This window comes from Oncorhynchus clarkii, unplaced genomic scaffold, assembly GCF_045791955.1.
Source record: "Oncorhynchus clarkii lewisi isolate Uvic-CL-2024 unplaced genomic scaffold, UVic_Ocla_1.0 unplaced_contig_2029_pilon_pilon, whole genome shotgun sequence".
In the NCBI taxonomy this organism is placed as follows: Eukaryota; Metazoa; Chordata; class Actinopteri; order Salmoniformes; family Salmonidae; genus Oncorhynchus; species Oncorhynchus clarkii.
In genome coordinates, this window is record NW_027261017.1 from 81207 (window position 1) to 225385 (window position 144179).

Genomic DNA, 144179 nt, shown 5'->3' on the forward strand with positions numbered 1-144179 from the left:
CTTTTTTTCGTTTTTAAAGTTCTTTAAAAAAAAAATCACATTTGACTTTTGACTTCCTATTAAATCATATTGCAAATTACACATGTTAATTGACACAAAAATCGAAAGAATTTTGAAAAACGGTCCAGAAAGCACTTTAAGGATGTGTGAAGTTTTTTACCAAATTTTGACATTTTTGACTTTTGACTTCCTATGAAATCATATTGCAAATGGACAAAACATATGCCTTATGTGCATGTAATTTAAAAAATATATATATGATAACAAAATTGGACAAAAGTATATTCATACAGTTCTTACACATGTGTAATTGACAACAAAAAAAAAAAATCGAAAGAATTTCGAAAAACGGTCCAGAAAGCACTTTTTTAAGGGGTGATAAGTTTTTGAAAAAAAAATAATTTTTTCAAAATTTTGCTTTTGGATGTTGACTTGGGTTGCATTTCCAATATGAAAAACCCCGGTGGAGCGCACTCGCCCCCTGTTGGATTTTTGAAGTGTTACAACTGGCAATTGCCATATGGCATTTGCAATATACTTTGCATGAATCAACGCCACTTTGGGTGGTATTGGACATCGTGTACATGGTTTGTCCAATGCCAATATGTTGCCATTCATTTTTGTCCAATTCAGGGGGTTATTCCCTTACCATTATTGGGGACTTCACCCGAGCGTCGGGAGCGGTTCTTAACCACGCTAAGTCTACCGTTAAGTTTTTCGGAAGATGGCGTGGTAGGACGGATGTACCCGGGGGGTTCTCTCTGTAACGGGGCCCTGAGGATTCTCGGGGTTCATTTTGAGACCTCCGGCGCAGCGAGGCTGAACTGGAACATGGGTATCGCAGTGGTAAAGAGGAAGCTAGCGATGTGGAGGGCTAGGTCTTTGTCCTTTATAGGCAAAGTTCTGGTCCTCAAGGTGGATGTATTGCCATCTCTTTTGTATTTGGCGTACATCTACCCATTGCCGGCTTGTCTGAGGAGGCCTCTAGTGAGGCTCGTGTTTCAGTTCATGTGGGGTGGCAGGTACGAGTGGGTCGCCAGGGCACGCATGCTTTGCCCCATCGGGGAGGGAGGTAGGGGGAGTACCACATTTCCCCCTCAAGCTGGACTCAATTTTCGTTTCCTTTTTGTTGACAGAGCTTGCTCAGAGCTTGCTCATCCGGTAATACACCCGTCCGGTCCTCGGGCGGAACAGCTGCCGTGGCACTTTGGCCATGCGGCCAAGTGGTTGCGGGCGCACCCCGAGGTTGAAGTTGCCCGAGTAGGTTTAGACCACAGGCACCTGTACGAGGAGGTCAGACAGGGGGTGTGTCCGGCACCTGTAGTGGGTATCCCGGCGGTGGTCTGGGAGGGAGTGCAGGCGCGGGGTCTGGACAACAGGCTCAAGGACCTGAATTGGTTGAGCCTCCACAAGTGCTTGCCGGTACGTTCCATCATGTACCGGCATAGTTTGGCGCGATCCCCTACCTGCCCAAGACCATCTTGTGGCAGAGAGGAGACTGTGTGCCATGCCTTTTGGGACTGTGCCTTTGCCGGAGTAGTATGGGCTAGGGCACAGGTGTTGTTAGGAAAGGTTAGAGGGGATTTTGTTGTAACTTGGGCAAGGGTGGAGAGAGGTGTAGGGAGATCAAGGGGAACGGACAGAGATAGGTTTCTGCTCTGGCTTCTCATAAGCCTTTTTAAGTGGGGGCTGTGGGAGGCCAGGCAGAACATGGTAAAGACAGGGAGAGATTGGGGAGTGGAGGGGATAGTGAGGAGGGTGGAAGGAAACGTGAGGGGGAGGATGAAGAGGGAGGAAAGTGGGGGCAGCATGCTGCCCGGAAGAGGTGGAAGGGGGGTTTAGGGCTGTGGTAAAGGGAATAGGTTAGGTATGGCGAGATAGGGAAAGGTTGGGACTTAGTTTATGTGTGTATTGAAGGGGAGGGAAGGTGCTCCCCTGAGTGTTAATTTGAGATTTCATTTGTGTTGGAATTTCAAATGCCTTGTGTTGATGATGGTTTGTTTGAGCAGTAACAAAATATTTTAATCTTCTGTTCTTATCAGGCGGAAGAGTGTTAGATATGTAGTTTTTGTGAGTATTGAGGGGGAGGGAGATGGTGTACCCTGAGTATTAATTTTGGATTTCATTTGTATTGTATTTTCAAATGCCTTGTGTTGAGTTTGTTGGTATAGATGATTCTTATTGTTGGTTTGTTTATTATGCTTATGTTTGAGCAGTAATAACATCCTTTAATCTTCTGTTCTTATCAGGCGGAAGAGACTTAGATATGTAGTTCATGTGAGTAGTGAGGGGAGGGAAGATGCTCCCGTGAGTATTACATTGGGGATTCTGTTTGTAATGTCAAATGCCTTGTGTTGAGTTGGTTGGTATAGATTATTTATTGTTAATGATGATATCAGCATTATTGATGGATTGTTTATTATGCTTGTGTTTTTGAGCAGTAATAAAATATTTTAATCATCATCTGTTCTTATCAGTTTAATATCTGATACGTCCCCCATCGGGGGACTACATATTAAATGGATTTTTCGAACAGGGAGTCGGAAATGGGGCTTGCTCCGTCCTCTCCACGCATCGTGTAATAATTGGGCCAAATCAAATCAAATTTATTTATATAGCCCTTCGTACATCAGCTGATATCTCAAAGTGCTGTACAGAAACCCAGCCTAAAACCCCAAACAGCAAGCAATGCAGGTGTAGAAGCACGGTGGCTAGGAAAAACTCCCTAGAAAGGCCAAAACCTAGGAAGAAACCTAGAGAGGAACCAGGCTATGTGGGGTGGCCAGTCCTCTTCTGGCTGTGCCGGGTGGAGATTATAACAAAACATGGTCAAGATGTTCAAATGTTCATAAATGACCAGCATGGTCGAATAATAATAAGGCAGAACAGTTGAAACTGGAGCAGCAGCACAGCCAGGTGGACTGGGGACAGCAAGGAGTCATCATGTCAGGTAGTCCTGGGGCATGGTCCTAGGGCTCAGGTCCTCCGAGAGAGAGAAAGAGAGAAGGAGAAAATTAGAGAACGCACACCTAGATTCACACAGGATTGATTGTCTGTCTGTCTGTCTGTCTGTCTGTCTGTCTGTCTGTCTGTCTGTCTGTCTCTGTCTCTGTGACCTTCTTTTTATCCACAGCCCTCAAAAACTTGGAAGAGTGGGTTCCGGGAGCACCCGCGGGAACCCTGCCTAGAGTGCACAGAGTGTGTCTCGGGCCCCTACCTCTTGACTTCCATATGACTCTGGTTTCTCTTCATTACGCACAAGCCTTTCGCCTTTTACTAAAGACTTCCGTGGAGAGGAACACTTACGAGTTCAACGTATTTTTGGAGCAGCTTTGCTTCTTGCAGAGCCCGGTATCTTGTTTCAAGAGAAATTGACAGAGATGGGCCAGGATAGTGACTTAAAGACGCATTAGCGACTTTTTCCAAAAAAACACCTGCCTGTCGCCAGGGAAACGGTGGGTGGGTGGGTGGTTGAGTGGGGGTGGAGGGAGAGAGGAGCTGGCTTTTGCCACCCCACCCGCTGAGGTCTGTCGAGACCCCCGGGGGTCCGGCGGTTTCAGGGTTCCATTTGTGGGTTATCGCTTCTCGGCCTTTTGGCTCAGATCAAGCTTGGTACCGAGGTGCCCCAAAGCCCGCTGAGTCAAAAGGTCGAAGGTAGGATAGATAGGAGAGAGAGACGTTTTGGGTTTTTCCCCTTAAGGGAGTAGGTTGATCTTTTTTTCCGATTTTCTTTCTTTGTATTTTGGCTTCTTTTTGGAAGAGAGCTTTTTTCGTGTTTGAAAAATGGAGCAGCAAAGACCCAGCAAGTCGGTACCAGGGATTGGTTTAGTGAACACGGTGAGGTTTGCCTGGACAGACAAGGAGTTGGAGGAATGGGGGAGGGAGACATTTGGAAGAAATATTCTGATGGGGTGCCTTGGGCTAGAAGTGAAAGATGTCATGTGTCTGCAAGGGAACCCTAACCAGAAAGCTTTTGATGTGACTTTTCATTCGGAAGAAGGACATGATGGAGTGATGAAGATGGCAAAGGAAGGAAAAAAAGAAGGACCCCTGTGCCATTATGAGGTGACCAGCCTGGCAATGAACAACTTCAGGGTGGTCACCGTAAACATGTACAATCCGCATGGTAAGGATGAAGAAGTGAGGGCCTTTCTGGGGAGGTACATGGACAATGTCTCCTCAGCGAGGTACCTCAGGGACTCCCTGGGTTTCTGGAATGGGATGAGAGGGTTCCAGGCGTTACTCAGGGAGTCCCCGAAGAGTGTGGATGGCTACCTCCATCCTCCGGCGATGTTCTCCCTGGGGGCTGACAGGGGAACACTCTACTATGCACGTCAGTCCCCGTTCTGCAGGCGTTGTATGGCCTACGGCCATATCCTGGCCTCGTGCAGCACCAAGAAGTGTCGTTTCTGTGGGTCGGAGGAGCACGAGGCCAGGGAATGTGACGAGCCCAAGGCTTGCCACGGGTATGGCTCGAAAGCACACCTGTGGCGTGATTGCCCGGCTCGTCACAGGTCATACGCGTCTGCAGCTGGGGGGGGGGGGGCGGGGGATGGGGGGAGGAAAGAAAGGACGCGTGCGGATTGTACGGATGGCACAGGGGAAAAGACGGCAAGGGAAGAGGATGGGAAGAAGGAAGAGGCGAGAAGAAAGAGGAGTGAAGATGGAAAGAAGGAAAAAGGAGAGAAGAAAAAGAAGGCGGAAGAACGGGAAGGAGCGGAGAAGAGGGAGAGTGGGACAGTGGTGCGAGAAGGAGTGGAAGAGGGAACGGTGACAGTGACGGGGACGGAGGGAGGGGTGGAGGTGGGAGGGGAGGGAGGGGGAGATGGGGGGTGGGAGGGGGAGATGGGGGGAAGGAGTGGGGGGACAGCCTGCCAGGCTTCCTCGAGGAAGAGACAAGGGAATTGGTGGAGGAGTTAGCAGGGAGGGGACGTTGTGTCTCCCCGCTACCTCCTTCACCAAAGAAGAAGGGGAAGAAGAGGGTAAGTTTGGCAGGTGGTGAGAGGGAGGGGGGTGTGGAGGGGAAGGCGGGGGCTAAGAGAACGGCGGGGGGGAGGGGGGGGTGCATTGGCCTCCCTGTTTGCCTCAGCCCCTTACATTCTAGTGGGGGATGACTCCAGTGAGGGGTCTGTGGGCTGTGTGCTAGAGGGGTCCCAACTCCTGTTTGGCGAGGTGGGGTCCCCTACACTCAGCCCCGAGGCATACAGGGAGGGGGGGGGGTGGAGGGTGGTGGTGAGGAACCCAGGATGCAGGGCACTCGGCCTAACACACTGCCTGCATCCTGGGTTGGAGAGATGGAGGAGGACGGGGGGGCGTCAGGAGTGGAGAGGACGTCCCCGCCGGTGGAGATGGACCAGGGGAGCATCGGGTGAGTCTCCTGTTTTTTCTTTGGTTTTTGGGGTTTATTTGTTGTTAAAATTAAATGAATAGTTCTGTTTCTTTTTTTAGTCTAAATGTTAGGGGGTTGAGGGATTGTGTTAAAAGGAGGGCGGTGTTTTGTTATTTAGAGGGTGTGGGGTTTGATTTCTGTTTTTTACAGGAGGTTCACCTGAGGGATGGTGGGGATGTGCGTAGATTTAGGAGGGAGTGGGATAAGGGGGAATCTTTTTGGGGCATAGGAGGGGTGCACTCAACAGGAGTAGGGATTTTGTGTGGGAATAGAGAGGTTAAGGTAGAGAGCACTTTTGTAATAATGCAGGGTAGAGTATTGGGGATAGATGTAGTGTATAGAGAAGCTAGGTATAGATAGGTTAATTGGGGTGTATGGGCCACAGGTGGCGGCAGACAGGAGGGAGATGGTGGACTGTCTGGCGCCCCTGTGTGTTACAAATAGGCACTTGGTGATAGGAGGGGATTTTAATATAGATTTAGGGGTAGGTGGTGATAGCAGTGCAGGCGCCATCACCGGGCTAATAGCTTGCCATGGTCTGGTTGATGGTGGTCTGCACACTACTCCGGCAATGGTCAGTCCTACATGGCGCAACTCCAGGGGGGTTGCGCGGAGGCTCGACTACATTTTTATATCCAGGTCTTTGGGTCAGTTGTCTGGGCGACTGTTGCCTGTTTTCTTCACGGATCACGACGGGGTGTTCCTGCAGGTGGGGTCGCCAGTCTGCCTCTTCGGTAGGGGGTACTGGAAGCTAGATCGGGATATACTGGAGGAGCAGGCTTTCGTTGACGCATTTTTTTGTTTCTTTCGGAGGCTTGACGGCCTCCGGTCCATGTGCGAGGGGGTGTTAGAGTGGTGGGATTTAGTTAAGGTGAGGATTAGGGCTTTTATAATAGGATATTGTAAAAGGAAAAAGAGGGAGGAAAGGAGGGAGGTGGATCGTATCCAAAGGTTAATTGAACTCGAGTACGAGGCAGGCAACCTCGGCGGGTCGATTGACTGGGAGAGATTCGCAGCCCTAAAGGCACAGCTCAGGAAGCTGCAGGAGCAGAAGGCTCGAGCTTTCCTGGAGCGTGCGCATAATGGCTTTCTAGAACATAATGAGACTTGTTCCGCTATGTTCTTTAAGTCGGTTAGGGCCAGGCAGAGTAGGAAGGTAATGCATGGCGTTAGGGAAGAAAATGGTAGTATAGTAAGTAAACCAGAGGAAATGGTCAGGGTGACAACTGATCATTTCCGAAGTTTATTTAAGGAAAGGGAAATAGATGTAGAGCAGGGAAATGTGTTTTTAGAACACTTGTCCCGGCGGTTGCCGGAGGACATTAGAGACGTGATGGAGGCCCAGATCTCACTAGAAGAGGTTGAGAGCGCTCTTAGGAGGATGGGAAAAGGGAAGGTGCCTGGGATGGATGGGCTGCCGGCTGAGTTTTACCTCAAGTTTTGGGGTATACTTGGACCAGTGGTCCTCGAAGTCTTGAAGGCCATCCTTGAGACGGGGGTCCCGGGGGGATCAATGGCTGTTGGTGTGCTGTCACTTCTTTATAAGAAGGGGGAAGCAACTGACCTTGGCAACTGGCGGCCGTTGACCATTTTGTGCGTAGATTACAAGATTCTTGCAAAGGTTTTAGCAGACCGGTTGCGCACAGCCCTTCCCTACGTCGTCCATGAGGATCAGACGTGCGGGGTAGAGGGACGCTCTATAACATGGAACCTAAAAGAGCCGCCAGGGACCTGTGGAAGGAAGCAGGCCCCCTGATCACCTCGTGTCTGCCAGCAGGGGAGGACCTAACACCTCAGCTCGTGCTGTATGGGGTGGGCCGAAGGCCCATTCCATCGAAGGCCTTCACCAAGCTCTGGCCCACCCTCAAGTGCCTGAAGGAAGCACTGTGGTCCTCCCATAACCTGCTGGTAGCGAAAAACGTAGAGACCACCTCCCAGGCAGTGGCCATGGTAGCCACGGAAGCCCTGGGGTGGTACGGAAGGAAGGGGGCCTCGACCCCAGGCGAAGGGTCCCCCACAACACCCTAGGTCCCGGCGGCCACGGCCTGACAGCGCTGCGGCGCCTAGGGCGATGCGCCTAGGGGAGGGATCTCCTCTGGGCCCCGAAGGACGGGACGATGATCTATTCAGAAGAGCAGGATGAGGTGAGCTTGATAAAGGACTCATCCCGCTCCTGTACAAGGGACCGAAGACAGCCTTTTAACAAAGTGACTTTTTAACATGTTTTTCATGTCTTAAAAATGTTTTACCTTTGTTAGATCATTAGTACACATTTTAAATGGCTTTTACAGATTTGATGTTTTTACAAGGAAAGTACTTTTATTCATGGTTGTTTTTATTGCTTTTAACAACATGTACTTTTTAACAAATTTAAATGTAACTTTCAAATGCTGTGTTTTATGCTTTGTTGCCGTTTTTATGTGTATCAATGATGTAAAAAATGTATGAGCTGTTTTTAAAGGAATTGTGTCAATAAAACTTTTCAAAAAAAAATAAAATAAAAATCTGTTCTTATCAGTTTAATATCTGATACGTCCCCCATCGGGGGACTACATATTAAATGGATTTTTCGAACAGGGAGTCGGAAATGGGGCTTGCTCCGTCCGCTCCACGCATCGACCCGGTATTGCAGTACCTCCGGGAACGGTGCAACACTTTTCTCCCGTTGTCAAGGAAAAATACAAATTCACAAAGCTATGTAAACAGCTAGCTAGCTGGCTGGCTAGCAGAAGAAGAGAAGGAAAGAAACATTCAAACTGAAAGAAAGGCGAAGCGCCCTTCAATGGGGTCCCCCGTTTCCCGCCATTTTACTTTAAAAAAATAATAATAATTGGGCCAGGATTGTCTGTCTGTCTGTCTGTCTGTGTCTCTCTCTCTCTTTCTCTCTCTGTCCCTGTGCCTCTGTGTCTGTGACCTTTTTATCCACAGCCCTCGAAAACTTGGAAGAGTGGGTTCCGGGTGCACCTGCCTAGAGTGCACAGAGTGTGTCTCGGGCCCCGACCTCTTGACTTCCATATGACTCTGGTTTCTCTTTATTACGCACAAGCCTTTCGCCTTTTACTAAAGACTTCCGTGGAGAGGAACACTTACAAGTTCAACGTATTTTTGGTATCTTGTTTCAAGAGAAATTGACAGAGATGGGCCAGGATAGTGACTTAAAGACGCATTAGCGACTTTTTCCAAAAAAACACCTGCCTGTCGCCAGGGAAACGGTGGGTGGGTGGGTGGTTGAGTGGGGGTGGAGGGAGAGAGGAGCTGGCTTTTGCCACCCCACCCGCTGAGGTCTGTCGAGACCCCCGGGGGTCCGGCGGTTTCAGGGTTCCATTTGTGGGTTATCGCTTCTCGGCCTTTTGGCTAAGATCACGTGCAGTGTCCTTGACAGTGCTGCGCTTGATCAGAGAAGCGATCGCAGGCCGGAGGGCGCCCGGGAAATTGTGCTATTTACTTTTGTTCAAAATCATTATTGTTGTATTGTTTCACTATTGTTTTTGTCCTGGGTTAGGTGGTGGGTCTGGTGGTGGACTACAGGTGCACCAGCACCTGTAGGGTGAGTTTAAAGGCCCTCTGGTCCTTTTCTTTCTTATTTAATAATTTAAATGTCAGTTTCCCCCTTGTTTGTCCTTTTTTTTTTTTTACCTCTCCTCCCCCTTGTATCCTACCCTCCCCCCCTTCAATTATTTCCTACTGTTTTGAGTTTTGTGTTGCCTGCTAGCCGGAGGGGCTTTCTGGCTTGTTGGAACGCTAGCCTCCTGGCCCTTTAGGCGTGGCAGGCATTGCATTGTTGTGTGTTTGTCTGACCGTATTTTCCTTGTTCCCATCCACCTTGTACTTGTTAGTTCACCCCCTAAATTGCCTTTTGTCTCTGTTTCTTGTCTTGTGTTGTCAACTGGGGGACCTTTGGCCTGCCGGTTTGCTAGCTGGTTGGCTTGACCTGGCCTGCTGGTGAGGCTTGCTAGCTGGTTGGCTTGGCCTGGTCTGCTGGTGAGGCTTGCTAGCTCTCTCGGCCCTCAAGTTTGGCAGGTGTTGTTGGTCAGTGTTCCTTTTTGTTATCCACCTTACCTAAATTTGTTTGTTAGTTTGCCCCACCCCCCCCCTCCCCCCGTTTTTGTTTGTTTTGTTTATTCTTGTCTTTCCCCTTCGTGCCTTTCCCCACCGGGAAAAAATTAACTTAAAACAAAAATTACACACAAAAAAATCCCTCCTTGTGTCCCTTCCCATTGTTGATAAGATTAGTTTGGTGCTGTGCTAGATAGTTTGTTGTGTGTCCCGTGGTACTGGTAGGCCCTGTTCAGCACAGTCTGGCTGAGCCTGCTAGTTCCTTGGCCGTTTTACACCCCCCCCCCCCCCTCCCTCTCCCTTTCCCCTTCCCTCCCCCCTCTCACTGGTGTTGGGCTGTAAAGGGAGTGGGCCTCCATCATGTCAGCAGCACAGGCTGGCATGAGGAGGCACCATGCAGTGCACCTCCTTCTAAAGGAGAAGGGAGGAAAAATAATGGAGCTATCCCGATTGGATTTCTCCAGAAAATTCCTCCAGAAAGAGCTCGGCTTTCATCCCGCGCAGGTAAACTGCATCTTAGCCCTCCCCTATAGGAAGGGCTTCGATGTCAGTTTTGCCAACGCCAGCTTCCTGAGGGAGTTCTGGGGGAAACTCCAGAACGCCCTGAACACCCAGGGGTCCCTCACAGCGATGTTTGAGGTGACCAAGCTGACGGATAATAGCATTAAAACCGTTATTGTCCGTATGTACAATGAAACCGTACAGCCGAGGACGTTGCAGCATGGCTGGGCAGGTACTGCAACGTGAAGGGTCCCCTGATCCAGGTAAAAGACCTCGATGGGATCTGGACAGGGGCCTGGAGGGTCACTGTCCAGCAAAGGGAGGACCCTGGGGGGTTGAAAGCCATCCCATCCACCATAGTCCTCGGAGAGAACAGGGGCCATGTTCACTACCAGGACCAGCCCAAGCTGTGCCGTAAGTGTGGTGAACATGGCCACCTTGCAGACGCCTGTCAGAAGGTCGTCTGCATGAAGTGCCGGGCGGTGGGCCACCGCTATGAGGAGTGCACAAACGGAAGGTCGTGCAACCTCTGTGGCGAGCGGTCCCACCTCATCCGCGACTGCCCCTCCTCCTGGGCCAACAGGGCCAAGGCTGGAAGGAGGGAGTGGGCGGCCGCGGACCGGGCTTTCGAGCGCCAGAGGGCTGGAACGGCAGTTGCCGAGGTGGTAGTGGAGGAGCCGGTGGTGGTGGAGGAGGAGGCAGTAGTGGAACCGGTAGTGGTGGTAGAGGAGACAGTTGTGGAGCCGGTGGTGGTGGCTGTAGTGGAGGGCGCGGAAGGTGCAGTGGTGGAAGAAGTGGGAGGAGAGGACAAAACCCTCCCCACCCCAATCCCCCTGCCCCAGACTAATGTGACCCTTGAAGGAGAAAGGGCCGAGAAAGACGGCTCCGGAGAGATGTTCAGCGAAAGCTCCCCAAGTGGGTCAGACATCATAGGGTCGGTGTCGGAAAGCACCATGGAGACTGTGTCAGAAGGTACGGGAGAGGAGGGGGAGATTCTGAAGGAACACCTCCCCCTACGTAAAAGAAACGCTGAGGAGCTCTCTGACCCCGAACAGGGTGAGGAGAAAAAGGGAAAGGTGGAGTGGGAGAGCTCCCAGGGGGAGGAAGAACCCAGAACCTTCCCCTCCAACTCCCCCAATCAAGTCTCCTTTTTAAGTCCTATTTTAACCTCCTCTCCCTTCCAAACCCCTTTACCCCGGAGGGAGAGAGAGAAAGTCCCTGAAGACTAACCCCCTTTTAACTTTTCAATGACTTTTCTTCTAGCACTGTTTTTACTCACCCCTTTTATGGCTTTTAAAATCACCACTATAAACGTGAGGAGCATAAAGACAGCAACGAGCACAGTCGGTTTTATCCTTTTTAGAAAGGTTTAACTCTGATGTGTTTTTACTACAGGAGTGTGGTCTACCCTTTGTATCCTCTTACAGGAAATGGGAGGATAAGTGGCGGCACGGGCCCTCCATTTGCAGTGGTTCCAATTTTAACAAGAACAACGGTGTTGCCATTTTAATCAAGACCCCACAGGTGGTGGTGAAGGGGAGCACGGTGGTGGTAGGTGGGCGTGCTCTTTTAGCCAACTGTACTTTTATGGGGAGGGATTTTAACGTGCTAAACGTGTATGGTTTTAACGATAAACATGACCGGTGTGCACTTTTAGAGGACCTGCAGTCCCACATGCTAGGGAGGGATCCTCTAGTGGTGGGTGGGGATTTTAATTGTGTTTTAAGTAGAGCAGACAGGAGAGGGGCAGGAGGGGATTTTAAGGTAGACAGGTCAAGTGTTTTATTGCAAGGGCTGTGCAGGGATTTTAAACTGACTGACTGTTTTAAAACCCTGCATCCAAGAGAGGAGGGCTTCACCTGGACCAGTGGTGATGGCACCAGAGCCTCTCGCATTGATTATCTGCTAGAATAACCCCTGCTTTCTTCTCAGACCACGTAATGCTGACGTGCACCCTTTCACTATCTTCGGGTGTGACTGTGGGAAGAGGGCCCTGGAAACTGAACTGCTCCCTTCTAGAAGATGATAGAGTAGTTAGTCAGTACAGAGAGCAGTTCAGCCAGTGGCAGACGCTACAGGACTTCTTTGACACGCGAGCACAGTGGTGGGAAATGGTGAAGGGAAGGACGAGGACCTTCTTTAGAGAGATAGGAAAGGAAAAAAGCAAAGAAAAAGATAGACGCATGGTGGGACTGCAAAAGCGACTGGAAAGGTATTTTAACCTATGCCAACAGGGCCTTGATTTTAACCAAGAAATTAAAGAAGTAAAAAAGGAAATGGCACTTTTAGCAGAACAGAGAAGCAAGGGGGTTATTTTAAGAAGCAAGGAAAGGGAATTAGAAGAGGGGGAGAAGTGCACTAGGTACTTTAAGAAAATAGTCAGTAAGGGTAGGATTATGACAGGATTGAGAAACAAGGATGGGGTTTTAAAAACAGACACAGAGGGAATAAAGGAAGTGGTCGAGAACTTTTATGGGGAACTGTTCGGGGTAAAAGATGTGTGCGAGGGAACAATGGGTGACCTTTTAACATACATCGACAAGACCTTACCCAATACAGACGACCTGAAAAAAGACCTGACGAGGACAGAAATCGACCAAGGACTGAAACGTTTTAAGAGGGGTAAATCACCGGGGGAGGACGGCCTCCCTTTGGAGTTTTATCTGACCTTTTGGGATGTTTTAGCCAACGAACTTCTGACTGTTTTTACTGACTTCGAACACCTCGACAGACTACCCGACAGTTTTAGAGTGGGGATCGTGACTCTTTTACACAAGAAAAACGACAGGACGGACCTGAAAAACTGGAGACCGATTACCCTTTTAAACTTTGATTGTAAACTTTTTACCAAGGTTTTAACACTCAGAATGTCTTCTGTTTTAGGGGAGGTGATCCACCCGGACCAAACCTGTGCCGTGCCCGGAAGGAAGATCACGGACAGCCTGATACTGATCCGAGATGCCATCTGTTATGCGAGAGACAGAAACATGCGGCTTGTAGTCCTAAATTTAGATTTTGAAAAAGCCTTTGATCGGGTCTCGCACCAGTACCTCTTTAAGGTACTGCAAAAAATGGGTTTCCCGGAAAGGTTCTTAGCTTGGGTGGGACTGCTGTACGGGGACATCACCAGCAAAATCCTTGTAAATGGGCATCTGTCAAAAGCAGTGGGAGTGCGGCGTCCGTCAGGGCTGTCCGTTATCTCCCCTTCTGTTTGTGGCCTGTATTGAACCACTGGCACAGGTCTTGAGAAGGGACCAAGGGATCAGTGAGGTGGGTATCCCGGGGAGTGGGGGGATGACCGCCAAGTGCGTCTTTTACATGGACGACGTCAACATTTTATGTACCGACCTTTTATCCGTCGACAGGACTCTGGACAGGACTGACTGGTACGGACGAGCCTCTGGGGCGAGACTGAACAGAGACAAGACAGAGGCCCAATTCTTCGGACCGTGGGCAGACCCAGACTTGACCAGACTACCTCTGACAGTTAAACTGACGGACATAAGGGTACTGGGGGTAAAGTTTGACCCGGGGGGAGGAGGGAGCGGTAACTGGAGTGGAATCCTGGGGACGGTAAGACAGAGACTGGGTTTTTGGGGACTACGACAGCTGACTTTTGAGGGCAAGGTTTTAATCATTAAAGCTGTGATTTTACCTGTGCTTTTATTAATCAGTTCTGTTTTTATCCCCCCTCGAAGGAGTATTTTAGACCTAGAGCGGATGCTTTTTTACTTCCTGTGGGGAGGCAAGTGGGAGAGGCTGAGGAGGGAGGTGGTCAAGAGGCCCAGGTCCAAGGGGGGGAAAGGCTTGCCTGACCTCTACTTGTTCCTGGGCAGCCGCTACACAGCGTTACATCTGACTCTTGCCACCTCCCCGGTCAACAACATGGCCTCGTGGCCTCGTGCAGCACTAGAAAGTGTAGATTTTGTGGATCTGGGGAGCACGAGGCCAAGGATTGCGACAAGCCGAAGGCTTGCCACGGGTGTGGTTCCACTCAGCACCTGTAGCGCGATTGCCCGGCTCGTCAGCGGTCATACGCGTCTGCAGTTGGAGGGGGAGCAGGAGCGGGGGATGGGGGAAGCAGAGGAGGGGAAGGACGGCCTTTTCAGGCACAAAGAGATGGCCCAGAGGATAAGAAAAAAGAATAGGAGAAAAGAGTGATAGCAGGAGGAGAAAGGACAAGTGAAAATGCGGGAGCAGAAGATGGGAAGAAGAATGAAGATGGAGGACCGGTGGGAGGGGTGCCTGTGGCAGGACCTGTGGGAGGGGTGCCTGTGGCAGGACCTGTGGGAGGGGTGCCTGTGGCAGGACCTGTGGGGGGGTGCCTGTGGCAGGACCTGTGGGGGGGGTGCCTGTGGCAGGACCTGTGGGGGGGGTGCCTGTGGCAGGTCCGGTGGAGCGGGTGCGGGAGTGGGGGGATATCATGTCAAATTTTCTTGTGGAAGAAATGAGGGAAATGGTGGAGGGGCTGGCGGGGAAGGGGGGTGGTGTCTCCCCGCTACCTCCCACACCGAAAAAATAAAAAAAGAAACGGAAGATGAAGGGGGGCTCGGTAGGCAGTGAGAGGGAGGGGGGAGAGGATGGGGAGGGGGTAGTCAAAAGAGGGATGGGGGAGGGTAATGTTAAATTGGCCTCGCTCTTTTCCTCAGCACATGATCTGTTGGTGGAGGGTGTGAGCCAGGACGTGGATCTGGGCTGTATGTCTGAGTGGGGATCCCAACTCCTATTTGAGGGGATGGGGTCCCCTATTCTCAGCCAGGCAGCCTACAGGGAGAGTGTTGGTGGAGAGCCCGGGATGCAGGACACTCCAATACCTAACACCATGCCTGCATCCTGGGTTTGAGAGATGGAGGAGGACGGGGGGGCATCAGGAGTGGAGAGGACGTCCCCGCCGGTGGAGATGGACCAGGGGAGCATCGGGTGAGTCTCCTGTTTTTCTTTGGGTTTTGGGTTTAATTGTTGGTTATTATTAAATGAATATGTCTGTTTCTTTTCTTAGTTTAAATGTTAGAGGGTTAAGGGATTATGTTAAAAGGAGGGCAGTGTTTTGTTATTTAGAGGGGGTGGGTTTTGATTTCTGTTTTTTACAGGAGGTTCACCTGAGGGATGGAGGGGATGTGTGTAGATTTAGGAGGGAGTGGGATAAGGGGAAATCTTTTTGGGGCATAGGAGGGGTGCACTCAACAGGAGTAGGAATTTTGTGGGGGAATAAAGAGGTTAAGGTAGAGAGCACTTTTGTTATAATGCAGGGTAGAGTATTGGGGATAGATGTAGTGTATAGAGAAGCTAGGTATAGGTTAATTTGGGTATATGGGCCACAGGTGGCGGCAGACAGGAGGGAGATGGTGGACTGTCTGGCGCCCCTGTGTGTCACAAATAGGCACTTGGTGATAGGAGGGGATTTTAATATAGATTTAGGGGTAGGTGGTGATAGCAGTGCAGGCGCCATCACCGGGCTAATGGCTTGCCATGGTCTGGTTGATGGTGGCCTGCACACTACTCCGGCAATGGTCGGTCCTACATGGCGCAACTCCAGGGGGGTTGCGCGGAGGCTCGACTACATTTTTATATCCAGGTCTTTGGGTCAGTTGTCTGGGCGGCTGTTGCCTGTTTTCTTCACGGATCACGACGGGGTGTTCCTGCAGGTAGGGTCGCCAGTCTGCCTCTTCGGTAGGGGGTACTGGAAGTTAGATCGGGATATACTGGAGGAGCAGGCCTTCGTTGACACATTTTTTTGTTTCTTTCGGAGGCTTGACGTACTCCGGTCCATGTGCGAGGGGGTGTTAGAGTGGTGGGATTTAGTTAAGGTGAGGATTAGGGCTTTTATAATAGGATATTGTAAAAGGAAAAAAAGGGAGGAAAGGAGGGAGGTGGATCGTATCCAAAGGTTAATTGAACTCGAGTACGAGGCAGGCAACCTCGGCGGGTCGATTGACTGGGAGAGATTCGCAGCCGTAAAGGCGCAGCTCAGAGAGCTGCAGGAGCAGAAGGCTCAAGCTTTCCTGGAGCGTGCGCATAATGGCTTTCTAGAACATAATGAGACTTGTTCCGCTATGTTCTTTAAGTCGGTTAGGGCCAGGCAGAGTAGGAAGGTAATGCATGGCGTTAGGGAAGAAAATGGTAGTATAGTAAGTAAACCAGAGGAAATGGTCAGGGTGACAACTGATCATTTCCGAGGTTTATTTAAGGAAAGGGAAATAGATGTAGAGCAGGGAAACGTGTTTTTAGAACACTTGTCCCGGCGGTTGCCAGAGGACATTAGAGACGTGATGGAGGCCCAGATCTCATTAGAAGAGGTTGAGAGCGCTCTTAGGAGGATGGGTAAAGGGAAGGTGCCTGGGATGGATGGGCTGCCGGCTGAGTTTTACCTCAAGTTTTGGGGTATACTTGGACCAGTGGTCCTCGAAGTCTTGAAGGCCATCCTTGAGACGGGGGTCCCGGGGGGGATCAATGGCTGTTGGTGTGCTGTCACTTCTTTATAAGAAGGGGGAAGCAACTGACCTTGGCAACTGGCGGCCATTGACCATGCTGTGCGTAGATTACAAGATTCTTGCAAAGTTTTTAGCAGACCGGTTGCGCACAGCCCTTCCCTACGTCGTCCATGAGGATCAAACGTGCGGGGTAGAGGGCCGCTCTATAAGATGGAACCTACAGTTGATTAGGGACTCCATCGCCTGGGTTGAAGATAGAGGGCTGCCTTTAATGGTAGCAGCGCTAGAACAGGCGAAAGCCTTTGATCGCGTAAATAGATCCTTTTTATTCAGGGTGTTAGGTAGATCAGGATTTGGGGAGAAGTACATAGGATGGATCCGTACATAATATGTCGGAGCGGGGTGCCGAGTAAGTGTAAATAGTCACATAGGTGACGTTTTTGACCTCACGTCTGGGGTCAGGCAGGGATGCCCACTCTCGGATCTCCTCTTCGTTCTGTACATGGAGCCTTTGGGGGCTGCCATTAGGGTAGACACAGGGGTGGAGGGCCTGTTGATCCCTGGGAGCGGTGGGCTGCGTGTTAAAATGACGCAGTACGCCGACGACACTTCCTTGTTGCTGTGCAAGGACTCGTGCCTGACAAGGTCCCTTGCCATCATTGGGGATTTCACCCGAGCGTCGGGGGCGGTTCTGAACCATGCAAAGTCTTCCGTTAAGTTTTTCTGAAGATGGCGCGGTAGGACGGATGTGCCTGTGGGGTTCTCTCTCTGTGAGGGGGCACTGAGGATTCTTGGGGTCCATTTTGAGACCTCTGGCTCAGCGACGCTGAACTGGAACATGGGTATCGCAGTGGTACAGAAGAAGTTAGCAATGTGGAAGGCTAGGTCTTTGTCTTTTATGGGGAAGGTCCTGGTCCTAAAGGTGGATGTATTGCTATCTCTTTTGTACTTGGCGTACATCTACCCATTGCCGGCTTGTCTGAGAAGGCCTCTAGCGAGGTTTGTGTTTCAGTTCATGTGGGGTGGCAGGTACGAGTGGGTCGCCAGGGTGCGCATGCTCTGTCCCATCGGGGAGGGAGGTAGGGGGGTACCACATCTCCCCCTCAAGCTGGACGCAATTTTAGTTTCCTTTCTGTTGACGGAGCTTGCTCAGCCTGTAATACACCCGTCCGGTTACCTCCTGCGGGTGTTCTTCTCGTATCAGGCGAGAAGCGTAATGGTGTGGTCTAACGCGGGTCCTCGGGCGGAACAGCTGCCGTGGCACTTTGGCCATGCGGCCAAGTGGCTGCGTGCGCACCCCGAGGTTGAAGTTGCCCGAGTAGGTTTAGACCACAGGCACCTGTACGAGGAGGTCAGGCAGGCAGGGAGTCCTGCGCCTGTTACGGGCATCTCGTCAGTGGTCTGGGAGGGAGTGCAGGTGCGGGGCCTGGACAACAGGCTCAAGGACCTGAATTGGTTGAGCCTCCACAAATGCTTGCCGGTACGTTCCATCATGTACCTGCATAGTTTGTCGCGATACTCCACCTGTCCAAGATCTGCTTGTGGCAGGGAGGAGACTGTGCGCCATGCCTTCTGGGACTGTGCCTTTGCCGGACTAGTCTGGGCTAGGGCACGGGTGCTGCTAGGTTTGGTTAGGAGCGATTTTGTTTTGACGTGGGCTAGGTTAGAGAGAGGCGTAGGGAGAGCGAGGGGAACAAATAGGGACAGATTTCTGCTCTGGCTTCTCATGAGTCTCTTTAAACGGGGGCTGTGGGAAGCCAGGCAGAATTTAGTTAAGACAGGGAGAGATTGGGGGGTGGAAGGGATAGTGAGGAGGGTGGAAGGTGATGTGAGGGGGAGGATGAAGAGGGAGGAGAGGAAGTGGGGGCAGCATGCGGCACGGGAGAGGTGGAAGGGGGGTTTAGGGCTGGGAGTGTTAGAGTTAGATGCGGACGGGGAGATAGGGAAAGGGTTAGGTATTGGTTAGGTATGACGGGGAGGGACGATGCTCCCCTGAGGTTTGGTTTTGTTTGGGTGTTTGGTGATTTTGTAAATAAAATGAATGAGAATTATTATTTTGTAAAGTAAGAATGGTATTGAGTGTAAATGAATTATTTTTTGTTAAAAAAAAAAATCTGTTCTTATCAGTTTAATATCTGATACGTCCCCCATCGGGGGACTACATATTAAATTGATTTTTCGAACAGGGAGTCGGAAATGGGGCTTGCTCCGTCCTCTCCACGCATCGACCCGGTATTGCAGTACCTCCGGGAACGGTGCAACACTTTTCTCCCGTTGTCAAGGAAAAATACAAATTCACAAAGCTATGTAAACAGCTAGCTAGCTGGCTGGCTAGCAGAAGAAGAGAAGGAAAGAAACATTCAAACTGAAAGAAAGGCGAAGCGCCCTTCAATGGGGTCCCCCGTTTCCCGCCATTTTACTTTAAAAAAAATAATAATAATTGGGCCAGGATTGTCTGTCTGTCTGTGTCTCTCTCTCTCTCTCTCTCTCTGTCCCTGTGCCTCTGTGTCTGTGACCTTCTTTTTATCCACAGCCCTCGAAAACTTGGAAGAGTGGGTTCCGGGAGCACCCACGGGAACCCTGCCTAGAGTGCACAGAGTGTGTCTCGGGCCCCGACCTCTTGACTTCCATATGACTCTGGTTTCTCTTCATTACGCACAAGCCTTTCGCCTTTTACTAAAGACTTCCGTGGAGAGGAACACTTACGAGTTCAACGTATTTTTGGAGCGGCTTTGCTTCTTGCAGAGCCCGGTATCTTGTTTCAAGAGAAATTGACAGAGATGGGCCAGGATAGTGACTTAAAGACGCATTAGCGACTTTTTCCAAAAAAACACCTGCCTGTCGCCAGGGAAACGGTGGGTGGGTGGGTGGGTGGGTGGTTGAGTGGGGGTGGAGGGAGAGAGGAGCTGGCTTTTGCGGGGTGCCGAGTAAGTGTAAATAGTCACTTAGGTGACGTTTTTGACCTCACGTCTGGGGTCAGGCAGGGATGCCCACTCTCGGATCTCCTCTTCGTTCTGTACATGGAGCCTCTGGGGGCTGCCATTAGGGCAGACACAGGGGTGGAGGGTTTGTTCATCCCTGGAAGCGGTGGGCTGCGTGTTAAGATGACGCAGTACGCCGACGACACTTCCTTGCTGCTATGCAAGGACTCGTGCCTGACAAGGTCCCTTGCATCTGATTAGGCTTCCGAGTCAGCTGACAAACATGGCATGTTTTGATGTAAGCGGAAATGTCTTTAAACGAGGCCAATAAAAATGATGCACAATTCGATCATAGGTTTTACAAAGCCCTAAGTGATCAGAAATGTCATGAGATGTTTTCAAAACTAGATCAAAGCTTAGAAGGAACGCGATCTGAACAATAGCATCACCCACAACTTTTGCTGTGAGGCGTCCATTTCCTTATCAACAACTGATCTTGAAAGTTGTAACCCTGGGCAACACGCCTTACCTCAACCAGATGTACTTGATCAAATAAACCTTAATTAAGGTAGGATCAGCGGACTGCTCCATCACAATATCCCTACAGGACAGATAATCCATTAAATTATTAACCTTTGCCTAACTGTTCGGTTACGTGTTTTGTGTATTTAGTTTTGACGTTAGTGTCAGCACCGCTCATAGCACGAGTCACAGTGCATGCAGAGAATACCTCCAGGATTCTCTGTACGTTTTCATCGATAATCCCTACATGGGATGGGGTATGAGAAACCACCAGACACGACTACAGGCAAAGTTGTTACCAAAATCACATGATCACCATTAATGGGCAGAAAGGGACACACACCCCACCCTTGCACTTGGACAGATATAAGTTTGACTTTGTGCAAGGGTACAGACAATGTATTCAAACCTATCCCTTGAGTCAGAACTGTATCTGTCTACAAAGAAAAAGCAAGAACAGACTCAAACAAATAATTCAGAGGCACCAGTGTCTCACAGAATCTTTACTGGCACATCACTTCCCAACAGTGAAACAACCCTCTGTGAAAAATGGCGAATAATCAGTACTAAAAGGTTTGTACAATTCTTGGGCTTCTGCAAGAGGATTAACATGAGGAACAGGCCCAGCTACTGCAACAGGTTTTTTTTATTTTTACCAAGAACAGGACACGCATTCTTCCAGTGGTCTTCACCTTGACCATAGTTACAGATTTTACTTACATCATTCTGTCCACATGAGCCATGTTTGGATCTAGATGCAATTTGCTGACCGAAATCCACCTGAAATGTTCCTCTGCCCCCAATCTCGCATATGGGATCCTCCAAAACTGCCTTTGTGGGTCAGTATGTACAGTTGAAGTCGGAAGTTTACATACACTTAGGTTGCTGTCATTAAAACTTGTTTTTCAACCACTCCACAAATGTCTTGTTAACAAACTATAGTTTTGGCAAGTCGGTTAGGACATCTACTTTGTGCATGACACAAGTAATTTTTCCAGACAGATTATTTCACTGAAAATTCACTGTAGCTATAAACGGCTTGGAAAATAACAGAAAATTATGTCATGGCTTTAGAAGATTCTGATAGGCTAATTGACATTGTTTGAGGCAATTGGTGGTGTACCACTCAGTGCCTCTTTGCTTGACATCATGGGAAAATCTAAAGAAATCAGCCAAGACCTCAGAAACAAAATTGTAGATCTCCACCAGTCTGGTTCATCCATAGCAATTTCCAAATGCCTGATGGTACCACGTTCATCTGTATATACACCATGGGACCACGCAGCCGTCATACCACTCAGGAAGGAGACGCCTTCTGTCTCCTAGAGATGAACGTACTTTGGTGTGAAAAGTGCAAATCAATCCCAGAACAACAGCAAAGGACCTTGTGAAGTTGCTGGAGGAAACAGGTACAAAATGCTCTATCCACAGTAAAACGAGTCCTATATCGACATAACCTGAAAGGCAGCTCAGCAAGGAAGAAGCCACTGCTCCAAAACCGCCATAAAAATAGCTAGACTATGGTTTGCAACTGCACATGGGGACAAAGATCGTACTTTTTGGAGAATTGTCCCCTGGTCTGATGAAACAAAAATACAACAGTTTGGCCATCGTTATGTTTGGAGGAAAAAGGGGGAGGCTTGCGAGCCGAAGATCACCATCCCAACCGGGAAGCACGGGGGTGGCAGCATCATGTTGCGCGGGTGCTTTGCTGCAGGATGAACTGGTGCACTTCAAAATAGATGGCATCATGAGCAGGAAAAGTATGTGGATATATTGACGCAACATCTGAAGACATCAGTCAGGAAGTTAAAGCTTGGTCACAAATGTGTCTTCCAAATGGACAATGACCAAGGATACTTCCAAAGTTGTGGCAAAATCGCTTAAAGACAACGAAGTAAAGATATTGGAGTGGCCATCACAAAGCCCTCACCATAATCCAAATGAAAATTTGTGGGCACAACTGAAAAAGCATGTGCAAGCAAGGAGGCCTACAAACCGGACTCAGTTACACCAGCTCTGTCCGGAGAAATGGGCCAAAATGTACCCAACTTATTGTGGGAAGCTTGTGGAAGGCTACCCAAGTTAAACAATTTAAAAGGCAATGCTACCAAATACACTAAATTAGTATGTAAACTTCTGATCCACTGGGAATGTGCTGAAATGAATGTACTATTTTTTTCTGACATTTCACGTTCTTAAAATAAAAAGTGGTGATCCTAACTGACCTAAGACAGGGAACTTTTACTAGGATTAAATGTCAGAAATTGAGAAAAACTGGGTTTACATGTATATGGCTAAGGTGTATGTAAACTTCCGACTTGAACTCATCTGCCAAAACAGCAGCTTCAGATGCAGTCCAGTCCGTATGATGGAAACAATAAACATCATGTAGGAGTTATATCTGTCAAATATTAATGAGACTAAGAGATATGGAAAAGTTAGACCAGACAGTAAGCCTACTTCAGGTTATTTCATGCCTTCAAGAAACACTGGCCTGACAGTATGGTGGATGGTGTAAGAAAGCGATGGATGGATTTGCTTTATTTTAATAATGGTAGGGAGAGGACTTGTGGGGTTGCTATTTTAATTAAGCGGGATAGTGTGCAGAATATTAGGGAAGTGCACACGGGTGAGGGTACGCTTTTAAGTGTTCAATTTTTCAAAATGTTTATGCACCTAATAATGAGATTGACCGAGCCGTGTTTTTTCAGTCACCTGAGCAACATTGTGTGGGTAACTTTAACATTAGTTTGACTAAACTGGACATGTCAAGGAGTGCATTGTTGTGCTCTGATTTGTCTAGGCTAGTCTTGCTGGGGGTAATGAAGGATAATTTTGTGATGTATGTCGGGGTATGCATCCAGGTGAGAGAGCTTTCTTGAAGAGGCTGGTTGTTTTAAACCGTCTCAGGCAAAGCCGCATTGATTATTGTTCAGCGGCTGTAAATGTGGTGCAATATGTTCACAAGATTAGGTACGATGTTTTAAGTGATCATGCATCTCTTGGGCTCCTGCTGGGTCATAGTGTGCCTACTAGAGGGGGTGGTGTATGGTGTTTGAATGCTGAGCTACTAAAAGAAGAAAAATATATGATATGATTGCTCATTGTATTAAACAGAATAATGTTGAGTGATTTTAAATGTGTTAATATTGGATTGTGGTGGGAGGGTCTAAAAGAGAAGATTAGATGGTTGAGTGTTGACTACGCAAGATGGAGGAATTTTCTTTTAAAGAGGGAGAGTATAGCTCTGAATAAACAAATTGACATTGAGCTGGAAAAAGTTGATAGGGTGGAGGGTTATGATGTGGCAGGCTTTATGGAAGCTCAGGCTGCTGTACATAACTTTGAAAAGAGTGCATGTATGGGGGCAATGGAGGGGTGACGATCAAGGCTGTAGTGAGGAGGTTATAGGTTTTATTGATGCAAAATGATCTGATGCTGAACGAAAAATGTATTACAAAGATATGACGGTTAAGGAGATGTGGGAGGCTATCTTGGCCAGTAATGGGAAAAAAGTCTGCGATCAGATGGGCTGAAAAGTGAGTTTTATCAATTTGTGGATATTTTAGCACCTGGATTGTTGGACGTGTACATGGAACAGGCACAGATAGTTCCAGAATCATTATCCACAGGATTGTTAAATATAAAACAAATGGAGCAGAGAGAAGCTGGAAAATGTTAGGCCTTTAAGTTCACGGAATACTGATAAGATTTTGGCAAGGGTTTTCGCTAACCGTGCTAATAAAGTGATGGGGAGTATCGTATCTGAGTCAGATGTACAGCGTTCCTGGGATGGATATTACTTGTACAATAAGGGATGTTTGATATATGACTGTTGAGGGAGGCATAGTGCTTAGCCTAGATTTGAACAAGAAAACTAACTTGTGAGGGATGTAATGGAGATGCATGGATGAATGTAAAATGTGTGTAAGTGTTAATGGTGCACCTAATCAAAAACAAATAAACCAGACCACAAAACAAAATGGTGTTTGTGGAGAGAGAGAGAGAGACAGGACTGGGCACCAGGACCTTTTATCACCTAGTTGATCCCAAACCCAGGTGCAACTTGTCACCTTAATGACCCAATCAGCTCCACCTGTCCCCAATCTGCAAATATAAACACAGAGAAGGAGGCAGGGAAACCGAGGGGGGTATAACACACACTCCTATGAAAAGCAGGAACTAACAAAGACCTGAAAACAAAACTCACAACCACACAAATGCACCAATACAACTGATCAAAAACCATAACCAATAAAGGTTCAGACACAAAATAGTATACAAACCATAAAGGTAAGAGGCCCACCGTATGCCCATGATACCAACCCAACCAAATCACCTGACCCCAACCAACCTCAGCAACCACGGTACCTGGAAGCAACAATTTAAGAGAAAGAAATGGAGACCAAGTGACAGGAGAGCAGAAGCCAGAGCAACAGGAAGGACAAAAGAAACCCTGTAAAGACCACCAACCGAAAATAAAAACAAACAACGAAGGCGTCCGAAGATCGACGAAATCGGTGCACGTTAAAGCACATTATCCACACTTTTTACATGTCGTACATCCAAACGCCCGCAGGAACAAACACCAGCGCATAATCCTGCTTTTTAGGCAAAGCATGGTGTGCAGAAAAGTAAGTGGGTTGTGGTCAGTGTAAACCACAATAGGAACCACACACATACCTCAATATGCTTCAATGCCCAGATTAAAGCAAGGGCCTCTTTCTCCCCCACTGAATAGTTAAACTTTCGGGAGAAATAACTAACAGGATGTTCAACACCCCCATCTGCTTGAAGCAACACTACACCTGCCCCTACGTTACTTGTATCCACATATAGACTGAAGGCAGTTCAAATCATGGGGCAGCCAACACAGGGTCAGAACTAAGAAGCAGTTTCACATTTTCAAAAGCACTCTGACAGCAGGAAGACCAGATTAAATCAGCCCTCTCCTTCAACAGATCAGTCAGAGATGCTACAACCATGGAGAAGTTGAAGCAAAACCCCCGAAAGTACCCAACCATACCTAGGAAGCGTTGCAGCTCCTTCTTGGTGGTGGGCGGTGGAAACAGATTGATAGTGGCCACTTTAGCCCGCACCGGGAGAACACGACCCTGCCCGACCACTCTGCCGAGGTAGTTCACTGTTGCCTGGGCAAACTCAGTTGGCAAAGTTCACAGTGAGACAGGCCTCAGCCAAATGTTCAAATAGAGTCCGTATCTGCACAAGATCAGGCTCCAAAGTGTCACTATAAAACAACCACATCATCTAGATAAACAGCACAGCTTTCAAGGCCAGAGGTCACCCTATTCATTAGACACTAAGACATAGCAGGAACATTGCGTAGGCCTCAACTCCTGACCGAATAGGAGAAAAGACCCGAAGGAATAATAAAAGCAGATATTTCACGATCTCTTGATGACAAAGGCACTTCCCAGTAACCCTTCAGCAAATCAAACTTGCTGAAAAACCAGGCAGCACCAACCTGGTAAACACAATCTTCCATCCGTGGGAGTGGGTAACAGTCCGGTTGTCAGTGCAAAATCTAAGAAAGTATGCCATAATATTGTTTGGGGAGAGTGCCCCACATCAGCATTTTCCACAATCATAGGTTTCATTAAATATTCACTTTTGGAAAATCTTCCTCTGATTTGTCATCCAAAGGGTCCCAGCTATAACATGTAGTGTCATTTTGTTAGATAAAATCCTTCTTCATATCCCAAAAAGTCGATTTAGTTGGCACCATCGATTTGAGTAATCCACTCGTTCAACATGCAGAGAAAGCAATCCGAAAATCTACGCCTAAACTTTGATTCAACAAGTCAAAGTACGTTTCTAGTTAGTGCTCAGGTACCCTAAAATGTAATTAAACTATAATATTTCATACGGAAAGAAGTATGTTCAATAAGGAAAGCAATATTAGCAGGTGCGCGTCCTCCTCATTGCACGCGCAAACACAGATTTCCAAACTGGTGTCGTTGTACACCAGTTTGGAAGTTACACCAGTTATTGAAGTTACAAGCCTGAAGCCAAGAACAAAGACTGTTGACACATTGTGGAAGCCATGGGAATTCCAATATGGGAGCTGGAATTGGATATTCCCCTATGCTATAATTTCAAGAAGTTAAGGGAACATTTTGACGCTTGCCATATGGTTAGTGAGAAAGTCCATATTGCAAATGTACGGTCCCTTACTAGACGTCCGAAAACATTTGTAAAATTTGCGGACGGCGTCGGGCCGTGCGGCAGGGCCGGATCTTCCAGGAAGTCATCAAACAAACTCTTTCGGACATTCGGTTTCCGTTTGATAAAATATTCAAATTTTGGTCATTTTTCCACTGTCCTGGTAAATCCCACAAGAGGGCGAATGGAATCATATTGCGAATGTACAAAACATCACGAATCACGACGTGGCCTTATCTCCTAAACGGAAAAGACTTCGAAGACGAAACTTGGTGAGCATAGGTTTGGCATAATGGGCAGTTGGTCCCGAACAAGATGGCGTCTAGGCCTCAACATTTTTTGAGTTATGGCCATTTTTCTGGGATTAAAGGTCAAAAATGAAAATAGAAAAATAATTTGACCGCTTCACGTCAAAGTAAGTGAACCTACGGTGTCAATAAAAAAATAAACAATATAAGCCAAAATAAGCCATTTATCTATCGTCATTTAAGAGAAATCGTACAATGTCAAATTGGTGATGTTCAAATATATATCTATATTTTTTTAACAGTTACAAATCCAGTTGCAGCGTGTTCATACAAATCTTTTTAAAGTCTGCTTCGGAGCTCTGCGAGATTTCTGTGATAACACACACACACACACTAAACCCTCCGTAAATAAGTCAGTTCTTAACGTAAAGACTTAACTCAATATTCTATAATTGCCTACCCCAAGGAGGATATGTGTTCACTTTCAGCTTCCTGTGTAAACCGGAAGTGCCTTAAAATGGTGTCATAGGTGCTGTTTCAAAGGGTTAAAAAGGTCAGATCTTTTCAAAACTTCATATGTGTGATTAGGCAACCCTCATGAACTGTAAGTCAGTCATTTCTCCCAACAGATGTCAAAGAAAAGCTATCTCTCACACACACACAGCAAGGATGGAGTGACAAAGTGCGGTGCTTAAAGACACACAGCCTGCAATGGATTTCCATATTCTCAAGGCCGTGCCGAGTTCAACGAGATGCCCCGCTTGACCGTAGCTCGCTCTGAGTGCAGCGACCGTGAAAAAAGTAGACCCAAAATTAAGCCTGGCCCTAAATGTCATTTGCTTTTGGGTGACAGTGAGAGAACCGTTAGGGTGAGAAGCACAATTCCGGAGTCGCCCGTCTGTCCTTAGCTGCAGGAGTCGCCCGTCTGTCCTGAGCTGCCGGAGTCGCCCGTCTGTCCTGAGCTGCCGGAGTCGCCCGTCTGTCCTGAGCTGCCGGAGTTGCCCGTCTGTCCTGAGCTGCCGGAGTCGCCCGTCTGTCCTGAGCTGCCGGAGTCGCCAGTCTGTCCTGAGCTGCCGGAGTCACCCGTCTGTCCTGAGCTGCCGGAGTCGCCCGTCTGTCCTGAGCTGCCGGAGCTGCCCGTCTGTCCTGAGTTCCCGGAGCCGTCCGTCAGCCAGGAGCTGCCGGAGCCGTCCTTCACTCCGGCTTAGCCGGAGTCTCCCGCCTGTCCGGTGCTGCCGGAATCTCCTGTCCATTCGGGACCCATTGCTAGGGTCCCCAGTCCGAGGTCAGCGGCGAGGGTCACCGGTTGAGGAGGCGGACAAAGACGATGGTGGAGTGGGATCCACGTCCCATGCCAGAGTCGCCACCGCGGACAGACACCCACCCACACCCTCCCCTATAGGTTCAGGTTTTGCGGCCGGAGTCCGCACCTTTGCGGGGGGTACTGTCACGTTCTGACCTTAGTTCCTTTGTTATGTCTTTGTTTTAGTATGGTCAGGGAGTAAGTTGGGTGAGTTTGTCTGTGTTCCATTTTCTATGTTGTGTTTTGTGTTTGGCCTGGTATGGTTCTCAATCAGAGGCAGGTGTCGTTTTTCCCGCTTGTGTTTCGTAGGTGTTTATTTTCTTTGTCTGTGTTCCACACGGAACTGTTTCGGTTGGTTATTTCACGAGTCGTTTATTGTTTTGTTTCAGTGTTCACTTGTTTTAAAAAAGAGCATGAACACGTACCACGCTGCACATTGGTTCTCCGATCCTTACTACTCCTCCTCGTCGTCGGAGGAGGAAGACAGCCATTACAATCACCCACAACTTTTGCTGTGAGGCGTCCATTTCCTCAACAACTGATCTTGAACGTTGTAACCCTAGGCAGAACTCCTTACAAACGGAGGTATTTTGGGTATAAAAGTAATCTTTATGGAACAAAAGGAACATTTTCTGTGTAACTGGGAGTTTCGTGAGTGAAAACATCCGAAGATTTTGAAAGGTAAACGGTGAATTTGATTGCTTTTCTGATTTTCGTGACCAAGCTTCCTGATGCTAAGTGTACATAATGCTATGCTAGGCAATCGATAAACTTACACAAACGCTTGGATTGCTTTCGCTGTAAAGCATAATTTCAAAATCTGACACGACAGGGTGATTAACAAAAGGCTAAACTGTGTTTTGCAATATTGCACTTGTGATTTCATGAATATTAATATTTTTTAGTAATATTATTTGACTGTTGTGCTATGCTATTCAGCAGTTGCTGATGAAAATGATCCCACAACAGGGATGGGTAGCGTCAAGAAGTTTTTAACAAGTCCAATACAGCAAATGAAAGATAAACATCTTGTTAATCTACCCATCGTGTCCGAGTTTTAAAATGTTTTACAGTGAAAACACAACAGATATTTATGTTAGATCACCACCAAATCCAAAAAACACACAGCCATTTTCCACAGCCAAAGATAGTGATTAATTTTATCTTTAATTCTGCTTTTGTGACTAACCTTTGATAATCTTCATCAGGTGACACTCATATGACACAATACATTTATGTTTTGTTCGATAATATGCATATTTATATCCACAAATCTCGGATTACATTAGCGCCATGTTCAGAAATGCCTCAAAAATATACGGAGTAATTACAGAGAGCTACGTCAAATAACAGAAATACTCATCATAAACTTTGACGAAAGATACAAGTTTTACATAAAATTAAAAGATACACTTGTTCTTTATACAACCGCTGTGTCAGATTATTATTTTTTAATTACGAAAAAAGCATACCATGCAATAATCTGGGACGCGGTCAGAAACACACAACATTTCTCCGCTATGTTGGAGTCAACAGAAATACAAAATTGCATCATAAATATTCCCTTACCTTTAATGATCTTTCAGTCAGAATGCAGTGCCAGGAATACTAGTTCCTCATTAAATCGTTGTTTTGTTACTTAATGTCCATTACTAGTGTCCAATTAGCTACTTTTGCTAGCACGTTTAGTTCACATGTCCAAAAGCTGGCGCTGGTCCAGGCAAACACGGACGAAAACTTCAAAAAGTTATATTCCAGGTCGAATAAACTGGTCAAACTAAGTAGAGAATCAATCTTCAGGACGTTATTATCATATATGTCCAATAACGTTCCAACCGGAGCATTCGTTTTTGTCTACAGAGTAATGGAACGCATGGTGATATCATGAGGAATGCGCTTGCATTCTGCCAGACCACTGACTCAAATAGCTGCCTTCCGGGCCTCACATCACACTAGAGGCTTCATTCCACATTCTACTGACTGTTGACATCTAGTGGAAGGCGTAGAAAGTGTGAACAGATCCATATCTTACTGGGATGTGAATAGGCGAGGAGTTGAAAATCAACCAGCCCCAGAATTTCCACTTCCTGTTTGGAAGTTTGCCTGCCCTATGAGTTCTGTTATACTCACAGACATAATTCAAACAGTTTTAGAAACTTCAGAGGGTTTTCTATCCAATAGTAATAATAATATGCATATATTAGCATCTGGGACAGAGTAGGAGGCAGTTCACTATGGGCACGCAATTCATCCAAAGTCAAAATGCTGCCCTCTATCCCTAAAAAGTTCAAACTTGGTCGGAAATGGGTCTTTCAAATGGACAAATGACCCCAAGTATACTTCCAAAGTAGTAGCAAACTGGCTTAACCCTCCCGTTGTTCTCATTCTGTATACACCCTGTGTGCTCGACCCGCCTTGACTAAAACCCCATTTAGTATGTGTGACAGTATGCATGTGCACATCCTTTACAGATATATTTCTTACACCTGCAGCACACAGTATGTGTTTTACAGTCATTCTTTGGTGGGCGGATCTGACACCTCTTCCTCTTACTTGCCCCAGCTGGGGAAGTGGCTGGGGGCTCCTCAGGTTGCTCATGAGATCTAGCCCTCTGAACAGCTTTCACAACTGCTGCAGATGCGTCTGTGTAGTGTAGATGCTCCCTTCTTTCGATGAATGGAGTTACAAGTGCCTTTCCCAGCTGCTCTTGTTGCGCTTACGAGGCATCCAGCTCGGGTTGATCTCTCTCCATATCACAATGGCATTGTAGGAGGAAACATCAATGATGTTGTGGAAGATGACCAGGGGCCAGCGGGCAGTCACCCTTCTGCTGCTGTACGTTCCAATCACCTTATCTAGGTTGTCCACACATCCTTTGTTGCAGTTGTAGTCTAGGATCATGGCTGGCTTCCTGTCCTGGCGATGGCTAATTTCAGCCTCTGTGTGCAGTGTGCTCAGAAGTAGCACATTCTTGTTTTTCTTTGGGAGGTAGGAAACTAGAGTGGTGGTGGGCGTGAAGGCAAACTTTGATGAGAAGACCTCTCTTTCCTTGGACGCAAGCAGTGCAGGTGGGAGCTCAGACTTGTCCTTTCGAACTGTGCCCACCATGGTGACATTCCTCTTCAGGAGCTGCCGTCCGAGTTCATAAGAAGTGAAGAAATTGTCACGTGACATTGACCCCTCAGTCCCTCTGTCACATCAAGCACAACCCACATCCCCTGGTTCTTCTCTGGGCCTCCACTGGTCGGCTTCCTGGTGTAGACTTGCATCTTCCAAGCGTTGCTGGATTTGGCGTCGCAGGTCCACCCATAACTTGATCCCATATTTTTCTGGCTTGCTGGGCATATACTGCCGGAAAGGACAATGACCTTTGGCAAGAAGAGATTAGCATCATCGGTAATTATTAGTATCAGTGTCACACAGAAACACTCACAGAAGTCAGTGGTGAAAATCACTTTTAATGTGTATATATATATATATATATATATATATATATAATATCTCTGAATGGAGCCAGTTGCTCATCCACTGTCACGTCAGGCCCTGGGTTGTAGAGGTATGGCAGCTGCTCAACCCACTTTTCCCAGACCTCTCAAACGGCTGCCAGTTTGTCTGTCCCACATCTTGCAGGTCTTGACTCATGGTCATGAAATCGTAGCAGTCTTGAGTAAGTGTGAAATACTTTTAGTTGCACGTTGGCACGGAAAATGGCCCTTCCACTCCCTGCATCCCATAGACTAGCGGCATGTATACACCTGCTAAGATTAGCAGCCCTATATAGGCATGCAGGTCAGTCTCATCCATCCCTTTCCAGCTATCTCCAGATTTGTCATGTCCAGGATGATTTTTTTTATATTTGCCGGTGTGATAAACAGGTAGAATGTAGAGTCCATGTCATGGGCATGGGAAACGGCATACGTTGTGGGTCCTGGGGTCATCTACATTACCTTATGTTCTGCCATTCTTCCCTGTTTGTGATATGCCACTGAGGACCATTTGATTTTGCCATTTTTTGACAGGAAAGTCTCGCTTTCAGCGTGAGAGATATCGTCTTCCTCTGATAATGATACATCATGCTCTGGGTTGTAATTCCTCCCAATCTTAATTTTCTGACACATCCTCCACTTCCTCTTCAGAATCAGCGTAGACTTGATGGACATTGAAAATATCCTTTTCTAGAACCTGTTCAGCAGTGAAACACACAGTAATGGCTTCAGCACCTTGGACAAGACCAGATGTCCGGACATGTACCCATGACAATATTAGTATCTGTTGTTTCGTACAGCTTACACGGGTACATGAATAAAGGCAACATTTCACTTTTGTAATATTGGGGTCAGTCTAGGACAAGTCATCAAATGTCAAGTTGCATAATATCATGGATGTGATTGTTTTCACTGCTCCACATGTCATGACATGCACGGACATGTACCCATTCACTTTTGTAATATTGGGGTCATTCTAGGACAAGTCATCAAATTTCAAGTTGCATAATGTCATGGAGGTGATTGTTTTCACTGCTGTAGTGTCGGGTCAAAATGACCCAAGGACAGCGGGAGGGTCAACACTGCATGGGGTCAAAATGACCCAAGGACAGCGGGAGGGTCAACACTGTGTGGTGTCAAAATGACCCGAGGACAGCAGGAGGGTTAATGAACTGTCCACAACCAGGGAAGTTAGTCTTGGAGGGGGGGGGCGGTTTAAAATCCATACCCAAAACGCACACCGTCCACAAATCAGGCAATATGGAGACATTCTGTACAGGATGCAGGGGTCCTTGGTGATAGGGGCCCAACACGATATATTAATGACTAAACTAATGACAGTAGCAAAGGCACTCCAATGCAGAATAGTGAATAATGGCATATGTTACATCAGCGTGTTTCGATACACTCAGGTATTATGATACGAGAAAGGGGAATGACGACTCAGACATTGAGTTTGTTAGTGGCAACACATGTAGAGAGCTGCAGCTCAACCCTTTTAGAGCTGCAGTTGCGCAGCTTCTGTGCATGAGGCTAAAGGTGCAGTGCAAGCAGCAGTCTGTAATTCTTACAGCTGCTGGTGAGTTAGGGGCTCCTTGTAAGAATGTGAAAATAAAAGGAGACGGAAATTATTTCTTCAGAGCGATCAGTGAGCGGTGTGTGGTACAGATGAGTATTATGGAACAATTCAAAAAGTCGTGGTGAAGCAGCTACAAAGCAACGATGGTACATATAGGAGCATTTTGAGAATGGGTTACCGTTCAGTGTCAGAATATGTAATCAAATCCAAAAGGAGCTCTCTAGGTAGTTGGGTGACCGAAGTGGAGATTCAAGCAGCAGCAGATTGTTTGGGTGTAAACATATATACATACTACACCGACCGTTGGCTTGAATACAGTTGTAACGGTTTACAGGTGTCTAACAAGGGAATTTATTTTGGAGAATCATGGGAACCATTATGAGACAGTTGTTTGCGTCAAGAGGCCTCAGATGCAGTTTTGTTAATACAAAGTAGATGCAAGTGGGAACATTGTTACACCACAAGCATTCAAGTCTTCAGCCTCCAACTCGCCCGATTCCGAGAGAGCTTGGCGAGCAACAAGGTCCAGTGAATACGATGATTGGATGTGTGAGGATGATTCCGGATACTGGCAAGAGGACGATGAGCATGACCACGAAGAGTGGTACCACGATGAGCATGAACACTAAACTCCGGGTGATGACTTGGAGGATACCAGGGACCACGAAGCCGAAACTCGTCACCAACACAATTCCAAAAACAACCTTCTGGATGACGACGAGGTTTACGACGACGACGAGGTTGACGACACGGTTCGTGCTGAGGAGGATGCGAGACAAAAACAGCGCAAGCTTAAATGGTCACTATTGAACAGATCATGGCTTTCATTTTTAGAATGTCTGGGTGAATACTGGTGGGGCTCGGTCTCTGAAGAGCAGATTAGCTCTTTCATGGATACACCTAAGATTCGCGCTGGAGATATTGTCATCGCAGCACACTTTGGTGACATGCCCGGAGTAGTGTGTTCGGTTACGGTGAAGACCAACAACGCAGTCATGACATTTGGTGTGTTCATCCGTCATGACTCAAATCCTATTGACATAATAGATCTCGTTTGTAAACTGGGAGAAGGGCACTTGCTGCCTAGACAGAGGAAAATAATTGACTACTTTTCTGTGACACATATAGTGGAAGAGATGTGTTACATGATAAAGGTGCTGAAGGGTGCATGGTGGGGAGCTTCATACGGCAGTTCCAAAAGGTCACCTGAGCACCGCGAAGTGATACAGAATCTACGAATGAAAGAAAAACTGTACGCCGACCTAGGTGCAGCAATGCATTATATGGATAACGAGAGTTTGGGATACCTGTTCAAGATTGTGACTGCCAAGGGAAAGAGATTCAAGGTGACGTTTGATACATTGGGGTTTACGATTGGGACAAGTGCACGCTTCTCTGAGATCACAAGTGTACTGTCCTACATCAGCATGGTTGAAAAAGTCGCCTTTGCAACTCGACCCTGATCCGTGATGCAAGCGAACCTGAGCGTCGGGGATGAAGACATGGAAGGTCCACCGCATGTCACAGAGTCGCCAAGAAATCTGTAGATTACTACAGATGGAAGTTGGTAGCATATGTAATCACTGTTCTATCCCTGTTTCACTATGTCATTTCAAAAGTCCTTGTGTTGTAGTCATCAAAATGTGAATAAAGACAAAGTATTTCTGAAACTGAATGTGATCATTCACATTTATTGACAGAGTACATTACAAGTATTCACTTTATCAATAAATCCATACCCAAACCGTAACTGTCCACAACCAGAGAAGCAGGGGCAGCATTCATTTCCAAAGAACATAAACTTTATTGAGCCCAGAAAGGAATAAAACGTGTTCTTCTCCTTAGTCCTCACTACATTGGAATATCGTCATCCCCCTGCTCTTCCTCATCATCAGCCATGTACTTGAGAGAAAGACAAATAATCACATTAACAAGAGGTCATACACACAGGCAAAGTGTCATCACCTTATACATTTCCAGATCTACCATGTCATCTTTTTGTTCAGCTGGGGAAGAGGAGGCAATGCTGGATGAGGTTGAGGTTGTGCATGGTTGAGGACCTCCGGGGGCACCAGTGGGTGCTCTTGTTGTACCACAGGGTTTTCAGGTTCCTCTCCGTCAGAGGATAGTATGTAATCGCTCTCCTGAGATGTGTATTATGTGCATGGGATAGAAATATCACATAGACATGGTATAACAATGCATGAAACATGATTGAAATAGTCATTCACAATCTATCTGTGTACCTACAGAATGGCTCAGGGTTATGGAAGATGCCTGTGGTGTGGAGATTAGCGTCATAACCATACAAGATAAAATATTACGATTAGCATGTTGTATAAACAAGGTGTGAGTAACGTAGGATGTAATCATGTGTATCCTACCGGGCTGAGGTCGCTGTTGTCGGTTTCTATACCACTCTCCTCTGACATCATTACAAGTGTGAAATGAACAATGAGTTGAGTCAAAGAGATACAGGCCTACAATTGGCTGGTAGAATGTGACACATTCACTAGGTGTTACGATCAAACTCCATCCCACGGTTAGTTTGGGTTAGGCATATGGGGTGCGGGGCGTTTTTAAAATGAATACCCAAACGCTCATGGGGCACATTTAATTTGCTATTGTCTTCTCTCTCAAACTCTCTCCGTAACTACACTTTATGCCACTGAATCACTCTCGCAATTGTTTGATGTATTGCATTCATCACATATCCCCGGTTCACAGAGTGAATTGGGAAAGTAGCTTGGCAAGACTGACTAAATTTCCCTCCCAGTGTAAACACTAACTTCAGCCTGTCTCTACAACTTGGAAATTAATGCAGATTGCTACTGCTCCTCTTTAACTCATGCGAGTGTAACAACTATCCTCCTATGTGGTATTAACTTCTTGCGACTAGGGGGCGCTCTTTTAATTTTTGGATAAAAAACGTTCCTGTTTTTAACAAGATATTTTGTCACGAAAAGATGCTCGACTACGCATATAATTGACAGTATGGATAGAAAACACTCTGACGTTTCCAAAACTGCAAATATATTGTCTGTGAGTGCCACAGAACTGATGTTACAGAAATAACCAAGATAAAAATACATTCAGGAAGTGCCGCATTTTTTGAAACCGCCTCATGGCAATGACTCCTTATATGGCTGTGGAGGAGCTAGGAGTCAGCTTACCTTTTCCACGTTTTCCCCAAGGTGTCTGCAGCATTGTGACGTATTTGTAGGCATATCATTGGAAGATTGACCATAAGAGACTACATTTACCAGGTGGTCGCTTGGTGCCCTCCGTCGCAATTATTGCGTAATCTCCAGCTGCAGTATTTTTCCATTTGGCTCTGATGAGAAACCGACTGCCAGGAATGATTTTTCATCGAATAGAATTGTGAAAAACACCTTGAGGATTGATTCTAAACAACGTTTGCCATGTTTCTGTCGATATTATGGAGCTAATTTGGAAAAAAGTTTGGCGTTGTAAGTGACTGCATTTTCGTTTTTTTTTCTTAGCCAAACAACAAAACAAAATGGAGCTATTTCTCTTACACAAATAATCTTTTTGGAAAAAATGAACATTTGCTATCTAACTGAGAGTCTCGTCATTGAAAACATGACAGTGTTGTCAACAAAAGGCTAAGCTTGTGTTTCAATATATTTATTTCATTTCATTTGCGATTTTCATGAATAGGATACGTTGCGTTATGGTAATGGTAATGAGCTTGAGGCTATGATTACGCTCCCGGATACGGGATTGCTCGACGCTAGAGGTTAATGACTAGAGATTCGGATGGTGTTGAAATCGACCACGATGAAGAGGAATAAACGTACATGTAGTGTCCATGCGAGAGTTCAGTGGTGAAACATCCGAACAGGGCCAATATCTCCAACCGTAGGGAATTTTGTCTGACCAGAGTTCATTTTTCCAACCAGGTTTCCAAACCTAGATCATTTGTCCAATGGTGCCTAAACATCCATCCACGACCAGGGCTCATTTGTCCAACCAGGGCTCCAACCCTAGAGCATTTGTCCAATTGTGTATACCAATACTGTCCCGGCTAGACTGTCCATGTACAGACTATAGACATACTCCATTTGGCTCTTAGTTGATCGGATAACGCTTTGACTAAAATGGGGTTGAAACACAATCCACGCAATGCTTACAAACCCTCACCTGGCGCCGATTGGACTCTGATAGACCATCTCATGGTAATCCACAAAGTCAAGGACAGTCACTACATCGAGGGTGATTCACAGGCGTCCATATTAAGCATGGCAAGAACACTGCTGTGTGGTTACATGTCGGAAAACGCAGGCAGCCAGTGTGTAGTGCTTGTAAAGGACGGAGTGGGAGCACAGAAGCCGGCCGTGAGAGAGATCAGACTAAACCGACCCTCTGTACCTTACAGAGTTCTGTAAGCAAAATCTGTGCGCCATAGAATACACCATGATGAAGCTGTTGGCCAACATGGGTATGAAAAACAAGTTGTTTCCAGTGACCGGTGTGAAGGGAGACTCCTCCGAGGATGAGCTCCTAGAGGGAACCTCGGTTGATAACCTGGTGTCGTTTCACCAGAAGTACCTGTAGTACCAGGAGTACCAGGAGTGCCAGGACGAAAGCGTATTCGTGAACACGCTCAAAGATCTGAAACCTCCCGAGCGTGAGCTGTCCGACATAGATCCCAGTTACGCAGACGGCTCGATAGACAGGCCTGAAGGACTCGAGGGCGTCTTTGTGGCGACTTTCGCAGACCCCAAGACTATACAATTGTCTACATTGAGGGACGGGTGTCTAGGGTGTTCGAGCACAGAGGCTAACACGCTGCTCGTGGAGTTGGCAAACGTTCTGAAAGGTAGTGTGACCGTGTGCACCGGAGACTCGGACCTGGTGGCCGTGCTGATGGCTTGTGGCCGCGAGGGCATTACTATGAGGCTAGACAATAAGAGCTACCGTGAGGATCGAGACATGCACATGTCAACCTTTGGGGAGCTGCTGTTTGCCATTCCAGACAACCTCCCATCCAAGCTTCAGTTTAGGGAACTGGCTTCAAGTGAGGATAGGTTCCGAGTGCTCTGTGACGTTGCCGATGAGGACAAATACCTGCTGCCGATGACTCGAAAGCAACACGACTCATTTGAGGCCATTCTGGATAAGCACGGTAATGTCAACTGTAAGAAAACAGTAGCTATGTACCTAGGCGGGATCAAGGGATCTCTCTACCGCACCTTCCTGTCTAGGTTCTTCGAGTCGAACGCCCGTAACAGATTGGATGGGTTGGGGCTCATTGTAGACAGACTGTTACATCTTCGAAACGCTAAGCCCCACATCTGACGAGAGTCTGGTATCGGGTCTACCGGTGAGAAGAGGAAGAACTTGTGTCTGCAAAGACACGAGGTCCCCGAGCTCTTTCTAAACGACGGCGCAGAATATAAGGTGGTCCTGAGCAAAGTACAGAAAAATGCTGGCTATGTCGTGCTTATAACTCTTCAATAACTGTGAATTCATCATACACACCGAGGTTGTGAATAGCGGAATTGTTTTGCTGTGCATTTATATATGGTACAGTTTAAACATGTTTGGACACATGACCCATGGTTGGATGAATGTTCTCCCATAGACGTCCCGTGGTGGGATAAATGAGTCGTGGTTGGATAAATGGTCCTCGGTTGGATAAATGAGCCCTGGTTGGCTGAATGGTCCTCGGTTGGATGAATGGTCCTCGGTTGGATGAATGAGCCGTGGTTGGATAAATTAGCCCTGGTTGGCTGAATGGTCCTCGGTTGGATGAATGGTCCTCTTCCTTGCTAATGAAAAAGGTAACTCATGAACTGTCCATTGGCTCAGCAGGGTCATAGATGCACGCCCACACTGCTCTTTTTGGACTTTCTGCATGGTATCGATAGGTCAACATCATCATGACGCAGGTCAACAGTTGTAATGAAAAACGTAGGTTGTGCTATAGACCTAGTTTTATTCCGCGATTGGATGAATGAGTCGTGGTCGGATGCATGAATGGTCCCTGCAAATAGGCCCTGGTTGGATAATAAACGCTTTGAGGTGTTAAGGACGAGATATGGAATCTTGTTGGGGTGAAACACAAAGTCACAATTGCAAATAAAAGGTCAGAGTCTGGATTCTGTACATGTATAATTAATATTGGAGAAACTTATAGCATTTCCACAACAATTAAAACACACATAACATAGAGAGATTGTCAACTTGCAATATTCAAGGTCCATATGCATTCACTACATAATAGTAATGACACAAGCGTGTTAGAAAGATATACATTTAAACAGCTGTGTCAGTTTCCAGTTTCACCGGTGGTTGATACAGTCTCTTTCTTATTGCATTTCCGTCTCATACAACAGAGACAACAGCATATCACACAAGATGTTGAACTGATAACCAACACGGCTGCAACACCAATAATTATGTGCAACCTATATTTGTCCCAAAAGATTACACTCTTTTCCGGGTCGTCCTGGTGTAGATCTTGGCCTCTCACAACGGCCTCTTTTTCGGACTCAAGGTAAGTGAATAGATTGGTGTAGTTGATCTCTGTCACGACTTCTGCCGAAGTCCTTGTCTCTCCTTGTTTGGGCGGCGCTCGGCGGTCGAGGTCACCGGTCTTCTAGCCATCATTGATCCATTTTTCATTTTCCATTGGTTTTGTCTTGTCTTCCTACACACCTGGTTTCAATCCCATTCATTACCTGTTGTGTATTTAACCCTCTGTTTCCCCTCATGTCTTTGTCAGAGATTGTTTATGTTTGTATGGGTGCGCGACGGGTCCTCGTACCCATGTTTATTTATGTATGTACATTTAGTGTTTAGAGCATGTTTAGTGGACAAATATTAAAAGGACTCCATTACACTCGTTTTACTCTCCTGTGCCTGATTTCCCTGCCACCTATACACACAATCTCACCGTCCTCCAAATCTTTCTCAAACTCCTGTTCCTCTTCTTCGCCCAGTAGTCAACCAGTCAATTCGACCAATGCCTTTAGTCCCCCATCAAAATCTCTGGTGTAAAAGGAGTTACCCAGTTGAATGATTTGATCCATGTTCATCATGGAATCTTCAGGAACTCCGATAACCTTGGCTAGTTTGAGGATCTTCTCTTTGTTGTTGATGACTGTAGCTCCGCTGCGACCCCTTTGGCTTTGTCAGAGAGAGCACATTTCTTGATCTTTTCCAGGGACTGTTTCAATTTTTCAGTTTTTGATGTCTTTGTACCAACTTGATAGGTGCCTCTAGATGTAGCCACTCTACCAGAACTAACCTTTTTGGTTCCGGCGTAGACTTCACAGTTTTTTGAGTTCTTGCATTGATCACATTGTAAAACTTGTGTAACATAGTTCCTTCTGGACATCTCCTCCAGGACAGTTGTAGGACACTTCCATTTCATCTGACATGTAGTACTTCAGACTTAAGCCATCCACATGACTGGTTCTCATGATTCTGTCACCATCATTTTTCTTCACAGTTAGTCACGCCGCAGGCATCACAGACTACTTCCTTATAGTCTTTAAATTTGGAAAGTCTGCCTATGTCAGGCGCCTCGAACATTAAGGTTGAACCGCTAGGACAATAGACATTGTAGTACTTGGTCACAGCTAAGACCTTGTATGGAGCAACAAGAACTAGTATTAAGATTATTTTCATGGTTGTCCCCATGTTCTCTTTTTGTAATTAGTCAGAACTCTGTCAAGGTTAATGTTGAGGGAGTTGTTACAGCTCATATATACCCTGTTTGTGGAAATCCCCTAAGTATGCCTAACACCTTTCCTGAGACTTGGTTGAGTGATTCCTCCATGGCTGGATGTTTCTGCTTAGATATGTTTAAAACCTGTTTGGGATAGGGGGCAGCATTTTCATGTTCGGATGAAAAGCGTGCCCGCTACTCAGGCCCAGAAGCTAGGATATGCTTGTAATTAGTAGATTTGGATAGAAAACACTAACGTTTCCAAAACTGTTAAACTAATGTCTGTGAGTATAACAGAACTGATATGGCAGGCGAAAACCTGAGGAAAATCCATCCAGGAAGTACAATCATTTGAAAGGCTGTTTTTTCCATTGAAAGCCTATCCACCATACAAAGACTTAGGACCCAGTTCACTGTCTCTATAGCTTCTTCTACATGTGGCCAGTCTTTAGGCATTGTTTCAGGCTTTTACTCTGAACAAGGAGGGAGATACAGCACTTTCAATGAGTGGACAGTGGACATTTCCAGACATGTGCCCAGCGCGTGATCGGGAGCGCGCCTTTCTTGTTTCTCCTTTTCTATTGACGAAGCTTTTGTCCGGTTGAAATATTATTGATTATTTATGACAAAAACAACCTGAGGATTGATTTTAAACATTGTTTGATGTACTTTTTTAACTTTAGTCTGGATGTTGAGAGTGCGCATTGTGTCTTTGGATTACTGAACTAAATGCACCAACAAAACTGAGGTTTTTGGACATAAAGAGGGACAATATCGAACAAAACGCACATTTATTCTGTAACATGAAGTCCTGTGACTGCCATCTGATGAAGATCATCAAAGGTTAGTGATTAATTGAATCGCTATTTCTGACTTTTGTGAGCCCTCTCCTTGGCTGGAAAATGGCTGTATGGTTTTCTGTGACTAGGCGCTGACCTAACATAATCGCGTGGTGTGCTTTCGCCATAAAGCCTTTTTGAAATGGGACACTGTGGTTGGATTTACAATAAATGTATCTTTAAAATGGTGCATAATACTTGTATGTTTGAGGAATTTTAATTGTGGGATTTCTGTTTTGAATTTGATGCCCTGCAATTTCACTGGCTGTTGTCGAGGTGGGACTCTACTGTTCCACTTATACCAAAGAGGTTAACATTGGTTGGGCGATTCCTCCATGGTTGGATGTTTCTGTCAATATGTTTAACATTGGTTTGACAATTCCTCCATGGTTGGATGTTTCTGTCAATATGTTTAACAGTGGTTGGACGATCTCTGCTTACATATGTTAAATATTGGTTGGACGGTTCCTCCATGGCTGGACCGTGGTGAAACATTTCACTAGGATTTAAGAAAGCGGTTTCTTTCTTCAACCCATGTCACAGCCATGTTGCTATTACTGGTGATGGTGTATCTTGTTACCCTGAGCGAAGGCTGCGGATGTCATATCAATTGTTTCAAGTGACCTCCCGGGACCAGGTTGGGTGACGGAGGAACTTGTGAAGATCCGCGGTGTATACCTTGTAAGAGTGACGAAAATATGATGTCATACAACTGGGAAAAAATATGTATTCTACAACCTTACTGTGATCGCAACCGAAACTTTGAGAAACAAGAGTATTACGATCTGACTAAAAGACACACCTTTAGGTGTAAAGAAGGGTTTCATTTTTCAAATTACGATTTTTGTATGTATTCCTCATTTCACATGCAAAGGACGTTTTGTCGCTATTTTCCTGGGTAACCACACTCACGATGTTGTGTGTGACCCTATACTGGATCGACCAAATATTTTTAACCAGGTTTAATTACTTTGCGTGATTCCTGTATTGGCTGTGGTAGTGGGCATAATTGTGATCTGCAAAAAGAAAGTTTGGATTCAATGTCCAGATGTAGTTAATATGTTCAGGGGTCTTTATGATTTCCTTATGGTCTGGAACAAACAACCAGTCGCTGCTGTTGATGAAAAACAAGGACTCCAGACAGAATTGGCTACAGAAAACCTGTCCTATATCAGAGGTGGTGAATAACAAGGACCTCATGTAATTCAGTGTATTTGTAATATACCAAAGAAAGCATGCCTGATCACAGTCACGGTCATAACCTTGGCTTTGGGACTGAGCTTTGGACTCGTTACCGTGGTGGACTGGGGCCTGGCATCTTACTGTGATGCTTTCGATTCTGTCTACACTTTCCCCTTAGGTCATTCCATAACATCCCATGGCCTTGGACAGATGGAGGTGATACCCCTGTCTAGTTTTTTGAACAGATGCAAACAGCAAAATGAGTTCTGTGAGGTTCCACAAGGCTATCAAGTGCGTAAGGACAACCAGGTACCATTAAAAGGGCAATTCTGGGACGTACTCACGAACAGACAGCAATGGCTCAAGGGATTCCACTTTGGGACACCTGGGAGCGTCTGGATCTTTTGTCAGAATAACTGCTTCGACAGAAGCGTCTTTCAGCAAAAATGAAGCAGTGGAAAACACCCTAGAGAAATGTGTCTCAACCAGCAGCAACGTAGCCATATCTCTTACCTCTTACAATTCAAATCAAAGTTTATTTGTCACGTGCGCCGAACACAACAGGTGTTACAGTGAAATGCTTACTTACAGGCTCTAGTCTAACCAATAGTGCGAAAAAAGGTGTGTGTGTAGGTAAGTAAAGAAACAAAACAACAGTAAACAGACATTTGAAAATAACAGTAGCAAGGCGATATACAGACACCGGTTAGTAAGGCTTATTGAGGTAGTATGTACATGTAAGTATGGTTAACGTGACTATGCATATATGATGAACAGAGAGTAGCAGTAGTGTAAAAAGAGGGGTTGGCGGGTGGTGGGACACAATGCAGATAGCCCGGTTAGCCAATGTGCGGGAGCACTGGTTGGTCGGTCCAATTGAAGTAGTATGTATATGAACGTATAGTTAAAGTGATAAACAGAGATAAATGATGTGATATATATATATGATAAACATATATCATAAACAGAGAGTATCAGCAGCGTAAAGAGGGGTTGGGAGGGGCGCACAATGCAAATAGTCAATACCTGTTCAGGAGTCTTATGGCTTGGGGGTAAAAACTGTTGAGATGCCTTTTTGACCTAGACTTGGCACTCCGGTACCGATTGCCATGCAGTAGTAGAGAGGACAGTCTATGACTGGGGTGGCTGGGGTCTTTGAAATTTTTTAGGGCCTTCCTCTGATACCGCCTGGTGTAGAGGTCCTCGACGATGACCACGAGGTCACCAGGACTGAAGTTTCTCTTAGTTTTGTTCCACTTGTTCCGCTCCTGCATAAGTGGAAGATACTCCCTAATCCATCTCTTCCAGAAGAGGTCAGTGATATATTGTACTTGCTTCCATCTCCTTCGTGAGTATAGGTCGCTTCTCTGGAATATTCCTGGTGGCAGGACTGGCTTAGCTTTCAGATGAAGCAGATGGTTCGGAGTCAGGGGTTCTAGATCATTAGGGTCATTTGTTACAGTAGTGATTGGTCTGTCGTTCATAATCACCTCAACTTCACACAAGGCTGTCTGCAAAGCCTCATCATCCAATACTTGCTCTTTAAGGACTGAATAGAGGATATTTTTCACCAGTCGGATCAACCTCTCCCATACCCCCCCATGGTGGGCTCCAGAGGGAGAGTTGAATGACCATGTCACTCCTTCCTTCAGTAATTCATTTTGAATCTTGTTGTGATCCAGCTCTTTCATAGCTTCTCCTAGCTCTCTGTGTGTTCCAACAAAGTTGGTGCCATTGTCTGTTCTGATACTTGTTACTGGGCCCCTTTGACAGATGAACCTGCGCAAGGCATTGATGCAGGAATTAGTATCCAGATAACTAGCAACTTCTAGATGGACAGCTCGACTCACAAGGCAAGTAAAGATCACACCATACCGCTTCACATGAACGCGGCCTCGCTTCACCTCTATGGGGCCGAAGTAATCTATGCCCACATGGGTGAAAGGCGGCAAATCAGGTGACACCCGATCTTGTGGAAGGTCGGCCATCTTCTGTTCTCCAGCTCTAGCTTGCATCCGCCTGCAGAAGACACAGATCTTAAGGATCTTCCTTGCTAAGGAGTTGGCACAGGGTATCCAATATCGCTGGCGTAGTCTAGAAAGCATGTGACCTCTCCCAGAGTGGCCAACCTGCCCATGGATGTGGAGTAAGATCAGTCTGGAGATGTAGGAGTCTTTGGGAAGGATCATGGGATTCTTTAGTTCCGTAGGCATAGCAGCTTTGCTTAACCTTCCTCCTACTCTCAGAATGCCATTGTAAACAATTGAATCAAGCTTACAGATTGAGCCGCTTCTCTTGGCACATTTATTTCCTTTCACAACTAGTGCAATTTCTTGTTAAAAGTGCTGTCGTTGTTCAAATCGGATGATGACCGTTTCTGCTTCATCTAGGTCATCCACAGACAGACTTTCTTTTCCAAACGTCAGTTTGAACTTGTCAATTTGTTCCTTCAGTGAGTTTGTCAGACTCTGATCTGATCTTGGATCAGTTTGAGAGAGAATTTTCCTTTTCTGGCTTAACTGTAGAAGACGTTTCTTCAGTTTCAGCATCCAGGCATCTGCTTTCTTCAAGCTGTTCCATGTTGAATAGTACTCAATCAGCTTGCTCGTTGGACTCTTTTTTCTTCCACACTTGTACTGTTTACGATTACGTCTTTTCTCACCTCTGGATCATCCGGAGGGATGGAGCTAAGATCCTCGGGGACTTTCGGCCTTTGCGCCATCTCTTTGAGTTCAGGAACATTTCAACATGTAATCCTCTTGAGGCATCATCGGCTGGGGTGTGTTTGGAGTTCAAATACCTCCACTGTTTTGCTTTCGATAGGTCACGGATCATAGCAACCCTATTAGCCACAAAGGTATGGAATCTCTTGGTATCATTGCGGATGTATTTTAGCACAGACTGGCTGTCCGTCGAAAAAGTTGACTCCTCAAGTTCAATCTGGAGCTCCAACCTTAACATCCTGTCCACTCGCCCTGCCAATGTTGCTGCAGCAAATTCCAGTCTGGGGATTGTCATCTGCTTGAGTGGAGTCATCCTTGATTTCCCCAGTATGAATGCAATGTGAACCTTTTCCATACCGTTTGTGAACCTACGGTTGCTTGCCGTGCCATAACCTTGTTCACTTGCATCACCGAAGTGATGCAGCTGTACCGTCTTGACTTGACCAAAGTTCTCAGGCATCATACACCTGTCTATCTGGAATCTGGAGAGCTGGTCCAGCTCTGAGAGCCATCTCTGCCATGAAATAGAGTGTTCTTCATGGATGACTTCGTCCCATCCACACTTTAGCTTGCAGAGCACTTGAAGAATTTGCTTTGCCTTTAATACAAATGGGGCGAGGAAACCTAATGGATCATAAATAGAGCTGACAGTTGAGAGAATACCTCTTCTTGTAAGGGGTCTGTTCTTGACAGTGACTCGGAAGGTAAACGCATCACTTTCAATGTTCCATCGGATTCCAAGTGCTCTTTCAACAGGCAGCTTTTCTCTCTCCAGGTCCAGTTCATTTATCTGCTTGGCTTTGTCTTCATCAGGGATAGAAGCCAGCACAGTGCAGCTGTTGCTGATCCACTTGGTCAATTTGAACCCACCCTGAGAGCATACATCCCTGAGGTTTTTTGTGAGATCTAAGGCTTGTTCTTCTGTGGCCACTGACTTGAGGCAGTCATCAACATAGAAGTTGGACTTGACTGTTTGAATCACCTCTTCATTGTACCTCTCACAGTTGTCTTCTGCAGTCTTTCGCAGTGCAAAGTTTGCACAACTTGGAGAGGATATAGCACCGAAAAGATGAACCGTCATTCTGTACTCCTCCAATCTTTTGTTAGTATCACCGTCCGGCCACCATAGGAATCGCAGGAAGTCTAAGTAATCTTCATGGACACGTACTTGATGGAACATTCATTGGATGTCTGCCATCATGGCAATGTGCTCTTGCCGAAATCTTAGCAAGACTCCTATAAGCGTGTTTGCCAGGTCAGAGCCTTGAAGGATTTCACTGTTAAGAGATGTACCTTTATAGGATGATGAACAGTCAACACTACTCGTATCATTCCTTTGCGCATATGGTGAACGCCATGTTGTGGTATGTGCCATACCTTGCCTTTCTCTCTGAGGAGCTGTTCTTGTGGTACCTTCTCGGCGTAACCTTTTGTTATCATCTCTTCCATGAAGCCTTTGTACTCTGCAGGGTAACCTTTGTCCTTCTTGAACTTCCTAATAATATTTAGAGCCCACTGCTTTGCCATGTCACAATTGTTTGGCAGAACTACATCTTTTTTTGCGAAAGGGCAACGGTAAGTAGTAGTGATGGTCTTTGAGGGTTATGGAGCTTGATACGATCTCCATAAACCTACGATCCTCAGCTGGCATCTCATTTTTCTCTTCATACTCTCTCTCAAGGAAGTCATGGTTGTACTGATTTACAAGAAGAACTCCAGGTCGGCCATTGAGATACGATTGGCCATCACCGTAGGATGCCAGATTCTTCTGCCAAGGGACAATTGTTAAGAGGACCGTTCATCACCCATCCAAAGAGGGTTTTCACTGCATACCTTGCCTTGACTATTTATGATTTTCCAGGGTTCCATTGCCTTTGGAGCATTTACGCCAATCAGGAGTTCGACGTCGGCGTCAATTTCCTTCAACTGAACCTCTTTCAGGTATGGCCACCTTCTGAGATCTTTCTGAGTGGGAATATTCTCTCTTGTCACCGGGATCTTATTTTGGGTGTAGACCTTTGGTAATGCAAGAAATGTGTCACCTTCCACATTGCCAATCTCTAATCCAGATATCTCAAAGCTCTTGGTAGGACTCTCCTGCCCCGTTGTGCGTAGCAGAATTTCAGTCTCATTGCCTTTAGCTTGCAACTGCCTCATGAGTCTCTCGGTACAAAATGTTGCTGAGCTACCAGAATCGAGAAATGCATAGGTTAACATAGACTTGCTTCTATTTGACATCTTTACTTGAACTGGCACAATCGCAAGTGCACAATCTGTACCGGCCCCGGTATCTTCACCAGCTTCCAGTGAAACAAGAGCACTGCTGACAGTCTCCTCCTGCTTTACTGCTACACCACTCGTATCTGCCTTCAGAGATCTAAATCTCTCTCTTCCTTCAATGTGCAGGATAGTGGGGTGCTTTCTTTGACATTTCTGACAGGTCGTCCTTCTTTTACATTCTTTGCTTAAGTGTCCTCTCATCAAACAGCCAAAACAAAGGCCTTTTGATCTCAGAAACTCAACCTTGGCTTCGTGTGGCTGTGCTTTCACCTGTTGGCAGTCGACCAGGAAATGCTCACCAGCGCAAAATACACATGAGATACTGGGAGCATCAGAAGGGTAGATGCCTGGTTTCTTGACTTTGAATGTTTGTTCTTTTAGAGGTTTTTCAGGGTCACAATCTGCCACTACAGCTACTGCAGTGGCAAAGCTGCTTCCCCTGCTCTTGGACTTGAACTGCTGCTTAAAGTCAGCTTCAGTTTTAAAAAACGTTTTGTTGGTCAGGGCATCTTGGATATCTCCGTACAACGCATCCTGCAGTATTTTGGCCTGTTTTTCCATGAACATCACAAGGTCACTGAACTGGGCCCTCAGGTGGCTTCTCTCTAAAATATCACATGCCGTAGACCTCCATTTTTCCCTTAGTTTATAGGGAAGTTTTGACATGATCAACTTTATGTTGGAGGGAAGATTAAGCTCTTCCATGTTCTGTAGGTCTTGCATAGCGTTACAGCAACCTCTAAGATAGAGTGCATAGCCACTCAGTCCCTTTCCATCATCCGGTTTGATGTTTATCCAGTTCCAAGCTTTTTCCATGTAAGCAGTGGTGACTTTGATTTCATTGCCAAAGTGTTCCTTTAACAACCTCTTAGCCTCTGCATAGCCTCTTCTGGCTTCCATATGCAGACAACTACGGACCAGATCCTTGGGCTGACCAGAGGTGTACTGTTCCAGGTAATAGATTCTATCCTGGTGACTGCTTGTCTTATCTTCTATACCATGCACAAATGTACGCATAAATGGCCTAAAATTTAGAGTATCACCGTCAAACATAGGTATCTCCCTAACAGGGAGTGTGGCCTGTTTGTGCTGTAGTACAAGGAGGTCAGCAATTTCATTCTGCCTTTGCATGACAGTAGAGAGCTTATTATGGCTGGTATTATGGCTGATACCCGCAGTGTTGATTCTGTTTTGATTGCTAGACCTTGATGTTGGCTGCTGAAGGGTGTGGTTTATGACTGTTTTCTGAATAGGTTTTGATGGCTTTGTGGTCGGTTGTTGTAAAACTCTTTGTAGTGTGGTCTTTCGAACTGCACCTAATGCAGCAAACTCAACAGGTGATGGGTTCAGGTTCCTTATAGACCTTGGGTTCCTGGTTCTCAAAATAAGAGTTAATTCCATCTTCTTGGCTTAGAAAATGGGCTGCCACAGCATGGGATTGAGAAGTTGACTCAACACTCTCCAGAACCTTCAGTTTGGAATTATATGCTGCTATGTCCGTTTCCAGTGCCATTTTTTCCATCCTAACATTCAGTTGAGCTTTCTGTTGTTCCAGTTGAGCTCTCTCCAGTTCCAATGCATGCTTGTCCTGTAATGATGCTTGGCGAGCTAGTAGAGCTGCTCGTTCTGCCTCAGCTTTTAGGCGTGCAGAGGACACTGAGGAAGCAGTCTTAGAATACTTTGTTTTACTTGATGTTTTTGACACATTGGAAATGCTGTCGTGTGGTTCAATGAGCGTTTGTGGCTCGATTTCAGCTTTTTTCCATATTTCCACCTCTTTCAGGAAATGTTCATAAGTTCTCATTCTTGGTTGATAATAGTTAATGCTCTCCTGTTCGTGTTCCTCCTCTGTGACCAGCTCTAGCACAGAATTATGAGCATTCTTAAAGTCATTGAGAACAGCATGAAATGCTTCAAGACTCTCATCCACAGTTTCAATGTTTCCTCCATCAACAAGAAGGGCTTTCATTTCATTCATTTTGCGTGTACACACTCAAAGTTTGCCTCTCCGGGCTGTATAGAGTGAATTTAGATGCTCCTCTGCCCTCTCCAGTGGGGTCTTATTTGGGATCTCATCCTCCATCATTCACTTTTAGTTCACTCAATTTACAATGACACAGTTGTTGGTTTTTGATTGTTAAACGTAATGCCCCTTTAGACCTCCTTTAATGCTTTAAAACACAGTCCTCCATTTCAGCATATTGACCCATTTTGAATTGCACATGTGCAAGTTCGGCATTTTAGATGCATTTAAAAAATTTCATCCCATTATAAGTTGTCCCTTTAATTAAGCTTAAACACGCAGTATCTTTAGATCCTTAGATTGCATTCGTTGCGTTGATGCATTGCATTTCCACGTTAGGCCAAATATTCAACATATAATTAGGCTACATTGTGCGTAGGATCTCAGTGTTTCCCAAATGTAAACTTCTTAATTGTTTTCACAACGCTGTGTTTTGAATTCCATTCCCAAGTTTATCAAACATTCCAATTAAAAGCACATTTGCGCTTCCATAATATGCATGATCAAACGATCGCATTGAACAGGGCAGCTCATTCATTCGCAGTGGTTACTCTAGGAGTTCAAATCCTTCCAAGCGAGCTGTCCTTACGATCCGAATGCAATTACAAATAGAACAATATCCAGCGAGTGTCCGAACCGGAGATTTCCTTCCGATAGTAATCCTTCACTGAGTTTTTTGACTTGATTGTAGTGGCTTCCTTTCATCTTGACCATAGCCACTGCCCAAGCCTGAAGCGGGGTTGTTTGGTACGCACACAGTCCACACTCAAGGTTTCCAAACGGCCAAATATTCATCGACATCCAGGGATATGGTGCAACAAAAATGTTTATTCTTCTTATATCTAACAAATAAATGATTCTCCAATCAACTTAAAGCATAGAATACTTGATATGGAAAATACATATTATGACCTGTCTGTATGTCTGTATGGTCAAAAAACTATACCGCTCCCGCATCTAGCAACTTCCTGCCTTTATCCTAACACACTTACCACAATACAATGAATAGGCAAGAGCGGCCAAAAACTGAGTTACACTAACAACAAATGAATATATCTCAATCAGGTAAATATAAATCATAAAGGTATGTACCTAATATTTCATCATTTACATAAATATACATGGAGCTCCGTATGTTCAGTCTTTTATACAAATATGTCAAAATCGGCTCTAACAACAGGTGGATTAACAAAAGGCTAAGCCGTGTTTTCCTATATTGCACTTGTGATTTCATGAATATAAATATTTGTAGTAATATTTATTTATTGCAGCCATAACAAGTTAATGAAGGTGTTGGAGTCGTGCCTGGCCATGCAGTCGTGGGTGAACAGGGAGTACAGGAGGGGACTGAGCATGCACCCCTGGGGAGCTCCAGTGTTGAGGATCAGCGTGGCAGATGTGTTGCTACCTACCCTCACCACCTGGGAGCGGCCCATTAGTAAGTCCAGGATCCAGTTGCAGAGGGAGATGTTTAGTCCCAGGTTCCTGAGCTTTGAGGGTACTATGGTGTTGAACGCTGAGCTGTAGTCAATGAATAGCATTCTCACGTAGGTGTTTCTTTTGTCCAGGTGGGAAAGGGCAGTGTGGAGCGCAATAGAAATTGCATCATCTGTGGATCTGTTTGGGCGGTATGCAAATTAGAGTGAGTCTAGGATAATGGTGTTGATGTGAGCCATAGTCAGCACATGCCCGGAGCACACGTCCTGGTAATCCGTCTGGCCCGCAGCCTTGTCTTTGTATGTTGACCTGTTTAAAGATCTTACTCACGTTGGCTACGGAGAGCGTGATCACAGTCATCCGGAACAGATGCTGCTCTTATGCATGCCACATTGCTGCTTGCCTCGAAGCGAGCATAGAAGTGATTTAGCTCGTCTGGTAGGCTTGTGTCACTGGGCAGCTCGCGGCTGTGCTTCCCTTTGTAGTCTGTAATAGTTTGCAAGCCCTGCCACATCCGATGTGCGTCAGGTCCGGTGTAGTATGATTCAATCTTAGCCCTGTATTGACGCTTTGCCTGTTTGATGGTTTGTCGCAGGGCATAGTGGGATTTCTTGTGAGCTTCCAGGTTAGAGTCCGGTACCTTGAAAGCGGCAGCTCTACCCTTTAGCTCAGTGCGAATGTTGCCTGTAATCCATGGATTCTGGTTGGGGTATGTACATACAGTCACTGTGGGGACGACGTCCTCGATGCACTTATTGATAAAGCCAGTAACTGATGTGGTGTATTCCTCAATGGCATCAGAGGAATCCCAGAACATGTTCCAGTCTGTGATAGCAAAACCGTCCTGTAGTTTAGCATCTGCTTCATCTGACCACTTTTTTATAGGCCGAGTCACTGGTGCTTCCTGCTGTGATTTTAGCTTGTAAGCAGGAATCAGGAGTATAGAGTTGTGGTCGGATTTACCAAATGGAGGGCGAGAGAGAGCTTTGTACGCGTCTCTGTGTGTGGAGTACAGGTGATCTAGAATTTTATCCCTCTGGTAACACATTTAACATGTTGATAGAGATTTGGTAGAAATGTGAAGTATGTTCTGTGATTGTTTCCTCCTACACGCCCAGTAGCACACTCAAACAAGACATAAACACCCTGAACAAAGATCCTTTCAACAACATAGATTACTTTTTACGAAAGTGCGGTTAGGCATTTGTGAGCGCTATTACAGTTCATTCAATATATTTTTTCAACCTATAACAATGAGGCTATAGAAGGCCTGGACTTTTCCACAGAGCACTGTAATGAATTTGGTGCGAAAGCAGAGGTGACAGGTGGTATGTTTGGGGCCAGTGTTGGTATGGAAAAGGTTAAGTGTAACGCGGAAGGTTTGTCTTAGTCCCAAAGAGAAACATTGACAAAAATGACCAAAGAATCTCAGAAACTTCAGGTTGGGGGTTATACTTTGGGTGGTGAGAAGGTTTGAGAACCCCCATTGAAAATGAATCCCTACCCATTACAGATTAAAATAACTCCAATAACCACAGTTCATGGATTCTCCGAAGACGCTGTGACCCTGATAAAGCGCTGAGCTGAAAATGTTCAGTTATCTGTGGTGTCCTTGATGGAGAAGGTGCCTGATATGACCAGACATTGTTAATTAACAATGTATATCTAACCAATTGCTATTGACTTGGCATACAGTGGGGAGAACAAGTATTTGATAACCTGCAAAATCGGCAGTGTTTCCTACTTACAAAGCATGTATAGGTCTGTAATTTTTATCATAGGTACACTTCAACTGTGAGAGATGGAATCTAAAACAAAAATCCAGAAAATCACATTGTATGATTTTTAAGTAATTCATTTGCATTTTATTGCATAAGTATTTGATCACCTACCAACCAGTAAGAATTCCGGCTCTCACAGACCTGTTAGTTATTCTTTAAGAAGCCCTCCTGTTCTCCATTCATTACCTGTATTAACTGTTTGAACTTGTTACCTGTAAAAAAGACACCTGTCCACACACTCAATCAAACAGACTCCAACCTCTCCACAATGGCCAAGACCAGAGAGGGTGTAAGGACATCAGGGGTAAAATTGTAGACCTGCACAAGGCTGGGATGGGCGACAGGACAATCGGCAAGCAGCTTGGTGAGAAGGCAACAACTGTTGGCGCAATTATTAGAAAATGGAAGAAGTTCAAGATGACGGTCAATCACCCTCGGTCTGGGGCTCCATGCAAGATCTCACCTCGTGGGGCATCAATGATCATGAGGAAGGTGAGGGATCAGCCCAGAAATACACGGCAGGACCTTGTCAATGACCTGAAGAGAGCTGGGACCACAGTCTCAAAGAAAACCATTAGTAACACACTATGCCGTCATGGATTAAAATCCTGCAGCGCGCGCAAGGTGCCCCTGCTCAAGCCAGCGCATGTCCAGGCCCGTCGGAAGTTTGCCAATGACCATCTGGATGATCCAGAGTAGGAATGGGAGAAGGTCATGTGGTCTGATGAGACAAAAATAGAGCTTTTTGGCCTAAACTCCACTCGCCGTGTTTGGAGGAAGAAGGATGAGTACAACCCCAAGAACACCATCCCAACCGTGAAGCATGGAGGTGGAAACATCATTCTTTGGGGATGATTTTCTGCAAAGGGGACAGGGCGACTGCACCGTATTGAGGGGAGAATGGATGGGGCCATGAATCGCAAGATCTTGGCCAACAACCTCTTTCCCTCAGTAAGAGCATTGAAGATGGGTCGTGGCTGGGTCTTCCAGTATGGCAACGACCTGAAACACACAGCCAGGGCAACTAAGGAGCAGCTCCGTAAGAAGCATCTCAAGGTCCTGGAGTGGCCTAGCCAGTCTCCAGACCTGAACCCAATAGAAAATCTTTGGAGGGAGCTGAAAGTCCGTATTGCCCAGCAACAGCCCCGAAACCTGAAGGATCTGGAGAAGGTCTGTATGGAGGAGTGGGCCAAAATCCCTGCTTCAGTGTGTGCAAACGTATGATCTCTGCAATTGCAAACAAAGGTTCCTGTATCAAATATTAAGTTCTGCTTTTCTGATGTATAAAATACTTATGTCATGCTTAAAAATCATACAATGTGATTTTCTGGATTTTTGTTTCAGATCCCGTGTCTCACAGTTGAAGTGTACCTATGATAAAAATTACAGACCTCTACATGCTTTGTAAGTAGGAAAACTTGCAAAATCGGCAGTGTTTCAAATACTTGCTCTCCCCACTGTACCTGTCTGCCATATATCTTTATTTGTTTTCACAAGATAAGAGTACAAAACAAAGGGTATAACCAGAGGAGCAAAACTAACATCAAACCAAATTGGTAACAGATTTGTTTTTCGAGTGGCACTCAGGGTTCCCAAAAGAGATCTTCTTAAACTTTTTGATGCCCTTCAGACTATCCTTATCCTGTATGCGGTGGCGACTGACGGGGATGGCATTGTCAACTTTAGTATACAACATCTGAAGCATGGTAGATGTGTCGACGGGAGGTTTTGAGTCTGCTAAATACAACGGTGGTGTTTTAGTCACTGGCAACCCTGTTGCTCACAGTTAGGTTGCTCACGGGATTGAGTTGTTGTCGACTAGGCAGCCTCAGCACTCTCTCCTTTCCCAAATGCTATGGTCATCCACCATTGATCAGACCACGCCGCACACGGCTCGCTAGTGATCTTGGGGAGATTCACGTGCCCCATGTCGAGCCACCAGTTATTGGCGTGTCAATATCCACACAGGTCTTCACAGTGTCATTCATTGGGTTTCTCTTTCAAAAGTTTCATCCACCAGCTGTCCTCCTTAAGACGATCCATTCCTCACGCAAGAGTTGGCTAATAACAGACCTCCATTCTATGCTAGCTTGCTCCTATGCTAGCTTGCTACCGATTTAGCTGTCTAAATCGCCGTGACCCCCAACCAACCTCTCCACTCACTGGACCCTTTTGATCACTCGACTGAGCATGCCTCTACTTAATGTCAATATGCCTTGTCCTTTGCTGTTCTGGTTAGTGTTTATTGGCTTATTTCACTGTAGAGCCTCTAGTCCTGCTCATTATACCTTATCCAACCTATTAGTTCCACCACCCACACATGCAATGACATCTCCTGGTTTCAATGATGTTTCTAGAGACAATATCTCTCTCTTCATCACTCAATACCTAGGTTTACCTCCACTGTATTCACATCCTACCTTACCTTTGTCTGTACATTATACCTTGATGCTATTTTATCGCCCCCAGAAACCTCCTTTTACTCTCTGTTCCAGACGTTCTAAACGACCAATTCTTATTGCTTTTAGCCGCGCCCTTATTCTACTCCTACTCTGTTCCTCTGGCGATGTAGAGGTGAATCCAGGCCCTGCAGCGCCTAGCTCCACTCCTATTCCCCAGGCGCTCTCTTTTGACGACTTCTGTAACCGTAATAGCCTTGGTTTCATGCATGTTAACATTAGAAGCCTCCTCCCTAAGTTTGTTCTATTCACTGCTTTAGCACACTCTGCCAACCCGGATGTTCTAGCTGTGTCTGAATCCTGGCTTAGGAAGACCACCAAAAATTCAGACATTTTAATTCCAAACTACAACATTTTCAGACAAGATAGAACTGCCAAAGGGGGCGGTGTTGCAATCTACTGCAAAGATAGCCTGCAGAGTTCTGTCCTACTATCCAGGTCTGGACCCAAACAATTTGAACTTCTACTTTTAAAAATCCACCTCTCTAAAAACAAGTCTCTCACCGTTGCCGCCTGCTATAGACCACCATCTGCCTCCAGCTGTGCTCTGGACACCATATGTGAACTGATTGCCCCCCATCTATCTTCAGAGCTTGTGCTGCTAGGCGACCTAAACTGGAACATGCTTAACACCCCAGCCATCCTACAATCTAAACTTGATGCCCTCAACCTCACACAAATTATCAATGAACCTACCAGGTACCTCCCCAAAGCCTTAAACACGGGCACCCTCATAGATATCATCCTAACCAACTTGCCCTCTAAATACACCTCTGCTGTTTTCAACCAAGATCTCAGCGATCACTGCCTCATTGCCTGCATCCGTAATGGGTCAGCGGTCAAACGACCTCCACTCATCACTGTGAAATGCTCCCTGAAACACTTCAGCGAGCAGGCCTTTCTAATCGACCTGGCCGGGGTATCCTGGAAGGATATTGATCTCATCCCGTCAGTAGAGGATGCCTGGATATTTTTTTTAAATGCCTTCCTAACCATCTTAAATAAACATGCCCCATTCAAGAAATTTAGAACCAGGAACAGATATAGCCCTTGGTTCTCCCCAGACCTGACTGCCCTTAACCAGCACAAAAACATCCTATGGCGTTCTGCATTAGCATCGAACAGCCCCCGTGATATGCAGCTGTTCAGGGAAGCTAGAAACCATTATACACAGGCAGTTAGAAAAGCCAAGGCTAGCTTTTTCAAGCAGAAATTTGCTTCCTGCAACACTAACTCAAAAAAGTTCTGGGACACTGTAAAGTCCATGGAGAATAAGAACACCTCCTCCCAGCTGCCCACTGCACTGAAGATAGGAAACACTGTCACCACTGATAAATCCACCATAATTGAGAATTTCAATAAGCATTTTTCTACGGCTGGCCATGCTTTCCACCTGGCTACTCCTACTCCGGTCAACAGCACTGCACCCCCCACAACAACTCGCCCAAGCCTTCCCCATTTCTCCTTCTCCCAAATCTGCTCAGCTGATGTTCTGAATGAGCTGCAAAATCTGGACCCCTACAAATCAGCCGGGCTAGACAATCTGGACCCTTTCTTTCTAAAATTATCTGCCAAAATTGTTGCCACCCCTATTACTAGCCTGTTCAACCTCTCTTTCGTGTCGTCTGAGATTCCCAAAGATTGGAAAGCAGCTGCGGTCATCCCCCTCTTCAAAGGGGGTGACACTCTTGACCCAAACTGCTACAGACCTATATCTATCCTACCATGCCTTTCTAAGGTCTTCGAAAGCCAAGTCAACAAACAGATTACCGACCATTTCGAATCTCACCATACCTTCTCTGCTATGCAATCTGGTTTCAGAGCTGGTCATGGGTGCACCTCAGCCTCGCTCAAGGTCCTAAATGATATCTTAACCGCCATCGATAAGAAACATTACTGTGCAGCCGCATTCATTGATCTGGCCAAGGCTTTCGACTCTGTCAATCGCCACATCCTCATCGGCAGACTCGACAGCCTTGGTTTCTCAAATGATTGCCTCGCCTGGTTCACCAACTACTTCTCTGATAGAGTTCAGTGTGTCAAATCGGAGGGTCTGCTGTCCGGACCTCTGGCAGTCTCTATGGGGGTGCCACAGGGTTCAATTCTTGGACCGACTCTCTTCTCTGTATACATCAATGAGGTCGCTCTTGCTGCTGGTGAGTCTCTGATCCACCTCTACGCAGACGACACCATTCTGTATACTTCTGGCCCTTCTTTGGACACTGTGTTAACAACCCTCCAGGCAAGCTTCAATGCCATACAACTCTCCTTCCGTGGCCTCCAATTGCTCTTAAATACAAGTAAAACTAAATGCATGCTCTTCAACCGATCGCTACCTGTACCTACCCGCCTGTCCAACATTACTACTCTGGACGGCTCTGACTTAGAATACGTGGACAACTACAAATACTTAGGTGTCTGGTTAGACTGTAAACTCTCCTTCCAGACCCATATCAAACATCTCCAATCCGAAGTTAAATCTAGAATTGGCTTCCTATTTCCCAACAAAGCATCCTTCACTCATGCTGCCAAACATACCCTTGTAAAACTGACCATCCTACCAATCCTCGACTTTGGCGATGTCATTTACAAAATAGCCTCCAATACCCTACTCAACAAATTGGATGCAGTCTATCACAGTGCAATCCGTTTTGTCACCAAAGCCCCATATACTACCCACCATTGCGACCTGTACGCTCTCGTTGGCTGGCCCTCGCTTCATACTCGTCGCCAAACCCACTGGCTCCATGTCATCTACAAGACCCTGCTAGGTAAAGTCCCCCCTTATCTCAGCTCGCTGGTCACCATTGCATCTCCCACCTGTAGCACACGCTCCAGCAGGTATATCTCTCTAGTCACCCCCAAAACCAATTCTTTCTTTGGCCGCCACTCCTTACAGTTCTCTGCTGCCAATGACTGGAACGAACTACAAAAATCTCTGAAACTGGAAACACTTATCTCCCTCACTAGCTTTAAGCACCAACTGTCAGAGCAGCTCACAGATTACTGCACCTGTACATAGCCCACCTATAATTTAGCCCAAACAACTACCTCTTTCCCTACTGTATTTTATTTATTTATTTATTTTGCTCCTTTGCACCCCATTATTTTTATTTCTACTTTGCACATTCTCCCATTGCAAATCTACCATTCCAGTGTTTTACTTGCTATATTGTATTTACTTTGCCACCATGGCCTTTTTGCCTTTACCTCCCTTATCTCACCTCATTTGCTCACATCGTATATAGACTTGTTTATACTGTATTATTGACTGTATGTTTGTTTTACTCCATGTGTAACTCTGTGTCGTTGTATGTGTCGAACTGCTTTGCTTTATCTTGGCCAGGTCGCAATTGTAAATGAGAACTTGTTCTCAACTTGCCTACCTGGTTAAATAAAGGTGAAATAAATAAATAAAAATCAAGATCTTGAGTCGTCTCACTTGTTACTCAACTATGGCGCTGGTATGGAAACACAGGCGGATGTTCAATAGGACCAGCATGCATAGGATTACAGTAATAAACTGATACAGATGATTCTCCAGTGAAACAGATACACTTTGTCTTGAGCTGACTTTTGGCTCTCTTTGCAGATCCGGGTATACCATGTCCTTTGGCACCTAGTGAGACGGGTTGCCTCTTTCCTTAATAAAAAGTGTTCAACTTAACATCATCTGGGTCATTCTCATACTCTCCCCAGTACAGCATGTAAGCGGGCGCAACGCAGAATAGAGGCAATGTTTTTGAGAAGGGAACTAGCACAAGATGGGCTGTGTTGTAGAGGATCAAGAATGCCATGAGACTGCACCAGAAGACCGGAGCCGGGTTGCACAGGATCAAGTTGTGATCAGGTAAAAACGTTCTGGGTAACATGTCCCGTAGATGGAGATAGCGAAAGCGACAGGCTGTGGTGTATTTATCTTTAATGTGTGCCAAAAACAAAATGTTGGGCCGCTAGGCTTGGTTTACCAATCTAGTGGAGTCTCCCGCTCGACTTCGACACAATCTCCTGTCCGATTGTAGTCATCCTATTGAACACGCTGTGGTTATAATAGCGCCACTCACAAAACCCATTGCACCTGAAGGTGTTCCCAGTCGTCTCCCAGAATGGTGACACTGTTACCCGTGGTGGGGACGGATTTCCCTATCAGGTACAATTTCACAGCGTGCATAGCGTCCTCACCCGGAACTGTGGTGTTTTTGACTTCGCTTGTGTGGTACACCGTGCCCGACATCGACACGATGGAGCCCACCAGCTGCACGAATTGCCAGACCAGGGACGGCTTTGACGCAATACAGTCATGGCCAAAAGTTTTGCGAATGACACAAATATAAATTTTCACAAAGTGTGCTGCCTCAGTTTGTATGATGGCAATTTGCATATACTCCAGAATGTTATGAAGAGTGATCAGATGAACTGCAATTCATTGCAAAGTCCCTCTTTGCCACGCAAATTAAATGAATCCCCCAAAAAACATTTCCACTGCATTTCAGCCCTGTCACAAAAGGACCAGCTGACATCATGTTAGCCATTCTCTCGTTAACACAGGTGTGAGTGTTGCGGAAGACAAGGCTGGAGATCACTCTGTCATGCTGATTGAGTTTGAATAACAAACTGGAAGCTTCAAAATGAGGGTGGTGTTTGGAATCATTGTTCTTCCTCTGTCAATCATGGTTAACTGCAAGGAAACAGGTGCCGTCATCATTGCTTTGCACAAAAAGGGCTTCACAGGCAAGGATATTGCTGCCGGTAAGATTGCACCTAAATCTACCATTTATTGGATCATCAAGAACTTCAAGGAGAGCGGTTCAATTATTGTGAAGATGACTTCAGGGCGCCCGCCCAAGAAAGTCCATTAAGCGCCAGGACCGTCTCCTAAAGTTGTTTCGGCTGCGGGTTCGGGGCACCACCAGTACAGAGCTTGCTCAGGAATGGCAGCAGGCAGGTGTGAGTGCACCTTCACGCACAGTGAGGCGAAGACTTTTGGAGGATGGCCTGGTTTCAAGAAGGGCAGCAGAGAAGCCACTTCTCTACAGGAAAAACATCAGGGACAGACTGATATTCTGCAAAAGGTACAGGGATTGGACTGCTGAGGACTGGGGTAAAGTCATTTTCTATTATAAATCCCCTTTCCGATTGTTTGGGGCATCCGGAAAAGACAATGTGAGCGCTACAATCAATCCTGTGTCATGCCAACAGTAAAGCATCCTGAGACCATTCATGTGTGGGGTTGCTTCTCAGCCAAGGCAGTGGGCTCCCTCACAATTTTGCCTAAGAACACAGCCATGAATAAAGAATGGTACCAACACATCCTCCGAACCATCCAGGAACAGTTTGGTGACGAACAATGCCTTTTCCAGCATGATAGAGCACCTTGCCATAAGGCAAAAGTGATAACTAAGTGGCTCGGGGAACAAAACATCAATATTTTGGGTCCATGGCCAGGAAACTCCCCAGACCTTAATCCCATTGAGAACTTGTGGTCAATCCTCAAGAGGTAGGTGGACAAACAAAAGCCCACAAATTCTGACAAACTCCAAGCATGGATTATGCAAGAATGGGCTGCCATCAGTCAGGATGTGGCCCAGAAGTTAATTGACAGCGTGCCAGGGCGGATTGCAGAGGTCTTGAAAAAGAAGGGTCAACACTGCAAATATTAACTCTACATCAACTTAATGTAATTGTCAATAAAAGCCTTTGACACTTATAGAATGCTTGTAATTATTCTTCAGTATTCCATAGAAACATCTGTCAAAAATATCTAGAGACATTGAAGCAGAAAACTTTGGAAATTAATATTTGTGTCATTCTCAAAACTTTTGGACAGGACTGTAGAGTGTAGCACGAACCACAAATTGTCACTGAGGATGGGTACATTATTGAGAGCAATCAATGTCACGTTGGAAACCACGGTCAGGCGATGCTGACACTGGGTCTGACGGCCACTCAAGCCGTCATACCTGATCATATTGTGAAACTGGTGGAGCGTTTTGTTCCACTCGGAGACGAAGGTGTGGATAGGGATCGCGGGGATGTACAGCTCCTCAGTGCCGGTGTAGTTGTTTATATACCTCTTGGCTATCAGAGATCTCCCTTTCGCGATGTACGTGTTATACAGGTCCACGATTGATGACTATTCCTCCGATTGACTGATGATAGGCTGACACACACATCCCCAACTCGAGGACTGTGTTTGGTAGTCGAGTCGATCAGTTGAGAGGGTACGTGCTTGAAGTCGAGATTACCCAGGGATAGGTTGTTCCATTCACCCTTATACCCGTTCAACCCTGATCGCACCACGTCATTATCGCTGCGGTCATCGTTCACCATGCGCCTCTGAATCGACTCTTGCTGTTTTAGGGCCAGTCTCAAGGGTGTTTCATTGAGCATGAAACAGATCGACTTCTGCGAGGCCATAGTAAGAGGCGGTGGAGTCTTGGCGATCTAGTGTCAGATTGTAGTACCCTGTTGGAACGTGTGCTGTTAGTGGCTTGCTTACTGGAGCGTAAACAGTTGATCCCTCATCAGAACCTATTCTCTGTACAGCAATTAGCATGACTATTTCTTAAAAGAAAACAAAGACATTTAGACTGACATATGGCTGTAATACTTTATTTTTTGCACACGATACATCAACATGCATAATGAAAAAAATCCTCAGGGTGTACAACGAGTATGCTCCCAAGACCATGCAGTACGTTGTCAGGGTAACACCATATGGAGTTATCTTTGCAACAACCGCTGAAATGAAATCTGTCACGGTCGAGGTCTTCAGGGAGCTTCCTCCACCCGAGGGTACCAATTATCCAGCTTGTTGTTTGTTCATCACGGTCATATTGGACTGCTGTGCGGACGGCTGAGACTGTGGGTTGTTGGACGCAGAGAGTGTGGGTTCCCCCACGTCTTCTGTGTCCATCGTGACCACTTCGCAGCTCTCCTCGCTTGAGCTGCTACTGCTGCGCTTTTAGATCTGCTTCGTAAGTTTGCGTAGTTCGTTCATCAATTTAGAGATATCCCCGGGATCCTGATCATCCTTGGCTTGTTTGCGCACACGCTTCTACGGGGCGTCTCTCGCCAAACTCTGCAACGTATCCATATTGGACAGGTTAGACGAGGACTCTTGTGACACCGAGCTGCGCTGTTGTTCTAGTATGTCTCTTATGCTGGCCTTGATTGAATCGATCATCTTCTCTTGCTCTTTCTGGGAGGCAGCCTGTCTCTCAGATTAGTCCTTGTTATACTCCTTCTTTGCTCCTCGGTCAGAGTGTCGTACTGAAACGATTTGTCGCCAGGATTCGATACACCGCTCGGTTTATAGAGAGCCTGCCCCCTGAAGAACCCTTGCCCGACCTGCTGCTGCTGAGGATTCCACAAATGTTGGGTTTGAGGTTGGGTAAAATGTTGAAGTGTTGGGGCCAACTGCATGAAAGTCTGTAAAGCTTGTAGTAGCGCTTGCGACTGCAGATATTGATGCTGCTGAGGCAGAGCCGGCTGCTGCTGAGGCGGAAGCTGCTAATGCTGCTGCAAAAACTTTTTCAGATTATCCATTTGGGTCTGAGTAACGGCCATTGTATCTTCCATCTGTTTGTGTTTAGGCGCTACGTTATCTCCTGTAGGGTGTTACTCCAATGTTAGTATCTTAGTCAGTAGGTTTAATACCAGCGCAGAGTTCAGTTTTCACCCCGGTACGTCTGGTGAAATCCTTAGCTCCTTGCACCCTGAACAGGGGGTCCGTATTGTCAGGACATTTCAGAGTTAGTACGCTATTCTGAACCTTGATGACCTCTAATACATCCTTCAGCACTCGCACCTCGGCAGCTTGGTCTAGCATGGTCTTCCTCAATGATTTAACAGTCTCCATGATACTCTGCCCCTCGGAGCTCTCGTCTGACACATCAGAGGGAGTTTCGGCCTGGGCATAGACAACCCCGGTTCTCTCCTTCAGATTGATGCCTGCATCAATGACCGAGTCCTTCCGGGTGGAAAATCCCATCCTGGTCATTGTCTGGGCCAGATCCTTACCTGTCACCAGGGTGCAAAAGCAGCCCGGCCTCATGGGCACAGAGACTAAACTACACTCCTCCGTCATGGGGCCGCTCTTGTTATCTCCCACTGTGCCTAAGCTGAAGCCAATGCTCATCTCCGGCTTCACAACGCGGTTGGTGTACTCGTTGTCGTCGCACGCGACACAGCAGTACTGGTGGAATTGTCAACAGACCTGCTGTGGACGTGCCAGTATCTCTTGACTTTGTGTAAGAACACAGCCTTGCTGGGTTGGGGGTGACCGTTCCGGAGTACAACATGTTGTTCCCCACAATTAAATCTTTCCTCGACTCTGGGTACACCTCACCCTGCGACACTCTAAACACGCTACACATCCCCACGAGGAGCTTGTCACTTTCGCACGAAACGATACTAGCCAATGCCTCGATGTAATCCTCCTCGTTGGTCACCAACTCTTTGCAGTAGATCGGCACAAATAGAGACTGGTCCGAATGCAGAGTCGCTTGGGGGTACTCGCATCTATCAACCTAGTCGACTAGAGTCATGCTGGTCATGTTTACGACGGCCTTCTTCCTGTCCTCGTTCGACACTTTCACAAAAGCAAACTGATATTTTGTGCAGAAAACCGGTCCTACCCTGGACCCCTGGCTCACCAAGCGGGTTACGTCGCTGGAGGACATCGCGACTCTATCCTTTATCCCGCGGAAGACGCGAAGTCTTAGGGCTCTGTCACCTATCCTTTAATGCGAACACGACTGGGAACGTTCCACCTTGGTGTTGAAGATCAGACTGTCTCCCCAGACAAACACCTTGTCAAAATTGACCACTTTTTGGAGCGCGAGACTAGAGATGTGTGTCACGTTCTCCATTGTGCATTAGGGAGGGGTGCAGGTGAATGGGAAGCTGCGACTGTCGTCGTTTGTTTGGGTGCGCGTGAGCTCGGATGTTAGTTCGGATAGCTTCATAGAGTCCGACAACGAGTTGGAACATCCCCCGTAAGTACACCCTAGTCCTGACAAATTCGCTCTCTTTCACATGTGTAGACAAAGCACATTTGCACCATTTAAAATGTTCACTGTTTACTATGGCAGTTATGTGCTTGGAACTCATACGGAAAACGCATTGGCTACCTCAAAGTAAGCCGCAGCCCGACGCGATAAGTCCTCCGCAGAACGTAAATTTATCACTCTTGATAAATCCAGCAACAGCCTTAGAAAAGTCTCCGCTTTTATCAGCGGCTGAGGATGAGTGAATGCGCCTCTCCTTCGACCTCTTGTTATTTTTCGCCATCTGGGTCTTACTCTCAGCAGCTTTCATCATCGCATGAATTTGTTTGAGCCAGCCTCCCTGAGAGAGGACACCGGAATAAGAGGGTAAGGGTGAGAAACGAGCCGGATGACGTAAACGAACAACCTCCTAGTAAGAGCCGAACCACTTTCAGCTGCGGTTACGATCAGGTTTCGGGGGGAGATAAGCGAGCAGCCGTTTCTATTAGTAATCCTAACATGACCCGCAATGGATCTCCCGGTACCTCAGAAGATCGGGCTCTGGACTCGAGAGCTGCATCAAAGCAAGGATATTCCTCCATCATGGCAGTGGATGCTATGTTCCCCGAGCCCTGGGAAGATCAGCGAGAATGATGGCTTCATACAAAAACAGTACCCGATGCTGTACATGAACCGGAATGTTAACGAGCACCCCTCCATAGTCGACTTGCTGAACGATAATGAGGGTACCAACTGACCCTTGTGCAAATTAGACAGGAAAACTTTCAAGTCCCACGAGGTGAAGGGCTACCTCGACTCATACAACCACATATTCACAGAGCAGCAAGTCAAAATGCATCTGAGCTGCACCGCAAGGAATGAAAATGTCACCGGGGTGATACAGAACATGTCTGTGGACCTGCTCAGCAAATCCTACTAGCTAGCGAACGCCGCTTCTCTTCGCATCAGAACGAACATGGGTAGACCGCTTTTCCTCCCCGACCAGGATGTGGCTAAGGTTCACAATGATGCCGTTAAACAGTTTATCGGTCTTATGTCTGTCTATATGTCAGGCGTTGATGAAATACAAGCACAACAATAATGAAAGGGTTCCCGCAACTAATCCTCTGTTGTAACTCTTACAGCAATAACAGGGTACTATATAACCTTACCATATCATAGTGTGACAGACGTTGCTTTCATAGTTTACTCTATGCATCAAAAGCGTTGTCATTGTATCCTGCGTGGATTCATTTACCACCACCTCAATCTGCACCCATGAGGCTCCTGATAGCCTTCTCACTCTCATGGCTCCCATACCTCATGGGCTCCTGTCAACAACAACGACTCTTATGGCTATGCTCCCTACGTTTGGATTGCCGTCAGCACATGCAGCACCCAGAAAAGCTGGTGGGAGGGCAGGAGTCACAGCTGCTTCGCTTTGACCGTGGACAACTACAACCGCATGAGCGACGTGCACTCACTACGATCATTGGAGACCCTTTCGAGACTCAGCGGATGATCTCACCAAGCACGAGACTGAAGGCTCCATACTCGGCGCCTATGTTAGGAGGTTGTCCTGTCTCATGATCCCCGGAGGGTTCAAGTGTTCGGACCGCGTTGGCGCAAACACCCCCTTGAACAAGATATTGATTCTTCTCCACGCCAGGCCTTGTAACAGAGACGAGGACCCGATGGCTGACTGCGGTAAGGACCCGATGGCTTACTGCGGACCCGATCCTCAGTGCGCAGCTTTCAAGCTCTTGAGGAGGACGCTATACGCATGCGCTATGAGCAGAAACTGGCCCGAGACACATGATATCCTGACCCCCAGTACACGTAACACGGTCGTGTGTTCCGAGCTCATAGCCGCTCACGGGGCTTTGGGTATATTCAAGGAGCCCCACAAGGAGCTGTCCAGCACCAGCTACGACAATATCTACATAGCCGATTTGTACAAGCTAAAGTTGTGCACCCCGGGAGAACCCTGCAAAAAGGCCACCATCTCCACAAAGCCTCCTCAGATCGTAGTGAACATCAACACCCTCATCCCCATGACGGACCACAACCACTACATGGTAGGCATCCTGGATTCGGAATGAGTTGTGGAGTACGTGCCTCCGATGAACAAGGTGTGCACCGCCTACAACACCGGGGAGATCACACAAGGCATGAATGTGGTCTGGGTGGACGACGGTTACCCAGTCGACAACCCAGTTGTTGAATTCAAACATGGATAGTGACTGGTTAGTCAAAGCTCTGCATTTCGTCTCCAACTTCACCCTTCAACCTGAACGTCAGCTGCATCAATTACAACGTGAGCGCTCTACGGCCCTGTCTGATTGCCATATGCGGAGGTGACAACAGTTGCAGGAAGGACTACGGGAGGCTCTGCAACTCAGCGCACGATATCATCAACGACGCTCGCAGGGCTGGAGCGCAGATGAGGGAAGGTCTCAAGGAGTTGGCTGAACAGGAGAAGAAGGCTTAGATGTACGAGCTGCCTGACAATGCCGCACTAGGCGCAAGAGGTTTCTTGGGGTGTTGACAGGTGTGGCAGCCTTGGGGCTCGCGTTGCACGTTCCCAATAGGGTGGCCGTCTTGGAGGATCAAATGGACTCCCTTAAGAACTACTACGTCTCGGTGTCGAATAGCCTAGTAGAAGTGAGCAACAAGCTCGACACCAACATTGCCCTGGTCAATGGTAGGATCGACGACCAGGAGAAGAAGATACAGCAGAATAACGAGATCGTCAACAGCAACTTTGCCATGATGAGGGACACGGAGGCGGCTTTGCGTGACACCAACGTCATGTTCTCGGTCATGGCCAGTTATCAAATGTGGTACTCTCAGATGCAGAGCGTCACCCATCAGATGATGCAGGCCGCAATGCAGGTGATGCATGAGCATGGACGGTGAGCATGGACGGAGTCCCTTGCTGGCGTGACTGCAAAGTGTGGTTGATAGATGGCAGGTATTATGAACCGTCGGACTGTTTTTATTATTTTTATTTTATGTTTTTTTATTTCACCTTTTATTTAACCTCTAGTAACTCCCCATCCCGGGTCCGGGAGCGTAATCATCGACTGACACTAATTAGCATAACGCAACGGACATAAATATTCCTAGAAAATATTCCTATTCATGAAAATCACAAGTGAAACATATTGAGACACAGCTTCGCCTTTTGTTATCACCCTGTCATCTCAGATTTTCAAAATATGCTTTACAGCCAAAGCTAGACAAGCATTTGTGTAAGTTTATCGATAGCCTAGCATAGCATTTTGTCCAGCTAGCCGCAGGTAACTTGGTCACGGAAATCAGAAAAGCAATCAAATTAAATCGTTTACCTTTGATGAGCTTCGGATGTTTTCACTCACGAGACTCCCAGTTAGATAGCCAACGGGTATTCTTCAACATAAATGTGTAAAACTATGTCACAATGCTGTAGACACCTTGGGGAATACGGAGAAAAAGTAATCTGGTTGATAGCCCATTCATTGTTCAATAGGGACGCATTGGAACGCAGAACTTTCAAAAGATGAGTCACTTCCGGATTGGATTTTTCTCAGGCTTTCGCCTGCATGATCAGTTCTGTTATACTCACAGACAATATTTTTACAGTTTTGGAAACATTAGTGTTTTATATCTTAAGCTGTCAATTATATGCATATTCTAGCATCTTGTCCTGAAAAAATATCCCGTTTACTACGGGGACGTTATTTTTCCAAAAATTAAAATAATGCCCCCTAGTCATCAAAGGTTAACCAGGTAAGTTAATTGAGAACAAGTTCTCATTTACAACTGCGACCTGGCAAAGATAAAGCAAAGCAGTGCGACACAAAGAACAACACAGACTTACACATGGAATAAACAAGCGTACAGTCAATAACACAATAGACAAAAAAGAAAGTCTATATACAGTGTGTGTAAATGGCGTGAGGAGGTAGGCAATAAATAGGCCATAGTAGCAAAGTAACTACAATTTAGCAGATTAACACTGGAGTGATAAAGGAGCAGATGATGATATGCATGTAGAGATACTGGTGTGCAAAAGAGCAGAAAAGTAAATAAAAACAATATGGGGATGAGATAGGTAGATTGGGTCAGCTATTTACAGATGGACTATGTACAGCTGCACCGATAGGTTAGCTACTCAGATACCTGATGTTTAAAGTTAGTGAGGGAAATATAAGTCTCCAGCTTCGGCTATTTTTGCAATTCGTTCCAGTCACTGGTAGCAGCAAACTGTAAGGAAAGGCAGCGAAAGGAGGTGTTGGCTCTGGGGATGACCAGTAAGATATACCTGCTGGAGTACGTGGTACAGGTGGGTGTTGTTATCGTGACCAGTGAGCTGAGATAAGGCGGAGCTTTACCTAGCATAGACTTATAGATGACCTGGAGACAGTGGATCTGGCGACGAATATGTAGCGAGGGCAAGCCGACGAGAGCATACTGGTCGCAGTGGTGGGTGGTATAAGGGGTTTTGGTAACAAAACGGGTTGCACTGTGATAGACTGCATCCAGTTTGCTGAGTAGAGTATTGGAAGCGAACCTGTAGATGACTTCGCCAAAGGCGAGGATCGGTAGGGTAGTCAGTTTTACTAGGGTAAGTTTGGCGGCGTGAGTGAAGGAGGCTTTGTTGCGAAATAGAAAGCCGATTCTAGATTTGATTTAGGATTGGAGAAATGTAATATGAGTCTGGAAGGAGAGGTTACAGTCTAGCCAGACACATAGGTATTTGTAGTTGTCCACATATTCTAGGTTAGAACCGTAGAGAGGGTAGTGATGCTAGTCTAGCGGGCGGATGCGGGCAGTGAACGGTTGATAAGCTCAGGCAAGTAGCTGCGAGGGGAGCTGTTGGCCGGGGTTGGGGTAGCCAGGAGGAAACCATGGCCAGCTGTAGAGAAATGCTTATTGACATTATCGATTATCATGGATTTATCGGTGGTGACCATGTTACCTAGCCTCAGTGCAGTGGGCAGCTGGGAGGAGGTGCTCTTGTTCTCCATGGACTTAAGTGTCTCAAAACTTTTTGGAGTTACAGGATGCAAATTTCTGTTTCAAAAAGCCACGGCAAGTACTGTCACAAGTCCGAGCCTCACGAGAGGTACCTCAGATGCGTGAAGGATCCCAGCGAGTGCAAGACAGTATGCGCGCCTTGTCACTGAGTTATTTGCTACCAGGATAAGAAAGTCTCTTGGATGGAGGGTTCAGCCTCCATATAGATCGAGTCTCCTCCGCTCAAACTGTTCTCCAGACCGCACATATCGGATGGACCAGTGTCTTTCTCAGATCTACTGAAAGATCCCCGAAATGTCCGAAATGGAGTTGCTGCAGGCCATAAACCCCAGCGTAAAGCTCATCGACTTGCAAGAAGACCTGGAGAACATCACAAGAAGCCTAGAAGAGTTTGACAAATGGTATGATGAGATTACGGCTAGCAGGGCCACGTTCGGAGGGTGGCTTTCAGGATTCGCCAGTGATGCGGCCCTATAGACCTCGGTAGCTATACTCATGGCTTGGTGCACCGCGCTATCAGTGGGGATCGGGTACATGTTTGTCTTTGGAGGGGTTGGTGGTGGCGGAAGCGGAGTTGTGCTCACAAACTATGCAAAAAGTCAAAAATGTTTTAGAGTCCCACAGCCTTGTAAATGTGTGTAAAATTGTATATCCCTTTGCCTTCGGATGCTTGAATAAATGTCCTATATGTCAAAGAGTTTGTGCCATTGTGAAACTAGGATCGTGGGAGAGCCAATGGGGTTAGAGTTAGAAACACACTGATATCGGACACGGTGCTGTAATTACACATCTTTGTTTATTTCAGCGTACACAATGTATAGACATAAACTGCAACGTGTGTAGGTTAATCTAATTGATATTTCAAGGTTCGACCTTGGTTTATACAATCATACCAATGCATTTTAATTATACACTTTCTTAATGTAAAGCTGACATTGGGTCACAGGTGATGTACAGTGCCTTGCGAAAGTATTCGGCCCCCTTGAACTTTGCGACCTTTTGCCACATTTCAGGCTTCAAACATAAAGATATAAAACTGTATTTTTTTGTGAAGAATCAACAACAAGTGGGACACAATCATGAAGTGGAACGACATTTATTGGATATTTCAAACTTTTTTAACAAATCAAAAACTGAAAAATTGGGTGTGCAAAATTATTCAGCCCCTTTACTTTCAGTGCAGCAAACTCTCTCCAGAAGTTCAGTGAGGATCTCTGAATGATCCAATGTTGACCTAAATGACTAATGATGATAAATACAATCCACCTGTGTGTAATCAAGTCTCCGTATAAATGCACCTGCACTGTGATAGTCTCAGAGGTCCGTTAAAAGCGCAGAGAGCATCATGAAGAACAAGGAACACACCAGGCAGGTCCGAGATACTGTTGTGAAGAAGTTTAAAGCCGGATTTGGATACAAAAAGATTTCCCAAGCTTTAAACATCCCAAGGAGCACTGTGCAAGCGATAATATTGAAATGGAAGGAGTATCAGACCACTGCAAATCTACCAAGACCTGGCCGTCCCTCTAAACTTTCAGCTCATACAAGGAGAAGACTGATCAGAGATGCAGCCAAGAGGCCCATGATCACTCTGGATGAACTGCAGAGATCTACAGCTGAGGTGGGAGACTCTGTCCATAGGACAACAATCAGTCGTATATTGCACAAATCTGGCCTTTATGGAAGAGTGGCAAGAAGAAAGCCATTTCTTAAAGATATCCATAAAAAGTGTTGTTTAAAGTTTGCCAAAAGCCACCTGGGAGACACACCAAACATGTGGAAGAAGGTGCTCTGGTCAGATGAAACCAAAATTGAACTTTTTGGCAACAATGTAAAACGTTATGTTTGGCGTAAAAGCAACACAGCTGAACACACCATCCCCACTGTCAAACATGGTGGTGGCAGCATCATGGTTTGGGCCTGCTTTTCTTCAGCAGGGACAGGGAAGATGGTTAAAATTGATGGGAAGATGGATGGAGCCAAATACAGGACCATTCTGGAAGAAAACCTGATGGAGTCTGCAAAAGACCTGAGACTGGGACGGAGATTTGTCTTCCAACAAGACAATGATCCAAAACATAAAGCAAAATCTACAATGGAATGGTTCAAAAATAAACATATCCAGGTGTTAGAATGGCCAAGTCAAAGTCCAGACCTGAATCCAATCGAGAATCTGTGGAAAGAACTGAAAACTGCTGTTCACAAATGCTCTCCATCCAACCTCACTGAGCTCGAGCTGTTTTGCAAGGAGGAATGGGAAAAAATGTCAGTCTCTCGATGTGCAAAACTGATAGAGACATACCCCAAGCGACTTACAGCTGTAATCGCAGCAAAAGGTGGCGCTACAAAGTATTAACTTAAGGGGGCTGAATAATTTTGCACGCCCAATTTTTCAGTTTTTGATTAGTTAAAAAAGTTTGAAATATCCAATAAATGTCGTTCCACTTCATGATTGTGTCTCACTTGTTGTTGATTCTTCACAAAAAAATACAGTTTTATATCTTTATGTTTGAAGCCTGAAATGTGGCAAAAGGTCGCAAAGTTCAAGGGGGCCGAATACTTTCGCAAGGCACTGTATATTCAGATCAGACACTCATTGAAAGACGACAATACTCTTGGTCTTGATATCATGCTTATCTCCTGATTGACTAACGAACTGGCATCAGTAAAACTGCCACAGCTCCGGAAGCGACAACACCGAGGCATTTCCCCTCGAGATCACCAAGTCACGAGGTTCAACAATCCTCAGGTATCACCATCTCCTTGGGTGGTTGGAACCACTCATCCGAGTGTTGCCCAAAGAACCATCCTCCCGGGGAGCCTGCCATGCATTTGTTCAAGCGAATGTAGCGGTCGATGATCATGGAGCCCTTGACATGTATATTGAGTATATCCCCGTTGTCATTAGGTTTGATCTTGGTATAACCGCTTCTGTTCATACTCAGGACTGGGGTGTCTTCTTTGTCTTGGGCTAGTGTAAAGTTAAAAGCCACGGCCAATACACTGTGGGAGCTGACGCCGGGATCATCCTTCTCGTTATAGACGACCATGTTGGCATTAGCCTCAATGTCATAGTGTAATCCCAGGCCGTCTCCGATGTCTTTGCCGAATTTAACCGAGGCTCCCCTGGAAATGAGCACTGCCCTTTGATGATATATGGTCATACTCCCCAAAGCAAACACTGGTGCCATCTCTGGATGTGACCACATCCATTCTGGATGATTCCATCTGGTCATCTGGGTGCACTGGTAGGCTTGTGTTTTGTGTAGGTTTGGATGGATTACGTTCGTGAGAGTACCTTCAATTTTCATATTCTCGTACACCTCTGACACGACCGAGCCCTCCTTGCTGTTCATGTTGGTGAGCAGCACGTCCATGGACACTGAGCCATCATAGACAGTGACTTTGGGAGGATCACATTCTTGAGTTGCCTTGGTGTTGCTCATGGCTGTAGCGGACTGTGTGTTGTCAATCTGTACTGGTATGGGATCCTAAGGATCTAACAGCGTGTTAGGTTTCCAGTGAGCTCTCTTGCTCCCACATACACAATCAAGGGTCTCCAACCGAGGCTAAAATATCCAACCTCGTCTAGAATATCCAGCCGAGGCTAAACTATCCAGCCATGGCTAGAACATCCAGCCGTGGCTACAATATCCCGCCGTGGCTATAGTATACAACACAACATTCAGTGTTTAGCCAGTTACCCCATTGACTTAAGTGGTTGGATAAAGCAGCCGTAGTTGGATAAATTGGGTAGCTCCGCCCACTCTAGACTCCCGGATCTAAAAATCTTCTCATTCTGTCAGTGACCGTGCTAAGGTGAACATCTCCCGTCTCTCTTGTTGAAAATGTTCAACTCTTGAAGTTCTTTCGATTGAGGTCGAAAACTTGGAGCCCCACAAGATTCTCCTATGCCAACTTGGAGCCTCCTGAGGGTTTGTGAGCCATTGTTGATCACGGTTGGATAATACAGCCATGGTCGGACATCCAACCAGTGTTGAGGTTACGGTGGTTCAACTTTCTCTTATCCAACCAATGGCAGGTGATCTCATTTAAAGTCTGGCATGTAAAGCCCTTACACAAGCCACATCAAGATTACATCCTGCGAGGCTTCGAGAGGTGTGTGACTGGCTCACATTTTACACCCTAGACTACAGTGCGCTTAGTGTTGTGTTGATTTAAAACACAAGACTTTATAGTCCCATTGGAACCGAGTGACTGTATTCATCGATATACAACAACATGGAGGATAAAACACTGATATACATAGTGACAGACCACCCTCCATGGTATTTGACCTCTGACAGTTTTCAGCTGTGAAAGTACACAAGGACTGTTTGCTAAAGTCGAGCTGATGATGTGCAAGCAAGTGGCACCTTCTGAAAGAGAAAAAACATACAAGACTATCAGGAGTATGGTAATCCGGGACGCTGACACTATACAGCCACATTCTTCGCGCTCCCTGCTACTTGCGCTGATGGACCTAGTGAACATTGAAGGTGGGAACGACTTTGGATCTATGGCAAGCACAATTCCGGAGTCGCCCGTCTGTCCTGAGCTGCCGGAGTCGCCGGTCTGTCCTGAGCTGCCGGAGTCGCCCGTCTGTCCTGAGCTGCCGGAGTCGTCCATCTGTCCTGAGCTGCCGGAGTCGCCCGTCTGTCCTGAGCTGCCGGAGCTGCCCGTCTGTCCTGAGCTGCCGGAGCTGCCCGTCTGTCCTGAGTTCCCGGAGCCGTCCCTCAGCCAGGAGCTGCCGGAGCCGTCCCTCAGCCAGGAGCTGCCGGAGCCGTCCCTCAAGCAGGAGCTGCCGGAGCCGTCCGTCAGCCAGGAGCTGCCGGAGCCGTCCTTCACTCCGTCTCCCGCCTGTCCGGTGCTGCCGGAATCTCCTGTCCATTCGGGACCCATTGCTAGGGTCCCCAGTCCGAGGTCGGCGGCGAGGGTCACCGGTTGAGGAGGCGGACAAAGACGATGGTGGAGTGGGGTCCACGTCCCACGCCAGAGTCGCCACCGCGGACAGACACCCACCCACACCCTACCCTATAGGTTCAGGTTTTGCGGCCGGAGTCCGCACCTTTGCGGGGGGTACTTTCACGTTCTGACCTTAGTTCCTTTGTTATTTCTTTGTTTTAGTATGGTCAGGGAGTAAGTTGGGTGAGTTTGTCTGTGTTCCATTTTCTATGTTGTGTTTTGTGTTTGGCCTGGTATGGTTCTCAATCAGAGGCAGGTGTCGTTTTTTCCGCTTGTGTTTCGTAGGTGTTTATTTTCTTTGTCTGTGTTCCACACGGAACTGTTTCGGTTGGTTATTTCACGAGTCGTTTATTGTTTTGTTTCAGTGTTCACTTGTTTTAAAAAAGAGCATGAACACGTACCACGCTGCACATTGGTTCTCCGATCCTTACTACTCCTCCTCGTCGTCGTCGGAGGAAGACAGCCATTACAATCACCCACAACGTTTGCTGTGAGGCGTCCATTTCCTCAACAACTGATCTTGAACGTTGTAACCCTAGGCAGAACTCCTTACAAATGGAGGTATTTTGGGTATAAAAGTAATCTTTATGGAACAAAAGGAACATTTTCTGTGTAACTGGGAGTTTCGTGAGTGAAAACATCCAAAGATTTTGAAAGGTAAACGGTGAATTTGATTGCTTTTCTGATTTTCGTGACCAAGCTTCCTGATGCTAAGTGTACATAATGCTATGCTAGGCTATCGATAAACTTACACAAACGCTTGGATTGCTTTCGCTGTAAAGCATCATTTCAAAATCTGACACGACAGGGTGATTAACAAAAGGCTAAGCTGTGTTTTGCAATATTGCACTTGTGATTTCATGAATATTAATATTTTTTAGTAATATTATTTGACTGTTGTGCTATGCTATTCAGCAGTTGCTGATGAAAATGATCCCACAACAGGGATGGGTAGCGTCAAGAAGTTAACAAGTCCAATACAGCAAATGAAAGATAAACATCTTGTTAATCTACCCATCGTGTCCGAGTTTTAAAATGTTTTACAGTGAAAACACAACAGATATTTATGTTAGATCACCACCAAATCCCAAAAACACACAGCCATTTTCCACAGCCAAAGATAGTGATTCATTTTATCTCTAATTCTGCTTTTGTGACTAACCTTTGATAATCTTCGTCAGGTGACACTCATATGACACAATAAACGTATGTTTTGTTCGATAATATGCATATTTATATCCACAAATCTCAGATTACATTGGCGCCATGTTCAGAAATGCCTCAAAAATATCCGGAGTAATTACAGAGAGCTACGTCAAATAACAGAAATACTCATCATAAACTTTGACGAAAGATACAAGTTTTACATAAAATTAAAAGATACACTTGTTCTTTATACAACCGCTGTGTCAGATTATTATTTTTTAATGACGAAAAAAGCATACCATGCAATAATCTGGGATGCGGTCAGAAACACACAACATTTCTCCGCTATGTTGGAGTCAACAGAAATACGAAATTGCATCATAAATATTCCCTTACCTTTAATGATCTTTCATCAGAATGCAGTGCCAGGAATACTAGTTCCTCAATAAATTGTTGTTTTGTTCCTTAATGTCCATTACTAGTGTCCAATTAGCTACTTTTGCTAGCACGTTTAGTTCACATGTCCAAAAGCTGGCGCTGGTCCAGGCAAACTCGGACGAAAACTTCAAAAAGTTATATTCCAGGTCGAATAAACTGGTCAAACTAAGTAGAGAATCAATCTTCAGGACGTTATTATCATATATGTCCAATAACGTTCCAACCGGAGCATTCGTTTTTTGTCTACAGAGTAATGGAACGTATGGTGATATCATGAGGAATGCGCCTAACAAGGTACTTGCATTCTGCCAGACCACTGACTCAAATAGCTGCCTTCCGGGCCTCACATCACACTAGAGGCTTCATTCCACATTCTACTGACTGTTGACATCTAGTGGAAGGCGTAGAAAGTGTGAACAGATCCATATCTTACTGGGACAACTGTCAAAAGTGGGATTTGAACTCACGCCTCCATGGGAGTCTGCAACCTGAACGCAGCGCCTTAGACCGCTCGGCCATCCTGACTACAGCAGAGTAACTGGGTATCGGGTTAAAGAGTATGCGGTAAAAGTAGAAATATGGACAATGCTCTAAAATCACCACAGAGACCAGTACAATTATGCACGATACTGACTTGCACTTTCAATAGTCATTTGTTTTTATCAATTAAAAAGTCCAGTCATTGATTTAACCTCAATATGGCCTTCAATGGGAAAGAGTAGTAAATCGTCATTGAATGAGCGCTAAACTGGCCTCAGAATATGGCCATTCTGATATAAATGATCAAATTCCTCAGATAAGACCGAAAAAGTGTCTGGAAATATCAGCAGCCATCAGGGTAAGAGTGACAACAGGTCCACATGGGGGAAATATTAACAAATTGCTTAATGGGTCATTTCAACGCAATCGTGATATAATTTATTTTTAGGGTTTAACAAGGCAGCTCACCTGTGACTTGACATTAGATGCGGCGACTTCGATTACCCTGCAGACGATATTTTTGTTCTTCCCGCCAATACAATCCACTGACAACGACCGACGAGTTGTGCGTTCCGAGATGCTTTTTGTTATTTGCCTGTTTGTGGGCCGCATGTGAAATTGCGCGATTCTTGCAATTCTCTTTCAGCCTCTCATCAACTAGCTGTTTTCGCAGAATATTAAAAATACGATAGTTATTCACTACTCATAGTAACTAGGTGTCATTTACATTACCTTAAGTCATGTATTTTTCAACTGGATTTTACAAAGGTGCATGACATGCAGGCGCTAAAAAGTTGTCAGGAGTGGGTTTCAAACCATGCCTATAGGGGAGTCTGCGTTCTGAATGACTTAATGGTTATTTTCAATGCAATCATGTTTTTTATTTTTATTTTCAGGTTTAACACGGTTTCTCACCTGTTACCTATGGCTTGACTTTAGATGTGGCCAGTTCGATTACCCTGCAGACTATAAGAGTGTCTTCAGAATATGGCCATTTTGACATGAATTTAAAAATGCCTCAGTAGGACCAAAAAAGTTTCTGGAGCTTCCCGTCAGGGTAAGAGTGACAACAGGTTTCCACATGTCAAAATGGGGGAAATCTTAGCAAATGTCTTAATGGTTATTCATGAGAATCGTGTTGTTGTATTGTTGAGTGTATCATGGGATCTCACCTGAAATCTGTGGCTTGACTACAAACCTGTAACCTATGCTACTGTGGCCTATAGAGCTAGAAGGCTGGATAACCAGGTGTGTAAAGGTGTGAAGTGGGATAGATGGCCTGCAGTCCTATCCCAAATGGACAACTAATCCATATGTACTTGTGTAGATCTGAGAGGATGTGATTGGTATTAGAAACACGACTAAACTTCCACCTCCGGAGGGGTCAAAAAAATGCATTTTCGTTGTCGGCAGGATTCGAACCTGCGCAGGAAGATCCTAAGGGATTTCTAGTCAATCGCCTTAACCACTCGGCCACGACAACGTCGAGAGAAGAAAACAGGCTTGTTAGGAGTGAGTGGCCAAAAGGCATAGCCTACAGAAAGTGATAATTTAACAACTGAAAGATAATGCAGTAACTCATTATAATGCAATAACACAAAATGTTACCCTCATTCATTTGTTATTAAGTACAGCTGATTTCTTATTTAACCTTGATCTTTGCTCAGCTCCAGAAGGTCTGCATTTGAGAGTGTTTATAATGATTTGTTATTTAACTGTGTGAAGTTGTCATTTCATCATTCTTATTATTCCTGCTAAGCAGCATGACTACTGAGAGGCCCTAAAAAACTGTCAGAAGTGGGATTTGAACCCACGCCTCCATGGGAGACTGCGACCTGAACGCAGCACCTTAGACCGCTCGGCCATCCTGACTACAGCACAGTAACTGGGTATCGGGTTAAAGAGTATGCGGTAAAAGTAGAAATATGGACAACGCTCTAAAATCACCACAGAGACCAGTACAATTATGCACGATACCGACTTGCACTTTCAATAGTCATTTGTTTTTATCAATTAAAAAGTCCAGTCATTGATTCAACCTCAATATGGCCTTCAATGGGAAAGAGTAGTAAATCGTCATTGAATGAGTGCTAAACTGGCCTCAGAATATGGCCATTCTGATATAAATGATAAAATTCCTCAGATAAGACCGAAAATCAGCAACCATCAGGGTAAGAGTGACAACAGGTCCACATGGGGGAAATCTTAACAAATGGCTTAATGGGTCATTTCAACGCAATCGTGTTATTATTTATTTTTAGGGTTTAACAAGGCAGCTCACCTGTGACTTGACATTAGATGCGGCGACTTCGATTACCCTGCAGACGATATTTTGGTTCTTCCCGCCAATACAATCCACTGACAACGACCGACGAGTTGTGCGTTCCGAGATGCTTTTTGTTATTTGCCTGTTTGTGGCCCGCATGTGAAATTGCGCGATTCTTGCAATTCTCTTTAAGCCTCTCATCAACTAGCTGTTTTCGCAGAATATTAAAAATACGATAGTTATTCACTACTCATATTAACTAGGTGTCATTTACATTAATTGGGGGACTTTGTAGAAAAATCATGTTGTATCCATATTTGAACACGACTATTATATTAAGGGGAAGTATCTCTACGATAGAGCCACTTTACATGTTTGCTGTCCTACAGTATTCCCCAACTTGTCTTGTGAGAGTATTCACTTGTTAAATGAGCTTTTGCACAACTCCCACTTTCCACAATGTTGACATTCTAAGAATGAAATAGATGTGCAAAGTCATCTGTTTTTGTTAACTGAAGCACATGGGTTCAATCCCTGTTCGACATTTATGGTAGATAGCTGATATTATGGAAATGTACTTTCATCACAACAGTGTAAAGAAAAGGTCAATTGTCTTGATATGGCCACTGAGACCTGTATGCTCTAGGCGGCTGGCCCTCGCTACATATTCGTATTCGTCGAAAAAACCACTGGCTCCAGGTCATCTGTAAGTCTATGCTAGGTAAAGCTCCGCCTTATCAAAGCACTAACAGGCGGCCTAGTCCTCGCGCAGCAGTCCCTTCCAGCTGCAGTCAGAGCAGGAGATGTTCACCCCTCCGCTTCCAGACTGCAAATCAATCCCGCATGTGGGAAGCCGCCGCTGGCTGATCCCGCCCTGGCCTACTTAAAAAAAAACACAATTAATCTGAATTAGGGCCAGACTAGTTCCCATCATTTTCTCACATTGCCATTGAAAGGTTTTTCTATTGTCTCTTTTTGGTCCATTTAGATTGTTAATGTAGACTTGTATAGATTTTTTTTTATTTTAAATGTTATGGTTAAAATGTTAATGTTTTACTGTGACTTGTTGTAGGCTCCTAAGTGGACCATAAGGTTAAAAACCAAACCAAATTAAGAAAACTAAACTGAAAAACAAAAAAATACAATTAAAAATACAATTAAAAACTAAGTTGCTCCGCCAGAGTGTCTCTTTTGGGTCACTTTTGTTGGTCCCAAGCCCGGATAAAGGAGGAGGGTTGGAATTGTGACATTAAAAAAAAGAAGAATCGACAGAAGAAAGTTCATTTGTAGTTCTAAACATATTTAGGGTGTTTTTTACTCACTTCTTGTCTCTCCCACTGAGTTATTCCTCTCTCCAACAGCGTCCATCACAATTACATGATCATGGCAAATTATGCAAATTAGGTGATGACGTCATGTAGCGACTTCTAGCGTCTTTTAGGACAGCCAATAGCTACTTTCCTTACTGAGGAGTTGGCAACACTGCTAACTTTAAACATCAGCTATCTGAGCAGCTAACCGATCGCTGCAGCTGTACATTGCCCATCTGTAAATAGCCCACCCAATCTACCTACCTCATCGCCATGTTGTTTTTATTTACTTTCTGCACTTTTGCACACCAGTATTTCTACTTGCACATCATCATCTGCTCATCTATCACTCCAGTGTTCATTTGCTAAATTGTGATTACTTCGCTACTATGGCCTATTTATTGCCTTTAAAAAAAATGTCCCCTTCTATTTTGTTATTGACTGTGCGCTTGTTTGTTCCTTGTGTAACTCTGTGTTGTTGTTTGTGTTGCACTGCTTTGCTTTATCTTGGCCAGGTCGCAGTTGTGTATGAGAACTTGTTCTTAACTGGCTTACCTGGTTTAATAAAGGAGAAATTTAAAAAAATAAGAAACAATTGTTTTTCTTCCTAAGAAAGGGGTTGTAGCTCAGTGGTAGAGCGCATGTATGAGGTCCTGGGTTCAATCCTCAGCTTCTCCATGTTTTTTTTGCAAAGACCCAACTTCTACTTTCCAGAATGTTGAAATTCTAAGCAGGAAACAGAGATGTGCTAAATCATTTGGTCTTGTAATCTGAAGAACATGTGTTCAATCCCTGTTAGTACATTTATAGAACAGAAGTGGCATGGTTGCCAACTTTTATGGCATCATTTTTCAAAAACTGAAGTTCATGTTTTCGATCCCTGTCCGTACCTGTTTTAAGAATTGCTGCTATCATATCATTGTAGTTTCAATGGAGTGGTGTATATATAACGTACATTGTATTGATATTGCGTTTTATCTGCAAATTAAATGGGATGGAAGCTCAGAGGGGGAGTGCATGCTATATATGTATGAGGTCCTTTCTCCACTGAGTTTGTGTGCCAAATACACATTTGCACAACTACTACTTTCCAGAATGTTGATATATATATATATAGCATAGGGTGGCATGGTGGCCAAGTGGAAAGGCGTCGGTCTCGTAAACCGAAGATCATGGGTTCAAATCCCATCCGTGCCTCTATGGAAAAGACTTCAAATTCCATGGAAATTTTCATTCATTGGGGGACTTTGTAGAATAGTCATGTTGTATCAATATTTGAACACAACTATTATATTAAGGGGAAGTATCTCTACGATAGAGCCACTTTACATGTTTGCTGTCCTACAGTATTCCCCAACTTGTCTTGTGAGAGTATTCACTTGTTAAATTAGCTTTTGCACAACTCCCACTTTCCACAATGTTGACATTCTAAGAATGAAATAGATGTGCAAAGTCATCTGTTTTTGTTAACTGAAGCACATGGGTTCAATCCCTGTTCGACATTTATGGTAGATAGCTGATATTATGGAAATTTACTTTCATCACAACAGTGTAAAGAAAAGGTCAATTTTCTTGATATGGCCACTGAGACCTGTATGCTCTAGTCGGCTGGCCCTCGCTACATATTCGTATTCGTCGCCAGAACCACTGGCTCCAGGTCATCTGTAAGTCTATGCTAGGTAAAGCTCCGCCTTATCAAAGCACTAACAGGCGGCCTAGTCCTCGCGCAGCAGTCCCTTCCAGCTGCAGTCAGAGCAGGAGATGTTCACCCCTCCGCTTCCAGACTGCAAATCAATCCCGCATGTGGGAAGCCGCCGCTGGCTGATCCCGCCCTGGCCTACTTAAAAAAAAACACAATTAATCTGAATTAGGGCCAGACTAGTTCCCATCATTTTCTCACATTGCCATTGAAAGGTTTTTCTATTGTCTCTTTTTGGTCCATTTAGATTGTTAATGTAGACTTGTATAGATTTTTTTTTATTTTAAATGTTATGGTTAAAATGTTAATGTTTTACTGTGACTTGTTGTAGGCTCCTAAGTGGACCATAAGGTTAAAAACCAAACCAAATTAAGAAAACTAAACTGAAAAACAAAAAAATACAATTAAAAATACAATTAAAAACTAAGTTGCTCCGCCAGAGTGTCTCTTTTGGGTCACTTTTGTTGGTCCCAAGCCCGGATAAAGGAGGAGGGTTGGAATTGTGACATTAAAAAAAAGAAGAATCGACAGAAGAAAGTTCATTTGTAGTTCTAAACATATTTAGGGTGTTTTTTACTCACTTCTTGTCTCTCCCACTGAGTTATTCCTCTCTCCAACAGCGTCCATCACAATTACATGATCATGGCCAATTATGCAAATTAGGTGATGACGTCATGTAGCGACTTCTAGCGTCTTTTAGGACAGCCAATAGCTACTTTCCTTACTGAGGAGTTGGCAACACTGCTAACTTTAAACATCAGCTATCTGAGCAGCTAACCGATCGCTGCAGCTGTACATTGCCCATCTGTAAATAGCACACCCAATCTACCTACCTCATCGCCATGTTGTTTTTATTTACTTTCTGCACTTTTGCACACCAGTATTTCTACTTGCACATCATCATCTGCTCATCTATCACTCCAGTGTTCATTTGCTAAATTGTGATTACTTCGCTACTATGGCCTATTTATTGCCTTTTTAAAAAATGTCCCCTTCTTTTTTGCTATTGACTGTGCGCTTGTTTGTTCCTTGTGTAACTCTGTGTTGTTGTTTGTGTTGCACTGCTTTGCTTTATCTTGGCCAGGTCGCAGTTGTGTATGAGAACTTGTTCTTAACTGGCTTACCTGGTTTAATAAAGGAGAAATTTAAAAAAAATAAGAAACAATTGTTTTTCTTCCTAAGAAAGGGGTTGTAGCTCAGTGGTAGAGCGCATGTATGAGGTCCTGGGTTCAATCCTCAGCTTCTCCATGTTTTTTTTGCAAAGACCCAACTTCTACTTTCCAGAATGTTGAAATTCTAAGCAGGAAACAGAGATGTGCTAAATCATTTGGTCTTGTAATCTGAAGAACATGTGTTCAATCCCTGTTAGTACATTTATAGAACAGAAGTGGCATGGTTGCCAACTTTTATGGCATCATTTTCAAAAACTGAAGTTCATGTTTTCGATCCCTGTCTGTACCTGTTTTAAGAATTGCTGCTATCATATCATTGTAGTTTCAATGGAGTGGTGTATATATAAAGTACATTGTATTGATATTGCGTTTTATCTACAAATTAAATGGGATGGAAGCTCAGAGGGGGAGTGCATGCTATATATGTATGAGGTCCTTTCTCCACTGAGTTTGTGTGCCAAATACACATTTGCACAACTACTACTTTCCAGAATGTTCATATATATATATATAGCATAGGGTGGCATGGTGGCCAAGTGGTAAGGCGTCGGTCTCGTAAACCGAAGATCATGGGTTCAAATCCCATCCGTGCCTCTATGGAAAAGACTTCAAATTCCATGGAAATTTTCATTCATTGGGGGACTTTGTAGAAAAGTCATGTTGTATCAATATTTGAACACAACTATTATATTAAGGGGAAGTATCTCTACGATAGAGCCACTTTACATGTTTGCTGTCCTACAGTATTCCCCAACTTGTCTTGTGAGAGTATTCACTTGTTAAATTAGCTTTTGCACAACTCCCACTTTCCACAATGTTGACATTCTAAGAATGAAATAGATGTGCAAAGTCATCTGTTTTTGTTAACTGAAGCACATGGGTTCAATCCCTGTTCGACGTTTATGGTAGATAGCTGATATTATGGAAATTTACTTTCATCACAACAGTGTAAAGAAAAGGTCAATTTTCTTGATATGGCCACTGCGACCTGTATGCTCTAGTCGGCTGGCCCTCGCTACATATTCGTCGCCAGAACCACTGGCTCCAGGTCATCTGTAAGTCTATGCTAGGTAAAGATCCGCCTTATCAAAGCACTAACAGGCGGCCTAGTCCTCGCGCAGCAGTCCCTTCCAGCTGCAGTCAGAGCAGGAGATGTTCACCCCTCCGCTTCCAGACTGCAAATCAATCCCGCATGTGGGAAGCCGCCGCTGGCTGATCCCGCCCTGGCCTACTTAAAAAAAAACACAATTAATCTGAATTAGGGCCAGACTAGTTCCCATCATTTTCTCACATTGCCATTGAAAGGTTTTTCTATTGTCTCTTTTTGGTCCATTTAGATTGTTAATGTAGACTTGTATAGATTTTTTTTTATTTTAAATGTTATGGTTAAAATGTTAATGTTTTACTGTGACTTGTTGTAGGCTCCTAAGTGGACCATAAGGTTAAAAACCAAACCAAATTAAGAAAACTAAACTGAAAAACAAAAAAATACAATTAAAAATACAATTAAAAACTAAGTTGCTCCGCCAGAGTGTCTCTTTTGGGTCACTTTTGTTGGTCCCAAGCCCGGATAAAGGAGGAGGGTTGGAATTGTGACATTAAAAAAAAGAAGAATCGACAGAAGAAAGTTCATTTGTAGTTCTAAACATATTTAGGGTGTTTTTTACTCACTTCTTGTCTCTCCCACTGAGTTATTCCTCTCTCCAACAGCGTCCATCACAATTACATGATCATGGCCAATTATGCAAATTAGGTGATGACGTCATGTAGCGACTTCTAGCGTCTTTTAGGACAGCCAATAGCTACTTTCCTTACTGAGGAGTTGGCAACACTGCTAACTTTAAACATCAGCTATCTGAGCAGCTAACCGATCGCTGCAGCTGTACATTGCCCATCTGTAAATAGCACACCCAATCTACCTACCTCATCGCCATGTTGTTTTTATTTACTTTCTGCACTTTTGCACACCAGTATTTCTACTTGCACATCATCATCTGCTCATCTATCACTCCAGTGTTCATTTGCTAAATTGTGATTACTTCGCTACTATGGCCTATTTATTGCCTTTTTAAAAAATGTCCCCTTCTATTTTGCTATTGACTGTGCGCTTGTTTGTTCCTTGTGTAACTCTGTGTTGTTGTTTGTGTTGCACTGCTTTGCTTTATCTTGGCCAGGTCGCAGTTGTGTATGAGAACTTGTTCTTAACTGGCTTACCTGGTTTAATAAAGGAGAAATTTAAAAAAAATAAGAAACAATTGTTTTTCTTCCTAAGAAAGGGGTTGTAGCTCAGTGGTAGAGCGCATGTATGAGGTCCTGGGTTCAATCCTCAGCTTCTCCATGTTTTTTTTGCAAAGACCCAACTTCTACTTTCCAGAATGTTGAAATTCTAAGCAGGAAACAGAGATGTGCTAAATCATTTGGTCTTGTAATCTGAAGAACATGTGTTCAATCCCTGTTAGTACATTTATAGAACAGAAGTGGCATGGTTGCCAACTTTTATGGCATCATTTTTCAAAAACTGAAGTTCATGTTTTCGATCCCTGTCCGTACCTGTTTTAAGAATTGCTGCTATCATATCATTGTAGTTTCAATGGAGTGGTGTATATATAAAGTACATTGTATTGATATTGCGTTTTATCTGCAAATTAAATGGGATGGAAGCTCAGAGGGGGAGTGCATGCTATATATGTATGAGGTCCTTTCTCCACTGAGTTTGTGTGCCAAATACACATTTGCACAACTACTACTTTCCAGAATGTTCATATATATATATATAGCATAGGGTGGCATGGTGGCCAAGTGGTAAGGCGTCGGTCTCGTAAACCGAAGATCATGGGTTCAAATCCCATCCGTGCCTCTATGGAAAAGACTTCAAATTCCATGGAAATTTTCATTCATTGGGGGACTTTGTAGAAAAGTCATGTTGTATCAATATTTGAACACAACTATTATATTAAGGGGAAGTATCTCTACGATAGAGCCACTTTACATGTTTGCTGTCCTACAGTATTCCCCAACTTGTCTTGTGAGAGTATTCACTTGTTAAATTAGCTTTTGCACAACTCCCACTTTCCACAATGTTGACATTCTAAGAATGAAATAGATGTGCAAAGTCATCTGTTTTTGTTAACTGAAGCACATGGGTTCAATCCCTGTTCGACGTTTATGGTAGATAGCTGATATTATGGAAATTTACTTTCATCACAACAGTGTAAAGAAAAGGTCAATTTTCTTGATATGGCCACTGCGACCTGTATGCTCTAGTCGGCTGGCCCTCGCTACATATTCGTCGCCAGAACCACTGGCTCCAGGTCATCTGTAAGTCTATGCTAGGTAAAGATCCGCCTTATCAAAGCACTAACAGGCGGCCTAGTCCTCGCGCAGCAGTCCCTTCCAGCTGCAGTCAGAGCAGGAGATGTTCACCCCTCCGCTTCCAGACTGCAAATCAATCCCGCATGTGGGAAGCCGCCGCTGGCTGATCCCGCCCTGGCCTACTTAAAAAAAAACACAATTAATCTGAATTAGGGCCAGACTAGTTCCCATCATTTTCTCACATTGCCATTGAAAGGTTTTTCTATTGTCTCTTTTTGGTCCATTTAGATTGTTAATGTAGACTTGTATAGATTTTTTTTTATTTTAAATGTTATGGTTAAAATGTTAATGTTTTACTGTGACTTGTTGTAGGCTCCTAAGTGGACCATAAGGTTAAAAACCAAACCAAATTAAGAAAACTAAACTGAAAAACAAAAAAATACAATTAAAAATACAATTAAAAACTAAGTTGCTCCGCCAGAGTGTCTCTTTTGGGTCACTTTTGTTGGTCCCAAGCCCGGATAAAGGAGGAGGGTTGGAATTGTGACATTAAAAAAAAGAAGAATCGACAGAAGAAAGTTCATTTGTAGTTCTAAACATATTTAGGGTGTTTTTTACTCACTTCTTGTCTCTCCCACTGAGTTATTCCTCTCTCCAACAGCGTCCATCACAATTACATGATCATGGCAAATTATGCAAATTAGGTGATGACGTCATGTAGCGACTTCTAGCGTCTTTTAGGACAGCCAATAGCTACTTTCCTTACTGAGGAGTTGGCAACACTGCTAACTTTAAACATCAGCTATCTGAGCAGCTAACCGATCGCTGCAGCTGTACATTGCCCATCTGTAAATAGCCCACCCAATCTACCTACCTCATCGCCATGTTGTTTTTATTTACTTTCTGCACTTTTGCACACCAGTATTTCTACTTGCACATCATCATCTGCTCATCTATCACTCCAGTGTTCATTTGCTAAATTGTGATTACTTCGCTACTATGGCCTATTTATTGCCTTTAAAAAAAATGTCCCCTTCTATTTTGTTATTGACTGTGCGCTTGTTTGTTCCTTGTGTAACTCTGTGTTGTTGTTTGTGTTGCACTGCTTTGCTTTATCTTGGCCAGGTCGCAGTTGTGTATGAGAACTTGTTCTTAACTGGCTTACCTGGTATAATAAAGGAGAAATTTAAAAAAATAAGAAACAATTGTTTTTCTTCCTAAGAAAGGGGTTGTAGCTCAGTGGTAGAGCGCATGTATGAGGTCCTGGGTTCAATCCTCAGCTTCTCCATGTTTTTTTTGCAAAGACCCAACTTCTACTTTCCAGAATGTTGAAATTCTAAGCAGGAAACAGAGATGTGCTAAATCATTTGGTCTTGTAATCTGAAGAACATGTGTTCAATCCCTGTTAGTACATTTATAGAACAGAAGTGGCATGGTTGCCAACTTTTATGGCATCATTTTTCAAAAACTGAAGTTCATGTTTTCGATCCCTGTCCGTACCTGTTTTAAGAATTGCTGCTATCATATCATTGTAGTTTCAATGGAGTGGTGTATATATAAAGTACATTGTATTGATATTGCGTTTTATCTGCAAATTAAATGGGATGGAAGCTCAGAGGGGGAGTGCATGCTATATATGTATGAGGTCCTTTCTCCACTGAGTTTGTGTGCCAAATACACATTTGCACAACTACTACTTTCCAGAATGTTGATATATATATATATAGCATAGGGTGGCATGGTGGCCAAGTGGTAAGGCGTCGGTCTCGTAAACCGAAGATCATGGGTTCAAATCCCATCCGTGCCTCTATGGAAAAGACTTCAAATTCCATGGAAATTTTCATTCATTGGGGGACTTTGTAGAATAGTCATGTTGTATCAATATTTGAACACAACTATTATATTAAGGGGAAGTATCTCTACGATAGAGCCACTTTACATGTTTGCTGTCCTACAGTATTCCCCAACTTGTCTTGTGAGAGTATTCACTTGTTAAATTAGCTTTTGCACAACTCCCACTTTCCACAATGTTGACATTCTAAGAATGAAATAGATGTGCAAAGTCATCTGTTTTTGTTAACTGAAGCACATGGGTTCAATCCCTGTTCGACATTTATGGTAGATAGCTGATATTATGGAAATTTACTTTCATCACAACAGTGTAAAGAAAAGGTCAATTTTCTTGATATGGCCACTGAGACCTGTATGCTCTAGTCGGCTGGCCCTCGCTACATATTCGTATTCGTCGCCAGAACCACTGGCTCCAGGTCATCTGTAAGTCTATGCTAGGTAAAGCTCCGCCTTATCAAAGCACTAACAGGCGGCCTAGTCCTCGCGCAGCAGTCCCTTCCAGCTGCAGTCAGAGCAGGAGATGTTCACCCCTCCGCTTCCAGACTGCAAATCAATCCCGCATGTGGGAAGCCGCCGCTGGCTGATCCCGCCCTGGCCTACTTAAAAAAAAACACAATTAATCTGAATTAGGGCCAGACTAGTTCCCATCATTTTCTCACATTGCCATTGAAAGGTTTTTCTATTGTCTCTTTTTGGTCCATTTAGATTGTTAATGTAGACTTGTATAGATTTTTTTTTATTTTAAATGTTATGGTTAAAATGTTAATGTTTTACTGTGACTTGTTGTAGGCTCCTAAGTGGACCATAAGGTTAAAAACCAAACCAAATTAAGAAAACTAAACTGAAAAACAAAAAAATACAATTAAAAATACAATTAAAAACTAAGTTGCTCCGCCAGAGTGTCTCTTTTGGGTCACTTTTGTTGGTCCCAAGCCCGGATAAAGGAGGAGGGTTGGAATTGTGACATTAAAAAAAAGAAGAATCGACAGAAGAAAGTTCATTTGTAGTTCTAAACATATTTAGGGTGTTTTTTACTCACTTCTTGTCTCTCCCACTGAGTTATTCCTCTCTCCAACAGCGTCCATCACAATTACATGATCATGGCAAATTATGCAAATTAGGTGATGACGTCATGTAGCGACTTCTAGCGTCTTTTAGGACAGCCAATAGCTACTTTCCTTACTGAGGAGTTGGCAACACTGCTAACTTTAAACATCAGCTATCTGAGCAGCTAACCGATCGCTGCAGCTGTACATTGCCCATCTGTAAATAGCACACCCAATCTACCTACCTCATCGCCATGTTGTTTTTATTTACTTTCTGCACTTTTGCACACCAGTATTTCTACTTGCACATCATCATCTGCTCATCTATCACTCCAGTGTTCATTTGCTAAATTGTGATTACTTCGCTACTATGGCCTATTTATTGCCTTTTTAAAACATTTCCATTCTATTTTGCTATTGACTGTGCGCTTGTTTGTTCCTTGTGTAACTCTGTGTTGTTGTTTGTGTTGCACTGCTTTGCTTTATCTTGGCCAGGTCGCAGTTGTGTATGAGAACTTGTTCTTAACTGGCTTACCTGGTATAATAAAGGAGAAATTTAAAAAAAATAAGAAACAATTGTTTTTCTTCCTAAGAAAGGGGTTGTAGCTCAGTGGTAGAGCGCATGTATGAGGTCCTGGGTTCAATCCTCAGCTTCTCCATGTTTTTTTTGCAAAGACCCAACTTCTACTTTCCAGAATGTTGAAATTCTAAGCAGGAAACAGAGATGTGCTAAATCATTTGGTCTTGTAATCTGAAGAACATGTGTTCAATCCCTGTTAGTACATTTATAGAACAGAAGTGGCATGGTTGCCAACTTTTATGGCATCATTTTTCAAAAACTGAAGTTCATGTTTTCGATCCCTGTCCGTACCTGTTTTAAGAATTGCTGCTATCATATCATTGTAGTTTCAATGGAGTGGTGTATATATAAAGTACATTGTATTGATATTGCGTTTTATCTGCAAATTAAATGGGATGGAAGCTCAGAGGGGGAGTGCATGCTATATATGTATGAGGTCCTTTCTCCACTGAGTTTGTGTGCCAAATACACATTTGCACAACTACTACTTTCCAGAATGTTGATATATATATATATAGCATAGGGTGGCATGGTGGCCAAGTGGTAAGGCGTCGGTCTCGTAAACCGAAGATCATGGGTTCAAATCCCATCCGTGCCTCTATGGAAAAGACTTCAAATTCCATGGAAATTTTCATTCATTGGGGGACTTTGTAGAATAGTCATGTTGTATCAATATTTGAACACAACTATTATATTAAGGGGAAGTATCTCTACGATAGAGCCACTTTACATGTTTGCTGTCCTACAGTATTCCCCAACTTGTCTTGTGAGAGTATTCACTTGTTAAATTAGCTTTTGCACAACTCCCACTTTCCACAATGTTGACATTCTAAGAAGGAAATAGATGTGCAAAGTCATCTGTTTTTGTTAACTGAAGCACATGGGTTCAATCCCTGTTCGACATTTATGGTAGATAGCTGATATTATGGAAATTTACTTTCATCACAACAGTGTAAAGAAAAGGTCAATTTTCTTGATATGGCCACTGAGACCTGTATGCTCTAGTCGGCTGGCCCTCGCTACATATTCGTATTCGTCGCCAGAACCACTGGCTCCAGGTCATCTGTAAGTCTATGCTAGGTAAAGCTCCGCCTTATCAAAGCACTAACAGGCGGCCTAGTCCTCGCGCAGCAGTCCCTTCCAGCTGCAGTCAGAGCAGGAGATGTTCACCCCTCCGCTTCCAGACTGCAAATCAATCCCGCATGTGGGAAGCCGCCGCTGGCTGATCCCGCCCTGGCCTACTTAAAAAAAAACACAATTAATCTGAATTAGGGCCAGACTAGTTCCCATCATTTTCTCACATTGCCATTGAAAGGTTTTTCTATTGTCTCTTTTTGGTCCATTTAGATTGTTAATGTAGACTTGTATAGATTTTTTTTTATTTTAAATGTTATGGTTAAAATGTTAATGTTTTACTGTGACTTGTTGTAGGCTCCTAAGTGGACCATAAGGTTAAAAACCAAACCAAATTAAGAAAACTAAACTGAAAAACAAAAAAATACAATTAAAAATACAATTAAAAACTAAGTTGCTCCGCCAGAGTGTCTCTTTTGGGTCACTTTTGTTGGTCCCAAGCCCGGATAAAGGAGGAGGGTTGGAATTGTGACATTAAAAAAAAGAAGAATCGACAGAAGAAAGTTCATTTGTAGTTCTAAACATATTTAGGGTGTTTTTTACTCACTTCTTGTCTCTCCCACTGAGTTATTCCTCTCTCCAACAGCGTCCATCACAATTACATGATCATGGCCAATTATGCAAATTAGGTGATGACGTCATGTAGCGACTTCTAGCGTCTTTTAGGACAGCCAATAGCTACTTTCCTTACTGAGGAGTTGGCAACACTGCTAACTTTAAACATCAGCTATCTGAGCAGCTAACCGATCGCTGCAGCTGTACATTGCCCATCTGTAAATAGCACACCCAATCTACCTACCTCATCGCCATGTTGTTTTTATTTACTTTCTGCACTTTTGCACACCAGTATTTCTACTTGCACATCATCATCTGCTCATCTATCACTCCAGTGTTCATTTGCTAAATTGTGATTACTTCGCTACTATGGCCTATTTATTGCCTTTAAAAAAAATGTCCCCTTCTATTTTGTTATTGACTGTGCGCTTGTTTGTTCCTTGTGTAACTCTGTGTTGTTGTTTGTGTTGCACTGCTTTGCTTTATCTTGGCCAGGTCGCAGTTGTGTATGAGAACTTGTTCTTAACTGGCTTACCTGGTTTAATAAAGGAGACATTTAAAAAAAATAAGAAACAATTGTTTTTCTCCCTAAGAAAGGGGTTGTAGCTCAGTGGTAGAGCGCATGTATGAGGTCCTGGGTTCAATCCTCAGCTTCTCCATGTTTTTTTTGCAAAGACCCAACTTCTACTTTCCAGAATGTTGAAATTCTAAGCAGGAAACAGAGATGTGCTAAATCATTTGGTCTTGTAATCTGAAGAACATGTGTTCAATCCCTGTTAGTACATTTATAGAACAGAAGTGGCATGGTTGCCAACTTTTATGGCATCATTTTCAAAAACTGAAGTTCATGTTTTCGATCCCTGTCCGTCTGTTTTAAGAATTGCTGCTATCATATCATTGTAGTTTCAATGGAGTGGTGTATATATAAAGTACATTGTATTGATATTGCGTTTTATCTACAAATTAAATGGGATGGAAGCTCAGAGGGGGAGTGCATGCTATATATGTATGAGGTCCTTTCTCCACTGAGTTTGTGTGCCAAATACACATTTGCACAACTACTACTTTCCAGAATGTTGATATATATATATATATAGCATAGGGTGGCATGGTGGCCAAGTGGTAAGGCGTCGGTCTCGTAAACTGAAGATCATGGGTTCAAATCCCATCCGTGCCTCTATGGAAAAGACTTCAAATTCCATGGAAATTTTCATTCATTGGGGGACTTTGTAGAAAAGTCATGTTGTATCAATATTTGAACACAACTATTATATTAAGGGGAAGTATCTCTACGATAGAGCCACTTTACATGTTTGCTGTCCTACAGTATTCCCCAACTTGTCTTGTGAGAGTATTCACTTGTTAAATTAGCTTTTGCACAACTCCCACTTTCCACAATGTTGACATTCTAAGAATGAAATAGATGTGCAAAGTCATCTGTTTTTGTTAACTGAAGCACATGGGTTCAATCCCTGTTCGACATTTATGGTAGATAGCTGATATTATGGAAATTTACTTTCATCACAACAGTGTAAAGAAAAGGTCAATTTTCTTGATATGGCCACTGAGACCTGTATGCTCTAGTCGGCTGGCCCTCGCTACATATTCGTATTCGTCGCCAGAACCACTGGCTCCAGGTCATCTGTAAGTCTATGCTAGGTAAAGCTCCGCCTTATCAAAGCACTAACAGGCGGCCTAGTCCTCGCGCAGCAGTCCCTTCCAGCTGCAGTCAGAGCAGGAGATGTTCACCCCTCCGCTTCCAGACTGCAAATCAATCCCGCATGTGGGAAGCCGCCGCTGGCTGATCCCGCCCTGGCCTACTTAAAAAAAAACACAATTAATCTGAATTAGGGCCAGACTAGTTCCCATCATTTTCTCACATTGCCATTGAAAGGTTTTTCTATTGTCTCTTTTTGGTCCATTTAGATTGTTAATGTAGACTTGTATAGATTTTTTTTTATTTTAAATGTTATGGTTAAAATGTTAATGTTTTACTGTGACTTGTTGTAGGCTCCTAAGTGGACCATAAGGTTAAAAACCAAACCAAATTAAGAAAACTAAACTGAAAAACAAAAAAATACAATTAAAAATACAATTAAAAACTAAGTTGCTCCGCCAGAGTGTCTCTTTTGGGTCACTTTTGTTGGTCCCAAGCCCGGATAAAGGAGGAGGGTTGGAATTGTGACATTAAAAAAAAGAAGAATCGACAGAAGAAAGTTCATTTGTAGTTCTAAACATATTTAGGGTGTTTTTTACTCACTTCTTGTCTCTCCCACTGAGTTATTCCTCTCTCCAACAGCGTCCATCACAATTACATGATCATGGCAAATTATGCAAATTAGGTGATGACGTCATGTAGCGACTTCTAGCGTCTTTTAGGACAGCCAATAGCTACTTTCCTTACTGAGGAGTTGGCAACACTGCTAACTTTAAACATCAGCTATCTGAGCAGCTAACCGATCGCTGCAGCTGTACATTGCCCATCTGTAAATAGCCCACCCAATCTACCTACCTCATCGCCATGTTGTTTTTATTTACTTTCTGCACTTTTGCACACCAGTATTTCTACTTGCACATCATCATCTGCTCATCTATCACTCCAGTGTTCATTTGCTAAATTGTGATTACTTCGCTACTATGGCCTATTTATTGCCTTTAAAAAAAATGTCCCCTTCTATTTTGTTATTGACTGTGCGCTTGTTTGTTCCTTGTGTAACTCTGTGTTGTTGTTTGTGTTGCACTGCTTTGCTTTATCTTGGCCAGGTCGCAGTTGTGTATGAGAACTTGTTCTTAACTGGCTTACCTGGTTTAATAAAGGAGAAATTTAAAAAAATAAGAAACAATTGTTTTTCTTCCTAAGAAAGGGGTTGTAGCTCAGTGGTAGAGCGCATGTATGAGGTCCTGGGTTCAATCCTCAGCTTCTCCATGTTTTTTTTGCAAAGACCCAACTTCTACTTTCCAGAATGTTGAAATTCTAAGCAGGAAACAGAGATGTGCTAAATCATTTGGTCTTGTAATCTGAAGAACATGTGTTCAATCCCTGTTAGTACATTTATAGAACAGAAGTGGCATGGTTGCCAACTTTTATGGCATCATTTTCAAAAACTGAAGTTCATGTTTTCGATCCCTGTCCGTACCTGTTTTAAGAATTGCTGCTATCATATCATTGTAGTTTCAATGGAGTGGTGTATATATAAAGTACATTGTATTGATATTGCGTTTTATCTACAAATTAAATGGGATGGAAGCTCAGAGGGGGAGTGCATGCTATATATGTATGAGGTCCTTTCTCCACTGAGTTTGTGTGCCAAATACACATTTGCACAACTACTACTTTCCAGAATGTTGATATATATATATATATAGCATAGGGTGGCATGGTGGCCAAGTGGTAAGGCGTCGGTCTCGTAAACCGAAGATCATGGGTTCAAATCCCATCCGTGCCTCTATGGAAAAGACTTCAAATTCCATGGAAATTTTCATTCATTGGGGGACTTTGTAGAAAAGTCATGTTGTATCAATATTTGAACACAACTATTATATTAAGGGGAAGTATCTCTACGATAGAGCCACTTTACATGTTTGCTGTCCTACAGTATTCCCCAACTTGTCTTGTGAGAGTATTCACTTGTTAAATTAGCTTTTGCACAACTCCCACTTTCCACAATGTTGACATTCTAAGAATGAAATAGATGTGCAAAGTCATCTGTTTTTGTTAACTGAAGCACATGGGTTCAATCCCTGTTCGACGTTTATGGTAGATAGCTGATATTATGGAAATTTACTTTCATCACAACAGTGTAAAGAAAAGGTCAATTTTCTTGATATGGCCACTGCGACCTGTATGCTCTAGTCGGCTGGCCCTCGCTACATATTCGTATTCGTCGCCAGAACCACTGGCTCCAGGTCATCTGTAAGTCTATGCTAGGTAAAGCTCCGCCTTATCAAAGCACTAACAGGCGGCCTAGTCCTCGCGCAGCAGTCCCTTCCAGCTGCAGTCAGAGCAGGAGATGTTCACCCCTCCGCTTCCAGACTGCAAATCAATCCCGCATGTGGGAAGCCACCGCTGGCTGATCCCGCCCTGGCCTACTTAAAAAAAAACACAATTAATCTGAATTAGGGCCAGACTAGTTCCCATCATTTTCTCACATTGCCATTGAAAGGTTTTTCTATTGTCTCTTTTTGGTCCATTTAGATTGTTAATGTAGACTTGTATAGATTTTTTTTTATTTTAAATGTTATGGTTAAAATGTTAATGTTTTACTGTGACTTGTTGTAGGCTCCTAAGTGGACCATAAGGTTAAAAACCAAACCAAATTAAGAAAACTAAACTGAAAAACAAAAAAATACAATTAAAAATACAATTAAAAACTAAGTTGCTCCGCCAGAGTGTCTCTTTTGGGTCACTTTTGTTGGTCCCAAGCCCGGATAAAGGAGGAGGGTTGGAATTGTGACATTAAAAAAAAGAAGAATCGACAGAAGAAAGTTCATTTGTAGTTCTAAACATATTTAGGGTGTTTTTTACTCACTTCTTGTCTCTCCCACTGAGTTATTCCTCTCTCCAACAGCGTCCATCACAATTACATGATCATGGCCAATTATGCAAATTAGGTGATGACGTCATGTAGCGACTTCTAGCGTCTTTTAGGACAGCCAATAGCTACTTTCCTTACTGAGGAGTTGGCAACACTGCTAACTTTAAACATCAGCTATCTGAGCAGCTAACCGATCGCTGCAGCTGTACATTGCCCATCTGTAAATAGCACACCCAATCTACCTACCTCATCGCCATGTTGTTTTTATTTACTTTCTGCACTTTTGCACACCAGTATTTCTACTTGCACATCATCATCTGCTCATCTATCACTCCAGTGTTCATTTGCTAAATTGTGATTACTTCGCTACTATGGCCTATTTATTGCCTTTTTAAAACATTTCCATTCTATTTTGCTATTGACTGTGCGCTTGTTTGTTCCTTGTGTAACTCTGTGTTGTTGTTTGTGTTGCACTGCTTTGCTTTATCTTGGCCAGGTCGCAGTTGTGTATGAGAACTTGTTCTTAACTGGCTTACCTGGTTTAATAAAGGAGAAATTTAAAAAAAATAAGAAACAATTGTTTTTCTTCCTAAGAAAGGGGTTATAGCTCAGTGGTAGAGCGCATGTATGAGGTCCTGGGTTCAATCCTCAGCTTCTCCATGTTTTTTTTGCAAAGACCCAACTTCTACTTTCCAGAATGTTGAAATTCTAAGCAGGAAACAGAGATGTGCTAAATCATTTGGTCTTGTAATCTGAAGAACATGTGTTCAATCCCTGTTAGTACATTTATAGAACAGAAGTGGCATGGTTGCCAACTTTTATGGCATCATTTTCAAAAACTGAAGTTCATGTTTTCGATCCCTGTCCGTACCTGTTTTAAGAATTGCTGCTATCATATCATTGTAGTTTCAATGGAGTGGTGTATATATAAAGTACATTGTATTGATATTGCGTTTTATCTACAAATTAAATGGGATGGAAGCTCAGAGGGGGAGTGCATGCTATATATGTATGAGGTCCTTTCTCCACTGAGTTTGTGTGCCAAATACACATTTGCACAACTACTACTTTCCAGAATGTTGATATATATATATATAGCATAGGGTGGCATGGTGGCCAAGTGGTAAGGCGTCGGTCTCGTAAACCGAAGATCATGGGTTCAAATCCCATCCGTGCCTCTATGGAAAAGACTTCAAATTCCATGGAAATTTTCATTCATTGGGGGACTTTGTAGAAAAGTCATGTTGTATCAATATTTGAACACAACTATTATATTAAGGGGAAGTATCTCTACGATAGAGCCACTTTACATGTTTGCTGTCCTACAGTATTCCCCAACTTGTCTTGTGAGAGTATTCACTTGTTAAATTAGCTTTTGCACAACTCCCACTTTCCACAATGTTGACATTCTAAGAATGAAATAGATGTGCAAAGTCATCTGTTTTTGTTAACTGAAGCACATGGGTTCAATCCCTGTTCGACGTTTATGGTAGATAGCTGATATTATGGAAATTTACTTTCATCACAACAGTGTAAAGAAAAGGTCAATTTTCTTGATATGGCCACTGCGACCTGTATGCTCTAGTCGGCTGGCCCTCGCTACATATTCGTCGCCAGAACCACTGGCTCCAGGTCATCTGTAAGTCTATGCTAGGTAAAGATCCGCCTTATCAAAGCACTAACAGGCGGCCTAGTCCTCGCGCAGCAGTCCCTTCCAGCTGCAGTCAGAGCAGGAGATGTTCACCCCTCCGCTTCCAGACTGCAAATCAATCCCGCATGTGGGAAGCCGCCGCTGGCTGATCCCGCCCTGGCCTACTTAAAAAAAAACACAATTAATCTGAATTAGGGCCAGACTAGTTCCCATTATTTTCTCACATTGCCATTGAAAGGTTTTTCTATTGTCTCTTTTTGGTCCATTTAGATTGTTAATGTAGACTTGTATAGATTTTTTTTTATTTTAAATGTTATGGTTAAAATGTTAATGTTTTACTGTGACTTGTTGTAGGCTCCTAAGTGGACCATAAGGTTAAAAACCAAACCAAATTAAGAAAACTAAACTGAAAAACAAAAAAATACAATTAAAAATACAATTAAAAACTAAGTTGCTCCGCCAGAGTGTCTCTTTTGGGTCACTTTTGTTGGTCCCAAGCCCGGATAAAGGAGGAGGGTTGGAATTGTGACATTAAAAAAAAGAAGAATCGACAGAAGAAAGTTCATTTGTAGTTCTAAACATATTTAGGGTGTTTTTTACTCACTTCTTGTCTCTCCCACTGAGTTATTCCTCTCTCCAACAGCGTCCATCACAATTACATGATCATGGCCAATTATGCAAATTAGGTGATGACGTCATGTAGCGACTTCTAGCGTCTTTTAGGACAGCCAATAGCTACTTTCCTTACTGAGGAGTTGGCAACACTGCTAACTTTAAACATCAGCTATCTGAGCAGCTAACCGATCGCTGCAGCTGTACATTGCCCATCTGTAAATAGCCCACCCAATCTACCTACCTCATCGCCATGTTGTTTTTATTTACTTTCTGCACTTTTGCACACCAGTATTTCTACTTGCACATCATCATCTGCTCATCTATCACTCCAGTGTTCATTTGCTAAATTGTGATTACTTCGCTACTATGGCCTATTTATTGCCTTTAAAAAAAATGTCCCCTTCTATTTTGTTATTGACTGTGCGCTTGTTTGTTCCTTGTGTAACTCTGTGTTGTTGTTTGTGTTGCACTGCTTTGCTTTATCTTGGCCAGGTCGCAGTTGTGTATGAGAACTTGTTCTTAACTGGCTTACCTGGTTTAATAAAGGAGAAATTTAAAAAAATAAGAAACAATTGTTTTTCTTCCTAAGAAAGGGGTTGTAGCTCAGTGGTAGAGCGCATGTATGAGGTCCTGGGTTCAATCCTCAGCTTCTCCATGTTTTTTTTGCAAAGACCCAACTTCTACTTTCCAGAATGTTGAAATTCTAAGCAGGAAACAGAGATGTGCTAAATCATTTGGTCTTGTAATCTGAAGAACATGTGTTCAATCCCTGTTAGTACATTTATAGAACAGAAGTGGCATGGTTGCCAACTTTTATGGCATCATTTTTCAAAAACTGAAGTTCATGTTTTCGATCCCTGTCCGTACCTGTTTTAAGAATTGCTGCTATCATATCATTGTAGTTTCAATGGAGTGGTGTATATATAAAGTACATTGTATTGATATTGCGTTTTATCTGCAAATTAAATGGGATGGAAGCTCAGAGGGGGAGTGCATGCTATATATGTATGAGGTCCTTTCTCCACTGAGTTTGTGTGCCAAATACACATTTGCACAACTACTACTTTCCAGAATGTTGATATATATATATATAGCATAGGGTGGCATGGTGGCCAAGTGGTAAGGCGTCGGTCTCGTAAACCGAAGATCATGGGTTCAAATCCCATCCGTGCCTCTATGGAAAAGACTTCAAATTCCATGGAAATTTTCATTCATTGGGGGACTTTGTAGAATAGTCATGTTGTATCAATATTTGAACACAACTATTATATTAAGGGGAAGTATCTCTACGATAGAGCCACTTTACATGTTTGCTGTCCTACAGTATTCCCCAACTTGTCTTGTGAGAGTATTCACTTGTTAAATTAGCTTTTGCACAACTCCCACTTTCCACAATGTTGACATTCTAAGAATGAAATAGATGTGCAAAGTCATCTGTTTTTGTTAACTGAAGCACATGGGTTCAATCCCTGTTCGACATTTATGGTAGATAGCTGATATTATGGAAATTTACTTTCATCACAACAGTGTAAAGAAAAGGTCAATTTTCTTGATATGGCCACTGAGACCTGTATGCTCTAGTCGGCTGGCCCTCGCTACATATTCGTATTCGTCGCCAGAACCACTGGCTCCAGGTCATCTGTAAGTCTATGCTAGGTAAAGCTCCGCCTTATCAAAGCACTAACAGGCGGCCTAGTCCTCGCGCAGCAGTCCCTTCCAGCTGCAGTCAGAGCAGGAGATGTTCACCCCTCCGCTTCCAGACTGCAAATCAATCCCGCATGTGGGAAGCCGCCGCTGGCTGATCCCGCCCTGGCCTACTTAAAAAAAAACACAATTAATCTGAATTAGGGCCAGACTAGTTCCCATCATTTTCTCACATTGCCATTGAAAGGTTTTTCTATTGTCTCTTTTTGGTCCATTTAGATTGTTAATGTAGACTTGTATAGATTTTTTTTTATTTTAAATGTTATGGTTAAAATGTTAATGTTTTACTGTGACTTGTTGTAGGCTCCTAAGTGGACCATAAGGTTAAAAACCAAACCAAATTAAGAAAACTAAACTGAAAAACAAAAAAATACAATTAAAAATACAATTAAAAACTAAGTTGCTCCGCCAGAGTGTCTCTTTTGGGTCACTTTTGTTGGTCCCAAGCCCGGATAAAGGAGGAGGGTTGGAATTGTGACATTAAAAAAAAGAAGAATCGACAGAAGAAAGTTCATTTGTAGTTCTAAACATATTTAGGGTGTTTTTTACTCACTTCTTGTCTCTCCCACTGAGTTATTCCTCTCTCCAACAGCGTCCATCACAATTACATGATCATGGCCAATTATGCAAATTAGGTGATGACGTCATGTAGCGACTTCTAGCGTCTTTTAGGACAGCCAATAGCTACTTTCCTTACTGAGGAGTTGGCAACACTGCTAACTTTAAACATCAGCTATCTGAGCAGCTAACCGATCGCTGCAGCTGTACATTGCCCATCTGTAAATAGCCCACCCAATCTACCTACCTCATCGCCATGTTGTTTTTATTTACTTTCTGCACTTTTGCACACCAGTATTTCTACTTGCACATCATCATCTGCTCATCTATCACTCCAGTGTTCATTTGCTAAATTGTGATTACTTCGCTACTATGGCCTATTTATTGCCTTTAAAAAAAATGTCCCCTTCTATTTTGTTATTGACTGTGCGCTTGTTTGTTCCTTGTGTAACTCTGTGTTGTTGTTTGTGTTGCACTGCTTTGCTTTATCTTGGCCAGGTCGCAGTTGTGTATGAGAACTTGTTCTTAACTGGCTTACCTGGTTTAATAAAGGAGAAATTAAAAAAAATAAGAAACAATTGTTTTTCTCCCTAAGAAAGGGGTTGTAGCTCAGTGGTAGAGCGCATGTATGAGGTCCTGGGTTCAATCCTCAGCTTCTCCATGTTTTTTTTGCAAAGACCCAACTTCTACTTTCCAGAATGTTGAAATTCTAAGCAGGAAACAGAGATGTGCTAAATCATTTGGTCTTGTAATCTGAAGAACATGTGTTCAATCCCTGTTAGTACATTTATAGAACAGAAGTGGCATGGTTGCCAACTTTTATGGCATCATTTTCAAAAACTGAAGTTCATGTTTTCGATCCCTGTCCGTACCTGTTTTAAGAATTGCTGCTATCATATCATTGTAGTTTCAATGGAGTGGTGTATATATAAAGTACATTGTATTGATATTGCGTTTTATCTACAAATTAAATGGGATGGAAGCTCAGAGGGGGAGTGCATGCTATATATGTATGAGGTCCTTTCTCCACTGAGTTTGTGTGCCAAATACACATTTGCACAACTACTACTTTCCAGAATGTTGATATATATATATATATAGCATAGGGTGGCATGGTGGCCAAGTGGTAAGGCGTCGGTCTCGTAAACCGAAGATCATGGGTTCAAATCCCATCCGTGCCTCTATGGAAAAGACTTCAAATTCCATGGAAATTTTCATTCATTGGGGGACTTTGTAGAAAAGTCATGTTGTATCAATATTTGAACACAACTATTATATTAAGGGGAAGTATCTCTACGATAGAGCCACTTTACATGTTTGCTGTCCTACAGTATTCCCCAACTTGTCTTGTGAGAGTATTCACTTGTTAAATTAGCTTTTGCACAACTCCCACTTTCCACAATGTTGACATTCTAAGAATGAAATAGATGTGCAAAGTCATCTGTTTTTGTTAACTGAAGCACATGGGTTCAATCCCTGTTCGACGTTTATGGTAGATAGCTGATATTATGGAAATTTACTTTCATCACAACAGTGTAAAGAAAAGGTCAATTTTCTTGATATGGCCACTGCGACCTGTATGCTCTAGTCGGCTGGCCCTCGCTACATATTCGTATTCGTCGCCAGAACCACTGGCTCCAGGTCATCTGTAAGTCTATGCTAGGTAAAGCTCCGCCTTATCAAAGCACTAACAGGCGGCCTAGTCCTCGCGCAGCAGTCCCTTCCAGCTGCAGTCAGAGCAGGAGATGTTCACCCCTCCGCTTCCAGACTGCAAATCAATCCCGCATGTGGGAAGCCACCGCTGGCTGATCCCGCCCTGGCCTACTTAAAAAAAAACACAATTAATCTGAATTAGGGCCAGACTAGTTCCCATCATTTTCTCACATTGCCATTGAAAGGTTTTTCTATTGTCTCTTTTTGGTCCATTTAGATTGTTAATGTAGACTTGTATAGATTTTTTTTTATTTTAAATGTTATGGTTAAAATGTTAATGTTTTACTGTGACTTGTTGTAGGCTCCTAAGTGGACCATAAGGTTAAAAACCAAACCAAATTAAGAAAACTAAACTGAAAAACAAAAAAATACAATTAAAAATACAATTAAAAACTAAGTTGCTCCGCCAGAGTGTCTCTTTTGGGTCACTTTTGTTGGTCCCAAGCCCGGATAAAGGAGGAGGGTTGGAATTGTGACATTAAAAAAAAGAAGAATCGACAGAAGAAAGTTCATTTGTAGTTCTAAACATATTTAGGGTGTTTTTTACTCACTTCTTGTCTCTCCCACTGAGTTATTCCTCTCTCCAACAGCGTCCATCACAATTACATGATCATGGCCAATTATGCAAATTAGGTGATGACGTCATGTAGCGACTTCTAGCGTCTTTTAGGACAGCCAATAGCTACTTTCCTTACTGAGGAGTTGGCAACACTGCTAACTTTAAACATCAGCTATCTGAGCAGCTAACCGATCGCTGCAGCTGTACATTGCCCATCTGTAAATAGCCCACCCAATCTACCTACCTCATCGCCATGTTGTTTTTATTTACTTTCTGCACTTTTGCACACCAGTATTTCTACTTGCACATCATCATCTGCTCATCTATCACTCCAGTGTTCATTTGCTAAATTGTGATTACTTCGCTACTATGGCCTATTTATTGCCTTTAAAAAAAATGTCCCCTTCTATTTTGTTATTGACTGTGCGCTTGTTTGTTCCTTGTGTAACTCTGTGTTGTTGTTTGTGTTGCACTGCTTTGCTTTATCTTGGCCAGGTCGCAGTTGTGTATGAGAACTTGTTCTTAACTGGCTTACCTGGTTTAATAAAGGAGAAATTTAAAAAAATAAGAAACAATTGTTTTTCTTCCTAAGAAAGGGGTTATAGCTCAGTGGTAGAGCGCATGTATGAGGTCCTGGGTTCAATCCTCAGCTTCTCCATGTTTTTTTTGCAAAGACCCAACTTCTACTTTCCAGAATGTTGAAATTCTAAGCAGGAAACAGAGATGTGCTAAATCATTTGGTCTTGTAATCTGAAGAACATGTGTTCAATCCCTGTTAGTACATTTATAGAACAGAAGTGGCATGGTTGCCAACTTTTATGGCATCATTTTCAAAAACTGAAGTTCATGTTTTCGATCCCTGTCCGTACCTGTTTTAAGAATTGCTGCTATCATATCATTGTAGTTTCAATGGAGTGGTGTATATATAAAGTACATTGTATTGATATTGCGTTTTATCTGCAAATTAAATGGGATGGAAGCTCAGAGGGGGAGTGCATGCTATATATGTATGAGGTCCTTTCTCCACTGAGTTTGTGTGCCAAATACACATTTGCACAACTACTACTTTCCAGAATGTTGGTATATATATATATATAGCATAGGGTGGCATGGTGGCCAAGTGGTAAGGCGTCGGTCTCGTAAACCGAAGATCATGGGTTCAAATCCCATCCGTGCCTCTATGGAAAAGACTTCAAATTCCATGGAAATTTTCATTCATTGGGGGACTTTGTAGAATAGTCATGTTGTATCAATATTTGAACACAACTATTATATTAAGGGGAAGTATCTCTACGATAGAGCCACTTTACATGTTTGCTGTCCTACAGTATTCCCCAACTTGTCTTGTGAGAGTATTCACTTGTTAAATTAGCTTTTGCACAACTCCCACTTTCCACAATGTTGACATTCTAAGAATGAAATAGATGTGCAAAGTCATCTGTTTTTGTTAACTGAAGCACATGGGTTCAATCCCTGTTCGACATTTATGGTAGATAGCTGATATTATGGAAATTTACTTTCATCACAACAGTGTAAAGAAAAGGTCAATTTTCTTGATATGGCCACTGCGACCTGTATGCTCTAGTCGGCTGGCCCTCGCTACATATTCGTATTCGTCGCCAGAACCACTGGCTCCAGGTCATCTGTAAGTCTATGCTAGGTGAAGCTCCGCCTTATCAAAGCACTAACAGGCGGCCTAGTCCTCGCGCAGCAGTCCCTTCCAGCTGCAGTCAGAGCAGGAGATGTTCACCCCTCCGCTTCCAGACTGCAAATCAATCCCGCATGTGGGAAGCCGCCGCTGGCTGATCCCGCCCTGGCCTACTTAAAAAAAAACACAATTAATCTGAATTAGGGCCAGACTAGTTCCCATCATTTTCTCACATTGCCATTGAAAGGTTTTTCTATTGTCTCTTTTTGGTCCATTTAGATTGTTAATGTAGACTTGTATAGATTTTTTTTTATTTTAAATGTTATGGTTAAAATGTTAATGTTTTACTGTGACTTGTTGTAGGCTCCTAAGTGGACCATAAGGTTAAAAACCAAACCAAATTAAGAAAACTAAACTGAAAAACAAAAAAATACAATTAAAAATACAATTAAAAACTAAGTTGCTCCGCCAGAGTGTCTCTTTTGGGTCACTTTTGTTGGTCCCAAGCCCGGATAAAGGAGGAGGGTTGGAATTGTGACATTAAAAAAAAGAAGAATCGACAGAAGAAAGTTCATTTGTAGTTCTAAACATATTTAGGGTGTTTTTTACTCACTTCTTGTCTCTCCCACTGAGTTATTCCTCTCTCCAACAGCGTCCATCACAATTACATGATCATGGCCAATTATGCAAATTAGGTGATGACGTCATGTAGCGACTTCTAGCGTCTTTTAGGACAGCCAATAGCTACTTTCCTTACTGAGGAGTTGGCAACACTGCTAACTTTAAACATCAGCTATCTGAGCAGCTAACCGATCGCTGCAGCTGTACATTGCCCATCTGTAAATAGCCCACCCAATCTACCTACCTCATCGCCATGTTGTTTTTATTTACTTTCTGCACTTTTGCACACCAGTATTTCTACTTGCACATCATCATCTGCTCATCTATCACTCCAGTGTTCATTTGCTAAATTGTGATTACTTCGCTACTATGGCCTATTTATTGCCTTTAAAAAAAATGTCCCCTTCTATTTTGTTATTGACTGTGCGCTTGTTTGTTCCTTGTGTAACTCTGTGTTGTTGTTTGTGTTGCACTGCTTTGCTTTATCTTGGCCAGGTCGCAGTTGTGTATGAGAACTTGTTCTTAACTGGCTTACCTGGTTTAATAAAGGAGACATTTAAAAAAATAAGAAACAATTGTTTTTCTCCCTAAGAAAGGGGTTGTAGCTCAGTGGTAGAGCGCATGTATGAGGTCCTGGGTTCAATCCTCAGCTTCTCCATGTTTTTTTTGCAAAGACCCAACTTCTACTTTCCAGAATGTTGAAATTCTAAGCAGGAAACAGAGATGTGCTAAATCATTTGGTCTTGTAATCTGAAGAACATGTGTTCAATCCCTGTTAGTACATTTATAGAACAGAAGTGGCATGGTTGCCAACTTTTATGGCATCATTTTCAAAAACTGAAGTTCATGTTTTCGATCCCTGTCCGTACCTGTTTTAAGAATTGCTGCTATCATATCATTGTAGTTTCAATGGAGTGGTGTATATATAAAGTACATTGTATTGATATTGCGTTTTATCTACAAATTAAATGGGATGGAAGCTCAGAGGGGGAGTGCATGCTATATATGTATGAGGTCCTTTCTCCACTGAGTTTGTGTGCCAAATACACATTTGCACAACTACTACTTTCCAGAATGTTGATATATATATATATATAGCATAGGGTGGCATGGTGGCCAAGTGGTAAGGCGTCGGTCTCGTAAACCGAAGATCATGGGTTCAAATCCCATCCGTGCCTCTATGGAAAAGACTTCAAATTCCATGGAAATTTTCATTCATTGGGGGACTTTGTAGAAAAGTCATGTTGTATCAATATTTGAACACAACTATTATATTAAGGGGAAGTATCTCTACGATAGAGCCACTTTACATGTTTGCTGTCCTACAGTATTCCCCAACTTGTCTTGTGAGAGTATTCACTTGTTAAATTAGCTTTTGCACAACTCCCACTTTCCACAATGTTGACATTCTAAGAATGAAATAGATGTGCAAAGTCATCTGTTTTTGTTAACTGAAGCACATGGGTTCAATCCCTGTTCGACGTTTATGGTAGATAGCTGATATTATGGAAATTTACTTTCATCACAACAGTGTAAAGAAAAGGTCAATTTTCTTGATATGGCCACTGCGACCTGTATGCTCTAGTCGGCTGGCCCTCGCTACATATTCGTCGCCAGAACCACTGGCTCCAGGTCATCTGTAAGTCTATGCTAGGTAAAGCTCCGCCTTATCAAAGCACTAACAGGCGGCCTAGTCCTCGCGCAGCAGTCCCTTCCAGCTGCAGTCAGAGCAGGAGATGTTCACCCCTCCGCTTCCAGACTGCAAATCAATCCCGCATGTGGGAAGCCACCGCTGGCTGATCCCGCCCTGGCCTACTTAAAAAAAAACACAATTAATCTGAATTAGGGCCAGACTAGTTCCCATCATTTTCTCACATTGCCATTGAAAGGTTTTTCTATTGTCTCTTTTTGGTCCATTTAGATTGTTAATGTAGACTTGTATAGATTTTTTTTTATTTTAAATGTTATGGTTAAAATGTTAATGTTTTACTGTGACTTGTTGTAGGCTCCTAAGTGGACCATAAGGTTAAAAACCAAACCAAATTAAGAAAACTAAACTGAAAAACAAAAAAATACAATTAAAAATACAATTAAAAACTAAGTTGCTCCGCCAGAGTGTCTCTTTTGGGTCACTTTTGTTGGTCCCAAGCCCGGATAAAGGAGGAGGGTTGGAATTGTGACATTAAAAAAAAGAAGAATCGACAGAAGAAAGTTCATTTGTAGTTCTAAACATATTTAGGGTGTTTTTTACTCACTTCTTGTCTCTCCCACTGAGTTATTCCTCTCTCCAACAGCGTCCATCACAATTACATGATCATGGCCAATTATGCAAATTAGGTGATGACGTCATGTAGCGACTTCTAGCGTCTTTTAGGACAGCCAATAGCTACTTTCCTTACTGAGGAGTTGGCAACACTGCTAACTTTAAACATCAGCTATCTGAGCAGCTAACCGATCGCTGCAGCTGTACATTGCCCATCTGTAAATAGCCCACCCAATCTACCTACCTCATCGCCATGTTGTTTTTATTTACTTTCTGCACTTTTGCACACCAGTATTTCTACTTGCACATCATCATCTGCTCATCTATCACTCCAGTGTTCATTTGCTAAATTGTGATTACTTCGCTACTATGGCCTATTTATTGCCTTTTTAAAAAATGTCCCCTTCTATTTTGTTATTGACTGTGCGCTTGTTTGTTCCTTGTGTAACTCTGTGTTGTTGTTTGTGTTGCACTGCTTTGCTTTATCTTGGCCAGGTCGCAGTTGTGTATGAGAACTTGTTCTTAACTGGCTTACCTGGTTTAATAAAGGAGACATTTAAAAAAATAAGAAACAATTGTTTTTCTTCCTAAGAAAGGGGTTGTAGCTCAGTGGTAGAGCGCATGTATGAGGTCCTGGGTTCAATCCTCAGCTTCTCCATGTTTTTTTTGCAAAGACCCAACTTCTACTTTCCAGAATGTTGAAATTCTAAGCAGGAAACAGAGATGTGCTAAATCATTTGGTCTTGTAATCTGAAGAACATGTGTTCAATCCCTGTTAGTACATTTATAGAACAGAAGTGGCATGGTTGCCAACTTTTATGGCATCATTTTCAAAAACTGAAGTTCATGTTTTCGATCCCTGTCCGTACCTGTTTTAAGAATTGCTGCTATCATATCATTGTAGTTTCAATGGAGTGGTGTATATATAAAGTACATTGTATTGATATTGCGTTTTATCTACAAATTAAATGGGATGGAAGCTCAGAGGGGGAGTGCATGCTATATATGTATGAGGTCCTTTCTCCACTGAGTTTGTGTGCCAAATACACATTTGCACAACTACTACTTTCCAGAATGTTGATATATATATATATAGCATAGGGTGGCATGGTGGCCAAGTGGTAAGGCGTCGGTCTCGTAAACCGAAGATCATGGGTTCAAATCCCATCCGTGCCTCTATGGAAAAGACTTCAAATTCCATGGAAATTTTCATTCATTGGGGGACTTTGTAGAAAAGTCATGTTGTATCAATATTTGAACACAACTATTATATTAAGGGGAAGTATCTCTACGATAGAGCCACTTTACATGTTTGCTGTCCTACAGTATTCCCCAACTTGTCTTGTGAGAGTATTCACTTGTTAAATTAGCTTTTGCACAACTCCCACTTTCCACAATGTTGACATTCTAAGAATGAAATAGATGTGCAAAGTCATCTGTTTTTGTTAACTGAAGCACATGGGTTCAATCCCTGTTCGACGTTTATGGTAGATAGCTGATATTATGGAAATTTACTTTCATCACAACAGTGTAAAGAAAAGGTCAATTTTCTTGATATGGCCACTGCGACCTGTATGCTCTAGTCGGCTGGCCCTCGCTACATATTCGTCGCCAGAACCACTGGCTCCAGGTCATCTGTAAGTCTATGCTAGGTAAAGCTCCGCCTTATCAAAGCACTAACAGGCGGCCTAGTCCTCGCGCAGCAGTCCCTTCCAGCTGCAGTCAGAGCAGGAGATGTTCACCCCTCCGCTTCCAGACTGCAAATCAATCCCGCATGTGGGAAGCCACCGCTGGCTGATCCCGCCCTGGCCTACTTAAAAAAAAACACAATTAATCTGAATTAGGGCCAGACTAGTTCCCATTATTTTCTCACATTGCCATTGAAAGGTTTTTCTATTGTCTCTTTTTGGTCCATTTAGATTGTTAATGTAGACTTGTATAGATTTTTTTTTATTTTAAATGTTATGGTTAAAATGTTAATGTTTTACTGTGACTTGTTGTAGGCTCCTAAGTGGACCATAAGCTTAAAAACCAAACCAAATTAAGAAAACTAAACTGAAAAACAAAAAAATACAATTAAAAATACAATTAAAAACTAAGTTGCTCCGCCAGAGTGTCTCTTTTGGGTCACTTTTGTTGGTCCCAAGCCCGGATAAAGGAGGAGGGTTGGAATTGTGACATTAAAAAAAAGAAGAATCGACAGAAGAAAGTTCATTTGTAGTTCTAAACATATTTAGGGTGTTTTTTACTCACTTCTTGTCTCTCCCACTGAGTTATTCCTCACTCCAACAGCGTCCATCACAATTACATGATCATGGCCAATTATGCAAATTAGGTGATGACGTCATGTAGCGACTTCTAGCGTCTTTTAGGACAGCCAATAGCTACTTTCCTTACTGAGGAGTTGGCAACACTGCTAACTTTAAACATCAGCTATCTGAGCAGCTAACCGATCGCTGCAGCTGTACATTGCCCATCTGTAAATAGCCCACCCAATCTACCTACCTCATCGCCATGTTGTTTTTATTTACTTTCTGCACTTTTGCACACCAGTATTTCTACTTGCACATCATCATCTGCTCATCTATCACTCCAGTGTTCATTTGCTAAATTGTGATTACTTCGCTACTATGGCCTATTTATTGCCTTTTTAAAACATTTCCATTCTATTTTGCTATTGACTGTGCGCTTGTTTGTTCCTTGTGTAACTCTGTGTTGTTGTTTGTGTTGCACTGCTTTGCTTTATCTTGGCCAGGTCGCAGTTGTGTATGAGAACTTGTTCTTAACTGGCTTACCTGGTTTAATAAAGGAGAAATTTAAAAAAATAAGAAACAATTGTTTTTCTTCCTAAGAAAGGGGTTGTAGCTCAGTGGTAGAGCGCATGTATGAGGTCCTGGGTTCAATCCTCAGCTTCTCCATGTTTTTTTTGCAAAGACCCAACTTCTACTTTCCAGAATGTTGAAATTCTAAGCAGGAAACAGAGATGTGCTAAATCATTTGGTCTTGTAATCTGAAGAACATGTGTTCAATCCCTGTTAGTACATTTATAGAACAGAAGTGGCATGGTTGCCAACTTTTATGGCATCATTTTCAAAAACTGAAGTTCATGTTTTCGATCCCTGTCCGTACCTGTTTTAAGAATTGCTGCTATCATATCATTGTAGTTTCAATGGAGTGGTGTATATATAAAGTACATTGTATTGATATTGCGTTTTATCTGCAAATTAAATGGGATGGAAGCTCAGAGGGGGAGTGCATGCTATATATGTATGAGGTCCTTTCTCCACTGAGTTTGTGTGCCAAATACACATTTGCACAACTATTACTTTCCAGAATGTTGATATATATATATATAGCATAGGGTGGCATGGTGGCCAAGTGGTAAGGCGTCGGTCTCGTAAACCGAAGATCATGGGTTCAAATCCCATCCGTGCCTCTATGGAAAAGACTTCAAATTCCATGGAAATTTTCATTCATTGGGGGACTTTGTAGAAAAGTCATGTTGTATCAATATTTGAACACAACTATTATATTAAGGGGAAGTATCTCTACGATAGAGCCACTTTACATGTTTGCTGTCCTACAGTATTCCCCAACTTGTCTTGTGAGAGTATTCACTTGTTAAATTAGCTTTTGCACAACTCCCACTTTCCACAATGTTGACATTCTAAGAATGAAATAGATGTGCAAAGTCATCTGTTTTTGTTAACTGAAGCACATGGGTTCAATCCCTGTTCGACGTTTATGGTAGATAGCTGATATTATGGAAATTTACTTTCATCACAACAGTGTAAAGAAAAGGTCAATTTTCTTGATATGGCCACTGCGACCTGTATGCTCTAGTCGGCTGGCCCTTCGCTACATATTCGTCGCCAGAACCACTGGCTCCAGGTCATCTGTAAGTCTATGCTAGGTAAAGCTCTGCCTTATCAAAGCACTAACAGGCGGCCTAGTCCTCGCGCAGCAGTCCCTTCCAGCTGCAGTCAGAGCAGGAGATGTTCACCCCTCCGCTTCCAGACTGCAAATCAATCCCGCATGTGGGAAGCCGCCGCTGGCTGATCCCGCCCTGGCCTACTTAAAAAAAAACACAATTAATCTGAATTAGGGCCAGACTAGTTCCCATCATTTTCTCACATTGCCATTGAAAGGTTTTTCTATTGTCTCTTTTTGGTCCATTTAGATTGTTAATGTAGACTTGTATAGATTTTTTTTTATTTTAAATGTTATGGTTAAAATGTTAATGTTTTACTGTGACTTGTTGTAGGCTCCTAAGTGGACCATAAGGTTAAAAACCAAACCAAATTAAGAAAACTAAACTGAAAAACAAAAAAATACAATTAAAAATACAATTAAAAACTAAGTTGCTCCGCCAGAGTGTCTCTTTTGGGTCACTTTTGTTGGTCCCAAGCCCGGATAAAGGAGGAGGGTTGGAATTGTGACATTAAAAAAAAGAAGAATCGACAGAAGAAAGTTCATTTGTAGTTCTAAACATATTTAGGGTGTTTTTTACTCACTTCTTGTCTCTCCCACTGAGTTATTCCTCTCTCCAACAGCGTCCATCACAATTACATGATCATGGCCAATTATGCAAATTAGGTGATGACGTCATGTAGCGACTTCTAGCGTCTTTTAGGACAGCCAATAGCTACTTTCCTTACTGAGGAGTTGGCAACACTGCTAACTTTAAACATCAGCTATCTGAGCAGCTAACCGATCGCTGCAGCTGTACATTGCCCATCTGTAAATAGCCCACCCAATCTACCTACCTCATCGCCATGTTGTTTTTATTTACTTTCTGCACTTTTGCACACCAGTATTTCTACTTGCACATCATCATCTGCTCATCTATCACTCCAGTGTTCATTTGCTAAATTGTGATTACTTCGCTACTATGGCCTATTTATTGCCTTTTTAAAACATTTCCATTCTATTTTGTTATTGACTGTGCGCTTGTTTGTTCCTTGTGTAACTCTGTGTTGTTGTTTGTGTTGCACTGCTTTGCTTTATCTTGGCCAGGTCGCAGTTGTGTATGAGAACTTGTTCTTAACTGGCTTACCAGGTATAATAAAGGAGAAATTTAAAAAAATAAGAAACAATTGTTTTTCTTCCTAAGAAAGGGGTTGTAGCTCAGTGGTAGAGCGCATGTATGAGGTCCTGGGTTCAATCCTCAGCTTCTCCATGTTTTTTTTGCAAAGACCCAACTTCTACTTTCCAGAATGTTGAAATTCTAAGCAGGAAACAGAGATGTGCTAAATCATTTGGTCTTGTAATCTGAAGAACATGTGTTCAATCCCTGTTAGTACATTTATAGAACAGAAGTGGCATGGTTGCCAACTTTTATGGCATCATTTTCAAAAACTGAAGTTCATGTTTTCGATCCCTGTCCGTACCTGTTTTAAGAATTGCTGCTATCATATCATTGTAGTTTCAATGGAGTGGTGTATATATAAAGTACATTGTATTGATATTGCGTTTTATCTGCAAATTAAATGGGATGGAAGCTCAGAGGGGGAGTGCATGCTATATATGTATGAGGTCCTTTCTCCACTGAGTTTGTGTGCCAAATACACATTTGCATAACTACTACTTTCCAGAATGTTGATATATATATATATATATATATAGAGTATAGGGTGGCATGGTGGCCAAGTGGTAAGGCGTCGGTCTCGTAAACCGAAGATCATGGGTTCAAATCCCATCCGTGCCTCTATGGAAAAGACTTCAAATTCCATGGAAATTTTCATTCATTGGGGGACTTTGTAGAAAAGTCATGTTGTATCAATATTTGAACACAACTATTATATTAAGGGGAAGTATCTCTACGATAGAGCCACTTTACATGTTTGCTGTCCTACAGTATTCCCCAACTTGTCTTGTGAGAGTATTCACTTGTTAAATTAGCTTTTGCTCAACTCCCACTTTCCACAATGTTGACATTCTAAGAATGAAATAGATGTGCAAAGTCATCTGTTTTTGTTAACTGAAGCACATGGGTTCAATCCCTGTTCGACGTTTATGGTAGATAGCTGATATTATGGAAATTTATTTTCATCACAACAGTGTAAAGAAAAGGTCAATTTTCTTGATATGGCCACTGCGACCTGTATGCTCTAGTCGGCTGGCCCTCGCTACATATTCGTCGCCAGAACCACTGGCTCCAGGTCATCTGTAAGTCTATGCTAGGTAAAGATCCGCCTTATCAAAGCACTAACAGGCGGCCTAGTCCTCGCGCAGCAGTCCCTTCCAGCTGCAGTCAGAGCAGGAGATGTTCACCCCTCCGCTTCCAGACTGCAAATCAATCCCGCATGTGGGAAGCCGCCGCTGGCTGATCCCGCCCTGGCCTACTTAAAAAAAAACACAATTAATCTGAATTAGGGCCAGACTAGTTCCCATCATTTTCTCACATTGCCATTGAAAGGTTTTTCTATTGTCTCTTTTTGGTCCATTTAGATTGTTAATGTAGACTTGTATAGATTTTTTTTTTTTTTTAAATGTTATGGTTAAAATGTTAATGTTTTACTGTGACTTGTTGTAGGCTCCTAAGTGGACCATAAGGTTAAAAACCAAACCAAATTAAGAAAACTAAACTGAAAAACAAAAAAATACAATTAAAAATACAATTAAAAACTAAGTTGCTCCGCCAGAGTGTCTCTTTTGGGTCACTTTTGTTGGTCCCAAGCCCGGATAAAGGAGGAGGGTTGGAATTGTGACATTAAAAAAAAGAAGAATCGACAGAAGAAAGTTCATTTGTAGTTCTAAACATATTTAGGGTTTCAAAACATTGAAGGGGATTTTACAGGGCCCTAATGGACTACTGACATTGACAGTATCCTAGCCTAAAAACAAATGCTGAATGCACTGCCTAGATTTTGTGGGAAACGCACTGTCCATTATTGGATTTGATCAGGGCATGGCAGGTAAGCACTAACAAACTGCCTTTAGTCCAATAAAAAGACACAACATTATTAGGGTGATAAATAAAAGGCAGTTGCTCCACGCATGACACAAGAGAACCCTCTGCTGGAGCAAAATGCTTACAGCACCTGGTATTCCCAGGCGGTCTCCCATCCAAGTACTAACCAGGCCCGACCGACCCTGCTTAGCTTCCGAGATCGGGCACATTTAAAAAATATATTTTTATTATATAAAAAACACAATATTTACAACATTCAGACAACAATAAAAGATGAACAATTCACCCTTTAACAAAATCAGAAAAAGAAAAAGTAAAACAATTATCCACTAAAACCAATTAATGAATTACAAGTTTTCCAATAGATAGAATTTCAATTAAAGTACTCACCCACACAGTTTCCTCCACCGTATCTATATATTATCTCTATCTTTCTCTAAAATACTCCTAAAAAAAACTCCACACTCACAATTTCCCCTTCATAATGACCTAAATTCCTTAATCTTATTGCATATCTAGCATGACTAAGGACAAAATTCACCAAATTAAAATGTAAAACTTTACTTTTCCCTAATTAAACCAAAAAGAAACAACCTCCACTCCAGTAAACATCTCTTCTCCCCAATGTTTTACTTAAAGCACTTTTAAAAACTCGTGAAAATCTTTTAACCTACTACATTCAACAAAAAAGTGCATTAAATTTTACGCCCCCGTACCACAAATATCACATTCTCTTTTAATATCCCTATAAATTTGATGCAAAACCACATTTGTAAAAATCCTATTATACTTCAATTTAAAATCATTGTCTTCACATTCTATAGATTTATTTTACATTTACCTTCTTCCATATTGATTTCACATACATGTTTGCAAACACCCTAGACCACACTTTTTCCGAAGCAGTGAATTTTATCTCTTTTAAAATACATTTTCCATAAACCATTTTAAGTTTTAAACCTGACAAATCATGTTTCTCCCCATTACTTTCATAATATAAAACCGGTAAACCCCTAGATCTTTTGACCACCTCTTTATTCATTAAAATCACCCACTACCCAGGAATACATCCTAATATTTTCTTGTACATATTCTACACAGTAGTTTTACTTATCTCTTCATCTACTTCAACCACAATATCATATATTGCCTGAAATGGAAGGAACCCAGGAATTACCTCATATGCTACGTCACCTATCTGCCTCATCCCAGCCCTCATAAAATATTTACAAAACAACATATTATTACACTTTATCTTTGGATTTTAAAATATCGGCTGATTTAAAATATTTTCAAAAATAGTACGTTCATAATAAATATTTGGTAAAAACTCCCCCCAAGCCTCAAACACTACTCTATAAAACAAAGGTATATTACCTAACATTTCCTTCTTCATACTCCTCAATAAACCATTGTCCCCAATCCTCCCAACCTCCTGCAAATACTCTTAAAAAAACATTTTCCACCCATAATCCAATTCACCAAATAAATATTTCCGTACCATTTTTATTCTAATTGCTGTTTTCCTTACACTTAAATCTACCAACTTCAAACCCCCCTCCACATAACCTGCAATCAAAGTTTTAAAGCTATTTTCACCCCCTTCCCATCCCATAAAAAAATAAACTAAAATCTTATTCATTTCAGTTAAAACCCATTCTGGCATATCCAAAACGTTCATTACATGAATAAAAATTGACATCAACAATACATTTATTACAATTACTTTACAAAGACCTCCCCCTCCACATATTTACCACCTTCTTAACTTTATTTATTACACCACTCCATGTCAAATCCCTAGCTTCCATTTCCTTCACCCCTAAAAACACTCCTAACACCTTAAAATAATCTTTTACCACCTTAAAAGGAAAATTCTCCTCATTAATCTTACTCATTAACACTCCATGTTAACCTTTGCACCCGATGCCTGTCCATATACTTTAAAACACTCCATCACCCATTTTACACTTCCCTCATCTCTAACTGTTATAGTGGTATCATCTGCATATTGATGAATCAAACTAAAACGCCCTTGCGGAGTCTGTACACAATTTATAAGATTATATTTTTTAAGAAATGCTGCTAAAGGTTCTACCGATAAAACAAACAATAAAGCTGATAAAGGGGACCCCTGTCTCACAGATCTCTCAAGAATAAAATAATCAGTTAAAACCCCATTACACGTCACCCTACTTTTTTCCGCCTTATATAATACTTTTATTCATCCTATTATTCTATTACCAAAACCATATTTATCCATTACCCTAAACATAAAATCATGTTCCACCCTATCAAAAGCTTTATTTAAATCTATGCTTAAAATTATTTTATTTATCACATCTCTAATTGTATTAATTGTATCAGCAATATCTCTACCAGGCACACTATAATTATGTGTAGGTGCTATAATATAATTTAAAACTTGCTTCATTCTATTTGCCAGTATCTTAGCTAATACCTTATAATCTGAATTTAATAAAGTAATTGGCCTATTATTCTCCAGTTTCAATTTGCTCCCCTTATTTTTATGTAAAATCGTTATCAGCCCTGTCACCATAGATTCTGAAACACTATTATTATCCTCCATATATTGATAAACTTCCAATAAAATAGGTGCTAAAAACATTCATATATTTTATAAAACTCTGCAATTATCCCATCTACTCCAGGACTCTTATTTACTTGTAACCCCTTAATCGCATCTTTAACTTCATTCACTGTTATCTTCCCATCACACATTTCTTTATCCTTTACATCAATTTGCACATCCACACTATCCAATATCTCCTTTACACACCCCTCATCCACCTCCCCTTTCTTAAATAAATCCTTATAAAAATTCTGCACTGTTTCTAATATCTCTACATAAACATTGACAACTTCACCCTTTACATTTTCAATCTTTCTAATATACACTGCTCAAAAAAATAAAGGGAACACTAAAATAACACATCCTAGATCTGAATTAATGAAATATTCTTATTAAATACTTTTTTCTTTACACAGTTGAATGTGCTGACAACAAAATCACACAAAAATTATCAATGGAAATCAAATTTATCAACCCATGGAGGTCTGGATTTGGATTCGCACTCAAAATTAAAGTGGAAAACCATGACCTCCCTACAACGCCTGGGCATGCTCCTGATGAGATGGCGGATGGTCTCCTGAGGGATCTCCTCCCAGACCTGGACTAAAGCATCCGCCAACTACTGGACAGTCTGTGGTGCAACGTGGCGTGGCGTTGGTTGATGGAGCGAGACATGATGTCCCAGATGTGCTCAATTGGATTCAGGTCTGGGGAACGGGCGGGCCAGTCCATAGCATCAATGCCTTCCTCTTGCAGGAACTGCTGACACACTCCAGCCACATGAGGTCTAGCATTGTCTTGCATTAGGAGGAACCCAGGGCCAACCGCACCAGCATATGGTCTCACAAGGGGTCTGAGGATCTCATCTCGGTACCTAATGGCAGTCAGGCTACCTCTGGCGAGCACATGGAGAGCTGTGCGGCCCCCCAAAGAAATGCCACCCCACACCATGTCTGACCCACCGCCAAACCGGTCATGCTGTAGGATGTTGCAGGCAGCAGAACGTTCTCCACGGCGTCTCCAGACTCTGTCACGTCTGTCACATGTGCTCAGTGTGAACCTGCTTTCATCTGTGAAGAGCACAGGGCGCCAGTGGCGAATTTGCCAATCTTGGTGTTCTCTGGCAAATGCCAAGCGTCCTGCACGGTGTTGGGCTGTAAGCACAACCCCCACCTGTGGACGTCGGGCCCTCACACCACCCTCATGGAGTCTGTTTCTGACCGTTTGAGCAGACACATGCACATTTGTGGTCCTCCTTGCACAAAGGCGGAGGTAGCAGTCCTGCTGCTGGGTTGTTGCCCTCCTACGGCCTCCTCCACATCTCCTGATGTACTGGCCTGTCTCCTGGTAGCGCCTCCATGCTCTGGAAACTACGCTGACAGACACAGCAAACCTTCTTGCCACATCTCGCATTGATGTGCCATCCTGTATGAGCTGCACTACCTGAGCCACTTGTGTGGGTTGTAGACTCCGTCTCATGCTACCAGTAGATTGAAAGCACCGCCAGCATTCAAAAGTGACCAAAACATCATCCAGGAAGCATAGGAACTGAGAAGTGGTCTGTGGTCACCACCTGCAGAACCACTCCTTTATTGGGGGTGTCTTGCTAATTGCCTATAATTTCCAGCTGTTGTCTATTCCATTTGCACAACAGCATGTGAAATTTATTGTCAATCAGTGTTGCTGCCTAAGTTGACAGTTTGATTTCACAGAAGTGTGATTGACTTGGAGTTACATTGTGTTGTTTAAGTGTTCCCTTTATTTTTTTGAGCAGTGTATGTTCTCCTCTGTTTATTCTTCTCTAATCCAAGAAAAAACTAAGTGCATTTCTCCCCCTCTAAAAAATACTTTGCTTAACTTCTTATAATAGCCCCCTTTACACTTATCTATTTCATATTTACAAAATGTTTCTTTCAACTCTAGAAACTTTTCTGTATTATAATTAAGTTCACTGTCACACTTCCCCATTTCTTCTTCCAATTTAGCTCTCAACTCATTTTATTTTATTTTCATCCTACCCCTCAGTTTCCTTGCATATCTTATACTAAAAACTTGTATTTTTTCCTTAACCTTGTCCCACCATAAACACATATCATTATCTTTCTGCTTATCCTCCATTTCACATGTTATCAAAGATTTAAGTTGTTTCCCATATTCCTCATCTTCTAAATACCCTGCATTATTACACCATATTCCACCCCCTGCTCTTTCCTTATCTAAGCCCACTGAAAATGTTAAACCTGCATGATCACTAAAAGTTGTAAAAACATACATAATATCCTTCATAAAATTCCTTAAACTTTCTTCTACTAAAACCAGATCTATCCTTGTTTGTTTCAAATCCCCTAAAACCACCTGCCTTCTAGAAAATTATCTTTTGTCTGGATTTTCCTCTCCACATATCAATCATTCCTTTTTCTAACATCATCTTCTTTAAAATCCCCCAGATTCATCTCTTCTAAAAAATAGCTCCTCTTGTCATATCCAGTCTATCCATTTTAACATTAAAATCCCCAACTACAATACAGTTTCCCTCACACCATTTTCCTAATTCTAAAAATAAATCTTTGCGCTCTATTTCAGTATTAGGCGCGTAAATATTTATAATTCTAAAAACCATATTCATGTATTCAAAATCTAGAATTAAAATCCTCCCATTATTATCATTATATATATGTTTCACATTCTCTACCACATCCTCAATAAAATAGCAACACCACTTGAATTCCCCCTGCCATTGCTAACAAAAATAAAATCTCTCCATATTTTTTTAACTTCTAAAATACATACAATGTGTTTCTTGAAGGCATAAAATATCAGAATTCTTCATTTTTACTATTCTTTGGAATTTTTCCATTGTTCTTAAACCATTCGCATTGATTGACATAAAATTAACCATTCCAATCAATTAAAAATATCTATATTTTCTCATTATCCTCTACCTATTGTCATGTTGCTTCCTTTTCTGTCCTTTTTCACCTCCACCGCCGCTTTCCTCTTCCTGTAGCCTCCCCTTGTTCTATCAATATTTTACATGTCATCTGAATCTGAAATGGACTCTAAATCCATCTCATCCAACCAACTCAAAATCTTCTTTCCTGTGCCTGTTGTGCTTCCTGTATCCATTTGTGTCTCCTGTATCGTTGTCAGCATCCCACTCCCCTCCACTTCACCTCCTTCCGAGGCACCCACATCGCTCGAGGTCCCCTCCAAAGTCTTTGAGTCCCCAGTCCTTGACTATGTGCCCAGACTGGATACACAGTCGACAAACCCTGACCTGCTTATCGTGTATTACTCGGAAATACTCTCCTCCCTCCAGTGTCTCAAATTTTGTCGAATATGGCAACGATTGTACTGTTTCAGTGAATTTTACTTTACAGAATCTCGTCCCGTCCACAATCTCTGTACCTGGCCACCCTCCTTATTTCTGAGACAGCAGTTACACCCCAGCTACTCAGCTTATCCAGTATAACTTTGTCTTCGATGTATGCCGGAAGATTCATGAAAGATACAACTAGCTCAATGGCAATCATATCTCTCGCCATGATCCCTGTATCTGTAATCATTAAACCATCCATTAACCGATCCTTTCCTTTTCCATTTCGCATTGTAATTTCGTACTTTCTTTCTCCTTTCATTCTACATCCCACCACCTCCCCACAGACCTCTTTAATCGAACGTAGTAACTCCATTGTTGTAACTTTATCTTCTCCCATCAACTCCACTGCCACCGTAAATTCTTTGCCATATTTCATTCCTCCTTCATCTCCATGTTTCTTCCGTTGAGCATTTTCTTTGTCCTTGTCCATTCCGTTAGTCATTGCCATGTTGTCCGTCATAGTAAACAAAAATGAGAACAAAAACTATCCCCCAAGCAGCAAAACTGCAAAGGGAGAAAAAAACGAAGCAAACTTAAACTTGTTCAAATGCAAAAATCTAAATTATACTTCAAAAAACTTTGAAAATAACCAAAAAAGCTCTCAAGCAAACACTCTCAAGCAAACAAACACTCACTCACGACTTAATCACCAACACCTGTCTCACTTTCCAAAAAGGAAGTGCTCACTCAGGCCGGTATGGCCGTAAGCAAGAAATTATCTCTTGGTGCACTATAAAGTCAAAGTGAGTCTGATTAACATATGTTGCATTTTCACCATTTAGATAAGCATCTTTGTGTCACTCAAAAAGTGGAAGAAATTGCATATAATGTAGCCTTCACTTTGTAGCACAGATCGTTGGATGAAATACAAATTAACCTTGCTTACTTATATCAAAGCGAGGGCACATGTTTCAGCCTTGTGGGAAAAAACAGACAAAGAGTTTTAATTTTACAAGGCAGTGATGCTGATGAAATGATGCAAGAGCACCCCCTAGTGGATCAAGCCCACTACCTCTCACACGCTAAGCAAGCACTCTTCCATTTGATCTAATTCTCCAGCCGGATGGAATTGCCACAAGGAGCAACCAAGAGTGTCCAGTCCTGTAAGGGAATACCCCCCTGAAATGGACAAAAATGAATGGCAAGATATTGGCATTGGACAAACCATATACACGATGTCCAATACCACCCAAATGCCATATGGCAATTGCCAGTTGAAACACTTCAAAAATCCAACTCCAACTCGCCCCGAGTGCGCTCCACCGGGGTTTTTCATATTGGAAATGCAACCCAAGTCAACATCCAAAAGCAACATTTAGAAAAAATGATTTTTTTGTCAAAAACTTATCACCCCTTAAAAAAGTGCTTTCTTGACCGTTTTTCGAAATTCTTTCGATTTTTTTTCTCAATTACACATGTGTAAGAACTGTATGAATATACTTTTGTCCAATTTTGTTATCATAATTATTTATTTTTTAATTACATGCGCATAAGGCATATGTTTTGTCCATTTGCAATATGATTTCATAGGAAGTCAAAAGTCAAAAGTAAAAAATGTCAAAATGTTGTAAAAAACTTCACACATCCTTAAAAAAGTGCTTTCTGGACCGTTTTTCAAAATTCTTTCGATTTTTGTGTCAATTACACATGTATAAGAACTGTATCAACATACTTTAGTCATATTTTATTATCATATTATTTTTATTTTTTTACTTGTGGATAAGGCATATGTTTTCTCCATTTGGAATATGATTTCATAGGAAGTCAAAAGTCAAAAGTAAAAAATGTCAAAATTTTATAAAAAACTTCAAAACCTCTTACTTCTATCCCCTCCTTTTTTGAACATTCTGTTAAAAATCGCGCAACTTTTCAGCGTCCTGCTACTCATGCCAGGAATATAGTATATGCATATGATTAGTATGTGTGGATAGAAAACACTCTGAAGTTTCTAAAACTGGTTAAATCACGGCTGTGACTATAACAGATTGTGTGTTTCATTGAAAAACGCAAGAAAAACTGCTCTCTGAAAGCTAAAAATAATTTCCATAAGTCACTTCCATGAGTTGTTAAAAGAGGACAAAATTTAATATCGACCTGCATGCAATTCATACAAATTCCACACGATGTCGCCATTGTCGTCATTTTCAATTGAATTTAGTTTAAAAACGATGTTTTTTTCTGAATGACACAGCTTCCATACAAAGCTATTTTGGGTATATATGGACCGATTTTAACGAAAAAAAGACCCAATAGTGATGTTTATGGGGCATATAGGAGTGCCAAGAAAGAAGCTCGTCAAAGGTAATGAATGTTTTATATTTTATTTCTGCGTTTTGTGCTGTGTCGGATAAGCAGAGTCTTTGTTTACGTCGCATTCAGGCATTTTCAGGTGGTGCATGCTATCAGATAATAGCTTCTCATGCTTTCGCCGAAAAGCATTTTAAAAATCTGACTTGTTGGCTAGGTTCACAACGAGTGTAGCTTTAATTCAATACCCTGCTTGTGAATTTTGATCAAGGTTTGAGTTTCAACGAGTACATTTAGCATTTAGCGTAGCGCATTTGCATTTCCAGGTGTCTACTTGAGACATCTGCGTCTCAAGTAGAGTCAAGAAGTTAAAAAGGTGCTTTCTGGACCGGTTTTCAAAATTCTTTCGAATTTTGTGTCAATTACACACGTATAAGAACTGAATCAACATACTTTATTCGTATTTTATTATCATATATATATATATTTTGTTTTACTTGTGCATAAGGCATATGTTTTGTCCATTTGCAATATGATTTAATGGGAAGTCAAAAGTCGAAAATGTGAATTTAAAAAAAAAACTTATCATCCTCGTAAAAAAAGTGCTTTCTTGACCGTTTTTCGAAATTGTTTCGATTTTAAGTCAATTAATCATGTGTAAGAACTGTATGAATATACTTTTGTAAAATGTTATTTTACTTGTGCATAAGGAATATGATTTTCCATTTGCAATATGATTTCATAGGAAGTCAAAAGTCAAAGTCAAAAGTAAATTTTTTTGGGGCCAAAATTGACTGAACTGATGAACTCGGGATGGCCGGGCAGTGATAGTTGTTCATTTCCATCACTCGTTGTGTTGATTTCATCATGTCCATTTGGTGATGTTTTTTCACTACAGAATCATATTGCAAATGCACGTGCATTGTTGTGCAACTGGTAAAATATGGTTGTAAATGCATTTACCGGGACTCCTATTGTCCATGCCCGCTATGGGAGTACCCTACTACGGCCCTCTATCCATGGGGGCCATCCTGAGTGCTTTATGGACAGTTTAAAATATGACGATGGATACAGATTGTGATTTTCCTCCGTGCAACTGGTGACCTGAAATGTGCATCTGGTAACCCAAAAATTTAAATATGGTTCAAAATACTTTTACCGGTCATTCTATTATTTTAGCCCGCTATGTGAACACCCTACTACGGCCCTCTATCAGTGGGGGCCGTCCTTGAGTGCTTTATGGACAGTTTAAAATATTCTGATGGATACGCATTGTTTTCATGATTTCATTATGTCCATTTGTTTATGTTTTCTTACTTTTTCAAAGTCACTGTGCATTTGCAATATGGTTCAATGGGCAGGTACCATCACGAATTTGTCATGCTATAAAAATCCTGCAGGAATGTGAAATTGACTGGCCCGATGAACTCGGGATGGCTGGGCAGTGATTCTGGTTCATCTCAATTGCTCGTTAGGGTTGATTTCAGAATGTCCATTTGGTGATGTTTTCTCACTATAGAATCATATTGCAAATGCACGTGCATTGTTGTGCAACTGGTAACCCAAAAATACAAATATTGTGATTTCATTATGTCCATTTGTTTATGTTGCCTTACTTTTGCAAAGTCACTGTGCATTTGCAATATGGTTCAATGGGCAAGTACCATCACGAATTTGTCATGCTATAAAAATCCTGCAGGAATGTGAAATTGACTGGCCTGATGAACTCGGGATGGCTTTGCAGTGATTCTGGTTCATCTCAATCGCTCGTTAGGGTAGATTTCAGAATGTCACTTTGGTGATGGTACCTCACTGTTTAAACATATTGCAAATGGACAAGAGTCAAGTGGACAAGAGTCCATCTGTCACGTTTCTTCAAAATCAAACCCAGAAGCAGACCAGGACAAGGAGAGTAGGAAGAAGGTGAGTATTTATTTACAAGTGAATGTGAATGGGTAGATATATCCAGGAGGCGTAGCGGGTAGCGGTGGTGAGTTGATGGGAGTAAATAGGTGGATCCAATGGGGAAGCGGAATCCTCCGACGACCAGGCGGGAATGGGGTAAATGATCCGGGTGAGTAACTGAAGACAGATCAAATGGAGGTAAGTTCAAGGCAAGCAATACGTAACAAACATCAAAACAAATTCTATCCAACTTGAGGCTGATACTCTGGCACAACATACTGTTCATGGCTAACGATCCGGCAGGGAATGGATGTCAGGTCCGGGCTTATGAAGCGGACTACCCGGAGCGCCAGGGTGGAGGCGGTAAAAGTCACGAAGCAGGTCATCGTCAAGGATCTGACGCCGAGGAATCCAACTCCTCTCCTCAGGACCATATCCTTCCCAATCCACTAAATACTGGAACCCTCGACCCCGCCGTCTGGAGTCCATGATGCGGCGCACCGTGTAGACAGGACCACCTCCGATCATCCGAGGAGGAGGAGGACGAGGAGGAGGGGGTAACAGAGGACTGAGGTGAACCGGCTTGAGGCAGGAGACATGAAAGGTGGGGTGTACTCGAAGCGTTGCAGGCAATTTGAATCGGACCACAACAGGGTTAATGATTATCTCCACCACGAACGGACCAATGAACTGTGGTGACAGTTTCCTCGACTCAGTCCGTAGAGGAAGATCCCGTGTAGCCAACCACACCTTATCTCCGATGGTATAAGCGGGAGCAGGAATACGGCGATGATTCGCCTGGATCTGATACCGGTCAGAAACTCTAAGGAGGACCTTCCTGGCCCGATGCCAGGTCCGGAGGCAACGACGAATGTGGGCCTGGACAGAAGGGACCGAAAGATCCCTCTCCTGAGAAGGAAACAAGGGAGGTTGGTATCCGTACAGGCATTGGAAGGGGGACATCCCAGTGGCAGATGAAGGAAGGGTATTATGGGCATACTCGACGCAGGGTAATTGAGATGACCAAGAGGTGGGATCAGAGGAGACAAGACAACGCAGCGTGGACTCCATCTTCTGGTTGGCTCTCTCCGCCTGACCATTAGATTGGGGGTGAAATCCAGATGTGAGACTGACTGTAGCTCCAATGGCCAAACAGAAGGATTTCCAGACAGCAGAGGTAAACTGAGGACCACGGTCAGAAACAATGTCACAGGGCAACCCGTGGACCCTGAACATCTCCCTAACCAGGATCTCGGACGTCTCAGTGGCAGAAGGCAGCTTGGAGAGGGGAACAAAGTGGGCAAACTTGCTGAATCTATCCACAATGGTCAGAATAACCGTGTTACCAACAGAAGAGGGCAACCCCGTGACAAAATCCAGGGCCAGATGCGACCAAGGTCGCCGGGGAATAGGTAGGGGGTGAAGAAGCCCAGAGCTGGCCCGATTGGTACTCTTATTCTGCGCACAAACAGGACAAGCGGCAACAAACATCCGGGTATCTTCTCCCATGGCAGGCCACCAAAATCGTCTGCGCAGTAACGCCATAGTCCGAGCAACACCAGGGTGACAAGCTATCTTGCTGGCGTGGGACCACTGAAGGACAGCAGAACGAACCGACTCAGGCACGAACAACCGACCGGGTGGACCGTTATCGGGCCCGGGCTGTGTCTGAAGAGCCGCCATCACCTCCTCCTCAATCCTCCATGTAACGGCTCCCACGACAACGTTCTGGGGAAGAATCGTCTCAGTCTTGGCCCCACTCTCCTCCGTCTTGGAGAACATCCGGGACAGGGCGTCCGCCTTCCCGTTCTTCGACCCAGGTCGGAACGTCAGGGAAAAATTGAAGCGTCCAAAAAACAAAGCCCACCCGGACTGACGGGAGTTGAGACGTTTAGCCGATTGCACGTAAGCCAGATTCTTGTGGTCAGTCCAGACCACAAACAGTTGCTCCGCTCCCTCCAACCAGTGACGCCACTCCTCCAAGGCAAGCTTCACAGCGAGAAGCTCCCGGTTACCCACATCGTAGTTTCTTTCAGCTGGAGAAAGACGACAAGAGTAGAAGGCGCAGGGATGGAGTTTACCATCAGTGGAGCTACGCTGGGACAGGATGGCGCCCACCCCCAAATCAGACGCATCCACCTCCACAACGAACTGACGGGAAGTGTCAGGTTGAGAGAGAATCGGGGCGTTGGTGAATCGGCTCTTCAAATCTAGAAATGCTCGGTCTGCCTCAGGAGACCAACAGAACTTTCTGGTGCAAGACGTCAGTACAGTTAAAGGGGCGGCCACCCGGCTGTAATCACGGATAAACCTCCGCTAAAAATTTGCAAACCCCAGGAATCTCTGGAGCTGCAATCTCGTACCGGGCTGGACCCAATCCCGAACCGCCCGAACCTTCTCTTGGTCCATCTTGATCTCTCCCCTGGAGATGATGTACCCGAGGAAGGACGTCGTGTGGGCGTGAAAATCGCACTTCTCAGCCTTCACGAACAGACGGTTCTCCAATAACCGCTGCAGGACCTGCTTGACATGCTGAACGTGGCTAGAAAGCTCCTTCGAAAAGATGAGGATATCATCCAGGTAAACGAACACAAAAATACCAATCATATCTCTCAGAACGTCATTCACCATACCTTGGAACACAGCAGGAGCGTTGGTCAGTCCAAACGGCATCACCTGGTACTCGAAATGTCCCATCGGAGTATTGAACCCAGTCAACCACTCGTCCCCCTCTTTGATCCGAACCAAATGATAAGTATTACGTAAATCAAGCTTCGTAAAAACCGTAGCACCCTGTAAAGAATCGAAAGCCGAGCTCATCAAGGGCAGGGGATACTTGTTCTTGACCATAATATCATTCAAACCCCGATAATCAATACACGGTCGAAGAGAGCCATCCTTCTTGCTCACCAAAAAAAATCCTGCTCCCAGAGGTGATGACGAGGGCCGAATGAGACTTGCAGCTAGAGACTCCTTGATATAGGTCTCCAAGGCCTCACGTTCAGGTCGAGAGATTCTGTATAACCGTCCCTTGGGAAAGGCGGCTCCAGGAAACAGATTAATCGCACAGTCATAAGGTCGGTGGGGAGGAAGGGACTGAGCCTTCTGTTTACTGAATACTTCACCCAACTCGTGATATGTTTCTGGAACCAGGGACAAATCAGGAGGAGCAGAGTCACTGACCTGACTGGAAACGGCAGAAGAACAGGCAGTCCTAAGACAGTTAGCATGACAATCAATGCTCCAACTAGTTACCTTACCCGTCACCCAATCAAACGAGGGATTGTGTTCCTTCAGCCAGGGGTAACCAATAACCAGAGGAACATGGGGCGAGGACAGAATGAAGAAGGAGATAAACTCTGAATGATTCCCCGACAACAACATCTTAACCGGTTCACTCCTCATAGTGATCCGTGCCAGACTACTGCCGTTCAGAGTGGTTGCTTCAATGGCTTCCGGCAATTGCTCCTTGGAAAGCCCCAGCTGTTCCACCAAGTCGGCATCAATAAAGCTGCCATCGGCACCTGAATCGATAAAAGCGTTTATCTCTAAGCTCTGATCCTTATTTATAAGGGTCGCAGGAAAACGGGGTCTTACAGGATTCTTGAGAGGTTGAATCTGGCTCGCTAAAATTCCTCCCAAAACTAGCAAGCCGGACAGTTTAACGAGCGCTGTGGACAAGCGGAGATGTAATGTCCTGAGCTACCACAGTAGAGACAGCTGTTGGTCTCACGTCTACGTTGGCGCTCCTCCTTAGTTAGCCCGTGTCGCCCCACTTGCATTGGTTCAGGATCTGGTGGCAAGACCCCTCCACTAATCCCGTGTGGGGAATAACGATCAATACGTTCTGGTTCACTTCCTGAACCGAATGGTAACCGAGTTGCTGATTGATTGGATGGGCCCCACTGCTTCTCCCTCCTTCTCTCTCGGACTCTATTATCTACCCGAATAGATAAAGTGACCAAGCTGTCTAGGTCACTAGGCTCTGGATAGGATATCAGCTCGTCCTTGAGTTGTTCCGACAACCCCTGGTAAAAAGCCGCTTGTAGTGACTCCTCATTCCAACCACTCTCCACAGACAATGTCCTGAACTTGATCATAAAGTCTGCCACACTGCGAGCTCCTTGGCGAAGAGTGAACAAACGTTTAGCTGCGTCCTTACCTCGGACTGGATGGTCAAAAAGCCTTCTCATCTCTCCTGTGAATTCCTGGTATGAAGCCATGCAGGTCCCCTGTCGTTCCCAAACGGCTGAAGCCCATTCCAGAGCTCTTCCACGCAGCAGTTCAATAACAAAGGCTATCCTAGCCTTGTCAGTGGCGTAAGAATGGGGCTGCAGATCAAACACTAACCCACACTGCATAAGAAACGAACGGCATCTTCCCAAATCCCCTTCATATTTATCAGGCGTCGGTACCTTGGGTTCACGGAAGGAAACCGCATCAGACACGGCAGGTGAGATGGGTGAAACAGGTGGTGAATGAATCGCCAGCGCCATCTCCTGTAGCGTCGTCTTGTGTTGTCCCAATGTCTTCCCCTGCTGGGTAATGGCATGGCAAACGGAATCCAGGTCCGCTGGGTTCATTCTTGGCCGGATCGTTCTGTCACGTTTCTTCAAAATCGAACCCAGAAGCAGACCAGGACAAGGAGAGTAGGAAGAAGGTGAGTATTTATTTACAAGTGAATGTGAATGGGTAGATATATCCAGGTGGCGTAGCGGGTAGCGGTGGTGAGTTGATGGGAGTAAATAGGTGGATCCAATGGGGAAGCGGAATCCTCCGACGACCAGGCGGGAATGGGGTAAATGATCCGGGTGAGTAACTGAAGACAGATCAAATGGAGGTAAGTTCAAGGCAAGCAATACGTAACAAACATCAAAACAAATTCTATCCAACTTGAGGCTGATACTCTGGCACAACATACTGTTCATGGCTAACGATCCGGCAGGGAATGGATGTCAGGTCCGGGCTTATGAAGCGGACTACCCGGAGCGCCAGGGTGGAGGCGGTAAAAGTCACGAAGCAGGTCATCGTCAAGGATCTGACGCCGAGGAATCCAACTCCTCTCCTCAGGACCATATCCTTCCCAATCCACTAAATACTGGAACCCTCGACCCCGCCGTCTGGAGTCCATGATGCGGCGCACCGTGTAGACAGGACCACCTCCGATCATCCGAGGAGGAGGAGGACGAGGAGGAGGGGGTAACAGAGGACTGAGGTGAACCGGCTTGAGGCAGGAGACATGAAAGGTGGGGTGTACTCGAAGCGTTGCAGGCAATTTGAGTCGGACCACAACAGGGTTAATGATTATCTCCACCACGAACGGACCAATGAACTGTGGTGACAGTTTCCTCGACTCAGTCCGTAGAGGAAGATCCCGTGTAGCCAACCACACCTTATCTCCGATGGTATAAGCGGGAGCAGGAATACGGCGATGATTCGCCTGGATCTGATACCGGTCAGAAACTCTAAGGAGGACCTTCCTGGCCCGATGCCAGGTCCGGAGGCAACGACGAATGTGGGCCTGGACAGAAGGGACCGAAAGATCCCTCTCCTGAGAAGGAAACAAGGGAGGTTGGTATCCGTACAGGCATTGGAAGGGGGACATCCCAGTGGCAGATGAAGGAAGGGTATTATGGGCATACTCGACGCAGGGTAATTGAGATGACCAAGAGGTGGGATCAGAGGAGACAAGACAACGCAGCGTGGACTCCATCTTCTGGTTGGCTCTCTCCGCCTGACCATTAGATTGGGGGTGAAATCCAGATGTGAGACTGACTGTAGCTCCAATGGCCAAACAGAAGGATTTCCAGACAGCAGAGGTAAACTGAGGACCACGGTCAGAAACAATGTCACAGGGCAACCCGTGGACCCTGAACATCTCCCTAACCAGGATCTCGGACGTCTCAGTGGCAGAAGGCAGCTTGGAGAGGGGAACAAAGTGGGCAAACTTGCTGAATCTATCCACAATGGTCAGAATAACCGTGTTACCAACAGAAGAGGGCAACCCCGTGACAAAATCCAGGGCCAGATGCGACCAAGGTCGCCGGGGAATAGGTAGGGGGTGAAGAAGCCCAGAGCTGGCCCGATTGGTACTCTTATTCTGCGCACAAACAGGACAAGCGGCAACAAACATCCGGGTATCTTCTCCCATGGCAGGCCACCAAAATCGTCTGCGCAGTAACGCCATAGTCCGAGCAACACCAGGGTGACAAGCTATCTTGCTGGCGTGGGACCACTGAAGGACAGCAGAACGAACCGACTCAGGCACGAACAACCGACCGGGTGGACCGTTATCGGGCCCGGGCTGTGTCCGAAGAGCCGCCATCACCTCCTCCTCAATCCTCCATGTAACGGCTCCCACGACAACGTTCTGGGGAAGAATCGTCTCAGTCTTGGCCCCACTCTCCTCCGTCTTGGAGAACATCCGGGACAGGGCGTCCGCCTTCCCGTTCTTCGACCCAGGTCGGAACGTCAGGGAAAAATTGAAGCGTCCAAAAAACAAAGCCCACCGGGACTGACGGGAGTTGAGACGTTTAGCCGATTGCACGTAAGCCAGATTCTTGTGGTCAGTCCAGACCACAAACAGTTGCTCCGCTCCCTCCAACCAGTGACGCCACTCCTCCAAGGCAAGCTTCACAGCGAGAAGCTCCCGGTTACCCACATCGTAGTTTCTTTCAGCTGGAGAAAGACGACAAGAGTAGAAGGCGCAGGGATGGAGTTTACCATCAGTGGAGCTACGCTGGGACAGGATGGCGCCCACCCCCAAATCAGACGCATCCACCTCCACAACGAACTGACGGGAAGTGTCAGGTTGAGAGAGAATCGGGGCGTTGGTGAATCGGCTCTTCAAATCTAGAAATGCTCGGTCTGCCTCAGGAGACCAACAGAACTTTCTGGTGCAAGACGTCAGTACAGTTAAAGGGGCGGCCACCCGGCTGTAATCACGGATAAACCTCCGCTAAAAATTTGCAAACCCCAGGAATCTCTGGAGCTGCAATCTCGTACCGGGCTGGACCCAATCCCGAACCGCCCGAACCTTCTCTTGGTCCATCTTGATCTCTCCCCTGGAGATGATGTACCCGAGGAAGGACGTCGTGTGGGCGTGAAAATCGCACTTCTCAGCCTTCACGAACAGACGGTTCTCCAATAACCGCTGCAGGACCTGCTTGACATGCTGAACGTGGCTAGAAAGCTCCTTCGAAAAGATGAGGATATTATCCAGGTAAACGAACACAAAAATACCAATCATATCTCTCAGAACGTCATTCACCATACCTTGGAACACAGCAGGAGCGTTGGTCAGTCCAAACGGCATCACCTGGTACTCGAAATGTCCCATCGGAGTATTGAACCCAGTCAACCACTCGTCCCCCTCTTTGATCCGAACCAAATGATAAGTATTACGTAAATCAAGCTTCGTAAAAACCGTAGCACCCTGTAAAGAATCGAAAGCCGAGCTCATCAAGGGCAGGGGATACTTGTTCTTGACCATAATATCATTCAAACCCCGATAATCAATACACGGTCGAAGAGAGCCATCCTTCTTGCTCACCAAAAAAAATCCTGCTCCCAGAGGTGATGACGAGGGCCGAATGAGACTTGCAGCTAGAGACTCCTTGATATAGGTCTCCAAGGCCTCACGTTCAGGTCGAGAGATTCTGTATAACCGTCCCTTGGGAAAGGCGGCTCCAGGAAACAGATTAATCGCACAGTCATAAGGTCGGTGGGGAGGAAGGGACTGAGCCTTCTGTTTACTGAATACTTCACCCAACTCGTGATATGTTTCTGGAACCAGGGACAAATCAGGAGGAGCAGAGTCACTGACCTGACTGGAAACGGCAGAAGAACAGGCAGTCCTAAGACAGTTAGCATGACAATCAATGCTCCAACTAGTTACCTTACCCGTCACCCAATCAAACGAGGGATTGTGTTCCTTCAGCCAGGGGTAACCAATAACCAGAGGAACATGGGGCGAGGACAGAATGAAGAAGGAGATAAACTCTGAATGATTCCCCGACAACAACATCTTAACCGGTTCACTCCTCATAGTGATCCGTGCCAGACTACTGCCGTTCAGAGTGGTTGCTTCAATGGCTTCCGGCAATTGCTCCTTGGAAAGCCCCAGCTGTTCCACCAAGTCGGCATCAATAAAGCTGCCATCGGCACCTGAATCGATAAAAGCGTTTATCTCTAAGCTCTGATCCTTATTTATAAGGGTCGCAGGAAAACGGGGTCTTACAGGATTCTTGAGAGGTTGAATCTGGCTCGCTAAAATTCCTCCCAAAACTAGCAAGCCGGACAGTTTAACGAGCGCTGTGGACAAGCGGAGATGTAATGTCCTGAGCTACCACAGTAGAGACAGCTGTTGGTCTCACGTCTACGTTGGCGCTCCTCCTTAGTTAGCCCGTGTCGCCCCACTTGCATTGGTTCAGGATCTGGTGGCAAGACCCCTCCACTAATCCCGTGTGGGGAATAACGATCAATACGTTCTGGTTCACTTCCTGAACCGAATGGTAACCGAGTTGCTGATTGATTGGATGGGCCCCACTGCTTCTCCCTCCTTCTCTCTCGGACTCTATTATCTACCCGAATAGATAAAGTGACCAAGCTGTCTAGGTCACTAGGCTCTGGATAGGATATCAGCTCGTCCTTGAGTTGTTCCGACAACCCCTGGTAAAAAGCCGCTTGTAGTGACTCCTCATTCCAACCACTCTCCACAGACAATGTCCTGAACTTGATCATAAAGTCTGCCACACTGCGAGCTCCTTGGCGAAGAGTGAACAAACGTTTAGCTGCGTCCTTACCTCGGACTGGATGGTCAAAAAGCCTTCTCATCTCTCCTGTGAATTCCTGGTATGAAGCCATGCAGGTCCCCTGTCGTTCCCAAACGGCTGAAGCCCATTCCAGAGCTCTTCCACGCAGCAGTTCAATAACAAAGGCTATCCTAGCCTTGTCAGTGGCGTAAGAATGGGGCTGCAGATCAAACACTAACCCACACTGCATAAGAAACGAACGGCATCTTCCCAAATCCCCTTCATATTTATCAGGCGTCGGTACCTTGGGTTCACGGAAGGAAACCGCATCAGACACGGCAGGTGAGATGGGTGAAACAGGTGGTGAATGAATCGCCAGCGCCATCTCCTGTAGCGTCGTCTTGTGTTGTCCCAATGTCTTCCCCTGCTGGGTAATGGCATGGCAAACGGAATCCAGGTCCGCTGGGTTCATTCTTGGCCGGATCGTTCTGTCACGTTTCTTCAAAATCGAACCCAGAAGCAGACCAGGACAAGGAGAGTAGGAAGAAGGTGAGTATTTATTTACAAGTGAATGTGAATGGGTAGATATATCCAGGTGGCGTAGCGGGTAGCGGTGGTGAGTTGATGGGAGTAAATAGGTGGATCCAATGGGGAAGCGGAATCCTCCGACGACCAGGCGGGAATGGGGTAAATGATCCGGGTGAGTAACTGAAGACAGATCAAATGGAGGTAAGTTCAAGGCAAGCAATACGTAACAAACATCAAAACAAATTCTATCCAACTTGAGGCTGATACTCTGGCACAACATACTGTTCATGGCTAACGATCCGGCAGGGAATGGATGTCAGGTCCGGGCTTATGAAGAGGAGAGATGATGATCAGGACCAGGTGTGCAGATAGCTGATGGGATACAGGTGCGGGTAATCAGAAACCCCAACTGGCTACATTGCCCGGCAACCAGACAAGGTGCGTTCCAGGACGCCGGAAAAAACTCTCCAGGACAAAACATAGGCAAAAAAACAGACTCAGGAAACGGGATTCGTGACACTAGATATCATTCTGACACCAAACTGATACAAACTGACACCAAACCCACTTTTTCTAACTCGTTTAGTAGCCAACAATTACATACTTCAGAGCTGGCCCAAAATTCACAACGCCTTCGGTTCAAACCATAAAAAAAACATAAAACACGTAGTTACGTTCTAGCTGCGGGTCCATTTCTTATGTTATGTGTTGGCCTAGCTGAGGCGACCCCGAATTCCAAGTTTCGGCTTGATAGGTCATTTGGTGTCCGAGCAAAACACCAATTGGTGCTGAAAATCCACTTTTTTCCATGACTTGCTACGGGGTCCTTGAATGAGCTATCGGACAGAAACATTGGGGTCTGTCTATATGGGCCGAGACGTTCGCAATGCAACTAGTCTTGCGACTCTGGGACATTTCTAAAGGTCGTCATTTTCGTGATGCAAAAATGAATTGAAGTCATTGTAAATGTACGAGGCTGTTTCTCGGTCCGAGAACCTTCTAGAGCCACCTAACTCACCACGCACTATCGACATGAGGTCTAGAACAGGATTCTAAAGTTTCGGAACTCTAGGTCTGACGGTTCTTTAAAAGTTCCAACAAGGTTAACTAATGCAGCCACTGTCTGTCTCTACGCACCCCAATGGGTCCCTCCTTCCAAGCTGTGTGTGTGAGTGATTTAGTTTTCCTTTGAAATTTTATGGGACAAATGACTGATTTACAGTTCATGGGGGTTGCCTAATCACACATATGAAGTTTTGGAAAGATCAGACTTTTTTAACCCCTCGAAACAGCCCCTGAGACACCAATTATGGCACTTCCGGTTGGCACAGGAAGCTATAAATCAACACATATCCTCATTGGGGTATGCTTTTACAGAATCCTGAGTTTTAAGTCCTTACGTTAAGAACTGACTGATTTACACAGGGTTGAATGCACTATGTCTATCAAACTGCAGGCAGGGTATGGGTATACACTTTTAGGGTGATTTTAACCACTTCCGGTTGGTCCAGGAAGCTTAGAATCAACACAGGTAGACCTCATAGTGGCCTGATGGACTGGTACCGAAGACAGGTTAATACGGCATTCATAACCCATATAGGCTTCAGGTTGAATTTAGGAGTGCAGGTAATGTATTCCTATGGGGAGAGAAGTCAATGCAAACTGTTTGATGTAAACACCTTCTTTTAACTATTAAGGGTTAATGCCACACGGTCAAGGTTAGGCTTGCACGGATCGGGAGGACCTTAGGAACATTCCTGTGGTGGAAATTTTCTTCTCACCCTAACGGTTCTCTCACTGTCACCCAAAATCAAATGACGTTATGGGGCAGGCTTCATTTTGGGCCTACTATTCTAATGGTCGCTGCGCTTAGACCGAGCGAGCTACGGTCAAGCGGGATATGTCGTTGAACTCGGCACGGCCTAGGGATTATGGTAATGCCATTGCCTGCTCTCTGTGTCTTTAAGCACCGCACTTTGTCACTCCATCCTTCCTGTGTGTGTGTGAGGGAGCTTTTCTTTGACATCTGTTGGGAGAAATGACTGATTTACAGTTCAGAAGGGTTACCTAGTCACACATATGAAGTTTTGGAGAGATGTGACTTTTTTAACCCTTCGAAACAGACAGTGTGACCCAATTAAAGGCACTTCCGGTTGGCACAGGAAGCTATAGGTAAACACATGTCTTGACTGAGGTAGCCTCTTACAGAATCCTGAGTTTTAAGTCTTTAAGTTAAGAATTGACTGATCTACACAGGGTTGAATGCACTATGTCTATCAAACTGCAGGCAGGGTATGGGTATACACTTTTAGGGTGATTTTAACCACTTCCGGTTGGTCCAGGAAGCTTAGAATCAACACAGGTAGACCTCATAGTGGCCTGATGGACTGGTACCGAAGACAGGTTAATACGGCATTCATAACCCATATAGGCTTCAGGTTGAATTTAGGAGTGCAGGTAATGTATTCCTATGGGGAGAGAAGTCAATGCAAACTGTTTGATGTAAACACCTTCTTTTAACTATTAAGGGTTAATGCCACAAGGTCAAGGTTAGGCTTGCACGGATCGGGAGGACCTTAGGAACATTCCTGTGGTGGAAATTTTCTTCTCACCCTAACGGTTCTCTCACTGTCACCCAAAATCAAATGACGTTATGGGGCAGGCTTCATTTTGGGCCTACTATTCTAATGGTCGCTGCGCTTAGACCGAGCGAGCTACGGTCAATCGGGATATGTCGTTGAACTCGGCACGGCCTAGGGATTATGGTAATGCCATTGCCTGCTCTCTGTGTCTTTAAGCACCGCACTTTGTCACTCCATCCTTCCTGTGTGTGTGTGAGGGAGCTTTTCTTTGACATCTGTTGGGAGAAATGACTGATTTACAGTTCAGAAGGGTTACCTAGTCACACATATGAAGTTTTGGAGAGATGTGACTTTTTTAACCCTTCGAAACAGACAGTGTGACCCAATTAAAGGCACTTCCGGTTGGCACAGGAAGCTATAGGTAAACACATGTCTTGACTGAGGTAGCCTCTTACAGAATCCTGAGTTTTAAGTCTTTAAGTTAAGAATTGACTGATCTACACAGGGTTGAATGCACTATGTCTATCAAACTGCAGGCAGGGTATGGGTATACACTTTTAGGGTGATTTTAACCACTTCCGGCTGCTTCAGGAACCTTAGAATTGACACAGGTAGACCTCATAGTGGTCTGATGGACTGTCACCGAAGACAGGTTCATACGGCATTCATAACCCACATAGGCTTCAGGTTGAATTTAGGGGAGCAGGCAATGTATTCCTATGGGGAGAGAAGTCATTGTAATCTGTGAGATCAATAAACACTGTTTTACTGTGAAGGGTTAATGCCACACGGTCAAGGTTAGGCTTGCACAGATCGGGAGGACCTTAGGAACGTTCCTGTGATGGAATTTTTCTTCTCACCCTAACGGTTCTCTCACTGTCACTCAAAATCAAATTACGTTGTGGGGCAGGCTTCATTTTGGGCCTACTTTTCTAATGGTCGCTGCGCTTAGACCGAGCGAGCTACGGTCAAGCGGGATATCTCGTTGAACTCGGCACAGTCTGGAGACTATGGTGATGCCATTTTTTGTGTTGATTTCAGAATGCCATTTTGGTGATGGTCCCTCTCCGTTTAAACATATTGCAAATGTACAAAAGTCAACTAGCAAGTCAGTGTCCATCAGTCAATTAGATGTCATTATGACACCAAACTGATATCAATTGACACCAAACCCACTTTTTCCTACTCATTTAGAAGCCAACTATCACATATGTCAGAGCAGCCCCATAATTCACAGCGCCTTCAGTTTAAAACATAATAAAAAGGTAAAACACATAGTTACGTTCTAGCTGCGGGTCCAGTTCAGACATTATGCGAAGGCCTATGTGAGGCGACCCCGAATCCCGAGTTTCGGCTCGATAGGTCCTTCGGTGCCCGAGCAAAACCCTAATTGGTGCTGAAAATCCACTTTTTTTTACATGCCTTGTTACGGGGTCCTTGAATGAGCTATCGGACAGAAACGTTGGGGTCCGTCTCTATGGGCCGAGCCGGTTTCAATGCACCTAGCCTTGCGTCTCTGAGACTTTTCTCAATGTCGTCATTTTCGTAATGGTCAAAATGAATTGAAGTCATTGCAAATGTACAAGGCTGTTTCTCGGCCCGAGAACCTTCTAGAGCCACCTAACTCACCACGCACTATCGACCGGAGGTCTAGAACAGGTTTCTAAAGTTTCGGAAATCTAGGTCTGACGGTTCTTTTTTAGCTCGAACAAAGCTAACTATTGCAGCCACTGTCTGTCTCTACGCACCCCAATATACGTCCCTCCTTCCAAGTTGTGTTTTAGTGTGATTTAGTTTTCCTTTGAATTTTTTGGGGGAAAATGACTGATTTACAGTTCATGGGGGTTGCTTAATCACATATATGAAGTTTTGGACAGATCTGACTTTTTTAACCCTTCGAAACAGCCCCTGAGACACCAAATATGGCACTTCCGGTCAACACATATCCTCATTGGGGTATGCTTTTACAGAATCCTGAGTTTTAAGTCTTTACGTTAAGAATTGACTGATTTACACAGGGTTGAATGCACTATGTCTATCAAACTGCAGGCAGGGTATGGATATACACTTTTAGGGTGATTTTAACCACTTCCGGTTGGTCCAGGAAGCTTAGAATCAACACAGGTAGACCTCATAGTGGCCTGATGGACTGTTACCGAAGACAGGTTCATACGGCATTCATAACCCATATAGGCTTCAGGTTGAATTTAGGGGTGCAGGCAATGTATTCCTATGGGGAGAGAAGTCAATGCAAACTGTTTAATGTAAACACCTTCTTTTTACTGTTAAGGGTTAATGCCACACGGTCAAGGTTAGGCTTGCACAGATCGGGAGGACCTTAGGAACATTCCTGTGGTGTAATTTTTCTTCTCACCCTAACGGTTCTCTCACTGTCAACCAAAAGCAAATTACATTGTGGGGCAGGCTTCATTTTGGGCCTACTTTTCTAATGGTCGCTGTGCTTAGACCGAGCGAGCTACGGTCAAGCGAGATATCTCGTTGAACTCGGCACGGCCTAGGAATTACGGTAATGCCATTGCCTGCTCTCTGTGTCTTTAAGCACCGCACTTTGTCACTCCATCCTTGCTGTTTGTGTGTGTGAGAGCTTTTCTTTGACATCTGTTGGGAGAAATGACTGACTTACAGTTTATTGGGGTTGCCTAATCAGACATATGAAGTTTTGAAAAGATCTGACCTTTTTAACCCTTGGGAACTGCCACTATGACACCATTTAAGGCACTTCCGGGTGACACAGGAAGCTATAAATAAACTCATATCCTGATTGGGGTATGCCTTTACAGAATCCTGAGTTATAAGTCTTTACGTTAAGAACTGAGTTATTTACCGAGGGTTTAGTGAGTGTGTGTTATTTCAGAAAATCATAGAAAATCACAGAAATCTCGCAGAGCTCCGCAGCACACTTTAAAAAGATTCGTATGAACACCCTGCAACTGGATCTGTAACTGTTGGGGGAAAAAAACGCCTATTTGTGAACATCACCAATTTGTCATTGCACGATTTCTCTTAAATGACGATAGATAAATGGCTGGTTCTTTTTTTATTGACACTGGAGGCTCCTTGACTTTGACGTGAAGTGGAAAAATAATTTCTCTATTTCCATTTTGGACCTTTAATCCCAGAAAAATGGCCATAACTCAAAAACCGTTGAGGCCTAGACGCCATCTTGTTCGGGGCCAACTGCCCATTATGCCAAACCTACGCTCACCAAGTTTCGGCTTCGAAATATTTTCCGTTTTCGAGATAAGGCCCCGTCGTGATTCGTGATGTTTAGTACAATTGCCATATGATTCCTTATGCCCTCTTGTGGGAATTTCCGGGATAGCGGAAAAATGGACCAAAACTTGTTTATTTTATAAAACGGAAACCGAATGTCCGACAAAGTTCATTTGATGACTTCCCGGTAGGTCCGGCCCTACCGCACGGCCCGACGCCGACCGCAAATTTTACAAACGTTTTCGGACGTCTAGTAAGGGACCGTACATTTGCAATATGGACTTTCTCACTAACCATTCACGAAATGTCAAAATGTTGCCTTAAGGTATGGCGGTCTCCCATCCAAGTACTAACCAGGCCCGACCCTGCTTAGCTTCCGAGATCAGACGAGATCAGGCGTACTCAGGCCGGTGTGGTCGTAAGCAAGAAACAATCTCTTGGTGCACTATATAAAGCTGTTGCATTTTCACCATTTAGATAAGCATCTTTGTGTCACTCAAAAAGTGGAAGAAATTGCATATACTGTAGCCATAATTTGTAGCACAGATTGTTGGATGAAATACAAACTAACCGTGCTTACTTATTTCAAAGCGAGGGCACATATTTCAGCCTTGTGGGAAAAAACAGACAAAGAGTTGAAATTCCACAAGGCAGTGACAAAAAGCTTACAGCACCTGGTATTCCCAGGCGGTCTCCCATCCAAGTACTAACCAGGCCCGACCCTGCTTAACTTCCGAGATCAGGCGAGATCAGGCATACTTTTTTTTTTCTCCAAAAGTACATTGTTTTATGGATCCAAGAAAACTCCAGGTCACACTTCATGCAGCCTTGTCTGATGACAACCTACTGTCATGTAAACAATGACAATAAACTCTCATGTAACACTGATGTCACAATGTCAGATGAAAAAGAAGACATTACTTACTTTCAGAGAGCAGCGTATCACACACTCTAACCAACTGAACTAACCGGCCGCTGGCTACAGAGCACAATTGTTGAGATGCACCGAGCCTCTGCAAGTGCTGGAGCGCAAACTAACAAGTCCACCAACAGCATAGCCTGACAAGACTGGACACTCTTGGTTGCTCCTTGTGGCAATTCCAAACAGCTGGGGAATTTGATCAATTGGTATTGTGTTTGCTTAGCATGCTATAGGTAGTGGGATCGATGCCCGCATTCCCCAAAAACAATTTTTTTTGTGGATCCAAGAAAGCTCCAGTTCACACTTCATGCAGCCTTGTCCTACGACAACCTACTGTCATGTAACAATGACAAGCAACTTTCCTGTAACACTGATGTCAAAATGTCAGATGAAAAAGCAAGATAGTACTTACTTTCAGAGGAGCAGCGTAGCACACACCATTGAGGCCCACAAACAAAGCTGTGGATAGTTTCCTTGAAGCCAGAGCATAAAGAAAGAACAAATACAAATGCCAAAAACCTGGATCGAACCAGGGACCTTTATATCTTCAGTCTAACGCTCTCCCAAGTGAGCTATTTCGGGAATTCACCTAACTTAATTCTGTGGCACCCTTGACAATTCACATGCATGTGACTAATAATTTTGAAACTCAAAATGTACATAATAGATAGTATGGGGATCGAACCCATGAACTTGGAGTTATTAGCACCAAGCTCTAACCAACTGAGCTAACCGGCCACTAGCTATTAGGCGCAATTTTTGAGATGCACCGAGCCTCTGCAAGTGCTGGCGCGTAAACTAACAAGTCCACCAACAGCATAGCCTGACAAGACTGGACCCTCTTGGTTGCTTCTTGCGGAAATTCCAAACGGCTGGGGAATTAGCTCAAATGCTTTGCATGCGTGAGGTAGTGGGATCGATGCCTGCATTCTCCAAAAGCACATTGTTTTATGGATCCAAGAAAGCTCCAGTTCACACTTCATGCAGCCTTGTCCTACGACAACCTACTGTCATGTAACAATGACAAGCAACTTTCCTGTAACACTGATGTCAAAATGTCAGATGAAAAAGCAAGATAGTACTTACATGATTTAAAGTGAAGTAAACCATACTTTTCGCGTTGTAGTTTACATGATAAGCTCATTGGAAGGGTAACATATACAGGATGTACATAAATGGGCATAAACACGTGACACAGAAAATAAAAATATTGACATTTAGGAAATCCAAATCTAAATATAGTGTGTTCTGTCTATGAAAAACATTTTTTTTTATTGTAAAACAAACAAAAAAATGTATAAAATATACTTGTCTGTACAGTAAGTAAATGTTGGAAATCCAAAACGCACAAAAATATGTTTTTGTAAAGTCTAAAATAAAATATATGTGTATAATACACTGCTCACTACCAGGAGACAGGCCAGTACATCAGGAGGCATGGAGGAGGCCGTAGGTGGGCAACAACCCAGCAGCAGGACTGCTACCTCCGCCTTTGTGCAAGGATGAGCAGGAGGAGCACTGCCAGAGCCCTGCAAAATGACCTCCAGCAGGTCACAAATGTGCATGTGTCTGCTCAAACGGTCAGAAACAAACTCCATGAGGGTGGTATGACGTCCACAGGTGGGGGTTGTGCTTACAACCCAACACCGTGCAGGACGTTTGGCATTTGCCAGAGAACACCAAGATTGTGCTCTTCACAGATGAAAGTAGGTTCACACCTAGCACATGTGACAGACGTGACAGTCTGGAGACGCCGTGGAGAACGTTCTGCTGCCTGCAACATCCTCCAGCATGACCGGTTTGGCGGTGGGTCAGTCATGGTGTGGGGTGGGATTTCCTTGGGGGGGCCGCAAAGCCCTCCATGTGCTCGCCAGAGGTAGCCTGACTGCCATTAGGTACCGAGATGAGATCCCCAGACCCCCTGTGAGACCATATGCTGGTGTGGCTGGCCCTGGGTTCCTCCTAATGCAAGACAATGCTCGACCTCATGTGGCTGGAGTGTGTCAGCAGTTCCTGCAGGAGGAAGGCATTGATGCTATGGACTGGCCCGCCCGACCTGAATCCAATTGAGCACATCTGGGACATCATGTCTCGCTCCATCCACCAACAGACTGTCCAGGAATTGGCGGATGCTTTAGTCCAGGTCTGGGAGGAGATCCCTCAGGAGACCATCCGCCACCTCATCAGGAGCATGCCCAGGCATTGTAGGGAGGTCATACAGGCACGTGGAGGCCACACACACTACTGAGCCTTATTTTGACTTGTTTTAAGGACATTACATCAAAGTTGGATCAGCCTGTGGTGTGGTTTTCCACTCCAAATCCAGACCTCCATGGGTTGATAAATTTGATTTCCATTGATAATTTTTGTGTGGTTTTGTTGTCAGCCCATTCAACTATGTAAAGAAAAAAGTATTTAATAAGAATATTTCATTCATTCAGATCTAGGATGTGTTATTTTAGTGTTCCCTTTATTTTTTTGAGCAGTGTATATACACTTGTCTGTAACGATGATAGAACACATCAAATTAATGTGAACATGAGGACACAAAGAAGAGATTAATTAAAAGATAATCTTTTAATACATTTTTAATGCTGAAGTTTTTTAGTGCTGAAAAAATCAATGTATTGCAAATCCAATCTGGGCAAATGGCCTGTTGGACAAAAATAAAATGTAGATAACATCCTTGCTACTTCAGCCATTTGCTATGTTAAAGTAAAATCTCAGTTAATGATGAATGGATACAATTTGGAAGGATTTTCCAGAGTCATACCTCAGTAGGGTAGAGTGTCAGGTGGTACAACCATTGGTGCCATGAGGTCAAAGTGTGAAGGAGGGAGCAAGCCAGAGAGCTGTCTAGGAAGCAGTCCAGGCCCACGGCTTTGAGGCTTTGAGTTGGTCCCATCATTGTAATGCATTGTAGGGTATCTGCTGCCCCATAGACCTGCTGGTAGTGGGAAAGGTGTTAGCAGGAGACCACCAGGGACATCTATGATCGGCTGACACGGTCTTGGTTAAACCACATGTATTCTAAAGCAATATTCACTTGCTTTCATAGAGTAAGGATTCACTCCTTTGGAGACACTGCCAGTGTTCTCCTGATATCCATATGTCCCCATTCGTGGAGGTGGTTGTACACACTTGTTCTGTAAAACACATCAACACATTTTCCAAATTGTTAGTAATATTATCACAGTTGAAATACAATGGTTGTCACTGTTTTTAATTTCATTGAATTTAAGTGTGTACCTCAGCCTTGGGCTCAGTTTTGTTAACCCATCTGTGCAGAGTTGGATCCCAGACAATCTGAGGAAGAAGATATTAGCATTTTTTTTTATTTGAATCCACTCAATTGTCTCTACATAGAATATAGTGTTAATAACCAGTTCCTTACAGATCTGTCTTTGTCCTCAGGTAGATGAACCTCCTTCTTATTAACACTTCCACTACCAAAGACCCAGCTGAGCCTTCCTCCACTCTTATTGTGAACAGCAGGGGTCTGGCACTGAGAGTTGGCCTCGGAGTGTTCCGGCTTCGTGATGGACATCATAGCAGGATGCTCAACATATCTAAGTCGGACATCTGTAATAAGTGGGAGAGGTCAGGCCACTCTGCTCATGTCACCACACAGAACAATTACTAGCTGACAGGTAGGAACGTCTCGCTCTGATACTCTGTTACAACCCAATCTTAACCTACACGCAGTCACAGGGATTACTAGGAGGTTACTCCAGGACTCTGCCATCGCATTGTTTTGGTTGCAAAATCAACAATTCCCTGCATATTATGTGAGGGCTTACAAATGTGACCAATCGCCAAACTATTTCTGCATAAAATAGTCACATCATCACGCTATCACAATGGTAATTTCTTTACTAATTAGGTACGCTTAAGTGACCTCTTCTCTTGGAATAGAAATCCACAAGTGGAGTACATGCTCCACCATCCCATTTCCACAGTGGTGCCACCATGGGGATGATGGGAGGTGGTTGTGGATGATAGTTTCCATTCTTCACAGGGACACTGGCTGTGAGGAGGATCCCCTCCCTGTGCGCAGTGATGCTAGCTGCTGGGAGAACCCCCTCCCTCTGTGCAGGGACACTGGCTGTTTGGAGGATCCCCTCCCTCTCAGCAGGGACACTAGCCATGAGAAGGATCAATTCCTTTTGTTCAGGGATGAGGCCTGATGCTCGGAGGATCAGCTGCTGTGATGATCTGCAGGTATAATATAGAGCATATAGTCATT

The 144179-nt window shown here is 44.0% G+C and overlaps 22 non-coding genes and 2 pseudogenes across 22 annotated transcripts; 21 read left to right on the forward strand and 3 right to left on the reverse strand.

The window, feature by feature from the left end:
• Positions 1-2448: 2448 nt before the first annotated feature.
• LOC139403372 (U2 spliceosomal RNA) lies at positions 2449-2587 on the forward strand (annotated as a pseudogene).
• Positions 2588-3232: 645 nt separating this feature from the next.
• Positions 3233-3349, forward strand: LOC139403373 (U5 spliceosomal RNA). Its single transcript, XR_011633422.1, has one exon. It is a non-coding gene; the product is annotated as a U5 spliceosomal RNA (small nuclear RNA).
• A 4514-nt stretch (positions 3350-7863) lies between these two features.
• LOC139403360 (U2 spliceosomal RNA) lies at positions 7864-8046 on the forward strand. Its single transcript, XR_011633419.1, has one exon. It is a non-coding gene; the product is annotated as a U2 spliceosomal RNA (small nuclear RNA).
• Positions 8047-8405: 359 nt separating this feature from the next.
• Positions 8406-8517, forward strand: LOC139403396 (U5 spliceosomal RNA). The gene has a single exon (XR_011633444.1). It is a non-coding gene; the product is annotated as a U5 spliceosomal RNA (small nuclear RNA).
• A 9949-nt stretch (positions 8518-18466) lies between these two features.
• LOC139403361 (U2 spliceosomal RNA) lies at positions 18467-18643 on the forward strand (annotated as a pseudogene).
• Positions 18644-19009: 366 nt separating this feature from the next.
• LOC139403374 (U5 spliceosomal RNA) lies at positions 19010-19126 on the forward strand. Its single transcript, XR_011633423.1, has one exon. It is a non-coding gene; the product is annotated as a U5 spliceosomal RNA (small nuclear RNA).
• A 56921-nt stretch (positions 19127-76047) lies between these two features.
• On the reverse strand, positions 76048-76130 carry trnal-cag (transfer RNA leucine (anticodon CAG)). The gene has a single exon. It is a non-coding gene; the product is annotated as a tRNA-Leu (tRNA).
• Positions 76131-77486: 1356 nt separating this feature from the next.
• trnas-aga (transfer RNA serine (anticodon AGA)) lies at positions 77487-77568 on the reverse strand. Its single transcript has one exon. It is a non-coding gene; the product is annotated as a tRNA-Ser (tRNA).
• A 306-nt stretch (positions 77569-77874) lies between these two features.
• trnal-cag (transfer RNA leucine (anticodon CAG)) lies at positions 77875-77957 on the reverse strand. Its single transcript has one exon. It is a non-coding gene; the product is annotated as a tRNA-Leu (tRNA).
• Positions 77958-80786: 2829 nt separating this feature from the next.
• Positions 80787-80858, forward strand: trnat-cgu (transfer RNA threonine (anticodon CGU)). The gene has a single exon. It is a non-coding gene; the product is annotated as a tRNA-Thr (tRNA).
• Positions 80859-83054: 2196 nt separating this feature from the next.
• trnat-cgu (transfer RNA threonine (anticodon CGU)) lies at positions 83055-83126 on the forward strand. Its single transcript has one exon. It is a non-coding gene; the product is annotated as a tRNA-Thr (tRNA).
• A 2191-nt stretch (positions 83127-85317) lies between these two features.
• On the forward strand, positions 85318-85389 carry trnat-cgu (transfer RNA threonine (anticodon CGU)). Its single transcript has one exon. It is a non-coding gene; the product is annotated as a tRNA-Thr (tRNA).
• A 2190-nt stretch (positions 85390-87579) lies between these two features.
• trnat-cgu (transfer RNA threonine (anticodon CGU)) lies at positions 87580-87651 on the forward strand. Its single transcript has one exon. It is a non-coding gene; the product is annotated as a tRNA-Thr (tRNA).
• A 2196-nt stretch (positions 87652-89847) lies between these two features.
• Positions 89848-89919, forward strand: trnat-cgu (transfer RNA threonine (anticodon CGU)). Its single transcript has one exon. It is a non-coding gene; the product is annotated as a tRNA-Thr (tRNA).
• Positions 89920-92115: 2196 nt separating this feature from the next.
• Positions 92116-92187, forward strand: trnat-cgu (transfer RNA threonine (anticodon CGU)). The gene has a single exon. It is a non-coding gene; the product is annotated as a tRNA-Thr (tRNA).
• A 2197-nt stretch (positions 92188-94384) lies between these two features.
• On the forward strand, positions 94385-94456 carry trnat-cgu (transfer RNA threonine (anticodon CGU)). Its single transcript has one exon. It is a non-coding gene; the product is annotated as a tRNA-Thr (tRNA).
• Positions 94457-96651: 2195 nt separating this feature from the next.
• On the forward strand, positions 96652-96723 carry trnat-cgu (transfer RNA threonine (anticodon CGU)). The gene has a single exon. It is a non-coding gene; the product is annotated as a tRNA-Thr (tRNA).
• A 2190-nt stretch (positions 96724-98913) lies between these two features.
• Positions 98914-98985, forward strand: trnat-cgu (transfer RNA threonine (anticodon CGU)). Its single transcript has one exon. It is a non-coding gene; the product is annotated as a tRNA-Thr (tRNA).
• A 2197-nt stretch (positions 98986-101182) lies between these two features.
• Positions 101183-101254, forward strand: trnat-cgu (transfer RNA threonine (anticodon CGU)). The gene has a single exon. It is a non-coding gene; the product is annotated as a tRNA-Thr (tRNA).
• Positions 101255-103451: 2197 nt separating this feature from the next.
• Positions 103452-103523, forward strand: trnat-cgu (transfer RNA threonine (anticodon CGU)). Its single transcript has one exon. It is a non-coding gene; the product is annotated as a tRNA-Thr (tRNA).
• Positions 103524-105720: 2197 nt separating this feature from the next.
• trnat-cgu (transfer RNA threonine (anticodon CGU)) lies at positions 105721-105792 on the forward strand. The gene has a single exon. It is a non-coding gene; the product is annotated as a tRNA-Thr (tRNA).
• A 2189-nt stretch (positions 105793-107981) lies between these two features.
• trnat-cgu (transfer RNA threonine (anticodon CGU)) lies at positions 107982-108053 on the forward strand. Its single transcript has one exon. It is a non-coding gene; the product is annotated as a tRNA-Thr (tRNA).
• Positions 108054-110241: 2188 nt separating this feature from the next.
• Positions 110242-110313, forward strand: trnat-cgu (transfer RNA threonine (anticodon CGU)). The gene has a single exon. It is a non-coding gene; the product is annotated as a tRNA-Thr (tRNA).
• Positions 110314-112512: 2199 nt separating this feature from the next.
• trnat-cgu (transfer RNA threonine (anticodon CGU)) lies at positions 112513-112584 on the forward strand. The gene has a single exon. It is a non-coding gene; the product is annotated as a tRNA-Thr (tRNA).
• Positions 112585-144179: the final 31595 nt, after the last annotated feature.